Source organism: Vidua macroura, chromosome 2 (genome assembly GCF_024509145.1).
Source record: "Vidua macroura isolate BioBank_ID:100142 chromosome 2, ASM2450914v1, whole genome shotgun sequence".
Taxonomy (NCBI): Eukaryota; Metazoa; Chordata; class Aves; order Passeriformes; family Viduidae; genus Vidua; species Vidua macroura.
Genome location: NC_071572.1, coordinates 13,260,373 through 13,388,284, shown reverse-complemented (window position 1 = coordinate 13,388,284; position 127,912 = coordinate 13,260,373). Strand labels below are relative to the sequence as shown.

The 127,912-nt window shown below is 41.2% G+C and overlaps 4 protein-coding genes across 8 annotated transcripts in view; 3 read left to right on the top strand and 1 right to left on the bottom strand.

Annotated features, from left to right (window-relative positions):
* The first annotated feature begins 24,675 nt into the window (after nucleotides 1–24,675).
* Nucleotides 24,676–79,003, top strand: PDK3 (pyruvate dehydrogenase kinase 3). 2 transcript variants are annotated; one of them, XM_053971587.1, is made up of 11 exons: nucleotides 24,676–24,847; nucleotides 43,257–43,398; nucleotides 50,018–50,089; nucleotides 57,645–57,829; nucleotides 59,923–60,012; nucleotides 63,312–63,389; nucleotides 65,505–65,581; nucleotides 66,788–66,889; nucleotides 67,462–67,572; nucleotides 72,621–72,734; nucleotides 73,778–79,003. In XM_053971587.1, exons 1-11 carry the CDS (start codon nucleotides 24,742–24,744, stop codon nucleotides 73,919–73,921), a joined length of 1,221 nt encoding a protein of 406 aa, XP_053827562.1. In that variant the 5' UTR covers nucleotides 24,676–24,741; the 3' UTR covers nucleotides 73,922–79,003. The 2 variants fall into 2 exon arrangements, with proteins under 2 accessions (XP_053827562.1, XP_053827563.1); XM_053971588.1 differs by lacking the exon at nucleotides 24,676–24,847 and adding an exon at nucleotides 25,137–25,213.
* Nucleotides 79,004–83,985: 4,982 nt separating this feature from the next.
* Nucleotides 83,986–115,679, bottom strand: PCYT1B (phosphate cytidylyltransferase 1B, choline). 4 transcript variants are annotated; one of them, XM_053971589.1, is made up of 9 exons: nucleotides 115,496–115,679; nucleotides 103,088–103,187; nucleotides 101,675–101,791; nucleotides 98,539–98,690; nucleotides 97,547–97,625; nucleotides 94,335–94,477; nucleotides 91,969–92,157; nucleotides 89,002–89,094; nucleotides 83,986–86,914 (listed from the first exon to the last, which is right to left on the bottom strand). In XM_053971589.1, the coding sequence occupies exons 1-9, from the start codon at nucleotides 115,595–115,597 to the stop codon at nucleotides 86,708–86,710; spliced, it is 1,182 nt and encodes a 393-aa protein (XP_053827564.1). In that variant the 5' UTR covers nucleotides 115,598–115,679; the 3' UTR covers nucleotides 83,986–86,707. The 4 variants fall into 4 exon arrangements, with proteins under 4 accessions (XP_053827564.1, XP_053827565.1, XP_053827566.1 ...); XM_053971591.1 differs by lacking the exon at nucleotides 83,986–86,914 and adding an exon at nucleotides 87,467–87,782; XM_053971590.1 differs by lacking the exon at nucleotides 89,002–89,094.
* LOC128821376 (uncharacterized) lies at nucleotides 115,596–116,805 on the top strand. Its single transcript, XM_054002364.1, has 3 exons — nucleotides 115,596–115,681; nucleotides 115,840–116,018; nucleotides 116,273–116,805. The coding sequence occupies exons 1-3, from the start codon at nucleotides 115,596–115,598 to the stop codon at nucleotides 116,803–116,805; spliced, it is 798 nt and encodes a 265-aa protein (XP_053858339.1).
* Nucleotides 116,806–127,813: 11,008 nt separating this feature from the next.
* POLA1 (DNA polymerase alpha 1, catalytic subunit) overlaps nucleotides 127,814–127,912 on the top strand; it is a 185,085-nt gene continuing 184,986 nt past the window's right edge. Inside the window, 1 exon segment of the mRNA XM_053971586.1 lies at nucleotides 127,814–127,912. This exon segment is cut by the window's right edge and continues 45 nt beyond it. The gene's annotated coding sequence lies outside the window, so the exon portion shown is untranslated.

The following is a 127,912-nucleotide window of genomic DNA, read 5'->3' as shown; positions in this document are numbered from 1 at the left end:
GATAGTTGTGTCCTGCCTAATGGAGGAGCCTGGAAACAGGTGGACTCCATTGCAGGGCCTGCATTCAGGAACTCTTGAAATGAAAACATTGCAAGTCACCACCTCCAAGCTGGACCTTAATCAGTCTGGGGATGGAAAAACAAAACAGCCAGAAATTCCTTCAGTCTCAGTTCTGATAACCATCCCTTTCAGATCACTTTCAATTATGTGTTTGTGATTGAAGTGTTTGAATGCAGTTGACAAGAGCTAGAAGATAAATTTCACAGCTCGTTTTTTACAGCTGTAGTAAAGTAATAATTGTTAGGGTGAGTACATAACCTTTATGCTGTGTTTGCCTGGGATTATTGTGTGAGGAAGGGTAAAGGTAATATTATCAGTGTTTTCTGTGATTAACAACATTAAACAGAGATAAGCATACACAGAGGTGTGTGATTGAGGGTTAAGAGGCTTCAGGCACGTGGAAGGAATTCCTTAGAACATGAGAAAAGATGAGTCATATGCTTTGGGTGTCCATGTGCTAAAGATGCAGGCAGGAGGGTAAACACTAGCCACGAAATCTCCTGGAGTGTCATGTAGGAGAATGCAGCCCACACACAGGGGGGGAATCTCTAACACCTTGTAATGCTGCAGGAGTGGGTTGGTAAACAGCAGCTGCTCTGTGCTCTTCTTTTCTACCTGTCCTTGAAGCTATTAATTTTAAAGCAACACTAGCTGAATCCCTCCTGTTTCAGAAGACCATGGGCTCCTGTTGGCTGCAGCATGGCCAGTGCTGGAACCTTGAAGAGGTTCCCTCAGCAGATCTCCTTGAAAGGCAAGCTTTGCCATGCCTTTGTGTTTCTCATGTCTCAGGTCTTTCACCAAAGGCCTCATGACTTGATACCCAAAGGATGTGTTTCAGGAGTTAAGAGGGTGCTCTGCTGGCTATAGACCTTCTTATCCCTACATCCCACACTCCAATTGTCCTGTCTGCTCCTTCACCCTCACATTTGCCTCTGCCTTGTTCTCCTTTGCTTGAGAAAAAATCATGTGGGTGCCCATCAGGGAGGATGTGCAAGGGTGTAGGCTCATGCCTGCACACCCAGGACAGCTAGAGCCTACTTTCTATGCAATGTCTGTTTCCAAAGAAAAGCAAAGAAAAAAATCCCCACAGCAATCGTTGTGATCCTATGGTTCCCAGAACTGGAGCAGGGGAAGGATTTGGGTAACATTATTAAGCTCTTAGAAAGTGTCTGAAGGAGGCCACGAGGATGGTGAAGGGCCTTGAGGTAAAGCCTTGTGAGGAGCAGCTGAGGGCACTTGGTCTGTTCAACCTGGAGAGGAGACTGGGGGGAGACCTCAGTGCACTGAAGTTACAATTCCTTGTGAGTGGAAGAGGAGGGACAGACGCTGATGCCTTCTTTGTTGTGACCAGTGACAGGACCCAAGGGAATGGCCTGAAGCTGAGTCAGGGGACATTTAGGTTGGATATAAGGAAAAAGTTGTTCATTCAGAAGGTGATTGGGCACTGGAACAGGCTCCCCAGGGAAGTGATCACAGCACCAAGCCTGACAGAGTTGAAGAAGTGTTTGGACAACGGTGTCAGGCACATGGTGTGATTCCTGGGGATGTCCTGTCCAGGGCCAGGAACTCATCTTGATGATCCTGATGGGTCCCTTCCACCTCAGCATATTCTGTGATTGTGTTGGAATACAATCAGTGGTAAATTGGACAAGTTAGGGCATAGATAGATTTAGTGTAAGCAGTAGAGAAGCCCTGAAGACTCATGAATGACAGAGAACACAGCAGTCGTTTGCTACACACCTAATGCAAATGCTAGAATAGGTCTGTTGCAACAACTCCACCTATTCAATAATTGGAATAATTTGAGGCATTTGGCTTCCTTACCCTTTCAAAAAAAGTCTGACTGCTGCTTTTGCTGACAGCCATTCACATGCTTCTTCCAGACAGCTCATGAACCTGCTTGCACCTCCTTAGCTCCCAGGTAAAATGGATGACTATTTTTAAGACACAGTTTTTGGGGGAAGATGGTTGGATAACATACTGACCTCTTGACTGCTTTAGATGCCTTACAAAGTGTTAGCTAGGTGATTTTAATAGTTGTCTGAATCAGCATGATCATCTTTGTTTCAGCAAAAGGGAGCCAAAGCAGAGAAATCTAGAGGACTGTCTCTACACTGTGCTGGTTGACAATATGAAGACAATCAAAATAGCAGGTTGAAAGAGCTCAAAACCCTATTTTTGTAGAATATTCTTTTTCTTTCTTCCCTCTCCCCCCCCCCCCCCCCATTTCTCTATTTGTTGCCATTTATTTGTATGCAAAAAAAGCATGTTGCACCTATACTGATGCCTCTTCCTGAGAAATAATTGAGCCGTTGGTGTTCTGCTTAAGTCTCAGAATAGCCTTTATTGTTCTTCAACCAAGGAAAGGAATCCCTACTGTGGAAAGTGCACTGAAAGCCAGGAAGATTTTATTCAATAGGCTTTACATTTTTGTGGGAGAAATCAGACAAATTTTGACAATATTTTGGACAGTTTTGGTCAGTTCTAAGGAGAGAGAATTGACCCAAGGCAATTTCCTTTTCATTTGAAGGTGTCTTTTCCCTTCACAACCACATCTAGACCCCATTCTCTAAGACCTAATTGCCCAACATCCCTTATGCAGGTAGGATCACAGCATATATAGAAAACTAGTGGTAGGATAAAATTACTTTTGTTTCCTTTAACGCAATTTAGCAGCTGAAAAGTGTCAGTCTCCCCTCTAGAGATTCAGGCATCAGATCACAGATGTCATCTGGGAACTAAGGAACAGTTTCCACACAAGCTGAAATTGGTGCAGACATTTTGGAGAGCTGCTAAGCTCTGAGAAAGTGCTGCCAGACATTCTGCAGAGCAGAGCCGCAGGGAGAAAGGGAAGGTTGCTGCCAAGGGACAGAGTATTGACACAGAGAAAATTAGCAGCTCAAGGGCTGTCAGTGAAGAAAAAACAACACACAAAAAAAGCATTCAAAACTCTGTAGAAGCAAAACCAAGTAGCCCAATAATAGCAGCTGAGCAATGTCAAGGCTCAGCCCTCTCCAAGCAGCCACAGGAGCCAAGCCTTCCCCCCTCTTGTCTGAAGCAGCCCAGGCAGCCCTGGCTGCTCCAGTGCTTATCAAGGGTGGCGAGCAGCTCAGCTTGTTAGCTCTACCCACGGGTTGTGCATATTGACCGATAAATCAGAAGTTTAACTCTTACAAGCTGTGAAATTCATTTTGCTGAGGCTTGGTACCTAGCAAAAGGGAGAGCTGTTCAGTATAGGCAGCACCTCCTCATCTATCACCCTTGGCAAATCCCTGGCTTAACAGCCAAAGCAGGAACTAGAAGCAGCATGGCAAAAATTTTTGAATTTATATTAATTCTTCATTGCCAATTGCTGAAAAAGGCAAATTTTGAGTTTCAGTGTCTCCCTGTAGCCTTGTCATATCCAGCCAGCAAAGGGTGTGAGCTAATTGTTAAATTCAGTTCAACAAGTTCCTCATTAGGGTGAAATTACCTGAGTTTGAAATCTGCTAATTTTCCAATCAGGGTGAGTGTTTGCACTTGTGATTTGGAAATAATTAACACATGGTATAACATCAAGACCTATGTAAAGGCTAATGGTAGAAGGACTAGTTTCTTTGGCATGAAAGTGGTGTGCTTGGTTTCCCCAGAGCTCTGTTACTCTTCTTTCAGTATTGGTATCTGCTGTGTAAGGTGTTCTTGTACTTATTTAGACTATTTCTCCACAGAGTTATACTTTTAATGATAATTTTGAAAAATTAAATTATTATCTTCCAGGATTGTATTTTTTTTTAATTTGAAATGTGCTGCATTTCTTTCTGCTTCCTCCATTTAATGCAGGCTTTCTTAGAATTAATTGTTTCTATTTTCCATAAAGGGAGACAATAAACTGATTAGGGCTTTAGCCTGAATTCTGCAAACTTTCAAATGCACCTTCTCAGGACACCCATGTTCTGATCCTTCAGAGCATTCCTAGAAATGTGAATGCCCTGTAGTACTTGGAAAGAAAGTATGTCCAGGTAGGGCAATTAATCAGGAAAGCCAATGTGTAAATGGGTAAAACAAATGTAATTGGAAAACACAAACAAATTTTCTACCTTAGTTTCAGCAGCCCTGAATTCTAACATCCTGACATAGCTCAATTGGTCAGAGCATGGTGCTAATAATGCCAATGCTGTGGCTTTGATACCTGTATTGTCCATCCACATAAGAGCTGGACTTGATCTTTGTGGGTCCCTTTCAACTCAATATATTCTGTGATTCTGTATTATTGGATAACAGTAGCTGGTATAAACCAGGTATTTTTTCTGGTAAAGAATGCTACCCTTGTAGCTTAGAGCATGGCACTAGGACAACTCAGTGACTTGTCACCATAGGGCTCGAAAAGGAGAGACTTTAATCTCTGGTAGCCAACTCCACCCAAGTGTTAGTCCTGGTGTGAGTGTGCTGTGGCTTTTGACAAGCAGGGTGTGACTTGACAGGTACTGACAAGGAGAAGAGCTCTCTCCATGTGAGCAGGCAGCCTACCAGAGGTCCGGTTTCAGCCAGGGGAGTGGCACAGAGTGTGGTACTTGAGCTCTGCTTACCTACGACTGGCACGTGGGGCTTTCTTTGCTTTTTCTCACAGCATTGCCTTTAAATTCCTAAGACCTCCAAGCAGAGCGTCCCACAAAAAAGAAAGCCATCAAAGGTAGGGAAGCTTTAAAAGGCATCTGATCTCCCAAAGATTTGTCAAGCAGCATTCTTTAGGCAGAAAGGTTGCCTCGAGAAGCCTTGGGATGGAAATGTGGCTCTTTCTGGGCAGCTCTGTCTTCTCGCTGGTCCACAGATATGTGTGGCAACTGTTTGCACTGAGATAGGAACTGTGTTCCAGGTAGTTGTGAGTCAGCTCTCAGGAATTCCATTACTGGATTAGTATCTCTGGCATTTAGGTAACGTGTTTTGAAGTACCAGTACCATAATGGTTTGGAGCTTTCTCTTCTCAATGCATTTTTTGATTAATGCAAATAGAGTTTGCTTTTCTTCTTTTACAGAGGAAGCATTTATGATGTGTGTCCATGCCCATTCACACTGCCAGAACTGCTACACAGAGGTGGTAGGGATTTGCATTTTCATGCAAGAAGATGACTCCCTTTCTTGGTTAGTTTTGCTTTTTATAGCTCATTGCTTATGAACTACTATTGCTTGTGAAATTCTGGGCTGCAAGTCTCATATCCCTTTTTCTATTGCTCTGTTTCTGTTCGCTGCCTGCTTTTGTTCATGACATCAGCTGCTGTGGCTTCTGCGCTTCACGAGAAATTGTTCACGTCTGATCTGACTGCTTTGGTTATAGGCAATATCTCCTAAGTCAAACACCCAGAGCTGTGAGTCCACCTTCTTTTCCCCCTCTTGTGTTGAGCATCCCCCCACACTGCTTGTATTTAATGTGGTAAAGAGAGCATGGTCAATTGAGTGAGAGGCTAATGCATTAACACTCATGATTTAGATTGGAGATGATTGTTTATTTTATTGAAGCTGTTTGTTTTCCCTATGTACCTTAGCTTCCACTTTTAAAAACTATCAAATTTCAAATTATGGTGAAGTAATGTTGGCCATTTCACTCTGGTTCTTACTGAGCAGTTATTGTGTTACAAAAGACATGCCTGGCAACTTGGGTGCCAGTTTTTGGCTTCCTTTCTGCCTCTGTCAAGGTGGGGATTGAAGCGCTAGAGACGGTATTTTGTGTTTGGGCTCAAATGTTTATTATTTTTATTATAGTCTTACAAGTTGTGAGTTCTACAGCATTCTACTATCAAGCTACAAAATGGCTATCTATCCTTCTCTACAAGGTCTTTAAAGGCTAAACTATCCAATTAAGAAATGACACCTAAATTATTTTCACTTTTAACCCAATAACTAACCACTCGTGTCCTGCAATGTGGAGTTTTCTGTCAGATTACAAAGTACCACCCAAACCCATGAAGAAGAAGGTGAAAGAAAACAACCAGCCACTGCCCTAAAACCTCCATCTTGCTTTATATATACTGCTATATTCTAAAACCTTAAACTATGAGTTTTCCACCCTGTGATATTACACACTCCTATTCAAACCACACACCCGTAATCCCAGTGCCATCAATCAATTTTGGAAGCCTTCTCCAAGGCCCCAGGTCAAATGCAGTATTCTCTTGTGGGTCTGTGCCTTTCAGCACAGAAAGTTTAAAATTCTCAGCATCCAGGTTTCCAACACTTGGGACTAGTTTTTCCTGCAGTGCCAGCTGCCTTGGGAGTTGCGGAAGAACCCACACTGTATAAGCAAAGAAAGATCAAAGCCTTTAGGTCATCTAACAGACCAAGTCCTGCCTGTTGTCTGCCCGGGAAATGATGTCAAGGAGATGAAGCTTAACCAACAGTTTTCTTTGTCTCTTATCCTTTTGGTTACACGCTGCTTTCAACTGGACAACCTCTTCTTTCATGCTCCTTCCTCCCTTTGAAATTCTCTTATTGAAGGCCCAAAGATCACAGTCTCCTGCCCCAGACCACCTGGGGAAAATGGCCCTTACTGAAATGGAGGGTATCTGCCAAAGTCCCCTTGTGAGATGCTACCTTGATTGGCTGCCTGCAGGGGGCCCAAGGCAGCTCTGAGCCCCCAGGTAAGTAACTGTGAGTTTAAGATGGTCTTTGCTGCCAGTATAACTATGTGTCAGAAAACTAGATGGCTTCTGGAAGCTGATAGCAGTCTCAAGCCATTCTCTGATTTTAATATAAATTGCCCTGTTGTTTAGTGCTGGCCCAGCAGACAGCATCCCTTGGAAGGCCACAGGGAGGTGTGTGTTTTGCTCAGATCCTGAACAGCCAAAGTGGCTCATCACATTGCAAGGCAGCAACCAGCAGCAGCCAGGTGCCACAAGGAACCAGCTCTCAGGTGAGCCTTGCTTCTGCCCCGTGCTACAGCTTCTTCAGTAAAGCTGCATTCATAAATCCATTGCAAAAGAATGAATTAAAATAGTTCTTGTAATGATTTTAGTGGGATTTTGAATTGCTTTTGTAACATGAAAAAAGAGACAATGCTAGTCTTTTGCCAGCAACCCATCATCAACTTTAGCCTGTCTCTCCTCGAAGGAAAAGAATGCTGATAAATGGAGAGAGAGTAAAAGGATTTCATTTGGATTTATCATTCTTAATTTTCTACATTTAAAGCCTCTCTTTGAACGGCTCTTTTTGAGGAAGTGATCTGAATCCTTTATTAGTTTAATAGAATTTGGCTAATATTACTGACCTTATCCCATCCTCAAGCAGGATTTCCACCAAGAGGCTAAACAGATTTCCCTGACACTACAGCAAATCCTCTTTGTAAGCAGTTGTGGCTGAGATGAGACTTGCTATCAGTGCTCTTCCTCCACGTGAGTAAGCAATCCTGTTGAAACTCTCTCCTAAAGAGACGTGAGATGAGTGTGACTGTTAGCTTGCTGTTTGCTTTTGCCTTAAAATAATGTGATTAATAATTTTGAAGTTTTCTTATCTTCTTTCTGTACTCTTCTGCCACTTGAAGCTGGATGAAGAAACCCCTGCAATCGTGTTGCACTAAATAAATTTCAGTGAGAGATGATTTGTATCATCAGCCTCCGAGGTTCCAGCACACTGTCACCGGGATAGCAAAAGAGGCTGAAGTTTGTCTGTGCCATGATGGAAAATACAGTTCTCCCCATTTAATTTCTTTTTATTCCACAGTGTCTCCAGGGCTTTCAGTACCATACCATGAGAAGAAACTTAATTCTGCTAATGAAGTCAAAATCACTGTATTTGAGATAATTCCTCACCCCTGTTAGAAGAGAGAGAGGAAAAAAAAAGGAATATGATAAAATAATTTTGTCACACCTCCAGACACACACACACGCACCCCTTGGTTTCCACATTTCTTCCCAGATGGGGAATTCACTGCAGCAGCCACAGGGTAAATTGTGTCACAGATTACAGAGCGAATCTCCCTGCGGAATGCTCAGGGACTCCACCTAAGGACAAGTGGTCTCCACAGGCTGAGCCCAATCCCTCTTACCTTATCCTATGACCAGATTAGCAACAACTGCAGGCTGAAGCATTCGGCCTAACATCTGGGACGCCCAGATGTGCAGCGCGGCGCGGAGCCGTGCCCGCGGCGGCCGCAGTCACTAGGTGGCGCACTGGGAACGCGCCCGGCCCGGCCCCGGGACACGCCGTCCTGCCGAGAGCGGGCTGCCTCTGCGCGTACCGCGCTTCTATTGCTGCTTCTTGCCTTCACTGGCAGCCTTACGGTTTATTATTGGTGCACAGATTTCTTTGCCTTATAGTTAAATAATGTTGCCGTCTTTGGTTTTGGAGGATTTATTGTTTCGGCTGCTTTAAGGAATGCCTGCAAACAGTGATAGGGCCCTGGGTGCCACTCCAGCAGCAGTCACACATCTGGAAGGTTCGGGGGATCTGTGATTTATCGGGGGGTAATAATGCATGGTGCAGCCCCTCCTGGGTAGTGATTTGAAAGAACAATTTTTACATTTCCATCCTTTCACTTGCAGTCCCCAACAGGACTTAAGATTGCGATCACCAATACTATAAACAATAAGAATCAAGGCTTGTTTGCCTCTTAACCATCCCTGTAGACAAAAAAAAATGTAAATCAAAGCAGGTGATGGGTGCGAGTCTCAGTTCTTGCTCAGATCCTATTCTATTAGTCCTGCCAGGTGGACACTCCATCTCCTTCAGCCTACAGTGCTCCTGTGTGTTGCAATAATCACAATTTCAGTGAAATTATTCCTATTGTACCTTTTGCTTTGAATTTCATCCTTGTCAACACAAGTAGGTTAACGGCATGTGATGCTATATACACATGCAGCTCTTGAGCCCTGCCCTCCGCGTGGAGACACCGCGCTGGGACCTTGGGCTGGTTCTCCAGCTTGTGTTGAAGTCCACTCCCCGCCTGGCACAAAGCAAACAGCTCCTCAGGGATGCCTTTTTACAGCTTGTCACTCTGATGGTGTCTACAGTAACGGTTTGAATTGGATTATTGGGTGTGAAGCAAATCTCCTAATCGCGTTTCTAATGATGCCTTGAGCTGCCCACGGGGGGCTGACCTCCGAGCACTCCGGCAGGATGCCTACTGCAGGAAACTACAGGGGGAGATGTGGTCTAGGACAACACCTAGAGCTCCCCACAGCTGCCAGCAGGCTGCCCGCGCCCACGGGACTAGCCTAGAGCTAGCCCAAAATGTGAACAATTGGAAATACCAAGTCCTCAAAACAAACCCCTGCACTGTATGGACACAGCCCTGTGGTGCAACTCAAGTGGTCAAATGCATGTGGAGATACTGCTCCTGAAACTTAATGTGAAATTTCTCCCAGTCTTCATGTAGGAGCAGTTCTTGAATTTCTCTCAGTGATCTCTATACTGTATGTTGTTTATTTTAAATTAAAGCTTGTGGAGAATTTTGCCATTGATCAGTAAAAACATGCCTGCTATGGGATACTTTTCTTCCCTCCTTTCTCCTTGGGTCTCTATGAAGTATCAGTCAGGACTGTCCCAGGGTTTTGTTCTTCTGCAGTGTTGATGGACATGGTACCAGACACAAGAAAAATTGTATTTCATACAGGAAGTAACATAACCCCCTGCCCTACCCTGTAGTCTGTGATGCCAAGGGGATGAAGCATTTTAAAGGCATGCTGCAATTTGGCTCCAGGAGAATACAGTCACACAGGGTAGCTGTTTTCAACCTTGCTGGTTTTCATCTTTCACCTTATCATTCTGATTTGAAACAGGATGTATAAAATCCAAGCTCAATGTGCCCTCTAGTGAGAGCCGATTCCTTCCTTCTTCTGACTAAAGAAGAATTTAATGCCCTGGTTTAATGTCTCTTTAAATATGGATAGGGAAGGCCTGTTGATACCACTTAGCCATGTAAAAAAGTTCTTCACAGCAATCCCTACTGTTAGACAGCAATACTATCTAGAGATGCATGTTATCAGCTCTGTTTTGATTGGTGGTATCTGGTAACTTTAGGCCTTGCAGTGTGACTGTGCGGCAAGGAGTGGAGGAGGGGCAGAGTGAGAGGAGGGAGAGAGCCAGGACTAGTGCTCACACCTGTAACCTTTCCTCCATGGGTCATTTTCCCTTGGGCACCTTCTCCTATGCTAAAAGATTGCAAGGTTTAGAAACACAGCAAGTATTTGTATCAACTAAGACATACATTACACAGGTACAACTAAGGTACAACTAAGAGGCTACTCAGCTAAGTAATAACTTAAGTTCTTAAATACAGGCTACTTCAGCTAATTATTACAAGTATTACCAAGCAGGTAGGCTTGGTAAGCTGTTGGTTGGAGGGGAGTTTTCATTTCCATGACTCTTCGGAGAGGATCATGATCCCTCATCTGGCCAAGCTGCTGTTTGCTGAGTCTCTGTCTTCTTTCTGAGGGTGTTGCAACTTCTGCCCCTCCTCAGTATTTCCCAGCTAACTGTTACTGCCTTTACAATTTCACTTCTGCCTGTGAACTTACTTTCATGTGGTGTTAGCAGCTGTTGCAGCTGGACAAGAATGTTCTAAGCAAGACTCAGCCAAGGCATCACAGCTGTGCCAGCTAAAGCAAGCCTTGGGTCACAGGTAGCTGAACATCTGGGCTGGTGTTTAGCATCTGAAAGTTAGCTGCATGTTTGCACCAGAACCAAGGTAAAGGCATAATATTGCTCTTTGTTGTGACATTTAGACTGGTGTCATACTGATCATTAACATTTGGGGGTGGGGGCAAATTATCATTAGGGCAGATTAGAACACTGGCTCTGGATATTTTGGTACCGTTATGAAGTTCAGGCTGGACAGCTCATCATGACAGCAGCAGCAGAGTCCTTGAAGTAACTGCTGACTATATCACAGGTGGTCTATCAGATAAACACACTGGTTTTGATTGCTGAAAAAATCTAGTGATAGAAAATGTCCCACTGGCTCAGATATATTGTCCTGGGGTTTGTGTTAACACCTTAAAAAGGACCAAGTGCACCAGAATGCTTTCAGCAGGACAGCTGGTTTTGAAACAGGCTGTAATAGATTTGAACCACAACTTCTGTGGTGGAGTCTTTTGAGGAGAACAAAGAGAATATTAGAATCTACCTTTTGAAAGTTCAGAGAAAAAGGAAGAAGACCAATCTTTTTGGACAGCAGAGCAGAAAAGCCCTCACATATCTGATAACTGAGAAAATCACTTACATAGCAGAAGGTACTCATGCAGAGAATGAAGAGTGTGATCTGTGTGAAGCAGCTGGAAAAAAAAAATCTTTGATTTGCTGGTTAATCAGAATGTACTGCAGAGAAATCAGTTTAAGGATAATCTCATTTGCTATTTATTTCTGACTCATATTTCCACAGGCCTGGATATATGCATTTCATCAGCCATCTACTTTGGAGAGGAATGGCATAAATTTCAACACATCTGCTATTTTTGCCTGCAAAATATTCAAAATTGTTTCTGCAGAAGCTACGGGCAGCAGTGGGGGACATTTATTTAAAGAAACTTGGAACAATGGATCACTAGTGATTAAAATAAAAATGGAAATTACATTCTGGATGTAGGAGGCAAATGAGTATTGCATTTGCAATACTTTGGCATTTAGCATGTATGAACCATCGTTGAATAGTTGCATTTTGAAAATTTTGAAACCTGGTTGTCTTTTGAAAAATGCAGATTCAAGCTTCTCATTTTATGCTAATGTGAAGAGGTGAAGGAGAATACCAGTTTGTTGAAACAAGTGAATTAGCATGTGAATAGGGAGTATTGGACTTCTCCCTCTTGAAACGGTGGCTTTCAAAGTACAAAGTAGGATTTAAATCTCACACTGTGATTTTTCTCAGAGCCCCAAATCATGTTACTTGTAGTGCATTAATAGGCTTTGAGCCTGTACCCTATTGACTAGAGGTGCTGTCATTTTTACTAATAGCCATAATCTACAAATCTTACAGTCAATGAAACAACCTGTTTTCTCTCCCTCTTCCTAATTCTTCTTTTGGATCTCACTTTCAGTTTTCAGGACTGATGGTTACGAAAACACTTCCAAAGTAAGAATGTGAATGGCAGACCAGCCTGGACTCTCTCCTTCCTCATCAAATCCTTTTGTTTTTTTTCAGAGGACTGCACTGTCAGCCTTGCCAGAGAGGTTTGCCTTCAGTGCTGATGTACTCCTTGCAAACAAGATGGGCTTGCAGCAGCATATTGCTGGCAAAGCTAGACTGCAGTGACACAGGAGAATTAGTGCTGCTAAAGGGAAGAGACTTGGGGAGATAGTTTCAAGAATGTTTCCAGCACCTGGGTGACTAAAATCTCACAGCTCAAACAGCCTAATCCCATACTGCAACAAGTCAAGACACCTTCAGCAGAGACTATGACATTTTTTGCTCATGTAAAGTAAAAACTCAGGAATCTCTGCAGTGAATGAAATTCCCTAATGAAAGCATATTTTTGCCTTCTAAGATCCTCTTCCCCACCTCCATTTCCCCAAATTAGCTATGGTAACATGGCCTGCTTTTCAAATACCTGCTTGTATCTGTGCAATGGAGTGCACGTTTGCCTTCCTTCATTGCATTGTACTTGCCTCTGATTAATTGTAGCTGATTCTTAGTGCCTCTCTTAGCAAAGAAGGGAGCTTGCAGTAAGTCATGACATCAGAACTTGACCGCTCTGGGCTGCTCTTAAGCCAAGTCCTGCAAATATCACTTGGCAAGATGTTCCCTGCCTCACCCAGCCTGCTTTTATTTGCAATTACATTCACATTATTTTTAACATAACATCATATTTGACAATAACATGGAGATGCTTCTGTTTTAGTTCTCATATTTTTGGGGGGTAATGGCTGTCTTCCTCTTATGAAGTACCACTACTGCGAGCTCTGTAGCAACTGGATGTGCCTTCTGCAATATCAGAGTGTTGGCTAACATCCACTTGTGCTACACTGCCAGTTGGAAAGGTAGCAGGAGGTGCAGTTATATCAGGCTGCTTTAAAGGCTATAAGACTCTTCTTTCTGCTGGCAATTGCCAGTGTTTTTCCTTCTGACTAAATGACTGACTCTTAGATGCAATAGCTGCTTTGCTCCATAGGGGGAAGGTAAATCACTCAGTAAAACAAGTGTTTACAGTCATAAGATTACAAAGGTTGTTTTATTTTGTTTGTTCTTAAAAAGGACATATACTTGTCTTATTGCTCTACTGGGTAATAACATTTTCCTAAGCAGTTCGGTGAAAACCTTGATTCATACAGGATTGGTGATGGTGCTGCCCTGTATTGAGATGTAGTGTGTCCCAAAAGGATTTATCATAAGACACCTGTAATCTTCTCAAGAGAAGGCAATTTAGGTGGTAGCTGGTGGAAAAGACCACGCCTTTTTGCAGTTGAAGCCCTGTCCTTTGATAGTAACTGGTGTCACATTCCTTAATCAGCTTTACTGTTTGCTGATTTCAATGAACTCGATGTTTGTAATGGAGCATCAGGGAGCTACTGCTGTATTTACAGTATATGAGATCCTATAACATGGCTGAACAAGTCTCATGATGAAAGGAGTGGCTCTACAACCCCTCTGGTTCCTTTGCAGCTCTAGAGAGGATCTGTAACTTCTTTCCCTTGTTTTGATAATGAGCAGGAAATAGGACCACTTCTCTGTTTCTGCAGATTAGCTCTCTAAGGTGGCACAGCCTGGGGCTGGGTTTGTGCCCTCAACTGGGCAAGGAAACATACCTGGAAAAGGGATGGGGGGAGGCTGGGCTGCAGCTGAAGTGCTTGTGGCAAGGTGTGAGCCTGATAGAGACATCAGTTGTACTTTCCACTTGCTGGACCTGAGGTTCAAAATTAGCTGACATTGCAAAGTCCAGCTGTTGCAGACAGCCCACCATGACAACTCAGGACTGGCTTACCCAGAGCCATTAACTGCTGGGTGCTCTTTGATTCTTAAGTCTGAGCATTAGCAAGACAGCTGAGTGACTTTTGGCTGGGGTCAGGATGTAGAATCTTCTTCAGAGCTGTCTCAGCTTCTTAGCTTCCTTGAAATATTTTCCCAAGAGATGTATTAATCTGTTTTTATATATCATGAATGCCATTCTTAGGAGCTACCTTTGATTTGTTCAGTGTGGCAATGCAGAATACAGAGCTGTATTGAGCTGAATGTTTTAAGTGCACTATTCCCCCACACACTGCAAGCACACATCCTTACACAGACATCCTCACATTTGTCTTTGTCTCTATGTGAACCTATATCCAGTCAAAAAGTTTGAGTGGAATGTCTGTATTTTACTAAAAGAAAAAGAAACTTCTGTGATATCATATATATGGCCAGTGTATTGGGTTTGCATGGTGAGGATTTTGTAGTGGGAAGGCTTCTGGGAAAGGCTAGAGAAGCTTCCCCCATGTCCAGCAGAGCCAAGGCCAGCCGGCTCCAGGATGGACTCACTGCTGGCCGAGGCTGAGCCCATCAGCAGTGGCACTAAGGTAACATTTCTAAGAACAGGGGAAAAAACCTGCTCTGGGAACAGCAGCAATTGCAGATGGAGGAAGGAGTGAAAGAAACAGCCCTGCACACACACCTAGGTCAGTGAAGGAGGAAAAGGAAGTGCTCTAAGCAGAGATTCCTTGCAGATCATGGTAGGTCAGCTATCCCCCTTTAACCCATGGTGGAGCAGAGATCTACCTGCAGGATCCCTTGCTGGAGCAGCTGGATCCCCAAAGAAGGCTGTGACCCTGTGGGAAGCTGGCCCTGGAGCAGGCTCCTGGCAGGACCTGTGAAGAGCAAAAACTGAACTGGAGCAGGTTTGCTGGCAGGACCTGTGACCCCATGGGGGATCCACAATGGAGCAGCCTGTTCCTGATGGACTGCACCCTGTGGAAGGGACCCATGCTGGAGCACTTGGTGAGGAACTGGAGGCCATGGGAAAGACTCACAGCAGAGAAATTCATTGAGGATTGTTTCCTGTGGCAGTGACCCCAAACTGGAGAAGGTGAAGAGTGTGAGGAGGAAGGAGCGACAGTGACAAGGTGTGATGAACTGATTGCAGCCCCCATTCCTCTGCACCTTGGGGAGGAAAGTAGATAATTTGGGAGTAAAGATGATATCAACAAGAGGGGAGTGTGTGTGGGGTGAAGGTGCTTCTGCAGACAAGTCCAGCTCAAATTTGACACTTTATCTTACCTGGAAATGTGAGGCTCAATAGTTGTGCTTCACCACGGGTAACAGCACACACAAGACACAGTCCCTTTGAGGTATAGGGTATAGACATCTGGTTTGGCTATGATGCAGGTTCAGCCATGAGTGCACCTGCAGGGGAATCTCTGCACTCTTCTCCTTTCCTCTCACTTAGAAAAGTTACCTTGTATTTAATTCCCATTTATTATGCATGTGTGAGATCAAACTACCAGAAGTCAGTACACATCAAGTGGCTAAGAGCTGGCAAACATCTGCTGAACATGTCTGGAAATGGCTTCTAAAGGCAAGCATTCAGCAACCTTCAAAATAAGAATGATCTGCACTCTTCACTCTGCTTTTCAGTGTGTCCATCACACTGAAAAGCCACTACAAGCTTCAGCTGAGAAGAAAGGCACTGAACTACACAAATGTGGTAATGTTGTTGCTCATTCGAGTGTGACAACCTCTTGTTTAGCATTCAGTTGCTTAATGAAGTGAAAAGATGACTTTGGATCATCAGTAGTTCCATTCTTATCCACATCCACGTCCATATCCTTATCTAATCTTTCAAAGCTAATCCATCCTACAACAAACTTGTAGGCCTGAGTGATGTTGCAACATGGAGAAAGTAAAACTTCCAGGTTGTCAGGAATCTGCATGGAATCTATTTTTCACCTAAGAAGGGCATTTTATTACTCCTATTATCTCAAAGCACTCATCTGCAAGCAAACACCAGAGCAAAAGTTTTCTTCCCATCCATGAAGCTGTTGTGCTAGGCTTTCCTACAGATCATCAAAATAATCTGCATAATAATTTGCATAATAAGATGCATATTATGTTTTGTAAGTAGAACAGTTGAAAAAAACTATTTATTTGTTTATCTTGTTAATTACAGCTTTTTCCAGTTATCATCTTAGAGAAGGCTCTGTATAGAGACACAGGATATTTTGCCAGATAGTGCTCCTGGAGAAGTCACCAGCTGTTGGCAGCAGGCCTTCAAGGCTACTTGAAGAAGCCTGAATGGAGGCTACTACATTTACCAGGATCAGGTGCATGGATATTCCACATGAACATGATGCATTTCATTCTCCCTTGGGCTGTGTATTTAAAGACAAATTAAAATAGATTCTTGTTTGGCATCAGTATTGAGCTCCACTATATGCATAGATTTGAGCAGCTCCAATTGCATCCTGATGAGACTCCACCTTGTTAAGAGGAACTGGAAATTAGGGTCGTGATGCAAGAACTCCTGTACATTACCTACCGGAAAAGCTTCTCTCTAACCCCAACCTAGTGCTATTATAACCCTGACAAGTTTTCTGTTTAGCTTAGGGCTAATTTGCTATGTCAGGGTACATAGACATAACACTGTGTTTGCCCTCATCTAGACCAGTCTACAAGCTATAGTGTGCACAATATTACAGAAAATCAAGCAAAATATGTATTGCTGTTTACAGGGAAGAGAAACCCCAGAATCCAGTAAAAAAACAGTGTCAGCAAGAGGTATATGTTTGAAGTCCAGGATGTCACAAAAAGGTTAAATATGATGTTTAGCTTGAGCTATATAAACCAGTTCAGTTTCCTTACTGTGCATTTTGAAATCAGTACCAAATAAAAGGAGTATATAAAAATGGGAATAATAAAAGCTTATTGGTTGGACAAGTGCAGGAAAATGTTTTTAACAGAAAAATTGGAGAAACTACAGTAATTTGTTTGAACTTTACATGGTCTTAAATAAAGACTAAAATACCCACCAATTCATGTGTAAATCTATAGAGTGAAAAAGCCCAATGAACAGTGAGAACTGCAGGTTAATAAAACATATCAGGTCAGACAAATGTGATACCCAAACTCACTGTAATTGCCTGTGTGTTATATAAAAGTATTCTAGTGCATGTAATGCTTATTGATTTCAGAAAAGCACTTGATAGGATACTGAATTATAAAACTAGCATTTGGTGCATGGGATACAAAGAAATATAATGGGGTGAAAAGTAGATTGATCAATGCAGAGGAACAAAGTGATGCATCACTGTTCTCTAAGGGCAGAGCTTCTCTTCTCAACCCATTTTCTACTGCCAAGATCTGGAAGAGGAGGCAATCAGAAAATGCACTTGTGCTTCCCTAATATTGTTTGTTTGGTTGATTTTTGAGATGAAAATGGTTGATGATTCACTACAAAATGTGTATTTGGACTCAGATTTTTTTTTATTAACTTGTCTCTTGGCACACAGGTTCTTCTGGAAAGTGCAGCTCAGGAGCAGGAATTGCACTCTGAAAGATTTTTAACATTCAGAAAGCTCCACAATGACAAGCATGACACTCTTCTTCCCAGTTGTCACGGGAGCTGAACTTTTATGCTGTTTTATTTAAGGAATACAATGAAATTGGAAGATTCTCAAAGGAGAATGTTTTGATGTTTCTATAAAAACTGTGGTGTTTCCTGGTAGCTTTAATTCACCTCATGGGTTACAGTGAAACCAAAGAACCAGTTTCAGATCTATATGTTAGAGCTGTGAAAGTCCTGAGCTTATCCAATCTTTCAGCCTGCTAGATAGGGTGCCAAGTACCAGCAGAGATAGGAACAACATCTTCTGAGATTATGTGCTTTTCAAACAAAAAAGAGCAGTTTCTTGTTGAAGATTTGAGTGCATGGAAGACAAATCTTCTATGCAAAATGAACAAAAAGTGCATCTCTATCTCCATGTGAAAATTTTCAGAGCCAAGATGACTGAACCCTGCTCCCTTAAATGGCAGATTTTATTCCATTTATCCGAGGACATGAGAACTTCTGCTGCATGCTGAACTGTAGCAAGGTCAACTCCTTTTCAGCTTTTTTCTCACAAGACCCCTGCAAATTTCAATCTTGCAAACAAAAAGGTGATGAGATTATATTCTACAAAGATAAAGGTATGTCAAGGTGTGATTATGGTTATTCAATCTAAAATAAAGTTTTGAGTTTTCCCCTGGAAGACTCTCTAGCAAGGGAAGGAAAGGTAAAAAAAAAAAAAAAGAGAAAAATAATTTCTTTCACAGACACTCCTCTCCTACTAATGACAAACTAGTTCTGTCCTTTTCCTCAAAGTATACTGTCAATCCCATTTTAAAGGACCTAGTACAAAACCCAAAGTTGTGTTTCTTATGTTCCAGTGACTCTTCCTCAGCTGGTGTTCTTTCAAGCTCTTTCTGGAAAAAAAGATTAAATATAAATCCTTGGTACAAGTGTACTGACTGCTGGTTAGATTCAGTTTTGCACATTTCAGATGCAAGTTAGGACTTTGCTGTGTGTTTTTATGTATTTTTAAATAGTAAAGGAAGCACCAAGACAGTCTGATAGGGAAGGGGTTGTTCTGGTGTGGTTCTGTGCCACTCAGTCATAGTTCTGCCTCAGTGGTTCCAATGGTTCCCTCATGGCAGAGGCAGGACAAAATATGGCAGTAAGGACACTACTAAATTCTTTTTCTCTGCATTTACTCTCAGTTATCTCCGTGGCAAGAATTTTCTCTCCTGAATGCCTTAACAATTTCAAAAGAAAATAATCTATTAGTTTTTGTTTAAACATGAAAAGTTTTTTGACTATTAGAGAATAATGTAGGTCTGTCCACTAAAGCTGGACACACAGATGGTATCATCTGATAGAGAGCCAACATCAGCTCCATGGTGGCACCAGCTTTAATTTAAAGCAAATTACAGAGAACAACTCTGCATTTTAAGAAATTGTGGAGTGCATACCCTAAAAAAACCTAAGACCTCTGAACCAGGTAAACCATTTGACAAGCCATGTTATTTTTGGTTGCAAAGAGAGTCAAGACTTTCTTGAAATTACTAGCTCTTAGATTTGCTGAGCGCAATCTTTGGTAGTTTCAGATGGTTCCTTTAGAAAGACTGCTGAACTCTGCTGGTCAACTAACTAGGATGAGAAACACTAAATGCAGTGACTACCAGCTTTTGCTGACAAAAAAAGATGGTAAAAACCCTTTATTTTCTTGGGTAATAGACAAGAAAGGCTGAAAATGTAGACTATGGTAGCAACAAGAGATAATACTACATGCACATTCCCAAATGCAAGAACTATCAATCTTCTAAACATTGTCGGTAATAGTCCTTCCAAAGTTACCCACTGGAGTGCACAAATACTAGGAAGTGATAAATTCTTAAAAATAAAACCAGATCCTTTTTGAAGTTCAGGAAAGCTTCAGCAAAGAACCTTATCCCTTTCTCACTCCATTTGTTCCCAGTGTGGTTGTCCTGGCTTGTAAGATAAGCATATATTCTATTTGCCATCTGTCGAGGTGGAGCAGGTATCTTCTGTTGGGCAGTTTTCTTATCTCTTCCAAGAACAATGTCTCCCTCCGGGGAGATATCTTCTGTTAACGGGCCATTGAATGGCTCACTGCATGACTGAGAAAGTTACATCATCCCACTGTAAGATTCTCCACCCAGAGGGAGGAGCCAAGCATCCCTACCTGCATAAAATCAGCATTTCTTGAGACAGCAACTCAGCCTCTTCACTGGATTCCCAGAGGAAGACCAGGCCCATCTACTCTATCACCAGACCTTCAGAGAAAACTACACCCTTCTACTGGATCATCGCTTCAGCAGCATTTCATCTGCCACTCCAGGAGCAGGAGGAGCAGCCACCATTTAACTACTGGACTATCACCAACACCCTAAGGAGTCAGGGTGTCAGGTTTCTGACTCTATCAGTAGTTTTGTTTGTACTAATTACTTTTTTTTTTTTTAATTTAGTTTTTTCCTAGTAAAGAACTGTTATTCCCATTCCCATATCTTTGCCTGAGAGCCTTTTTATTTTGAAGTTGTGGTAATTTGGAGGGGGGGGTTTTACCTTTTCCATTTCACGGGAGGCCCTTGCCTTCCTTCACAGACTCCTGTCTTTTCAAACGAAGACAGTGGTTTTGATCACTACTTGAATCTACCCTTGAGAGCATATAATGCCAGGTAGGAAAATACAGTGGGGTTATTGACAAATATTAGTACTGTGAAGAGCAGGAATTTGTATGAAACATCATCCTATACTAGTTTCTCCTATTCTGTGCTGATTTTTATGTCATCTTGTAGGAGGTACTTTAGGAGTATTATTTTCTGTGTAAATTTTCTCCAAATAACTGTTATTGGTTATTATTATTGTTCAGGCTTCAATTGTATTATCCCTGTTCTCAATGAGTGCTTCTGAACTTTAAGATATAGGGGTTATATTAACTCCAATATAGGTTTATTTTTTTGGTAAAAAAAAACCAAATTAAAAACCCCAATGTATTCCACGATGTCAGTGTGTCTAAAAAACACTAATAACCATGTTTTCTTGGTTTACAGTTTAGGATTACTTTTCCCCTCCTCTAACATCCATGCAAAGAAGTTCATTATGCTGAATCCCCTGCAGCTAGTTTATAGACCTACTATGTATTCTGCAGTGAAATAAAACAAGCTTTGTTAAGAAGATTATGGCTCTGGTGTTTTAAAGGTCTGACATTTTCACTGTGAGTAAATGTTACTTGGTGAAATACTACATGCAAAAGCTTTGATCCCTGAAAACAAGCACATGTGATATAAAGGTCCAGAAAGAATAAGATCTGAAAATGTAACAAAAATGCATCTTTTAAAACCTCCATACCAAGTTTGGCTACAAATTTCTGTAGGAGTGAATTTCTAATTTTAACTCTTAAGCACTCTCTCTCTTAGCACTTTAAGGGCTAAGAAAACTCAAACTTAGGGAGAATTTTATTTTCTGATAACTTAAATTTCTGAGTCATAGAAGAGTCTCTTATTTATCTCCCTGGCTGCACTGAATTAACATATAAAGGAAAGTCCCATACAAGGAATAGCAAAGGCTTTCCCATGTACACTCTGTCATTAAGGTACACAGTCCCTCCCTCTCATCATAGCTAAAACACAAACCCAGGGGAGGCCAATTTTTAAGTACTGCCACTAAATCCAGTGGTCAACAGTCAGTGCTTGAAATTTCTGAGGGCAGGAAATGCCAAAAAGCTTTGCTTTTGCAAATATTCTCTACATCAGTTCCTCTGTTTTAGGGAGTCACTCTGCAGCAAAACACGATATTGCTGCTTTTCCCTCTCAAAGTTTTTGTGAGTTAGAAGCAGTGATTTTATACCAACTCCAACACAGAAAACCAACAAAAATAATTAAGTCAAGATTGTTTACTCAGATTTAATTATCCATCTCCTTTGTCACAGTGATAGCCCAACAAGAACTGATTCCATGATGTGTCTGGGGCTCCCTGGGAGCAAGCCTGGGGCAGTGGGTCTGGATGGTGCTCCCTAAGCCAGGACACCACAGGCATCTTGTCCTCAGTGCAGGATTCTGGCAAGTGTCCATACCAAGACCCTAATTTCCTTACAGGTGCTGAGGTTTCCAGTTGCCTGTATGCTCACAGATTTTAACTGAACAAGTGACTAAGTTGTTCTGGCTACTAAATGGCCATGTAAACGTGAGTCATCTTTGATCCCTTGGTTAATTCCAGTTGTTCCATATTTGAATCAAACTGGAAAATATTAAAATAATGCCCTCAGTAAAAGAGAGATGATAAAAACACTAGAGAAATTCAGCAGTGTTAGGCATTATCAACGTTAAAATCAAATTTTCTTAAGGAGTAAATAATTTCTTGCCTGTATGCCTGTAGAAGTTTTTTAACATTTAAACAAAGATGCAGGGGGGCTCTCACAGAATGAATTCAGGAAGCTTTTCTGCACCAGATATGTTCTGAAATACATAAAGAAGGCAGATATGAGGTATGAGATATTCAACTGGTCCAAAAAGCAAAACTCAGCTTATCATTTAATCCTATTGATCCCAGTGACATTTTCGTATTTTGCATGGTTTATGCCACTAACTTCTCTTTATTTAGGTAGATTGTTTAAGAACTAGGTTTATGTGTATGCTTGCTGCTGTCTTGCATTGGTAAAACCATCGCCTTTCCCATGTGCATTTTATGTTCTCTTAAGCAAATCTTGCAGTCTTCTTAAGCACAAGGCCATGAAGAGCTGCTGGGTGGGTCTGGGATTTGAATGTCTCTACAGTGTGTGTTCCAACAGTTTTTGGAGAATTCGATCTGTTGGTTTTGTCATCAGTTTCTCCAGAGCTGAGAGAAGCTATTGGGAGTCCGTTTGATGAGAAGAGCACACCTCTGTTTTGCAGTGACTTTGTGCATGTCCTCATTGTGGTTTTAATCTGTATCACCATAGACAAAAGCAATTCAAATTTTTCACATGGGATGGCTAATATAGGATTAAGAAATTAAAAAAAAAAAAAGATGCTGTGATGCTTTATATTGCAAAAATGATTTTGTGTTTAGAAAGACAACTCGATAGTTAACTGTTGTCTTGCCACTTTTTGAAGCTGAAATCACACTAGAATTACTTTAAAATGTGAAAGATACATAAAATCAAGTGGCTTAAATGTTGATAATGAATCATCCTTTGAAGCTGCTAATTTAATCTTAATTTGGGAAATGTTGTTCTGTCTTTAACAAAAAAAAGATACTATTTTCTGCCAGATAATTCCACAACTGATTTCAGAATTATGCTCTAAATGAATCACAATCAAATCCTGATGAGTATATAACAAAAGTTTTAAAACACTTTTCCCCACCTGCCAAAAAAGCTTCAGAATTACAGTAGATGATTCATTTTGTCATTCTTGATTACATGACATGCCTCTTCAAGCCAGTCATTCCTATAAGCTACAATTGAAGTGATTTTAAAATGCTTTCCAGTTATTTTGTACATTAGGTCAGGATTTCTCAGTCTCAAATTCTGTGAGGACAATCATGACAGAAAGGATGGAGAGAGACTTCCAGTAATTGAAGAGTACTGGTTTCTTTTACAAGTCAGTTACAAAATTAGAGCAATACTATCTTGTACCTGCTGAAGCTTACATTGAATTCACTGGAGAAAAATAAGGAATTGGCCACCAGTTATTTGTCTTAAATGTACCTAAACCACATCATAGCAAAAACCAGTCAGTGACTGCATTCAGTGATACATTTTGATTCTCCAATACCTTGCTTCACTTTTGATTCTAGCCATCAAAATTAGTGTTCAGATGCTTTCTTAGATAAAAATGTGACTTTTTCAGAAAATTTCAACTACTGCCACACATAGTGAACTTTGTTCTGCTAGCCTCATACCCACTGTACAACCCAATGGATACCTGAGGGCTGTATTTTGGCTGGAAGCCAGCTGGGCAGGCACGCTCTTATGGACCAGGTGAGACATATTAATTGGTCCATACAAAACCTGAACAGAGGCTGTAGCCAGGTGGGCTCGGGCTGTTCTACAATCTTAAACTGCCAGAGGAGGGTTAGGTTGCACATCAGGAGGAATTCCCTCACAGAAGGGGTGATTAGATAATGGAGTGGACTGCCAAGGTGTTGCAAAATGTGGAATATGTAAAATTTGCTCAAGAAAGGATGTTATTTGATGTTTGAGCTTTGTATATGTTCAAGCTTAATCAAGAAGCAGGAGATTTAATCTGTGAAACAGATAGCAGCTAGCAAGCAAGCTCTAAGTAATGCCCAGCTGTCAGAAAAACAACTTGTTGGTAGAACTGCCTTGTTAAAGTTTAGGGCTTGACATACTGTGATGATCTCAGATGTAGAGGGAGGTTAACAAAGCTTGGGGAGAAGGATGCCCACTGATAGTGGACACAAAGAATGCAGAATTCACAGGCCACAAGGACATCTGGCAGAACTCTCAACATTAAGAAGAAACTAATAAAACTAACTCAGCAACTGTGCTGAAGTCAGCTCCAGCTGGATAAGAGGTGATTCTGGCAGGGGGAGGCTGGGACCACTGACTCGCTGCCCACCGACCCAGGAAAACCCCTGTACCGGAGGAGAGGTCTAATTAGTGTGCCAGGCGAGAGAATCATTAACCAGTAGAAGAATACTGATTAATAAGAGAGCTATGTAACTTGTAGCCAATGACAACTTAATCTTTTGTTTGTTAAAACCTATAATTAGAAAAAAAGTTTTGATGGTGTGCTTGATTCATAGAATACCACTGAGCACTCAAGCTTGCCCAACCCTGAAACAAAATAGTATCTCTCGCTCGAGTATTATTATTGGCTTTTCACACATCAGGTCATGAATCCGATTTTTGTGGACAACACGGTGGCGGAGTGACCGTCCTTGGAGGCGTTTAAGGAGACTGGACGTGCCGCTCAGCGCCACGTGTAGCTGACACGGCAGTGCTCGGTCGCAGGCTGGACTCGATGATCCCAGGGGTCTTTTCCAACTGACCGAGGGCAGCGACCGTGGCTCCAAGGGCGGGCCGAGCCTCCCGGCGCTCCCCACACGAGCCCCGCTCGGCTCCCGCTCCCCTCACGTGCCCGCCCCGCCCCGTCCGCCGCGCGCCGACGTGCGCGTGCGCGGAGCGGGCTCGGCGCTCGCCCCTCCCGCCGGGCCGGGCCGGGCCGCGGAGCGCGACGGGCAGCGCGGAGCGGCCGCGCCCGGGCACGAGCCGCCGCCGGCGGGAGCGCAGCGGAGCCGGGCGGGCCGCGCCATGCGGCTGTGCGGGGCGCTGCTCAAGAACCCCATCCCCAAGCAGATCGAGTACTACTCGCGCTTCTCCCCCTCGCCCCTCTCCATCAAGCAGTTCCTCGACTTCGGTGAGTGCCGGGACCGCGGGGTGAGGGGGTGTGGGGGTCGCCGCGGCTCTCCCGGGGAGCGGCGGCGGCGGCCGGCGCGCAGGCCCCGCTCTTCGGCCGCGGCTGCTCGGCCCGCATCGGGAGCGCGGCCGCGGCCCGGCCCGGCCCGGCGGCCCCGCAAGGCCCCGCGCTGACACCCGCGGGCCCGGGCGCGATGTCGGCAGCCGGTGGCCGGCAAGCAGCCGCTGCTCGCCTCGCCGAGGGGCCGGGAGAGGCGGGCTTGCCCCTCCTTCTTGCGTTATCCTCTGACACGGGTACCATTGGGATGGGGATCAAAATAAGTGTTCCTGACCTGACGTTTTGTGAGCTTAGCGAGTGAAGGAGAGAGTAAGTTAATGGTCTTGAGCGTGAACATTTGAATCTGCCGTGCTGAGATCGGCTTACTTAAAGCTCGGGCATGATCTTTTAACCGCACGTGTGTAGGAGACCTGTTTGTGTAAAATGCAGGAGCACTTCAGGAAATGTTGCTGATGATAAATAGCATTTTTCTTTTCAGAAGCCCTGGAATGAAATCCAGGAGTGGCGTGTGTTGTTGTTAAAAAACATGCTTCCATCTAGATAAGGATAAAGCCATATCTGTATCGGAGGTTATTTGACTCTTGCTTTCTGACATGAGAGTTGTTGAGATTTTATTATCATATAAGTATTGCTGGTAGAGTGAATGTAAAGGCCATGTATAACATTGTGATGCTTAACAGAGTGTTTCTTCATTAGACTCTTACAGTAAGGGACAAAAATGAGCCAGTGTTCAGCCAGAAAGTGATTAAAAGTGAATACAATTGCACAATTATGGTAATGGTATTAGTGAAAGAATGTTGTAAGTACAGAAAGCCAGTAATGGGCTTGTTATATCATCTCAGTGAAACAGGATTTTGTACTGTTTAAAAAAACCCAACAAAATCCCTTGTGTTCACTTAAAGGAGAACCTGACTAGAAGCTGTGCTTTCTTTCTCTGGTCTCCATTCACCTGAATTTGTTACCTCTTCCCCATCCCCTCCTGTGCTGCTGGGCTTCTTCTCCAGCATTGGTGCTTCTTATGCTGTGTCTTTCTGTACTGGCAAGAACAATGGCCTAAAGCTTAGAACATCTTTATTTTAGCCCTGGCACTAAACAAATTGTGTCACCATAGCCTATCTGAAAGTTGGGTTTGTGAATTGTTGCTGGGGAAGTATTGGTGTTTGTGAGCCTTTTCAGTTGTTACTAAAAAGGTGTAAAGATTTCAGGATTTGCTTTAATGCCTTGGATGTTTGGACAAAACTTCACTTTTTGTTAAGGATTTCTACAGTTCTATGTTGCCCTGCATTACTGTTTGCCTTTGGACATCTCTTCTGTGGCAGCCTTTTCATAAGGCATTTGTTTTAACACTGTAGTGCCTGTAATACTTTATGGTCTTGTGATTCTTCAGAAGAAGTAGTTTTCTTTTACAAATTTAAGCCTGGCTTCTGTTACTGAAAATGAATAGAGTGAGATCAGGAAGTTACAGCCTGGCCAGCCTTATTCTTTAGACGCGCTCCAGTTGTCACTGGATGTGTCATTGGAATATTCTGTGTGTGTGGCTATGTATTTAAGGGTCTTCATGTCTTAAGACTGATGGGAAGCTATGTAGTCACTGACATTTAAAACCTCTGAGGAAAAAAAAGTCTATGGTTTAGTCTTGAAAAGCCACCAGGAGTTTCTAAAATTAGTAGGTTTATATTGTATCAACCTTGCTAAACCTATCACCTTGATCTTAATAAGTTTTATGGGCCACTTAACATCTCCACTTACTTACTCTTTAATGCCTGTATTTATTTGGGAAAACTCAAGTAGGAAAATTACAGCAGTTTAAGCAAATAAATGGAACCCAGTGTAGTTACTTAACATGATCCTAAATGTTTACAGCTTTGGGTAATTTCAAGTTCAGCTGGAGTCTTCATAGGCCTAGAGGAAAAATTGACATAAAAATGTAAGTGATAGTGCAAAAGGCCTGGACAATATGCACCATGTCAGGGAACTGTATTACTTATATCTGAGTTAGCCAAAAAAAGAATTTGCTGGTGTCGCAGGACACAAGTATTCAAGACAGAAAATATGCCAAGTATAAGGAGCACAATACTCAAGGTGCAGTTCAGTTGTGTTTGTTAATTTTTAAGAATGTATTGATGGGAAGAAGACACCGTTTTGTGGTCAGCTTATAGAGGCTATTTGGTGTCTCACTTCAAAATAAATCATCTTTTTAATTGAGCTACATGAATGTAGTGCTAGTTTTACAAAAACGTGGCTGAATTTTCAACAAATGTTGAAGAAGAGTAAGCCCAAAGGAAATGTGTGAATAACCCTATCATGGTTGTCTGATTTTGTTGTCTGATGCACATTTCTTATATGGAATTTGCACTTACTGTGATTTGGATTTGTGTTTTTCAAGGAAAGTTTTGAAGAAAGTTTTCCGACTTAATTTCTGATGATAGTGAAACTACAATGTGTTCTTTATGTCTTTTTTTAGTATTAGTTGTATTGGTTTAGACTGAGTTGACTTACAAATTTGTAAAATTCTGGTGAGTCAGGGAAGAGAAACTTAGTATTTCTTGTGAGCTGAAGAGTCTCTTCAAAGATAGTTGGTGGCAGTGTATATTGAGGTGCAGCTTGGGCTTTTTTAAATTACTGACTAGCAGTATGGGTTGTATGGAACACAGTTGTTTGCATAGTGAGGCTGTAGAGCCTCTATTTCTTTCCAGTGATATAAATTAATGACATTTACTTTAAAACTTTCGCTGCTTAATTCAGCTATTTAAACCACTGTAAGAGACAGTTTGTTTAAAGTAGCGTGCTAGTACTAAAAACCTGTGAGGCAAACCAGAAGGCAGTAGTTAAGGCAGTGACATTTGCTTGGTTTCTGAGGCTGAGTCCTGTTTGTATCCATGTCCTGTTGAGCTTGCAGCTGTCTTTGTAGCTGCTGTGAGTGTGTCAGAGGTTACTGTGCCGTGGGCTTGGGACCTCTGTGTCAGAAAGTCTGTGCGTTCACTCTGTGCAGCATTTTTCTTCCTTTCTGTGTGTACACTTTCTGTTTGCACACTCCTGAATTCTGTTCAGGCAATTTGTTTTATTACAAAGTGCGTTTCCCAAGGTTCTTTTACAGTCTCGTTCCTTTGCAAAAAGAATGACCTTCTGTAAGTGTGTTTCAATATAAACAAATTTTGACCTTGTTTAATGCTAGCATGTCACTCCAGGTTTATCCAGGCCTCCATAATTATTCTGCTCTGAAAAAAAATGCAAAACTCTACCAATTGGATTCAGCTGTGTACTTCCAAACTTCAGTAGTTCCTCTGGAAGTTGGTTTTTGGTAGATTTCCAAGTGCAGTTCTACCTTAGTGACCCAGACTAAATTAATTACTAAAATATCTTTTTTGAAGTGAACTTATAAGTAGAGATGTCATCTAACATTCAGGTCCATGGATCTTTGTACATTTTGGGGGCTAGACTGTTTGAGGGAAAAAATGCCCATTTTGGAGATTCATATTGATGGAGCATCTCAATTTAGCCTTGCTTCAGCATGTAAGGTGGGCCTTAGACAGTGACAGGTTAAGCCAAAATACCCAATGCTTAATCAGCAAGCACACACATGGGTAACCAATTGGTCAATCCTTTGCCTGGGGAAGTAATAACCTGTCTGTTTGAGGAAAGCAGAGTTGCTTTTCTAGGAGTGTCTTAGCATTTAAAGAAGACACCCAGAGACGTGAGCTGCTGGTGCTTCCCCTGCAGTTTGTCCTTTGGCGTGAGCCAGCCTGGGAAAGCTGCACGAGTGAACCCTGCCCCAGCTGGCAAGAGCCACACAGCTGCTCGTTTACTGAGGGGTACCTCAGTTGTCAGTAAAGTTACTGACAAATGTTTTGTCAAATGAATGGTTGTACTGGAAAGGTTACATATAATTAAGCACAAATGAAGAGATGAGTGAAGTATAAATGGTGTAATCCTCTGATCACGCATGAGAGTCATTTGAAGCTGTGCTAGTGCTGTGTTGTGGATGTGTGCCAGGATACTGTACTCATGTAATCCTCTTGTTGCTGTTGCTCAGCTGACCAAGTGTCTGAAACCTGAGTCTGAGGTGTGCTTTGTCAGAAATATGAACCATCTGCTTTTGGGGCTTGTTTACTACTGAAGCTTTGTTGGCCAGTTGTACCTAGCTATATTCTGTCCCCTTTTGTTTCACGTTTCAAACAAAATGTGTTGAATGAATTGTGTACCTAAGGGGCTAAACTTGTTGTTTTATTAGCTCTTATATGTGTCATATATTAGTGTCCATGTACCACTAATGAGTTTGGATAAAAAAGCTGTGCTTGTGCTGAAGACAGAAGTTAGTGAATCACAGTGAATTCTTGTTGTGGAATGTGACTTAGGAGATCCTGATTTTGCAGGTTATAATCAAAATATTTGTGGTGACTGCTGCAGTTAGTGGCATTGAAAAATATCACAAAGGCTGTAATTTAGTAATTTTACTGTACTGAGAACAGCTGAGCATGCAGCAGATAATCACAATGAGTGCATGGCGCTGTTGTGCCCTGGGGCATATCTGGAGGAAAACATGATCAATAGAGCCTTCTCATTTTTCAAATACAATTTTTGGTATGAAATAGTTTAGTTTGTCATATCTGTTAGACTTACATGTCTTGGGGAAACATGTAGGCCTCTTCCAAAATAACATAAAGAGCAAACCAGATGTCAGCATTGCTGTCAGTTGCCGCCATTTGTACAAGCAATGTTAGATTGGGGTTTTGCAGGAGAGTTTATGCCTCATGTTGCCTTCTTGGTAGAGGCATGGATCTGAGCTGAAAGCCTGCCTCTGGAGAGGTAGCTGGCAGATAGAATTTGAACAACATGTGGGGCAGGAAAGCAGAGATCAAAACATGCCTCATGTCTCCAAATACGATTATTAATCTTATAGAAGATGGCTATTGGAAGATTTTTCTACACAAAAAGATATTGGAAGATTTCTATTTTTTTTTAATACAACATTAGTGGAGAGACTGTGCATCTATAGCACTTGCAAAGTTTAGGGCTAGAAGATATTAAATAATTACCTGCTATTTATTGGTTGCAGCTGTGCTTTTTCTGCTGCTCTCTATGCATTGTTCTTAACACCTTAGAATTGATTTAAATGCATCTTCAAAACACAAATGTCCTCTTATCGCAAATGTTAACCATTGGTATGCTGACCACTGAATGGGATCAGAAAGATGAATGCTAATCAGACATTACTGTCTTTTGTTTTCATCTGACTGACTTCAGCTTCCATCCAGCAGTTTCATTAGAGCTTTTTTTGGTAGGTTGGGATCCTTTGATGCCTGGAATATTTTCACTATGTGGGATATGTACGTTGTAGTGGAATTATTTTACATGATTTTATAAAGATAAGTACATTAAATGAGCTATTTGCAGCCTTATGAAAACACAATGGAATTTAACTTTTGTGGCTTTTCTGGAACTTTCAGTATTGTTCTTCAAATTTGTCTTTTGGAACTTTAAATAGAACCCCTTTAGGAGTTTTGTGGAATACTGGAATAAAATTGTTTTACTGCTGTTTAGTTTTTACCTTGAAAGGCTACCAGTGATAGCTGGATGTGCAAGCTGGATTGTCTGCCTGCTTTTGTTCTTGAATTCTTTTGCAGTTACCATTTTTCCATGTCCAATCCTTCATTCCCTAGATCTGGGCATGGATAAAGTTTACATTTCAGAACATAAAAAAGGGTCTCCTTTGAGTGGGCTGTAGCACAGCAAGTAAGCTGGAAGCATTTTTGATGCAACTGTTATTTATAACCTGTTCCTATTTACAGCTGCCAGTTGCTGGCAGGCAGTGATGTTCCAATACTATATATAATATTGAAGGGCTTTATAAGGCCTCATATTGATTGGTTTGAAGGTCTGGAAGAATCACTGTGGTTACATAACTTTGTTCAGCAGTCACTATTGAACTGTGGTATGATAGAGATATTTGTGAGTGGGAGTGCTGTGTAATACTAGATTGTGGTGCATTTCATTTACAGAATTATCTGTATCAGTCACTTTTACAGGCTGTTTATTCAATAAAGGATACTTAATTTCTGTGAGTAATTGAGACTTCATATATTCCGAGTTCAGTATTTTAGTATAGTTATAGTACAAATTCCATAAATTTGTACTAAAGATGATCAAACTGGATCACCAAGGTAATTTTTTTTCTTTCTCATAGAGCCTAAGCATTGAAAATTCTGCCTTCAGTACCTGGTTTGGCTGGCCACGCTTGCCTGTAAGCACAGGCTAGTAGTCTACAAGTGAGCATCCTTCAGCTGATGGAATTGCTTGAGGTTTGTTTCCCAAAACAGCAGAAAATGTCTTAGTCTGGGTTCTGTTTGTCGATGGACTGATCAGAGGAGCTGTGCAATCCTGTGCCTTGGGATGCTGGGAAGGGAATGATCTTCCCCTGCACGTGGATGTGTCTGCATGCTTGAGCTTTTTTGTATTCCCTGAAAGATGGTGTGGTGTGTAAGCACGCAGCTGAATGCCTTGGGTGAAAGAGAAAGGACAAGAACTATACATCTGCGTGAAGCAATAAACAATGCCAGTGGGTTTGTTTATTTCTTTTTAGCAAGTAGCAGAAGCAATGGAGAATGCTGCTTGACAGAAATTGAGGGCTTGGGAAGCTTCTTTTTAGTGGGACAAAAAGATAGGATTTGTAGCTCTTGAAGATCTAAGAATGTTTGGGACACACTTTTCTTCCAGCAACTGGTAGAAATTGTTGAAATGCCTTCTTTAGAGTAGATTTAAACTAATAAGGAGGCACTTGAAAATCTGAAATTAAATTTTGATTAAAATGAACATGAATTTGGTAGCATTCCTTCTCTGGAATGGAAGAACTGACAGCCAGTGATTTAAAAAAAAGCACAACTTCTACAACCCAAGAAAACGGGCTGATAGGGTCTCTCCTAAGACATAAGGAGTAGTAGATGATGATCTGTCAGTTTGAGAAAGAGCAAATCTTATGCAGACAAAAGGTAAGAAAGCAGCAGAGTGGTGTTATGATTTCTAGAAATACTGTTGATTAAAAAAAACCTATGAAAGCTGGAAACAAGGACATCCTGTCTTGGGTTGCAGTACAAATAACAGCCAAGGTGAAAAGTCATGGGATAGAAAAACAGATAAAAAGATGTTGAGATAATTTATAGTATTGGAGGAGAATGCTGAAGTGAAACATTTACTTGATGAAACTAAGTACATAATGATAAAGTCTGTTGAATTAATGTTTGCTTTGGTCTTCAGAAAAAGATGAATTGTATCCAGAATAATAAAGGAAATCACAACTCTCCGCTGACCCAAATTTTAGATAAGCTGAAATATATCTGGATCCTCTTGGCTTAGTGGGTTCCAGTGGAATTAAATCAGTTCTGTGTGTTGTGAGTAGCTGAACACTTTCTTCTGAAAATATGTGTGGCCTGGTGCAGCACAGCTCTTGCTTATGGGCTCCATGGAAGTAAGGAATGGTGATGATGGCCCCAGGGCTTTGGAAGTGGGAAAATACACTGCTTGTCTTTCAGAGAAAAGGAAGAGGAGGACATTAGAGTTAAATCAGGTTGACTGAAGTAGCTGAGAATGATGGACCTAATAATGAAGTAATGCGTAGATAAGGACCAAGAGATAATGAGGTAGTAAAGAGACAATAGATTTTGTTGGCCTGGTCTAATTTCCAAGTTAATTTGATGTGCTAAGCAGCACTAGGTGCTGTACCTGGCTTTTTATGAAGTTTGGCACAGCCCCGTGTGACATTCTTAATTAAAAACAAACAAACAAAAAAAACTCAATGTACAAAATAATGGAATAACTGCAAGATGAGGTTGTTTTATCAGATGTTCAGTGTTATGAGGAGTTGACCTCATCCAGCAGCTGAGCACCGACTCAGGTGCTTGCTCCCCTCCTTCCACCCCCACTGGCATGGGGAGAGAAAAGGGAGGGCAAAAATGAAAACTTATGGGTTGAGAACAAGACAGTTTAAGAAGTAAAGGAAAGAGGAATAAATGATGCACAGCAGTAACTCATCACCCCCCAGAAGCAGAGCTGTGCCCAGCCAGTCACTGTGTGATGGACTTTGGGGGACAAAGCCAACCAGTTTGTTATTGCTGGGCATGGCATCATGTCATATAGAACATCCCTTCATCCAGCTCAGGTCAGCTCTCCTGGCTGTGTCCCCATCCAGCCTGTTCCCACCCCCAGCCCTGCTTGCTGGGGTAGGGACTGAGTGCAGGAGAGAGAGAGAAACCCTTCAGAAGCTTGCAGGTCCTGTTCAGCCGTAGCACAAACACGGCTGTGTCAGCAATGCTTGGAGTTCCAGCTCCGAGGCACAGCCCCCTTCTGGGCACTGGGGAAAACTGGCTCCAGCAGCCAGCTCACACAAATGTTGGTGAAGAACAATTCATAAATACTCTGTGTTGCACTAGCAGTCATTGATCTTCACAGGACTGTTGTGAGGAGTGAATGGTATGTCTCCAGTTCCCCTTAACTCAAATCAGCATAATCCATCATAAGATTAGGCACAGATTTAGGAATTGTTTTATCTAATTCCACAGTTACTATATTAGAACAGCTTTTCTTGTTGCCAGTTATGCTTAATATAATGGCCTTTATTAAAAGCCACCTTTTTCTCAAAACTGCTGAAATATTTTACAGGCTGCTGCTTATCCTTTTAAAAATGTTTGGAGTTCTGTGTTTTTCTGGAATCAGTTAAATGTAATTTTTCTTTTTGGAAATATTAGGTTGAACGGATGAATTAGAGCAATGAACTGTGACTCTTAAGGTTAGTTCTCTTTTTTCTCATGCTTTGTGTGTTATAAGAGGCTATTTTATTGGCTCTTGTTTCCTTTTAACTTTTCTATGTAAATGTGACATTCACGTTTCTTCTGTTTAAACTATTTCCTGTTAGTCTGTAGTCAATGTAAAAAAAGTGACATAGTATTATAAATATTTTCACTGACTTAATTAAAATAGTAGGCTTTTGCAAATTATAATTGGCATTTTTCAGAATTAGGTTTAAGACTGTGAATAGAGAGAGGCAATTTTTTTTTTTGCTAAAAATAATTTACATTTCAACTGCTACTTGTTTGGTTTAGTCCTTGTTCATGCTTTTCTGAAAGATTTTTATAGACTGCAAAAATACTTTCAAATTCTGATAACTAGCAATGACACAGAAGAATCCTCTAATCTTTTTTGTAATATGGTTCGTTAATTATCAGAAGTGTTTTGAAATGAGATGTTTAACAGTCTAATACGCTTTGCCTCAGTGAGACTGAAGGGAAACTGGAGCATGTGGTATTGGCAGTATTTTTATGTAATTGGTTTTAACTGTGTGAGTCTTTGCTCATAAACATTAATTTTATTTATGCTGGGGATTTGGAATAGCTTTTTCTTTGGCAGGTTGTCAGGAACTAGGGGATAAAGCAGGGATTTGTATTTTTCTGGAATGGTTAGAGAGAATTATGGAAGTTTTTCATAAAGGTTAGGAAGGAAGTTGTCAAAGTTGTGAGAGCTTAGGGAGAGTGTTAAAAATTTGGAACATCTAATTATAATCCTCAATGTGAAATACATTTTTACCTCTTCTGGGAGGAAAAGGTGATTATAAGACCCAAGAAGCACAAATCAGTCTTTTCTGGTCAGTTTGTTGTAACACAAGCCGATCAGAGCATCAAAAGGGGGAAAAACGTTTCTTTGGCTTGGTGCTTTAAGCCTCATTCTACATCTAAAAAAAAAAAAAAAAGTTTAAAATTTGTTTTAAAATTTTGCATCTCACCAGAGCAAAACACAAGATCTGTTTCTTCCAGGGTCTCCTGTTTGAAAGCCCCAGAGCCCCTTGGCAGTGGAGGCCAGGGCTGCTGTGCACCTCTGTGCTGCTCTGAGCCACTCTCCCAGCGTAGGTCTCGGGAGCGCTGGTGGCAGAGGAGCCGATACAGCCTGCAGGGCCGCGTTGTTTTGGTTCTGTTTGTTTTAGAAGCCCCTTGTGCCTTCCTAGGGAAGGAGTCTGGGTTGCACATGTAGTTCTAAGATCAAGAAACTGATCAGGGCCATGGTTTCTCCTGAGAACATTTTGGCTCTTCGCCTGTAATTTTCTGTTGGGAGTGCCTGTGATAATGGCGAGACAGAGCTTTGCTGCTGAAATGATTCACCTGACTTTCAGCCTACTCCCAAATTGCTCAAAGGAAATACCGCCTTGGGTCTATAAGTCTAAAAATAGTACAGCCTGTGGGTAACTGGTTGAGTGCCTCTGCATTAAACTTTATAGATACTTTTGATTATTGTGTTGTCTCTTGGCAAATGCATTAAAATACTCAAAAAGTTAGTTTGTTAGAACCAAGTGGTAAGCAGCTAAACTAAACATTAGTTTTAGATCATGGAAGCCTATTTTAAAAACTCATGCTTTTATTTTAATTTGGGTTGTTCTGTTTAACAGTACACAGTGCTGGTTTACATCTTTGACAAGTGATTATCTGATAATCCATTCCTCTTGAGAGGGACAGACGTGTCTCCACTTGGGTCTTTTCTGAGACAGGAAGGCTATGGCTGTAGGAGTTAAAATTAATGGTTGCAGAGTATTGTGCGTCTGTTAATTCCTCCTGTTGATCTGTTTCAGATCAGCAGTAAGTTAAGCTGCTTTCCAGCACAATCGGTTTCATACAGAGCACCATTTACTTGAAACAGGCTTACTGCAGTTGACAAGTTATATATTGTTGTTATTATTATTTATTATTAAATTAGTGTGTAGCTAATATGGCAGTAAACGTAATGATTCACTCCGTGTTGAGCTGTCCTGCTGTGCTAAGGACAGCTAGCTGGCATTTTTTCTTTACCTGTGTTTATATGAAAACATGAACTGGCTTTTTCTCGATGGCAGTGGTATTCCTTAACATGAGCATAGTAATTAATACACATGAGACATAAACCTGCTCACTCTTAGGGGTTTTGGAGATAAGTATTTTTTTCTGTATAGAAATTCAAGAGTAGTTGTGTTTATTTTTTAACTTCTTAAGTTCAAAAGTCTAGACCTTGGTTATGAATGGGATTTGGTCTGGTCATTCACACAATAGGATATAGGCTAGTGTATTCTCCTGAGTGAATGCTGTGCTGAAATTTTCCTTTGGAACAGAAAGTGAACATTGCAGTTGCCCTGCCAAAGAGTTCTTGAATGTGGTATTTGAATTGCATTAATTGGAAATGGTTTATTAAGCTCAACTGTTTTAGTACTTCAGCCCTTGTTTTATCCATATGCTGTGTCACATGACTGTTGGAAAATTTAACTGGAAAGCTAAATAACTTGTGAGTGTCCTAGTTTGGATTGCACTTAGCAGTGGAATGGCACAGAGTGCAAATCAGTGGCCAAACAGTGGTAATAATTGAGTTCTCATCTGTGAACATAAACCATGTAGATTGAGAAGACTCAAGCACCCCTGTTGGAGTGCTTTCCCCTTGGCTGAAAAGGCCCAACTAGTCTTGGGCTGAAAAAAAGAAACAAGTATTTGGAAAAGATTACTTGTAGACTTCAGTTCTTCTGGCTTTAGGCTGGTTTTCCGGAGGTAGTTTTTTGACAGAACTTAATTGACTTCATAAAAGTGATACGTTTATTATAGTTAAGTTAGATATAAAAAATATTTTTTGTTTTTAATTCTTCAAGTTTCATTTTTGAAACTTTGGAATTTCTCAGCTTGGTGGTCCAGTTTCAAAATACAGATTTTTTAGATGCAGTCTGTGGTAGGGAGTGAGGGTCAACAAGTGTCAGTATCTGCTATTATAGTCTATGTGTTCTTTTTCCACTTGCTTCATCATCTTCATCGGGTTTTACAAAGCCTTGTCTGATAGCAAGCAAACAAACCCTGTATACTTTATGTATTTTTAGTGCTTGGTGAGATAAATATCTAGAGAGTATGCTGGAAATATAATCATTTCCATTGGGGCATAGGAATGATTTTAAACTCAGGCTTATTTTGCTGGGCTTTGCTTTGTAGCCACATTTATTGGGACTGTGCAAGCATAGCTTGTTTGTCTTTTAATAAATAGCCCATGTTCCTGAAATGGTGTGTAATCATTGAAGTTCAACTATTCTTCTTAAGTTCTGTTTTCCTACCTTCAGCAGCAAGTTATTAGTTTTAGCTTTTGCCCAGTCTCCTCTGATGCATTGATTGTTTTTGCATATTCTTTTGAAGATTTATTCATCCTTCTGCTTTCACTTTGTTTTGTTTGCCTATACAGGAGCTATGATATATTCTGGAAGCTCAAGAGAAGAGAGTAGATCTGGCTGATCACTCCTTTTTTCCTGTCTTTCTTCCTTTATCTTGTCCTATCTAAAAACAACAGTAGTAGCTTCTGATCTTGTTTTTATGGATTCTGGATGGAGTCCCTTGTCTCTGGTATACAACAGGTGGGACTTTGCTTTTGAGTCTTAAAGTAGTACAGTGTCTCTCTGCTGTTCAGAACATAATTAATGGAGAGAACTAGACCTCTGCCTGCAGTGCAAAGACTGAAAAGAGCACTTTGTTTCTTCTTTTCCTGCCTCCTCTGACAGATGAGTTGATATTCAGAAAATACCGATGCTTTTATGATATGACCTTGGCAGTCAGTCCAGTGACAACCTGGGGATGTGGCAATTGTATTAGGTTTTTGAACTAGGTGACTTTGACCATCATTGTGAAGGACTGTTGCAGGAGTCTGTTCTCCAACAGGTATTCATGCATATGGGAATCTGGCAGCTGAGCTGAGAGCGTTGCAAGCAGAGTTCATAGTTTCTTTCTGCATTTCTGCCCTCTTCTGCAGCAAAATGGAGGTTTGTGTAGGGCCTTCTGTATGGAACTAATCCTTTTGTAATGTGAATCTTGGACAGCACAGTATTGCTCTGGCAGTTGATAGAATTTGCCAGAATTGGATCAGGGCCTGCTGCATGTGTGTGAAAAGCCTCTGCATTGTTCGTGTTTCTTGTTGCAGGAGCCAGAACAAAAGTTTTGTCGAAGTGGAGCTTTGTAAGAGTAATTTGTTTTCTATTTCTCAGCACTGTGGAGTAAAAAGGTAAAAGTGAGAAACAGAAGAGAGGAGTAAATGTTAGACAAGAGTTGAATCCAGAGAGGAGAAAGGAGGGTAGTAGAGAAAACTGAGAGTAGAACTCTGTTTCCTGAGTTTCCTTTGAATGGGTGGTCCACCAGTGATAACATTGATGTGGAACCCCAAAACATTCCCCTTTTAATCTTTTCCCTTCTGATGGCATTACATTCAGAAATTCTGATGCATTCAAGTCTGCTTCTGTGACCTGCGCTGCCTCAAAGGTTCTGGGTCATGTTTTATTGCTATGTTTTTCTTAGGCTTTTTTCTCTCTCTGATACCATCTAGGTGAATAAATGGCATGATTCATTTTTGGTGGAAACTTGTAACAGTTTTTCCTATCTGGCAAAATTGATTTAATATTAAATGTCACCTTTTGGGTGAACTTATTTTTAAATTTTAATGTGTAAGTTTACTTATATTCTCAACTTAAACGTTTGCAGTCACATCATTCTTCAGGTTCATCATATTTCACTGTGTAAGTAAATCCACCAACATGCACTCTCGTGAACGGTGACCATTCCAGATGCAGCAGTCTTTGTATAGCTACCACTCCCACGGTATTTTTACAAACCCTGTGTCTGTCATGTGTACGGTTGCTACACTGAAAAAATAGAAATAGAAAATTAGAAAATTCTTCAGTGACCTTAGTTTGATGTAAAGTCCAGGAGATGGCTGCTTAGATCTGTTTGACTGATGTATTTTCTTATTTTCACAATGTTGAAGGTTGTGTCTGTTGTCAGTCCATTACACTGACTTGTTTTTAAACAAAATAGTCTCATGATTGGCATCACAGTTTCTCATTGGTGCTAGAATTGAGCTGAAGGTTTGAAAGTGGCAGAGAGGAGGCCATGAATATGCTTTTCTGTGTGACTTTTACATAGGGTAACCGATGAGCCCAGACAGGTAAGACTGTTCAGAAGATTGAAGGTGGTAGAACATTTATTAAACAGTTCCTTTTTTTTAAACCTGTGGTGACACTTGACATTTCAGTTTTTGTGCTAGCTATGCATGCAATAGTAATAACTTGAGGATTAGTTCCTTCACAAATATCTTGATTTTTATTGTCATTTTTCTGTCAAAGTAGCTATTACTGTATAATTTAATTTATGCAGTCTGCTGTGTTTTTTCAAACTCTGACTTGATTCAGAGTTTCCACTTTCTGCTTGTTTCCCTTTGCAAATTTGCACTGCAAATTTCTCCTTGCAAGTGGTTAACAGAATATGAGGTGTCCACTTTCTTCCTCTTGGGTCATGAGAGAATTAGGGCTACAAAGAATGTTAGGCCATGTTCAGTCTAATTTCATTTCAGAGACTGAATCATCTAGCTTAGTGTAATTTTGGGCAGACGTCTACCTTCACTTGTAAAAGACATGTCTAAATCGCATCAGGTTGCTCTCTTTTACAGTGCTTACCATCAGGAAGTTTGTGCAGATTAAGAGTTGAATCTTCTGCAGTTTGAGTCCAATGCTTGTTTGGTTCTTGATAGACAAGGTTACTGCTGCTTTCTCTGTATTGAACTGTGAGGCCTTGGAGAGCATTGCTGTGTTCTTTATTTATTTCTTCTTGGGTAAATCCATCAGATTCACTCATTCCTGTGTCACAGACTGTCTTGTTGTTATCTTGATTTCTGTTGCATCCATCTATGCTTTTAGAAGACAGTCAAAAATTTGTGTAATTTACCAGTAGAGTGGGATGTTTTATGTGTGCTTCTTTAGCCTGTTGGATCAAATTCTCAGTTAAGTTGGAGCACTGTAGGTATGATCTTAGAGTTTTTTAATCAGCTTGGAAGTGTAACTTCATTAAGAGCAAAAATCTGAAGATAATCTAGCCTCTTGACCCTGAATTAACACCTAATCCCTTAGAAAACGTAATTAGTTTATAGGGTTATTTTCTACCAAGGAGAGTAGTATGGGATTGCTTTGTTCCCTGCAGTAGAGCAGACCTGTAACAAAGAGGTTGCATCCTGTCTGGTTTGTTCTTTTTGTTGCTTTAATGTGATACTTGTTGAAAGAAACTTGTTTCAATGCCTGACTTTGGTCTGCACAATTATTCCATTTGAAGCCACAAACCTGAATTATTGTTCAATTGCAATCAAGTATCACTGTTTTACAGACAGTGGGAAACAAATGGTGGTGGTGTGTGCAGAATTCTGAACCCTATATATCATGAGATGCCTTACTTGATTTTCTCCTTGGCTTTGTGGATAAGAAGTCTTCTAGTATTTCCATTTTCAGTTTCTTAAAAGCATACTTTTAGAGTTTAATTTTTTTGAAATAAAGCTAAATACACCCCTTGATGCCTAGTGCAGTGTGGTTTCCACTAGGGCATAGGATGACTTTTCTTTCTTCCATTTTAATTCATACAAAGGTAAGCGGGTCATTGTTTCATATATTTGTGTTCCTGAGTAACTTGTTGAGATGTAAATCAAGGAGGGATTATTCACAAACTCAACTTCCACTTTAACCCTGAGAGAGTGGTTTCAAATTCCTTTGACCTGAAACTGATAGATTTAGACTGGATTTAGCCTGTACTGTTTCAGACAAAAGCCTGATGCTGGCAATGTATATTGACCCTGCTAGAGTCAGAACAAAATCAAGAAAGATTGCTGTATATTTTGAAAAATAGATGGAATGACTAGATGAAAATTAAAGCCAGCCTTTGAAAAAAATGAAACTGACTATGGCTAAACATGCAGAAGTTTAATTGCAGCTTATTAGAATGCTGTTTCTGGAAATATCTTTAGAAGTAAGACTGACTTTATCATATGTGCAACTACCATATAATTTATAATAAATTATATTAAGAAAATACCTCACATACAGACTAAGGGATTTTATTCCTTAGTGTGATGTCCCTTCTTTTGATGGACGTGGTTGTACAGATGTTGCTGTGAGGAACAGCATCCAAGGAGCAGTTTTAGGACACAGTTTGCTTTTGCTTTGAAAGCTGGAGGATATCTAATTACTGCTGCTCCAGGTGGGTAGCCATTCTCTCTTGCCATGCATGTGCAGGCAGGTAACTAATCTGATGCTAAATGCTGAAGCAGCTCTGTGGAGGCTCTCAGGTAAACTGAGTGCAACTAAGGAGCTGATACAAGGACCCTGTGCCCCAAACCAGACAGATCAGCTGAACTTACACTGAAGTGAGCTTATAAGCAGAGAAGTCTTAAAAACCAGAGCTTCCTTTCCTCTTCCTGCACTGAACATGCAAAGGGACCCCAGAGGGCTCTGTAGCTAAAATGTAACTGTACAAAAGGGCAAGGCAGCTCCTTAAAAAGAGATGGCTTAGAACTGCTGGGGTGAGATAGGTTGAATGGAGATGTGCCCTTGCACGTGGGAAGAGAGGGTGTGAGTCTCTTCAGGCAGTCATGCTTGCCTGTAGCAGCTTTTGTTTGCATTGCACAAACCCATGAGCTGTGGGTTCTTGTTCATAATTTTCTAATTTTCTGTATGGACTGTCTTCATTCATTTTGCTTTTTGTCACCTAGAGAATCACTGCACTTGCTCTCAGTTACTCTTGGGAAGAAGCAGTTGTTGTCTTTGTTCTGTGGGATTTTTCTGTCAGAAGGTTTAGACTGATCTGAGTCAGAGTCTTTCCTGCTGTCCAGCCTCAGTTTTTCAAGACCTGCTGTATACAGTGACTTGTGAACAAACAAGTGTCTGTCCTCTGTTGTAGTTGAATTGGTATCTAATTACTTGAAAGATTGAACTCTGAAGTCATTACTGTGCTTCACAGAAAACATGTAATGTCTTGTTTCCTTTGTCTAATTTTGACAGGATGTGTGTATTTGTAATTGAGGTGTGAAAATGGGAGCAAGTAAAATAAGTCCAAATGTTTACTGGAAGAACTATAATGGAATTGGTAGCACTCTCAGAATTTAGTGAGCCCCAGATTGATGATACCTAAATGAGCAAGAAAAAAAGGGAAATCCTAATCCTTCCTGCATATTCCCCAGGCAAATGTTAGGGTTTGGGAACTAATCCATCAATGCACGCTACCTATGCAAAGAAGGTGAAAACTGTGATTATAATGGGACTGTCTCAAAAAGTATCTCCTTGATTGTGCTGGTTGCATTGTACATGAATCTTGCAAATTGTAAATCTCTGTGATTATGTGCCTAGCAGTGCTTTTAACATTTTCTGGTTTGCTTGAACATAATTTATAGCTCTCACATTATGCCTTCACTCAGAAATTTTGCAGGTGGTTGAACTGGTTATCATCACAAAAGACCTTTGCTCTCTTTCTAGATGAAAGTAGAATTGTGGCTGTTCATTACAAGTAAAACATGGACTTTAAAAAAAATTAATTTACCTGGATTCTTTAGAGATTAGTTATGATAGAACTTTTTTCACTTGTTAAAGGCAGCAAAACACAAAAAACTATGTTAAATAAAGCCTGATCTTCCATCTAAACTACTTGGGCAAGTGACATAATATCTTGTGCTTTTAAATATTTGTGGTATCCTTAGTAACTACTTTAGCTTAAGATTGCTCTTAGTCATGTCAGTCTTGCAGTTTGTATAGGTTGGCTTCAGAGAATGAATGCTGTTACCATTAGGTCTGCAGGAAGGTATTGTTATTTGCTGGATCCATTTATTTGCTTTCTGACTGTATGGTTGGGATTTTTTGTATGTTTTATTTTCAAAATAGTAGCCTTGATAAAAATGTGTGTTTAAAAGTGAAAGTTCATTTTAGCTGAGGCCTTTCCAAGTGAGAGTGTGGTGATAAGCGCTGGATTTCTTCCAGGTCTCTAGTGAGAATCTTATCGGTCAATCCTAGGAGGGATGATGGCCTGCGCTGGTCTCACCAGGTGCTGCTCAAATGTTAAAGTACTAAAGGTTGAACAATTTGTGACATGAAACATCAGCAAATGGTTGTCATTGTTTTATCCATTTGTTTGCACTCCTTTCCCTTTCTTATGTGTGCAGCATTTACTTTTTAAAAGCTGTCTTTAGTATAAAAGTTGTTTCAATAAAAGCTAGTATTTTGGGGTCTTATTGCCAGGTAATATCAAGTATTTGATGAATTTTATTTCTATGATAGATTCTTGTTTATGGGAGGGAAAATGAGATGATGTGAAATGTGGAAGAATGTCAGACAAAAAGTGTTAAACTCTAGGAAGGTAAAAGTTTAAATTGTGTCTCATGAGTGAGAAGAAAGTAAAGGTGCGTACTGAAATTGCTTTAAAACTTTTTATTTTCACAAGTGTTTTTTTTTTTAAAGCTTCTAACATTAAGAAGTCTAAAATATGATCTGCTGCAATGGGCATCTGTTTTTCCTTCCTTCTGACAGGTCGTGACAATGCCTGCGAGAAGACTTCGTACATGTTCCTGCGGAAGGAGCTTCCTGTGCGACTGGCGAACACCATGAGGGAAGTCAATTTGCTGCCTGATAATTTACTGAACAGGCCTTCGGTTGGGCTGGTGCAGAGTTGGTAAGTTTAAAGAAAAAGTGGATTGGAAAGTTATTGTAAAACTAACACTGTATGTGTTGTTCTGCTTGCAACTATGAGTCGTTGAATTCTGAATTGGTCAGTTTTCTGCCTTGAATTGTTTATAGTGTGTCTTGTCAAATGAAGTTTCATTTTCATCTGTCTAATGTTGAGTATATACTCTAATCTGGATCTTAGCTAAGGATTTGTAAGTTAGTAAAACATACTGTTGTCTCCCAGGTAATTAAAAGGAGTCTATAGCTTCCAGAGCAAGTTTTTAAAACATTCCTTACTGTATTGCAGTCATGGCTTCTTGAAACAGCTGTTCTTTCTTCTTATTCTTCCTTTGTCAAAAATACTAACAGGAAGTTAAAACCTCATCTGCTTTTTCTCACTGGTAAATCTTTAAAAACAACCTGGTGTTTAGTGGAAGTTATGGAATGGGTCAAAAATCTGGTGTCATTCAGTAAACAACATTTTCCATTGTAATAACTTGCGTGGATCCAAAGTGATTCAAAGTCCTGCCATCTTTTCCACAGTAATTAATTTCTAGCCTAATTGCATTTTTGTTGAGATTTAGAGACTGATGCCTTGGATGTATAAGCACAAAAAAAATGTTATTCATGGGGAATTTATTGTCCATTTACCTGTTAATATCTTCCAAATACTTTTTTGTAAAAATATTTTTGCAGTATACAACAGAAGTCCCTTTGAGTAGCAGCTTATTTAACTGTAAAAGTAGCTAATGTTGTAGGCTTGTGTTAAATTCTGTCATAGCCCTTGAGCCAAGAGCTTCTGTGCTGACTGTATGTTGTCTGCTGGCTTGGGTCTCCTATTCATCAAGCTTCAGACTTAGAAAATATAAATTGGGATGTATGGTATTGTGTTTGTCTTTACAAGGTAGCAGTGGATGTCTTGATGACCACTTCAAGTACAGTGATAAAATGCTTCAAGTGAGTGTAAATGCTGTAGAGCCACACAATCACTTTGTGGTTAGGTGGTAGCTTGCAAGGTTTGAAGGCTTGTCTGTCTGTTAGATGTCACAGGAAGTGACATGCTTGTAGAAAAGAGCAGATAATACACAGACCTTTTAGGCTTTTCTAATCTGGTTGACTTGTGAAGCTGTCTTTAATGAAATATGGGCAAATAGGTGAATGAAGAAAAGGAAAGAATTTTTCTGTAGTGACTGCAGCATAATACTTCTAGTCCAAATGTCTGTGCTGTGGCTTGTGCTTCTGCCCTGCCTATACAGAGCTAAGCAACATTTGGATCCCTCTGGCAAAGGAACTAAATGGGAGTTCAGAGTGGAGGCCCCTTCAGAATTTTTGTTGGAGAGGCTTGAGGACTTGTGATGATTTCTATGGCCACAATAGATACTACTGATTAAAAAAAGGGAAAAAACCCCCAAAACTCTAAACTAAAAAAGCAGTATCATGTTATATGACAATGTGATTTGCACTATCACAGCTCTAGACCAGCAGTTATCTGTTGGACAGGCTAAAATACCAGACTGAAATGTACTGAAGAAGTTGGAATGGACATCAAGCCCAAAGATGGAAGTTTGAAATCAAAGTGTTTTCTGTAATTTTCTTGTAATTTTGATCCATAGTTTACTAAGAGTTTTTGTGGAAAGGAGTATCTTCATGGAGATTATGTGAGAATATTATGTTAAAAATAAGAAAAGTAATTGTAGCATCCCCCCCCCCCCCCCGCCCCCGATTATAGGTGTGGACTTTAAAGAGCTTAGTTCTTCTTTTTCTGTTTAGAGGTTTTTAATTGCTTAATTAAACATTTACCTGTAGTTTGTAAGTCCTGATGGTGAACCTTGGGCAAAATTTACTTCTAAATTTATATTTTAAAAAGATCAAACCAAAGGTTTTATTAACTTCAGTGTGGATGACCTTGAGTATTATGCAGCTATGGTGATAGCAGGTTTTGAAATACATTTTTTTAGTTTCTAAACCTGAAATTTAGTGATGCCCAGAGTGAGAGTCCTGGTTTTTATGTAGTAGAACAAATAAATATAAATTTAGTTGTTCAGCTGTTTTGTGAGCTTGTAAAATGAAAAAAAAAAACCCTTCTTGATGCACTTCAAAACTACCTCAAGAAAATCTTTTTTTGAGGGCCAGACTCCACGATCCTTTGTTTTTGCTATGTCATAGATTGAGAAAGATTGGCAGTTCATTAATAGGCAGGCAAAAATCTGTTGTACATTTGCCACAAGTTAGCAAGACATTTAATTCCTTATTTACTTTAATATATTTATTTGCTATTATTCAGTAATTGATATAGTCACAAGCATGTTTGCTTCATTTTCACTACAATGTTACACTAGAAAATGTGTATTTTTATGTGCCTTTGGTGAGACTCAAAATTAGCTGGAGCTTTAACTTTTGATTTCCCAATCTATTCCTTAATGCCAGCATGCCAAAGATTAATATAAAAAGGTCCTAATCTTTAAGGTGGGTTTTATTAGACATTTAAATTGGAGTGGCTCTGTAAATAGAGGAATAAGCAATCAGGCCTGCCTACAGTGCAGCATTGAACCTTTCCCATCAATTCTCTCTGCTTCCAGCCAGCAAACATTCTGGATTGTGTCAATTTTCTCACCCTTGTGGTTCCCTTGGGAAGCAGCCTGGTTTTGCTGCTCCCTGCTGCAGGCAAGGCCTGTTCTCTCCTTCTCCAATCCATCTCCATGGCCATGCTGGAGGCACTTTGCTTCCTGAGCTTCGCTGCCTATCCCATTTTACAGCTGATTGCTTGATTGCTCTTGGGAAAGGTGCTCTGTTGTTTTTTTTTTTTCTCCTTCCTTTCTGGGTTCCTCAGCCTGATGTGTGCAGCACTGAGGAGAGGCAAGACCACTCTCCTTCCTTTGTACTGCTCAGCTACACTTTCCTGAATAAAGCTGGCACTACCCAGAGAGTGATTTCTGAACAAACCAAAAATCATAGTTTTGCATTTCAGTAAAGGTAAAACATCAGCTCTGTCCCAGTTCGAGTTCATAGCTTAATTTGTGTGTATCTTTTGCAAGGAATAAAGCGACTCAAGACTGAAACACAGTTAATACGTTGTGGCTGTGAACTGCAATGATTCCAAACAGCAGACAGATTAACAATCAGCACCTTGTTTTCAGCTTTTCACCATCAATCTTTGGACAACTTGCTTGATCCAAAGAAGTGGGCCTTTTTTTGGCCAGCTTGTAGAGGGCACTATAGCTAAAGTGCAGGTAGGATATTGAATGTATGGCACAATTGTTTAATAAAGGATATGATCACTAATGTAATGAGGGAAAATAGTTGCAATAAAACCTTACAATGGATAAGGTTAGAGCTTATAAAATACCAAAAGTAGGTGTGAGGTTTGCACAGTATATTACTCAGTTATATGTAAAATTCACATTTATGTGCCCTGGACAATTTCTCTGTTTTTCTGTAGTGCTTTTCCTTAGAAAATGCTATAAATTTCCATTTCTCTCTTGGGAAACACCCATTAGAGAAATATGTACAGTTTGAGGATTAATAATTGTTTTTTTCTCTATTTTAAACATGGAGACTATGCTAGCGAGGTTGTGTTACCATGGAGATTTGTTTTATCATTTTAGTGCTTTGGTATTAAAATGATTGTAAAGGAAAAGTCTCAGTGAAATACACATCAGGAAAAAAACAGAAGTATCTTGCATGAATTTTTTAAGAAAACCCAGAGCTGACATTATGGGCTTTTGCAGTGCTGTCATGTAGGTAATGTGCCATTCTAAAATTATTGCATTTGGCAGACTAACAAGGATTCAATCTACGTGGCAGTAATTAACAGAAGAACAAGGCAAAAGGGTGCTTGACACCAAAGAGCTTGCCCAATGAAATGTAGTGTATTGTGATAAAAAATTAAACACCGGAAAGACAATATGTTTGAAGGGCATGGACTTTGATTTCTGCTTTTGATGACTCACCAAATATAGCAAAATATAACTGACATTCTCTTTTTCTCATATATACTGGATTTTTTTTTTTTTAGATTTGTATTTTGTATGGTTGTATTGATTTATTAATGATACAGCAAATCATTCATTATTCTGGTACTTTTTTGTTCTTTCTGGCTGGTAATTGTGTGTCAATTATGTTTAAACATCACAAGGTCTTGCTTTTCATTGCTTGATAAATCCTGTATTTACTATCTTCATTTATCCCTCTCTGCATCTACAATTCAAATTAAAGGAAAATGAAGGAAGTAGATGGAAGAGGGAATGACTTTTTCACACACACTTTTACAGGAATGAACTGTATTGCTGGCTGCTCACCTGTCCTCAGAGTGTAATGGTGGTGGTGGTCATTAAGACCAGAGTTAAGAATTTCCTTTTAAACATATTTTTTCTTAATTTCTAATTCTGAGCTGTTTGGGAGAGAGGGAGTGGGGTGAGGGGCTGAATTTGGTGTACAAACTGGAAATCACACTGCATAAAGGTGTACAGCATTTGCACCTCATGAGTTTCTGTTCAGAGACTTAAGACACAGGGCGTTACCGCACCCCAGACTGGGTGGTGTACAGTGGTAGGCACTGAGCAGTGGATTAGGGTTGTTTGACATGAAGTGACTTTTTTCTAGCTTGGTTTAGTCACAGGCTTGGAAGAAATTTGGGTGGCTTTGGTTTGAAGTTCACCTTTTCTCTGAGCTAACTTGCTGGATACAGTGCTTTTGCTAATGAACTTGACTTCTAAAGAGGTATTGCCTTTACTTTAGAATCAGTAGGAGAGAACTCTAAAGGAAAAGCATTGCCTGTTTCCATAATTTCTCCAGTGATGGCAGGCAGCCAGTCAAATCCACACAGTACAATAATCAGGTATCAGCTACCTTCAGCCTTCATTGCTGTTTTGTCCTTGTGTCTGCACAGGATTGCTGATGTTTGACATTTATGGTAGGAGGTCTGTATTAAAAACACCTTTGTGTTGCTTCTCGAGTGTGGTGGTGTCTTTCAGAAACGGGACTTTGATAGTTTTATACAGTGACAGGTGGGGGTGGAAGAACATGTACCTCTATTGGTGAGCATGATCATGATTTCATTGTTGCATGTGAATCAGCCAAGTTCAGAGCGTGGTGGTTGTGAACTGGTGCCGTCTCTTAGCAGCATAAAATAACATCTTTTAAAATAAGCACTACTAGAGCTATGAGCTACATGCCCTACTTGTACGTGACAAATATTTGGGGGATTTCTGTAATGGTTCCTGACGTTTGCAGGAGGGCACAAATACACTGAGGGACAGGAGCTGGTGTTCCTGTGCTGACCATGTTGAAAATGTCAGTGTCCCTGAGGAATGTCCCAGTGACCTGTGGTTGAAGCTTGAAATGGGGGTGGAATAAGTGGCACGTGGTTCTGGAGGGAGTCACATAGACAACAGTGCTGTCCTAAGCTTCATTGTAGCTTGAAGATGCAGGGTGAAGTTTCATAGCATTATTGAGCTGGTCTTAACATGGAACTGGTACCAAAAGAGCTTATGCATAGGTTGTTTTGTAGCTGCTACTGAAAAGAGAGAGGCTTGGTTACATGTTTTGCTTTTCCCTTGTGTAGGCACTGTGGTTATCTTTTCTCGTGTTAGCTTTAGCTGTCTAGACCATTCAATTAGTTGTTTTCATGTGTAAGAAAGATTTGTTTCTTTTGTTTTTCGTCTATCTGTTTCACCACTGCTGGGAGTTCAAGCTGTTGACACCATATGATTAACATCTGATTAATGTGGATACTGTAGTTTGAGTGGCAGTGCTTAACCAGGAGTGAAGGGAGGGTAACATTGAAACCCTTTTACGTGTGTGATTGATTCCTTGTGTGATTTACCTCAGGAAATAGGTCCTGGTTCTGTAGTCCTTAAAGCTCCATCTGTGCTGCTGAATGTATCTACTCCAGGGATGATAGCTGGTCCTGAGGTGCAGCGCTGTGTGTGAGTGGCAGAATTTGTACTGGTGTTGGGCCAGTGTCCTGCAGAGCAGGCTGGCTGTGTTCATGTTGAAGGGTTCTGATTTGGGTCCTCTGTGGTACCTCCAGGGCTCTAAGACTCAGTTAATCTCCTGTGAAATGTCTGAGCAGGAGGGAGCTGTGTTGTGTAAGAGGGATTTTTATGAAACCAAGGGTTGTGTCACACAGAAGAGCTGTGGGAGTGTGTGAATGGGTGTGCTGTCCTGGAGGACTCTAGTAGGACCGGCTTGGTGCAGTCCTGTTATTGTGTCTTCTGGGGAGTGTTCCCCTGAGTTTTATTTTGAAAGAAAACTTGGATTGCTCTCTGAGGAATATGGGGAAAAAACTAACATCAGTACAGAGTAGATGAGCGAAAAAATCAAAATACAGGGACAAACTACCTGAAATTACAGATGTACCTGTAGAGAGGCTTTGCTCCTGTTAACTTCAATTTCATTTATATAGTCATTTTTCTGGTCATAAGTAATATTTTTTAACTTAATATATCATAGTTGCTTTCTTTCCCTTTGTTGCAGCATCCCGCTTACTTTTAGTCTTTGAAGAGAACTGTGTACTGTGCATCTATTACTTTTATGTGACCCTGTAGTCTTAAAACTAAAGAAATTCAAAAGTATTTTATGTTTAAGTATTTTAATTCTCTTTTTATAATTTTTGCTTACTTCAGGTACATGCAGAGTTTCCTTGAGCTTTTAGAATATGAAAATAAAAGTCCTGAGGATCCTCATGTTCTGGATGAGTGAGTAATTTATTTTTTCTAACAGTCCATTTAAAAATAATCTGTCTCAAATACCAGGTGTTTTTGTACTATAGGAAAACAGTTACCATATTTGTAAGTTAGAATATGTATGGCAAAAGCTAAAATTGTAATCTGGAGTAGAATGTAGGTATCTAAGTGCTTTTGAACAGTATATTTTGTCTTTATGCAGACCGGTAGTTTAAAAAATGGCATGAAATGCTTCCTTCAAGGCTGTATTGAGAAAACAACATGGATGGAGACTTTATTTGTGTATCAGATACTTAAGACTAAAATGTCATTTTAGTATACATTGAGCTTAGTGCTCTGTTGTGTATAAAGTATGTTAATACATTAATAGTTTGATTTTTTTTTTTTTTGCCAGTTTGAAAGCATTCTAATGTGTCAGTTATTGTTTTTATCTGAAAGCTTTTTTAATGGACTTCAATTAGTGGTGTTCACCTACCTCACTGAATAACATTACTTGAAAAGAAAGGAAAACTTAGCCAATTTTCTTCATCAACAAAGTTTTATTGAAATTGTCATTAGAATATTTCCTTGAAATGTGTATGCATAAAACAGAGAAGAACTCCACATGTGAGAACAGCAAGTGGAACATATGCATCAGAGACTTGAAAACAAAACAACGAAAACACACACACGCACACACACCTGTCCAACACTAGGGTCTGTTAGCTACCCTGTACCTATAGTAGTCAACTTTGTTTCAGATATCACTTCTTGCAGGTTTTTTGTTCCATTAATTAGATTTCTTAGGGTAGTTTGTCCTTTGGATTTCTTTTTAACCTCTGAAATCTTGCATGATCAAGCAGTGCTTTATATAGAGTTTCATAAAACATCTTGCTCTGGTTGTGCGCCATGTGGCCTGTGTTGGTGTTTTGCCTTCAGCAAATTTCATATACATAAATTGTCTTGTTACATTAGGTTAAATAAGGGCTTTGCGTTTCGAATGTTGTGCACTTCTGGTTGTGAGCAGGTTATCTGAGATCTTGACATTTTAGGTTTTGTGTTTCAACCAATACATGTAGGAGAAGCTCAAGTGCAGGAGTATGAAGTTCCATGCATGGTAGAGCTGTAGAAGGAGCCATATGGATTAAAAACTGACTGAATTGTGGTGCTATTGAACAAGGGGAAAGTAACCATTTACTCAGAGTGAGTATTATGCTGGAATGCTGCCTGCAGTTCTGGGTACTGCCTTTTAAGAAATTAAAACACTCATAGACAGTACTGATGTGAAAGGAACAAGATTTAGAGACTTGGATAGTTCCACCTCTGAATAATGCTGAAGGCATTTGTCTAGACTGGCAAAAAAAAAGATACTGGAGACACTGGAAGTCTGCGTGTACCAAAAAAATAAGGTCACTGTAATAATTTGTTGCTCTAACTGAAGAACTGGAGAATTAAAAAATGTCTCTTTTTTATTAAAGTTGAGAACGTGTGCAGGGCAAAAAGTAAAGATTGTAACATTAATGAGAATAGACTGAAGGCTATAGAGCATCCATTTTAAAAGCTTATATAAATAGATTAGATAGATTTAGTGGCATTCTAGGCATGCATATTCTGTAGAGGATAAATCAAATCCATTTTTCAACCACCTCTAGCTGTCATATTTTGTGATTCTGTGTTTGCTGATGACACAGGAATTTCTGTTTGTGACGAGTTTATCAGCAGGCTTTCCTTTATGGAGTTAAGTTACCAAAACGTAGGTGTCTGTTGCCCTTTGAGATGGCATGAGCTGTCCTAAACACCTGAGTGAACTTGGCAAATGTAACAGGCCTTTTAAGCCTGTAATGTCCTGGATATTGAGGCAAGGTGGTTTTGTAACTTCTGAAACCATCCAGAGATGGTTCTGTGTTCATCCAAAGGTGTTCTATGTTTAGGTAACTGAATTTCAGCTTTTTATGAACTTCAGAGGTTCAAGGTAGATCACAGTATAATAAATAAAGGCTAATGAGTAGTTCTCTTAGAGATCTAGTTTTAGAGTCTCATAATTAACACATGAATTATCTGATTCTGCCATATGGATATGGCATTCTTGATACTGTTTCATGGCAACTGCAAATATTGCTTGCGATGCTCTATATGAGTATGGTAGAACAAATATTTCATAATGAAGCAAATATCAATATCATTCAGGATAACTGTTAAAAGCTTTGAAATCTTGCAATTGTTCTATTCTGTGTAATTCAGTACATAAAATAAGGATGCATGGCATTTATTGCTGTCTACTGAGGTGAAGCTCAGCTAGGGTCTTTGATAGTAAGAGTTGTCTTCTATACTGCATTTGACCTTTGAAAAGAGATTAAAAATGTATTATCTGATTAAAGAGCAGATTTGTTCTTTTTGGCAGTATTGGATAGACTATCTAAGATTAGAAAGTCAAATTTACTTTCCTGCTCTGGGATGTTATCTATTCTTAACTTACTGAAGGCTATGCTATTTAATTGCATATTGAGCTGTAATTAGACTTTTTAAAATATTCTTTCCAAACTATGCCTTTCAAAAATGCTCTTAACTATGTCCATATTTATCTTACAATAACACAGATAAATCTAACAGATTTCTCAACTCCTCTGTCAGTGTTCCGTGTTGCTGCTATCTAGCCCCATCCTATTTTTATGTCTTGTAGTCAGAAGTGCATCAGTATGGTCAGAAATATCAGGAATGCTGTTTTTCAGTGGGGAAAACCCCCACATTTGAGTTAAATTACATTTGCATAAAAGTTTTCTGTTCTGATTGCACATGTCATTACATATGGAATTTGAGCCTTTATCTAGGACTTTAAGTCCTAGAAGACACTTTATTTAAGTGTCTTTAGGGATGCATAAATGGGAATAGTTCTTTTCTTTAACCAGATTGGTTTGCTTAAAGAAAAACGTGGAAGATTATAAGGGATGTCTGGTCCTTTGGACCAAAGCCCTTTTTGCAGGCAGTATCTGTGGGGTATCTCTGCTCTTGCCAAGAGCAGCCTATAATGAGGGGTTGGAGCAGCTTCATCTCTTGGCTCCTTTCCACTGTCCTGTTCCTGTGTGGAACATGCTTTAGAACAGCACACTTTACATGTTAATGTTACAGGTATATGGCTCATAGTACAGAAGACCCAGCCTTGCATCCTTTGGTCATTGAATGCCCATCCTTGTCCGAGGCTTGTGGGATATCAGGTGATTTAGGCACTTCATGATGGCCCCATCTCTTCTCCCTTAACTAGTGTCACAGGATGTGAGTCTTGCCTGGGTGGAAAGTGCCTTTGTTCCAGTACCATCCCAGCAGCTTCTCTTTGGAGCTGAACATGGTCCATTCCTGTCTGCTTTAGACACTGAAAAAACATGAAGAATAACAGAGCAGTTGATTTTTAGAAATTAAAGAGTGCTTTGTTGGACTTTCTGTCAGCTGAAGTGAACTTCAGTTTCTGTTCTGGCTAATCGGGGTAACAGTAGCAGAGGAGAGAAGGAGAGCTAAAGTGATCGTTCATGAAGGTTGGATATCCACAGATGTGCTCTCAGTGTTGGCAGTAGTTCTTCATTTACTGTTTTCTAAAATGGTGCAATGCTTTTATCAGTTGAACATAAAACTGTCCCCTGACTATTTGTGGTTTTATCACTGCTTGTCTGGAGAGCCTGCTGTGGTATTCTCAGAGCTGGGGCTCTCTTTCTGGGGAAACCATTTTCTGTATTAATGTTACAGTATTATAGATGTCATCCATGTACTGACACAGCTGTGTGTGAAGCCACACAGTGAAGTGAATTGGGAAATGGATGTAGTAGAAGAATAGCCCACTTTGAGCTCTGTGGTCCCTAAAATGTTAGTGTGTGGCCAACAAAGGCAGCAATGCCCCTGCAATGGAGAGGGTGAGTGGTTATAGGAGTTGGTGCAGAGATGAAACTAAAGCTGACATTTTTCAGAGTGGCCCAGCTTCTCTCTGCTCCTAGTGTATGAATTGGGCAGATGGATGTTCATGAGTTTTACCTTTTTGTGAATGTTGGATAAAATCCTTTGAAGAGATTTTTTTCCATTGGCATTGTTCTAATGAAGCATTTCAAAGTGTTTCAGTTTCTCTGTTGCCTTCTATTGGTTAGCAGACCTTATGAAGCCTCACTGCAGCATTGCCACATCCCTGTCACTGTCAGTAGTATGGACATTTGTCAAATAGTAGGTTACTTTTACCTTTTTGATAACACAAATACCTTTTTTAACTGTAGAGGGGTCAGGTGGAAGTTTTTCTGCAGTTCTGCCAAACAGTGTGATAACAGGAGAGCCCTAAGATAAGGTGTCCACGCTTGGTGAAGGGTGCAAGCGGGCAGAAGTTTTGGAAATTTCCCAAGATGTCACTATCCTGTAAACACACAGAAGCTGAAGCTGTGTTTCAAAAATTAAAGGGTTTGTAAAACATGCTGTTCACATGTGCTCTCAAAGGACACTTAGTGCAGCCTCTACACCCCCGAGTTTCTCTGCTGGTTTTTCTCTTTGTGGCCCTCTCAAGGGAGGGTGTGCAGGGGAGTGTCCTGGAGCTGGGAGCCACTGAGGCTGTCAGCTGCCAGCATGTCTGAGATAACATGCACAAGGAACTTGGTAAACAAGAACCTTCCTTTCTGCAGCATTGCAGTTAAAATAGTGGTTCTGTAAGCAGTTTGAGCTAAGTAAATATTGTATTACATCTGATTAAGAAGCTGCCGTTTTGTTACTTTTATGTAATGTGAAATGCTGCTTTAATTAGTTTTGAACTTTGGAAGTAGATATACTTTCTAGTGGAGAAATCTTTCAGTGTGAACTTTTACCTCTCTTTCTTGTGATACTCATCTGCTAGTTAGCACTGATTCAAAAAAGAGCAGCCATTGAGAAGAACCTCAGACCACTGCATGTGTTGCATTTAAAAGGGTTTTTACTCTACTCATCGCTTTTGTATTTTTCATCTTTCAGGTAATATTATCCATAAGAGACACTAAAAAAATTCCCTTTTTCTTTATATTGACTTTCTTATCCTTGTTTTCTTGTACTGTAATGGTATAGCAAAACAGAATAATATATACAGGTTATTAGGAAGTTAATTAATGAATGTCCCAACATAAGTTATTTCTTGTATTTGCAGAATTTTTTAGCCTTCATTTATTTAATACCTGTGGTAATGCCTTAAGTATTCTGTTAATGCAGAAACTATTGAAGCTCACTTAACTAAAGTAGCTTCTTACTAAAAATTTATTTGTCAAACCAACTGCATTATTTATTCTTTGTGGTTTTGAAAATACACAGAACTGTGGACAAAAAAGGTAATTGGTAAAAAATTTTTCAGAGCTGTTCTGGAGTATTCCTAGTTAATCCCATAAACAGTTTAAAAATTCCTTGGTATGGTCTCCCACAGTTTGAGTACAGTAAAAGCTTTGTGGCTTTCAGGGGTGTAGCAGGTAGAAGGACTGTAAGGAATGAGTGTTAAGATTAAGGAGATGTGTTCTGATTTCTGCTCTGCTACTTTGAAATGTGCCTGTATTCCTCTTGTGTTTGCTCCTTTAAAAGCATCTGCTTAATGGAAACACGTGAGTGAACTCAGTTATCTTGGAAGATGGAACAGGAGGTTTGTCAAATCAGTGCAATATCGAGGCATTCCTTTATTATATATTTAGTTTTATGCTGCCTAAGCTCCAGCTATGATTTTGCTGATCTGCAGCAGATAAACCTGAGCCCTTTGCCCTTTGGCATGCTCTCTGCATTTAAGCACTTTCATAGTGGCATATCAGTGAACAATTTGCCCTCTTGGCATCAGGTATATATTTTGGGTAGTGGAGGTATTTAAAAACAAATAGCAGAGCAAACAACAGTTAGGAGAGAGTGTTGTCAGTTCTGTTTCAGATGTGACTGGAAGCGTTGCTTCCAGCTCTGCCCTTTGCTAGGGCCTTGTTGCTCAGAAACAGAGAAGCAGCACAAGTACAGCCAGGCACCAGGCTCTGACATCACCTCTCAGAGGTAACAGATCATACAGAGTGAAGACTCAATAAACACATAAGGTCTATAAACCTTTTAAGCATTAAATGTTCTAAGCTGCCCAGTCAGCAAGACTGGTAAGTAAGAGAACAGTCATTCTGTACTGTGATAGTATTGAGAATGGGGAATTAGGCAGTTAAAACTTCCACTTTGTAGTGTTGAAAAAGTGCTGAATTGTTTGCTAACACACAGGCAAAAACTGGTAGCTAGACTTAGGATCAGAGAAAAAAAATGTAAAAAGGGATCCTACATTCCTTTGCAGCTGGCAGTGTAGGGTGGGAGAAATTATCTTAAAAGTGTATCACTTGTTAAGAATGATATAAAAAAATTACTGTCTTGACTAAGTGGTGCTGAAAAGGAGGAAAACATCTGATTTAAATGTGACCAATGGCTGGTCTTTTTTTCTTTTTGTGGTCTTTGTTCTTTCCCTCGCTCATTTGTAGGGGGATTGGTCCAGATGACCTATCATTGATTTCCATGATTCTTTCATTAAGCTGGTGTATATTCTACTTTTGATAAAAATAATGAATACATTTATTTTCAGTATTCATTATACATCTACAAAGAATGTTCTGTTGATGTTTTTTGGAAAAGGATCTGTAGAGTTGCAGATGCAGGCATAGTAGAACAAGTCTTTCAGCTCTGCTTTTTTGGAAAGCTGCATTGTTTGTACATTGTACTACATCATTTGTACTTTCTATAACAGCATTATATAAACATTGTGGTGTTAACATTAATTTAATATTGGAGAATGTAGCAGAATTAAGTAGTACTGATTTTCCAGGTTTCCGCTTTAGAAAGCTATTAATAATTGATATTTCAAGTATATATGGGTTTGCATATGGGGGAAGAAAGGATGAACACATTGAAGATCATAGGTGTTGAGGAGCCTTGGCAGGAGAAACAGAAATCCTCCAAGCTGTTCCAAAGGAAATGCTTGTTAAAAGCAATGGGAGTGTTATCTAAAAGTTGTCGCGCTCCGGAGGAGAGCTCCGTTGTATTCACTCTGCCATCCAGTGGTGTCAGAGGAAACTGAACAGGAGTCACACAATTACCTGTCCTGAGGTTCTCACTTAGCCCAAGAGATGCCACGTGAAGGAAGTGCATTCAAAGTTCACTGCATGGGTTGAGGTATTGGGAAGAAAGCACAATTTTTTCTAAGGAAATAATAAAGGGTGGTCAGGTTTTTTTTCCCGAGTTTCATTTCCAGTCTCTCAGCTACTGTTAGGAGTTGCAGGGGATGACAGTTATGGTAGTGCATATGATTGTGGTGAAAGAGATTCTTTTGCTATCCATCAATGTTGAAGAGAGACTGATTTAATTTCAAGGAATATTTGTGGAAGGAATAACTTAATTTGGGGCTCTAAATGTTTCACAGATCTTGTGAGTGAGAGGTTGATCAAATACTTCTCTTTAAATAGGATTGTTTAGGTACTATATTTTTGTATTTTCCCTCTGATATTTTGTTCTTGACTGGGAGGCATAGTAAACAGATAATATGGTTATGCTGTTGTTGAGTTTAATTTTATTTCTAACAATCTATTTCTAATTTTGTTTCCTCCAGCTTTTTAGATGTTTTAATTAAAGTCAGGAACAGACACAATGACGTGGTTCCAACCATGGCACAAGGGGTGATTGAATACAAGGAAAAATATGGCTTTGATCCATTTGTTAGCAGTAACATCCAGTATTTTCTAGATAGATTCTACACCAACCGCATCTCTTTCCGTATGCTTATTAACCAACACAGTAAGTAATTGCTTTTCTCTTGCTTGAAAACTCAGTTATTGCTTGTAAATCTGAAGATGAAGCTTTGTTTTGTATTTTTTTTTTCCTTACTCATGACTATTCTGTGCTAATCATGGCAAAAGAGATACTGGCAACTAGTTAACTTGGTACTTTGCAATTATTAGAAATGAATCCAAAACACCAGTGTGCTTTCTTTTAGAATTGTCAGTCTTTGTTAGTGTGGCTGTTGCTTTTTAGTCTTGTTGGCTGAGATGGCTTGTGAAGTGATACATAAAGTATTTTTAGGTAGTAGTAGAGTAGCTGTATCTTCCTGCTCACAAAGCTTTCAACATAGTTTGTAGAGCTCATATTTATTTCATAATGAAATGCAGAGATGCCATAAATTTTGTATAGGTTAGGTACTATATGTACTGTTTTTTCCAGCAAGTTATCTAGACTTTCTTGCCTTCTAAAGAGGTTGAGTATTTCTAAATGAAGTTTTAAATGATATCTCTTGTCTTCCCTTACTTCCTATTTCCTATTTGTGGATAAATGCTGGAATGTCATCCTTTGTCATTAGGTTCTATTTCATTTGTTGTTACTAATAAACTCACTTTTTTATATTCGTATTACAGAGTGAAGGGAGTTACTTGCACAGCTCCTATTAACCAGTATGTGCAACCATGCAGAAAGTGATCTGTGTAAAGTTAAGGACAGTCTTCTGATCTGTTTTAATGTGTCTTGTGCCTTTTAGCTCTAGAGCTTCATTCTCTGTTCATTCTCTGCTCAGTATTCTGCTTTTCTGAGCTCTTAGAAATTGTTCTATGCTACAGATAATGCAGATGGTGGAGTATGAGGTGTTTTACTACAAGCTGTGTGTCTTTCCAGTAACCTTTCATGTGACTAACAAATGCCTTGCTGTGTGTGTACAGATAACTTGAATGTGGCAAAGCATAGAAAATGAGATAAATGTGCAGCTTTTTCTTTACTTGCACCTGGGCAGAGAAGTGACAGACATAAAACCCGAGTTGAAAGGCTTCCAAAGAAGAGTTCTAGCAATAGAGTACAGACATTGTCCTAATATAATTCTTGGGCTGAGTGCTAGCATAATTTGCAGTAATCTTGATTCATTGAACTGAACTAGCTTTTCCTATGGTTCCTCCTCTTTAACTGGTTGGGGCTTAAAACTGCTTCTAGATGCTTAAAGTTTAGTTAACCTTGTATAATGTCTTTGTGTTAGCAGTGTTAGTGGTCTGTCTCTGATGGCAAATATTAATCTTGAAGCACTGAAGAAAATAATTGAAAAGCAGAATGCAAATCCAGGTTTTTGCATAGTTTGCATTTCTGTTCCTATATTCCTGTCAGACTGTTTCCTACAGAACTGTTCTGCAGGACACAGTGCCCAGTGTGTGAGCTTGCTGTGCCCAGGGTAGGAAAAGCTTTAAGATCTAGACTTCTGTTCACCTCATGCTGCACCTGCTTCATGTCAGAGCTCACTAACTTGCTAAAATGGCAGAAAATCACTCCTGAAATAAAGTACAAAGCCTTTCTATTTCTTTGGGAGTCTTCTTTAAACTCTTGGTGAAGGGTCTGGTGAGTACCAGACCCTTGTACAAAGAGGGAGTGGGGATCATACTGCTGAGATCCAGGGAGACAGTCGAGTGAGTGAGACCTCTGTGCCGGCTGTGAAATTGCAGCTTAGGTGAGTGTAAAAGGCTTCTAATGATGCCTTACAGTTCCACAGTCCTTTTTACTGTAATGTTTTCATTGTTTTGAGTGCTTCTGTTCTGACATAATGGTATGAACGAAGTGTTTTACATTCTAATTTTACCTAATTTTTGATAATCTGCTTTGAAATGTAGGTTTTCACCTTAACTCTCCCAAGAATTCTGCTTTAACTAGTCTTATCTGTAAAAACTGAAAATAAAAAACAAAGGGAGGGAAGATGAGCAGTTAGACAAGTAGTCTTCTTAAATGAGGATTCTGCCAATTTACGGGAGTATCTTTTTACAAAATGATGCAGTATCCAGTAAATCTCAGATACCATCAGATTCAAACTTTCTGGCCTGCCTCAGGGTAATAAATAATTTTCTGCCATTTCTTTTTTATTTTAGCACTTCTGTTTGGTGGAGATATTAATCCTGCTCATCCCAAACATATTGGAAGTATTGATCCTAATTGTGATGTGGCAGAGGTGGTTAAAGGTAAGATGAAGTTAATATTTTTGTTACTGAAATCCCCTAACTTAAAATATTCAGATATATTTTATTGAGATGCAAGAAACTGAAGGTGATTTAAATCCATTTATTCTTTTCTTATTTTAATAAATGAAAGTTCTGCTCAGAATAAAGCCCTGGGCTTATTGAGACTTTCTAATGTCTTCATCATTGAGAAGAGAGAAACTTTTGTTCTGTTATCAGAACTAAGAAAACAATTTGATTTTTAATAGCTTTAGTCTGTACTTGCAAATATCAGATGAAGTGTCTAAATGTTTTGTTAAACTTTAGATGTTTTCTTCCTGAAGTACTTAGAAGCAGGTTCTCATATACTGCTTTTGTATCACATGCTGGTATTACAGGAACTGAGAGTAAGTGAAATTTCCATTTTGTTTAGTTTTGTTTAGCTAGGCCTTTTAGTAAAATGTCTTCAGGTGTACAGATATCCCAGTGAAACTCCACATTGCTCTATCATCTGATCATAGCACAGCCTCTTCTGTCTCCTGCAGAAGACATGGATGTGATGGTTGTACCTGACTTACCTGGCACAGTCACACTGCAAGTGCTGTGTGCTCTGTGTTGTGAATGTTTACATGCTTTCAGGATGTTAGCAAGGAGCCATGAGGCAATGCTGCCTGCTTCAAGAACATCTCCATGGCAGGTTCACACTCTGGGTTTGTCTATTTGCAAATGCAGGTCTTGCTGTAGGAGAGAATTCCAAGCTCTATCCTTTGCTGCTGTTTGTGCAGCTGCAAAGAGGAGTAGAATGTGTTTCTCCCTTCACTTTCTCTCAGCCTTTGGTGAAGTGAGACGGAAACCTTTCTTATCTCAAAGTCTGACCTGCATGATAGCTCACTTTGTAGTGCTTTTTACTGCTCTCTTACAGCTTTTTTTCTAGCCCTTGTCTCCTAAGGTGGCCTATTTCAGCAGCTCTTTTTTTTCTTTTCATTGACCTTATTCCAATTTGGCATTAGCATTTTATGTGTTACAGCCATGTTGTTTATTTAGCTTTGCCTTCTAATAGCAATATTTGAATAAATTTTGATTATCAGATTCACAGTTGCTGCCTTGAATGGGGGAGTGCCTAGTGTCAGAAGGGGCTAAGTCCAGTCAAACAAGTAGCTAAAATAGATCATACACAACACTGACCAAACAGTGTCCAGTGTTGCCTTTCAAAGAAACAAAATGGCCTTAAAGACAGGGGCTGTATAGTCCTGTCAAGGAGTCATGGTGATTGAGGCCTTTTCCTTGTAGAATTGGTGGAGGGATTAATTTATGTTCTGTATGCTGTCCAGTTTATGTTCTGGTTCACAGGCTGCATTCTGAGCACTTTATCAGTTAAAATGTTGATTTTGCTACTGTGTGTGGCAGCTATAAGCCCTGTATGCCGTTCAAACAATGTAGAAATTATTTAAACAGCCACATCTTGCTTCAAGCAGCTACACCAGGTGTTGTGTCTGTGCTGCCTGAGGTGGCTCTCTGTCTCGCTGACTGTCCTGCAACAAGTCTTTTGAGCTGACAGCAAATTCAGATTTTTTTCTGGAGCCAGGATTTTAGATTTACCAATAGATCCCTCACTGTTATTGCTGCTTAATCTCCATCTACACCATGAAGCATGCTTTGAACTTCACAGTCTCTTCCACAGTCTTAGGACTCTGCCAGAGTCCTTTTAGTGGAAAATGAAATGTTAGACTGCCCTCAGACTGTTTGATCCAGATTGGCTAAGAAACCAATCAGAAATTTTTCAAATACAGAATTACAAAATGGGTCAGGTTGGAAAGGAGCACAGCAAATTATATGGTCCAACCTTCCTTCCTGTTCAAGCAGGGCCATCCCAGAGGACATGGCACAGGATTGTGCCCAGATGGTTCTTGAACATCTCCAGTGAAGGAGATTCCACACCCTCTCTGGGCAATCTGTGCCAGTGCCTGTTCACTGCACAGGGAAGAAATTCTTCCTCATGTTCACATGGAACTTCTTGTGCATCAATTTCTGCCTCTGGTCGTATTGCTGAGCATCACAGAAAAGAGCCTCCAAAAGGCTCCATCCTCTTGGCACCTCCTCCTCAAATACTTTTAGGCATCAATGAGGTCCCCTCTGTTTTTTCTTCTCAGGGCTGAACAGACTCAACTTCCTCAGTCTCTCCTTGTAAGAGAGATGTTCCAGTCCCTTAATGATATTTGTTGTGCTCCACTGGACTGACTCCAGGATCTCCAGGTCTGTCTTCTCCTGACGAGCCCAGAACTCAGGGCACAGCACTCCAGACACGCCTCACTGGGGCTGAGTGGAGGGGCAGGATCACCTCCCTGACCTGCTGGCAGTGCTCTCCCTGATGCACCCCAGGACCCCACTGGCCCTGTTGGCCCCAGGGCACTGCTGGCTCATGGACAGCTCACTGCCCACCAGGACCCCCAGGCCCTTCTCTGCAGAGCTGCTTTCCAGCAGGTCACCCCCAGCCTGTGCTGGTGCCTGGGCTTGTCCTTCCCCAGTGCAGGACCCTGCATTTGCCTTTTCTGAATTCCAGACCATTCCTCTGCCCATCTCTCCAGTCTGTCTCCCTTCTGAAGGGCTGCCCAGCTCTTGGGGGTATTGGCCACTCCTCCCAGCTCTGTGTCTTCAGTGAATTCGCTGAGGAGGCCTCTGCCCCTTCCTCCAAGTCACTGATGAATAAGTTAAACAGTGTTGCTCGTGTTGAACCTTAGGGGGCACCTCTAGTGACAAAGGGTAACTTAAACTTTCTACCTGTGTTTCAACAATGCAAAAAGCCTGATTTGGGCTATGGGGAGCTATTTTCAGGGGGAGTAATTTTTGGTTCAGTGGGAAGAAATGAAGAATCTTCTCTAGCTTTTCCCCCAAGAGACCTTGAAAATTAAGTATTGTAAATAGTATTGTGTTTGGAGAACCTGAATTTGTGGCTGCAATGTCATCCTTTGTTATTTGAGATGGAAAGAAGAAGTATTAAATTGTGATCAGGAAAAAAATAAGTAGATTTTATGGTCAGCCTAAGATTACATCCTTCTAATTTTCAAGCCCTGAACAAAGAAGAAAAATAGCTTCTTTCCACTACTGTGCTTTTCTTTGTAGAGCTTTAGATAGAGTTTTCCCTTTCCTGACAATTGGGCTATGAGTATAGAGAGAAAAAGGGATTAGACTGGATACCAGCTTCATGCTTGTAAACTAGTGCTCAAAGTGAATGTTCTATTTGTGGTCTTTCACAAGGAGGATGGACACTGCTGGTCATCACTAGAAGATTTTGATAGTTCAGTGTTTGTTCTGTTATTTTGTAGATGCTTATGAAACAGCTAAGATGTTATGTGAGCAGTACTATACCGTGGCACCTGATCTGGAAGTTGAAGAATTCAATGGTAATTATGAAATTAATGTAACTGATGTGTGTAAGAAAATGCATTTCTGGTATCTGTGATTTCTAGTTTTGTTGTTTAATTGTAACTTATAATTTGAACTAAGCAGTTACTTTTGTTCTAATATTTAAACATGGGCACCTGAATTATTGTTTATTATTATGATATGTACTTCTTTATGTTGAATGCAGAGCTCTAGCTGCTAAATTCACTATCACTTTAAAGAAAATAAACCAAGGCTCCTCATAACTGAGAAGGAAACATGTCTGCCTTCTAATCTTCTAACAGAACTGAAACTTGTTTCATTCTGAAGTAGGCTTCAGAATGAAATCCACTGGCTTTCTCAACACAGTGGTGAGCCCTTCTGTGTAAGATGGCAAAACTGGAATTTTTATTAGGTAGTCTATGCTTTAAATCCTATCACAAACCTCTCACATGAAAATCTGTTTCAAGTTGATTGCAGAGATGATAATTGGATGACACAAAACTGATGAGAGAGGCTGTGTCAGCATATTGACTGCCTTTTGTTCATTATTTTATTGACAAAAGGGAGCTTATTTTTTTTTAGTTAAAAAAATTTTCCTGAGTGATCCTCTCCCAGATTTTGGACAGCAGCCAAACATAAGACTAAGATGGTTCCAAACTTCAGCAGAAGAATTGCAAAAGTCTCAGAAGTAGGTAACACTCAGTGGGAGAGTGTGATACTTAGAATGTGTGTTGCTCAAAGTACTACTGGGTAGTGTAGAAATAGTTCTCTACACAAGATATACTGTCAGCAATGATGCATTGTCACCCATCTCTCCCAAAACCAAAGGACCCGACATTCCCCTTTTAAACTGAGTGATTCTAGAGATAAAAGTACTGAGTGTTGCAGCAGAGGAATCAATCAATGCAAAATTCATCTGAAGGCATAAGTAAAAAGATCCAACAGTAGAGAAAGTAAGTTGCTGGAGCTAAAAAAAAAAAAAAGTGAATAATGAATTACTTATTTCCATAAAATCAGCTTATTATCAATATGGGGAAAGCAACTTTGCAAATTACCTTGCAAGAGCAACAATAACTCATTTTCTGTCTCTGTGCCTCAAACAAGTGTGAGTCAGTTTGCCTTGGTTTCGGTGAAGCCTAAGGGAATGGGAGTGTGGACTGACAAAATTAACAGAATAAAATGTCAAGTTGCCTTGCAGAGCGTTGTTTTGGTCTTCTCCTTTTCCTAGGAGTTTTCATTATCATGTCTCTTAAAATAATGACTGGGATTATTACCAGCCCTCAGTGCCAAAAGGAATGAAGTTGACTCCAGTCGTGTTCTTTGTGCATATTTATATCTTCCTGGAATTCATGAAGCAGACAGTTTGAGACTTCCCTTCAGTCTGAACTGCTGCTCAGTCTGACTCTCTGTAACTGCATAATTTAATGCCAGTAGATATTTGAATGTTCAGGGATGACTTCATCTTCAGCACCAAAACTGTCCTGGAATGTACTAAATGCAGCTGTATTATTTCCTACCCAATCAATCAATGAGCACTCTGGCATTCAGACCTGTGCCAAGCCATACCCTTCTGCTGAAACACTCACAGTGGGACAGCAGTGGACAAACAATTCAGTGATGGTTTGGAATATGGGAGCTGGGATATTGTTTGAAGTATATTTGAAAATTTTTGTGAATACTTACATTTTGTGTGTTTTAATGAAGGGAAAATATGTAGCTTATTTTAGAATATTTAAACAGTGGGTTTTTCTTTAGTTTAAGAATCTTTTTGTGCCGCAAATATTATGCTTAAATAGTATGTGAGCATGTGGAAATTTCATACTTAAGTAGGAATGGATAGCGTGCATTGTTGTGTGAAACCAACCACTGCTTAGTGAAGTTTCATATCTAAACAAAGTCTGCTGACTGGATGGATTTGAAGATCATAATTATAATGTGTTCTTTCAGGTGATAGCAGTGACTAAAATGTATGCTTTTACTTCATGGAACTAATTTTGCACTGGGAAAATTAGAACATGCTTACATACTTGTCTGTGCCTACATGTTTTTGTTACTCTGGTAAATGGCAACGCTACAAAAGAGTGTTTTGAAGAAAAATGATTTGACATTTTTATTCCTCTTTTTTTTTTTAGCTAAAGCTCCAAACAAGCCCATTCAAGTAGTCTATGTACCTTCTCATTTGTTTCATATGTTATTTGAATTATTCAAGGTAGGTTGCACTTGTTAATATTTGGGAAAGTTTTGTGACCCTATTTCTGTTGAAATTGATATTCCTTTCAGTTACAGCTCTTACATGTTATTTCAATTTTCCTTTCTTAAGCTTATTCTTAAGTTTCAAACACTCTTCAGTTGTTTAAAAGCCAGACTTAAATCCCTCTCTTATGACCCTGTGTACTTAAAAACTGCTTGGTTTCCCACTTTTCCTGTTGTGTTCTTGTAGCTTTTTTGATTAACTTGGAACACTCGTGACAGCCTAGTTTTGTAGTGATGGAATATTCATAACCTTCAGCTTTTATGAGCTTGCTTCTTTACTGCATATTTGAGGACTGGTTAGGATCAGTGTCTTTATTGTGAAAACAGGCCCTGTGTCTTTGAGTAGTGTAGATGACATGCTTTGTTTTGGTTTTGTGTTTCCTGAATAATTGGAAAAAGAGAGCAAATGGAACATGTGAGAGCTGTTACATCACTTGAAAGAAGAGAGGAGGTCTCTAAATGGTGCAGCTGAACACCAGCAATTGAGAGGAAAACTTGTATTTGGCCAGAGAGAAACTTTTTCAAAGTACTATTTTTTGGGGTTTGATTTCTGACATTTGTCAACTATGTTCATTTAAGTCTTCTCCCATTTTGCCATTTAACATTAGTTTTGGAGCAGAACAGATGAGAATTTGTACAGTACATATGAGTATGTTTTTGGTACGAGTCATGAAACAGGCTGAGGCCAGTAAGTTGTAGCTGTAAAGAACTGGGCCTGGCAGTGGAAACTCTGTTAACATGAAATCAGATTGACAGATGGTAACTTATATGTGACCTAGGCTGAGAAAATCAAAACTAGCTTTCTGTGGTGAGTGTCACTGTTGGTGTGGGCATGATGGAGGTGAAGGATGTTCTCATCCTGTGGGTGCATTTACTTGATTCCACACAGGACAAAAAAAAAAAAAAAGTCTTGCTTGCTTGCTTTTCTCTGACGATATCAAATAAATAAAAGTTCTGTATAACAAATTGTAATGTAAAAATTTAACTGGGCAATTCATTGACTTGATGGCACTTGAATTTGTGTTAAAAACAGGCTTTTCTATCTTGTACATAACTGTAGGACAGAGTAGATGCTACAAAATAAATTCAAGTTCTGACTTGTCAGAAAAATCTTATACATTAGAATCAGAATCAAAGAGACTGTGTTTTCTTTTATCTTCAGAATTCAATGAGAGCTACAGTGGAATTGCATGAAGGTAAGAAAGAAGCCTATCCATCGATCAAAACCTTAGTCACTTTGGGGAAAGAAGATCTATCTATTAAGGTAAATGCCTAAAAACAATACACATTGCAAACCTGCTAGGTCTCGAGTAGAATGACTTTTAATTTGAAAAAGCAAATTAATTATTGTATCACCTGCTTCATATTCATTAGAACAGAATATTTTCAGTTGGGAAGGACCTACAAGGAGCATCTTGTCCAATTCCCTGACCACTTCAGGGCTGCCCAGTAGTCAAAGAACGTTTGTTAGGGCAGTGTCCAAATGCATCTTGGTCACTGACACACTTAGGCCATTGACCATCTCCAGGAAACCTGTTCCGCTCTTTCACCACCCTTTCCATACAGAAATGCTTCCTGATGTCCACTCTAAACCTCCTGTGATGTTCTTTGAACTGTTCCTACATGTCCCATCACTGGATCCAGGGAAATGAGATCAGCACCTCCCTCCCAGTTCTCCTCCTCAGGAAGCTGCCTTCTTTCTCCAAGCCAGACAGCCCCAAAGTCCCTAACGGCTCCTTTAGTTAATTTCTAAAGTAATTTAGATAATGCTTCTTGATGTTTTGTGCGGTTTTTTCAGAGCCTAATGTTTAAAACTCTTCAATTTTCATTCCTTAGATAAGTGACCAAGGTGGAGGTGTACCTCTAAGAAAAATAGACAGATTGTTTAACTACATGTACTCAACAGCACCCAGGCCCAGTCTGGAGCCCTCGAGGGCTGTGCCTTTGGTAAGCAATTGCAATATGTATTTAAATGTCTCTTTGTACTACTCTGATTTTACATTTCCCTGCACTGCAATCTGCTGGATCAGGTTTTCCACTGAGGAAATGCTTTATCATTAACAAGTCTTTCCAGGTAGAACAGATGAATTCTGTTATCACTTAGTCTACAGAATAGGAAATTACTTTGCATTGTCTTGACGTTACATTCTTGGAAGCAAGCATAAAAAACCTGCATAAGCACAGTATTTTCACAGGTTAATGGGCAGGATCATTAGTGCTATATTATTGAGCAGGTGAATGACCCAATAAGCTCCTCTTTGATATATAAATTACTGTTAATCTAAATTTCCTATCATAAACTGATTAAAAAGCTGGGCCACACTGCTCAGCACTTGAGAAGCACCTTCTAGCAATGCACAAGCTTATACTGAAGCTTGAAGATAATTTTTCTCTAAGTTTTGGACTGTAAAAACACATCAAAAGCATTCCTGATCCTGCATGTGGTATGAACATATTTGGTATATTCCTATTTAATTGGAAATATCTTCTGTGATACTCCTTTCTCGGATGCACCAGGACCGTATTTCAAATAAAAAAATACTTCCCCATAGTTTCTTTTAGGCAGGGAAATTATTTCAGTGTTGGATGTGTAGATTATTTTAGCAAGCATGATTTTTAAAAAATAATAAAATACTATTTCTAAAAATTTTGTTTTATTAAATAGCATATTGGCTCATGGTGATAAAAATTGTATAGTTATTGTTCCACTTGACTAGTTTCAGTAAGTGGATTAATACAGATGCTGTATTTTGCCTCTTCTCATCTCTGTTGCTTCTGATGCAATCCTTTATTTCTAAGCCTATTGAGAAGCTGATTCTCTAAGAAATTTCCTTTCCCTGCTTAGGAGCATTCTCATCTAGCATGTTCCTAAGTAGCTGTTTTTTTTCTCCCCTACTGATATTTCTGTGCTTCAAGTGCCTTCAGATGGATAATGGAATGTGGGGCAGAGTATGAAATCACAGGATCAGTAAGAATGGAAAAGACCTCCCAGGATCAAGTCCAACCTTTGACCAAACACCACCATGTGAATTAAACCACAGCACCAAGTGCCATGTCCAGTTGTTTCCTGAACACTTCCAGGGATGGTGACTGACTCCAGTGCTTGCCTGGCCAGCCACTTTCAATTCTTGACAATCCTTTTGAGTGAAGAAATTACTCCTGATGTCCAACCTGAACATCCCTGGCACAGCCTGGGGCTGTTCCCTCTTGTCCATGTGACTATTTTGGATATAAAATATTTAACAGCAAACTGAGGGTACAATCAGTTCAGAGTGACTCAGAGGAAATAAATTTCTTCTTAGCTTATGAGCAGAAAGTCTTTATAGTGCTGCCTTGGTCCACAGTGGGTACCATTGTGGCATGGCAGTGCCTTTCACTGGGTTTACCCCTTCACCCTGTGGGAGGTGTGAAACCCAGTCCTGTGTCTGCACTGACTTGGTACTGATCCTTCACATCTCCTACCTCTACAGCACATCTCAGTCTTATGTTTCAAACTTCTGCTTTTTCATAGAAAATCATCTTGAATGTGGTGAGAGGCAACAGGCCTTAATTCAAATATAAGCTTTTTTCTGTCACAAATGGTAGAGTCTCTCTTGATGCATAATCTGCCTTTGTTCTGTCTCACTTTTGATCAGCAATTTACCATATCAGTCTACAAGGATTTCCTGAAACTCGTTCTCAGGATAAACTTATACCTTGATTACCAGTTGTATTCACTATTAAACTGTCTGTTCCTTTGTAGCTCTGATTGTAAAATGTGTTCATCTTAGGACCGACACTACTCTTTTTTTTTCAGTGCATCTGTAGCAATGCATTGCTATATTTACTTCCTTATCTTCAAAACTTCTTACTTTGATTCTATGGCATTTATCCTTGGTATTCTTCTTCTGTATCCCATTTTCAGGCTTTATTTTCCTTTCCCAGTCTATGCCACTGTAGTCAAACCTACAAAGGATCTTTCTTTCTTGAGAGTCTGGCAGCTTTTGCCCTGTGAGTCTGTCCAGTGCCTGCACAAGACTGAAAGTTGAGAAAGGCTGTTCAGCTCTGTTATTTATATGTGTGTACAGAAAGAAGAAAGTCATAACTGTGAATCTGTGTCAAATCTTGCCACTAACAGGAACAAGGACTTAGCAGTGAAGTTTGACATGTTATGTGTTATGGCCCAGATCCAGTATTAAAAACAATTATGCAGTGCTTTGTATGTCAGTTTGGAAATAAAAATCCTTCAGCAGAAAGCTTCCATATAAATCCTCTTTGATGTCCATACAGAAGGAGTTTCTTTAGTGCCAAAGATCAAACCACTAAAGAATTACAGTGCTGCAGAAGGTGGTGTGTCATCCTTGATTTAGGTAATATTCTAAGCTAAGCTGGGTTAAGTATAAATGGACATATTTTTCTGTTCTAACATTTTTTCCCGTTGCTATATGATCCCCTGTCTAGTTTATGAAACATTAATGGAATGGGGCAGTGGAAGAGAGGTATCCTTCTGTTGATTGGGGAAAATTTTTGCTCCCTGTCATTGCAAATGTTGTTTAAATCCTGCTGAGAAACCTTGTTACCATGGCAGCATTCACATTCTAGCAGATCTTAGGTTCATCTGCAGTGCACATAGAGTACAGATTAAAACACATGGTCATGTTTATTGATAGTAGGTTTTCTTAGGGAATTTAATGTTTCTCTCTCTGACAGCATTTGTTTATAGCAGGAGAAACATGGCTTAAATTAGTTTTAATTAAAATCTGTCAATGCTGGTAACACAGAAATGTAATAACTTCCTTTTTGTTTAATGTATACCATAACATTTAATGATAAATTTGCTCTAAGGAGTTTTCCTTTCTCAAGGCAGATGTGCCATCATGGACTGTTCTGTTCTCTAGGTCAAGCACAGATCTATGTAGTAAACACCTCTTGTTAATTGTCTTTTGCAAAATAGACCCTTTGCAGGGCCAGGATTTAACAAGGTACTCACCTGGGGTCTCTTGTCTCTGCATTTTTTTCAAGTTACCTGGTTTGGACAGCACCCTAAAGGCAGTGCACAGAGAGGCTGGCAGGAAATGTTTGAAAGAGGCCTGTATCAAATAATGATGTGGGCTAGCACATCATCAAAAGAGCATAAAGGAAGAGGAGACAAACAGAAGTTGGCTTTTAAGGAGGGGTGGTTCTGGAGTGAGGAAAGTAAAAAGTGTTTTCAGTATTGTTTGATATTGCCCTTTACTTGAGGTGATCCTTGGGGCATGGACTGTCCACAAGTTGCCTTTTGGTCGCTGTGCTTTATAATTTCTCTAATGTATTTATTATCCAGTCTCTAGGAAGAGAGGAGGTCAACTTTTGACTTTTTTTAGTTATTTCTAAGACAGCCAAATCAATTTTGTAGAGGTTAAGAAAGAAATCTCTGAAGTTTCAAGGCCAGGTGTTTGAAAGTGATGCATATGTCTCTAGTGGGAGATGAAATTTCTTTTTGAGAAATTTAGAACGTGATGTTGGGAAAAGTGCAGCTAAACAACTGTTTTAACTCTGTTAATGGACACTAATAGCTATGACAAGCAGTGTGAAAAGGGCATATTTGGCATTTTTGTGTCTCATTTTGCTCAGACGAACTGAGCGTGCAACTGTAAACCAATTTAATACTAAATATAGAATTCTGTAAAAACAAGGCAAAAATGGCCGAAAGATACTGTAAGAGCAAGAGAATTTGTCATGGACACTGTAGTACAAGTTCTTTAATGTTCACTTTTCCCTCAAGGGATTTCCTGTCAAGTGATGCCACATATTAGCTGTACATAATGTTTGCAAATTCTTCGTCTTAGCATTCTATTTTGTATCATTTTAGGCTTTTGTTTATAAAATTCAGGGCATATTTATCACTTTTCTGGCAAGTTGCTTTTGTAGAAATATTATTATGGAATTAATTTATTGTTTTTCTGAAAGCTTCAAGTATCTATTTTTTGTTGTAGTCCACCCATATTACCTTGCCTTGTATATGTTTGGGTTTTTTTCCAAATGCTTCTGTGTTTGGAATAGTTCCTTTATTGCACTGGATAGTCCTGAAAAATTCAGGTGGGATTTGGGCATAACCAAATAACCTTTTTTTGGCATAACCAACCACTGTGGTTCTCAGCACACAGCCAAGTCATCTGAAACAGTCATGTGTCATCCTTATTCCCTAGCTCCAGTTAGAGAGAATTGGAGGTTTTCTTACTTTTCTGACAAGAGAGGGTTGGAAGAGGTGCCATGTGATTGATCTTGTTGCAGGCATGGCTATGAATATTAGTTTTGTCAATTTAAAATCTAAACTTCGTACCCATCAAGTCCATTATGATTTGAAAATTGTGTGGACTGTACTGTGTCTCAGTCCACAGGAGATCATTCAGTGCTGTGGAATCCTGATCTTTTGTTAAACAGAGAGGATAATTTGCCTTGTATTAGTCTATGTGTTCCTCTGCAGGACTCTGCTGGTCTCTGTGGCATCAGCAGTCACTCAATAGTGTGACCTAGATGAAGTAGACAAGAGTTGTCTCTGGCTTTCTTGTGTAGTCTCCTAAGTCTGGAGATATTTGAGAGAACGATTGCAGGCTTGGGGGAGAAAAAATCTGCTGTCAGAACGCTGATTTTTTCCAAAGAAAGAATGCAGTACTACAGCAGTGGTCCCTCACAGTGAGGAAGCTGTGTAGAGCATTGGTTTACTTTGTTGGTTGCCAGCAGCATGTCTGGTATGCTGCACCTACCTGCCTCTGAGAAAGTGCAAATGGACAAGGGACTTCTAGCAAAGAACTCAGCCCTTCTTGTACTAAAAACTAATGCACAGGAAAAAAGGAGTTTGCTCAAAAGGCTGAATACGGACTTAGAGTATAAGCTGAGAAATAAAGGAAAACTTCAAAAAGAATTTTATACAAATCTTATATTTAGCTGTCCTCTCTTTTGTAAATTAATACAGAGATCTGTTGCACATTTTTAACTTTTCATCATGTTTTTCCTTTTGTCTCTTGTTTTTGCAGGCTGGGTTTGGCTATGGGTTGCCAATTTCTCGTCTTTATGCGAGGTACTTTCAAGGTGACCTTAAACTCTACTCAATGGAAGGTGTGGGTTCAGATGCTGTTATTTATTTGAAGGTATGAATTTCACCCTTTTATAAACTAGTAATGCAGTGCAGGTTGTTTGTAGCAGGTTCTTTTCACTCTTCAGCTTGTTTTCAAATTTCTTTTTGCTATCTTTGACACTTTTACCTAAATCTGTTACATAAAATCCTAAACCCCAAGGTTTTATATAATAGTCTGGCACTAATACTAGTTAGTTTGCTTTGATTTTTTTTCAGTCCCTTTGTTGGATTGTTGTATTTTGTTAATCTGTCATAAGTGGTGAATCTTCCAAGAACTGTGATAAGAGATAATTTTAGTTATCGCTTTTTGAGTCTAAGTTTTGGCCACAACAGAAATGACAAGTCTATTGGCCAACTCTTGACTAGTAAATAAGTTCTATTCTATGAATTTCTTGATGCAACAGACTGTATTGCTCCTGTTATTTTTTGGGACAGCCCAGGCTACTCAGGGGCTAAAGGCTGACACTGCTTGAATTCCATCAGTCAGTTTAAAGAACAGAGTGTATAACTTGTTAAGGTTGTTGGCTTTGCACTGTCACTGTGCTCTGCTGTATATGGCAAGTGAGTTGTGGACTCCTCTGCTTCTGATGGGCTTGATCCTCTGCATGTGTGTGTGGAGGACGAGGGTCTGGCCTTTCTCAGAGGAAAAAGGTGGCCCAGGGCACTGAACTGGGTCAGCCCCACAGGTCAGTGTGCTGGCAGAGCCCAAGTGCATTGGGGAGGGGAAGTGTTGGAGTAGCTGTCTGCTTTATGTCAGTGACAAATCTCACTAAAATGTTTCTGACCAAAAATCTTTTTCTTGCCATCTGTGTAGACACCACTCCCTGGAAAGAAGGGAAGTATTTTTCAATGCTATTATTTTCTTTGAACTTTGACTGTGACTTTGAGTATAACTAGAGCTACTAGTCATAGCTCAAGTATTTTCAAAGTAGTGCTGTGACATGCAACACTGTGACGCTTGTTGGGTACAGAAGTTGTAACTGTAGAACTCCCCAGAGTATCACCTTACTCTTGTATCTCCAGCGATACCTAACCATTGCTTTTGTTTCTCCATAGGCCCTTTCAAGTGAATCATTTGAAAGACTTCCTGTTTTTAATAAGTCAGCATGGCGGCACTACAAGACCACACCTGAAGCAGATGACTGGAGCAATCCTAGCAGTGAACCAAGGGATGCTTCTAAATACAAAGCTAATCGATAATTTGCCACCTTTTGTCTCTGTTGGAGATGACCTCTGCATTCAGTATAAAGTCTCTGCTTTGTTCCAAAATCCTTCAAACCACAGTAGCTAATTACTTCCAAACAAAGACCTAATCAGGGCATTGAAAATAGTAAGAACAAAGTGATGATTGGGACTTGAAGGAAGGCACTGAGCACGTTTGGTATGTGAATCCTGTGTACTTCACCAGAATATGCTTGGTTGCTTCAGTCATGCTTTGACAAAAGGGATCGCACTGTGATTGCACTTAGGAACACAATGTTGTAACAAAAAGATACTATTTGAAGTGGCCAATTCTTATTCAAATGTACGGATTGGTAAGATGTGCAGAATCCCTTAAAGTGGTGAATAGTATCTTGCACAGCAATATGGTGTAAGAGAAAAATTCTAACATAGTTAAATGTGTGCTTCATGCATTTTGTATTGCACAGTGTCACCCCGAAGAGAAAATCCCTTTGAGCTCTTCTGATCTTATCTCTAGTGAGTTTATAAATGCATAGTTTTAAGAAGGGTTGTGCAGCTTTAAACTGATGCTTTCTCCAAATTCCCAAACCCATTTGTCATGTGCATACAAAAGTTGTGTTGTTACAAGATGGTAGGACTTCCACTTCTTGGTATGCAACTTAATGATTTTCTTGACACAGAAATGCATTTCTATGCGTTTTTCCTTGTTTTGAGGAAAGCTCCTAATTAGTTAGATCATCTCTTCATACAAGAAATTCTGTCAATACAGGGGCAGGGGGTAATTCAAGTTCCTATTTGCTTATCATTTTAGAGGAATTGGGGAGGAGAGAGAAATACTGAGAGGCCAGACAGCCAGTCATACAAATGAATTTGCCTTAAGAATGTTGGTTGCTTGAAACCTAATTAGTTTAAAACCTGTAAATAGTTTGCAAAGTTATTTATACGTTCAATGTCTGACTACAGTCTGGTAATCTGAATTTGTAGTGTATATAAAGATGTTGTACACCAGCTTTTGGAACATGTCATTGGTCTAAGTACATGAAACTGGAAATACAGTAGAAATGGGAGGGACAAAATGTGGCCAGTACCTGGTTTAAGTTAGAAAATATCAAAGATGAAAAAAATCCAAATAATTTTCCCTTAAATTTATCGTAAGGGTCATTGCTGACTATTAAAAAACTTTTCTTTACAAAGTCTTTGCCAAATGCTTTTTCTGATACTATGGCCTTTCAGAAAAAACAGTTAAATTTAGAAGTTCTGGTGATACATTAGCTGTGGCAATAAAGTAGATGAGTTGTAAGCAGCTCTGATGCACCCTCAATTTCTCTTAGGTGTTTTGATATTTTTTGGAAAGCTAATAGAGATTTTAGCGTGGAAAAGTGAAACTTGTTTACTGAAATTGTGGGGGAACTGTCCCTTTTGTCCTCCCAGTATTTATTTTTATAAGGAACTGATTTATTAGGGAAATGCTGAGAAATTCCTAGGTATTTTAAAAAAAGAAAAAGAATCCTAGTTTGACTTAACAATAGTACTTTGCACTTCATAGCACATCTCATTGAAGGATTATAAAGTGCTTTGAGCAATAAACTCCATAGAGCCCCATTTCTGAGGAGTCGAAGTTCTTGCCTTGCCTGTTGCAGCGAGTTCCTGAACGTGTGTGAGCAGTGGATGAGCTCACAGGGCTCGAGGTCCTGTGGGTGTTCCCACACACAGGGACTGGGATCAGGCCCATGGGAGCGCCGGGTCCTTGTCTCCACGGGCTGCTGCCCTTCCCTGCGGATCAGGTGGCAGCTGGGCAGCTGCTGAAGGCTCTCCCCCCTGGTCAGCTGGGCAGTGCTGCCCTCAGAGCCCCCTCTGCCAGAGGCAGGAAGAGGAGGGGGCTGATGGGGCCCTCCCGTTCCCAAACTGGACTTGTTTGGCCCTGGCCAGAGGATCTTGGCAGGGCACGGTGAGGGTGTGACACGTGTGGCCTCCAGAGCAGCAGCTTCCCAGCGCTGCAGGCACTGCTGCAGAGAAGGCAGGTTGCTATTCAAGCTGTGGTGGAACTAAGGGAATGGTTTGACTGAAACACTGGTTGCAGGTCACATCTACTAAAATGTAGTCATTTATCTTCTGCCCCCACCTGTAACTTCGTACTGTTTTTAAAATTATTTCAAGTTGTGTATGTTTTATAGTAATTGCAGAGGAGATTTTGGTTAAAGATAGAAATTTGTGATGAAACTGATATTTCCTTGGTTGAATGTGGTGTGTTTTTTATAGAACATTACCCAAAACATTCCGAGGAATAAGGTAGTCTACATAAGAAACTTGAGTTTCAGCTTTTGTTAGAAATTGTATTTTGAAGTAGTAAATCCTGACCTGTTTTGGCTGTCTCCTTATACATGACGAGGAGAGGGAACAGAAAGCAAAGGAAGGATGCTGACACATTGGACTTGTTCTCATGATGTGCTGTAGGCCATGGGAGCCATGGGATGTAAACCATGGAAAGTGTGAACAAAAGCTGAAGTTACCATGGAGGACATTATGGTGTGTTAGTGATGTCACTTGATCCACAAAAACAACTGGCTGCTTACAGGACTGGAGTGCTCCAGTACTTGAAAACTGAACTCCCCTGAAATGACACCTATTTCCAAGAACCCTGAGCTTGTACAAACACCTCAAAAGAGCAGGCTGGAGCACAAGGAATTAATTTTCTTTCCATTCCCCAAGGTCTTTATGGGGGCATTACAATGAATATGAGAGAGAAGCAACTTTTCTTCTCTCCAATCTTGTCCAGGCAGCCTATGCTTTAGTGGCAATCCCAGATGTGCCATCAGTTGTTCCCCACTCATTGTCCTTGTGCCATGCTTCTGCTTAGAGGTATTAGTCTGAAAACTGTTTTAGGAAGCAGCAGACCTTCAGTTAGGAGAGGGTTTTTCAATGGCTGTGCCTGAAAAATGAGCATGGGTGGGTTTTTAATATGGCTGGTTTAACTACAGATAACTGATTTTTTTTCTGTTACTTCTACCTTTGATTAGAATATCTTAAAACTATGTTTTAATATCTTGGGGCTGTTAATTCCAAACTTTCTGATTATACAAAAGTGTATTTCCTTTTTATGAATTTCAGAGTTCTGGCTTGCTGATGTCATTGCAACCTGCTTGTCTTGACTTACAGCACACATAAATACAAAAAAAAATGTTTTCAGTGAAAATGTTCCTTACCTGTTGTGTTTATGATTAACAAATTGAACAAGAGATTGCTCCTTGATTCTTCCTAAGAATTTACAAATAACTTCTCTATGTCATAGTGTAACAAATAGTTTACTTTCTGTCCATTGTGCATTTTTCTGGTGTATATGTCTTGAATGTAATTTTATTAATCCTCTGCCTAGTTTAATATTAATAGATATAGAAGTCTGTCCAAATCATGTCCATATTTGTGTTCCTGCTTTTCTAGGCTTTGTTTTGGGGCAACAAGGGGTCTTTCAGAGTCTGCATTTGATGAGAAATATTCAGAAAGTACCAAAATACTTCTTTTGCAACTCAGGTGCAGTCTTTGCCTGTGTAATTGACTATGATGACCTAGGAGAGCACAGAGAAAGTCTTTGTCCTGCTGCAGTCTGTGCTACCTCTTGGGCAATGTTTAAAGCAGGTCCATTGACACATGCTTAAAGAATATGGATATCAATTACAGTGTTCTTGGAAAACTCAGGCTACTTTTTGGCTATGAAAGGCTACATTTACTGCTACAACTGGGTAGCATTCTTTTCTTTGTCCTCAGTAGCATTTGCTTTGATACAGCTGTTCACTTTCTCTAAGAAGTGAGCACGAGTGATCTTTAGTGCAATCTCCCATTCACCTTCACCCAGACATAGTATTTAAGGTGATATCTTGACCTCATGGAAAAGGTTTCCTCCCCCCTCACCTTATTAATAGGTACCTCTAGATCCTTATGTGTGAGGTGCTGCACAAATGGTCAAGATTCATGAAAATAATTCTGTAGAAAACACCCTGAATGTTCAGTGTTAGTATTTATCTTGAGGAAAACCAGGCCCCATTGTAGTGTTCCCCTTCCTTGCTTGTTTCCAGGTTGCCATGGTTTCTGGTAGCTCTTCCTTGCTTCTTCCTGGCATCCACACCTGTCTATGGATTCACATATGGAAATGTGTTTTTGCTGAAGTTAAGAGAATATGATGGCACGTGACAGAACGATGTGTTACTGACTTCAGAGGTTGAGTTTGTTCACAAATGAGGAACGTAGCTATAAATTGTGTAGTGACTTCAGGGCCAAGTCTTGCAAATACTTGCAAAAGTCAACAGTGTATGAGAGGAATGCCACTTAAATGAATGTTCTCAGGATCAGGACTCAGGCTGTTGATATTAATTTGAAACAATGAAGATTTGTGTAATTGAAGTGGCTTTCTAATTAAAAATAAATAAGAAAATTTAAAGTTCATGTGCTTTAATTGCAGCATTATGTTGCCTTAAAAGTCTTCAGAAATCAGCATAGTGAACTTGTTTGCTTATTAAATCTGGAGGGGTTTTCATGTGGTACTAGAAGGATTGATGAGTGTATGATAATTCTGACATTGTCCTTCTGGTGTTAATTGCTTTATTGCTTTTTTCCCTTTGAATTGAATACTGCCAAGAGGTGTTGGACACAGTCCTTTGAAATCTGTGCCCTCTGCAGGTCACATCAGGCAGGGATTGTCCTCAGGGACTTGCAGGCTGGCTCATCTCACATGGAAGGTGTGCTGACCCTACACTGGCATGTGATGAGTTTGTCATGTGGGTGGAAATGAAGTCCCTTTGTTCCCAAGCTCAGGTATGGGACAGCTCTTCCTGCTGATCTGCTCTGTGTTGCACCTGGCAAACATGAGGGAAAGTGCTCTTGTGGTGCCTTTCCTCTCAGGTGGCATTGTTTGAATCTACTAAACCTGTAATGGAGGAGTGAGAAGGTATTTTTTCATGAGATTACCTGGCGATATTTTAAATTTATTTTTAAATATTCTGATACTTGTCTTGTTTCTGGTCTATTACCTGTGTATTTGACTTGTGTATACTCTTATTTTCCTTTTCTCTTTCTGTGGTTGACAAATAAAATTATGTAAAAACTATATCTTGACATTTTTAAGGGACTGGTTTGGTTTCACATAGTATGGAGCTCAGTTTGTGATTTGGCAGTCCAAGGTCCATTTCTCACATGCCTACAGAGGACCACCCTCAGAGAGATGCACTTGGGAGCTCAAGAGGAATTTTAGCACATGAGCAGCTTTTGGGTTTGGTTTTTTTTCTGCTATATAAACCTCCCAAATTCTCTGATTATTCTTAACAGCCAAAATAGCTCTTAGAAACAGATCTATAATACCCAAAAATTTCTTCAGCGTTCCATATGCATTTTTAAGTTATTCAGGAAAATGAAAAAACCCAAAGTTTGTTACCGAGCAGTTCCAGAGCAGGAAAGTGCTTGGGGACCCATCTTGCTTGGCTCGTTAGCTTTCTTATTAAGTAATAAATGAGGCTCCAGATGGCCAGATTTTGCTAGAACTGAGATAATTTTTGTTTCAGATTGAGAATTTATTTTAAAACTTCAGCTGAGAAGAAATCTGTGTTGTACTTTCTCATTGCTTACCATTTGCCATGACGGGGTATTCACAGGAGCTGAGTAGTTAATTAAGTAGCTCAAAATTGCAAAATGTGTCAGCGTGTACTGCATGTTTGATAGCTGCTGCCTGTAGAAGACAAAGCAAACAGTTGCAGCAGCAGTATAATGAAGATTTATGGCTTTAGGACACAGACATATGTGGAGAACAATTTGTAATAAGGGATCAGTTTCTTGTTATACAATTCATGCCTTTTTTAGATGTTGTAGACTTAGTACTTCAATTTGTTGTTTTCAGTGGAAAGAAGTCTTGCAGTAAACAGTTTCTAAATGAAGCGAGACATATAAAACATGTCAGGCATGCTTGATAGGAAAAAAATAAACTTTTTTAAAATGTAAGATCAGTTTATATTCAAGATCTAACTCAGAGGCTGTTTTTACTTGAAGCTGTTGTACTATCTTGTCTGGGAGTTACATGGAATGTAGTAAATAATGCCTGCTGTGTGTTGTCAAAGAGCAGCAGACATTTAGAAATGGTGCCACAGCAATCCTGAAGTCCTTTTCTGTCCTAGTGACTTGCTTAATTTTTGTATTTCTTTGGCTCAAGCTACTCTCCTCACAGGTCTCCTGGTGCAAAGGCAGTAGGCACATCACTGTGCTTCTGCCAGTGTGCAGCTGCAGCCAGCATTTGAACATTGTAAAACGATTTTCTGTTTTGCTCTGCCACTGTAGATTCTTTTCCTGAAATAAATAAATGTGCAGATACCTGCAATACACTGATTTAAAAGATCATTTCAGAAGAGAACTTCAGTTCTTCCCATTTTCAAGGTCCCATGTTGACTGTTTGGTATTTGGAAAGCTTTCAGAGGAGTTTCATTGAAGTGCTTGTGGCTGTGGGAGCTGATGTTGCACACTGTGCCATGAGAGCTGTCCTGGCAGACTTGGGCCTGTGGGTGTGCATGGCTGCCCCAGAGCACCTTCCTTGCCTGATCCAGTTGGCTCTTCACCCTTTGGTTAATAGATCTCTTTGTGGACATGGAATGCTTGATATGGGTCCTTGGGGTGGTGGTGGAGGTCCAACGCTCGAGGCATGGTCAGGTTTGCACTGAGGTAAAGTGGCTCTGTGTGTGTGTGTGCCAGGTGTGAGTCACAGCTGTGTGGTAGCTTCTCTTTGTTGTTGCACTAAAGGTTAATTTTTCCCCCCAGGGAAACAAATCTTCCTTCTTTGTTCTTATAGCTGGGTGTCCCTTCAGTGAATGGGTGTCTGTGGTCAGTGTGAGGCAGCACTTGAAAACTGCCTGTGTAAAACCGCAGGGTCCTGCATGTTGTAATGGACAAGGCTGCCACTCACAAACTATTCACAAATAGCCATTTGTGATGGGTGAAGAGGTTGGAGTTCTGCTTTGTTGTGGTCTTTTGAAACTAATTTTGTCTTGCTGTTAGCACTCAAATACATAATGAATCTGAACTTTTGGGTTCTTGGTAAACAGTTGAGGAAAACATGCAAGAAGATGTCTTGGGTAGTTCTCTGTGGGTACAATTTCATTCAGGTCAGAATGGCTGGAGTCAGTTCTGCTGATGGCATGGTACCACCACCACCCATTGCATAATGGCTGGGTTTTAATTAGCTCCTGTGTGTTTTAGCTCTACATTCTTAGTGACAAATGGATTTGACTTCCCAAAGTGGAAATTTAAAGGTGTCAGAATAGAGGTGTTTGACCTCACAGCATTATTTTTTCCGCCATTTCTTTAAAAGATACAGACTATGAGCTTGTGGGTTTTCTAACAGTTCTTCATGTTCCCTCTGTGGCTCTGGTACCAGGTTTGTGCTGTGGGGTCACTTGAAGAAAAGGTTCTCTTGAGGAGGAAAAAGGAAATTAATACAAGCCACGCAAAATTTGTGATGCTATTTGAATTATATTTAATTTGGAACCAGCTATTCTAGGGGCATTTTATTAATTCTTATATAGGATATGGCTTTATGCAGTTTTGTTTGCATGTGAACAGTATGAATATTTAAAATGTTAGGTTGGTTCTTTTCTGGAATAAAGGCACTCATTTGTGAGAGGCCTTTTAGATAACCAAAGGGGGAACAAATGAAAATTTCCCCCAAGGAATAGCTTCCCATTTTGTTTTGGCATTTGGCTTTTAATGACATGCCACAGAAGTGCAAGCACAGGACACTGGTAAAAATGACGCTCATTAACTTTTAAGCTGATGATGATATAAACTATCTTAAATATGGCCAAGTAGCAAAGTAACTGGATCCCTACTGGTTAATATGTTAGTTTTGAAATGAGAGAGCTGGAGCCCAGTATGGTGTGTAGAACATTAAAATAACATCCCCTGTTGGTAATCAGAACTGGTCACTTGTAAAGAGCAGGTTATAATTAATCTGCTCTTACTGCGCAGATGATGCCTTTGCAGTTCACAGTCACTTCATTTTATGGAAAACCAGTCCTTGTAGAGAAATATAATTAGAGAATCACAAAAATATGGCTAAAAAAATACCACAAAACGTGTTGAAGAGGACATAATTTATTCTATCAAAGCTGTTTCTAGGATTTTAAGTATGTGTGAGACTTGATGTGCACATGCAGCCTGGTCGGTGCCACCAGGGAGGATTTTCCCTTTGAGTGTTCCTGCTGTCACGTGCTTAGGCACAAGAATAATTGAGATAATGGAACATTTTTGTCTTGAGTAATCCTGTTAAGTATTTAAAAAATTAAATTGTGTTTGTGTGAAAGGCAGAACTGCCTTACCTGGCTCAGAACTTGCAGTTCCCCATTCCTTGTTGAAGCAGGGATTGATGCTGTTGAAGAGAGTATCCAAAAGGAGATGGAGATAGCAGGTGTGAAAGAACTGTTTGAACTGGCCATGAGTAACTGCTGGGGCAGGGGAGTTCAGGTCTCATATTTGAGGAACTGGTTGTAACATGGGAGCCTGCTGCATTCTGCTGGAGATCCGGCAAACGTCCTAGGAAGCACCTCAGTTTTGCTGGAGTCTGAGCCCCACATTCCCCACTTAGCACAGTGAAAGTGCATGCCCAAAGGCTTTCAGTTATTTTTATTTCACGCTGTATCTGTCTCTTCTCCCCTCAGGAAGAGCCACGAGGCAGTGGCCTTGATTTCCATTTGGATTAGAAATGTTGATGCTGCCCTTCCTTACACTGGGAAAAGGCCTTCCTTTTGGAAAGAAAAGGGCAGAAAACACCTGTGTGTGTGCGCTTGTGGAAGACACATTGGGTTTTGAGAGGAAAGCAAACTCTTGTCAAAATCCAATAAGAAGAGATCTTAAGATGGTTTGGTACTTGAAAGGGCCTCCACGCAAGAGGCAAAGCCCTGGCTCCATTTTCTGCCTCACTTTCAGCTCTGTTTTATGAGAAGGTCGGGGAGTTACGTGGTATCATAGAGGAGACTTTCCATGATGGTTTGGTACCCTTTTACATGCAAGTTTACTGTAGCATCAAACCCTTCCTTCCTGCTGAGCTGACAGGCCTGGCATTGGTTCCTGGACAGCCTTGTTCCTGAGGGGTTTGCCATGAACCAAAACAAGGGTCTCCTCTGGGCTGGGCTGCACACCGTAAGCTCGCTCCCAGGGTATCTCCCAAGTGGTACCAAGGCACAGCTGAAAACAGACCCAAATCCATCTCAGGTCAAACAGGTAACCTTGTAATATTTGGGAGCGTTTTGGTGTAGACTCTGTGCCATTAAATAGTTTCTCTCCTATGCTCAATGATTTGGAAATTTGCTTTTTCTGTAATTAAAAATGTCTTGGCTAGGAAGTCTTGAGCCTCCATTTACTGTTTCAGCTTCTCCCTGCCTTAGGCAGGACTGTTGAATAAATAATCTTTAAAGCTGTTGCAGGTACTGACTTCTTACAGAAAGGACAAACGAGAAAGAGCAAAGCAGGAATACTGGTACACCAGACTGACTTGGTTCAGGGAAGAGTCAAGTCCAAAAGCCAGTGTCAGGATTTGTCCCTGTGGCTCATGTTTGCTGCTGCAGTTTTCCATCTGGCACAGCCATACATCATCTTGGCACCCACTGGAGCAACTCAGTTGCTGCTGGGGATGTTTTTCAGCAGTGGAACCAGAATGGCTGCAAAAGCAGAGTTTCTTTCTTCCACTTTGAAGTAAGAATTAAAATATTGGCTCCTGATTCCACTGTGCTGGGGCAAGGAAAAGAAGGTATCAGACTGCTGATGTCTAATACTGCAACTTTCCAGTTGGGACAAGCACTTCCTCACCTTCACCCACACTTTTCTGGCTGCAAGGTAAAGGCAAGGAGAGGTGATCCTCTTAGTGCAGAGAGCAGCAGAACTCAAACAGCAGCCTTCTGGGCATGCTGGCAGAGCTGCTCTTGTGGCTTTGTGGGGGCGTAAAGCCCTGGGCTACCAAGGATGGGGATGACAGGCATTGTGCCACCACTGGGGTTTCCTCTGCAGGTTGTGTTCATGTGTCCAAAGATGCTGTAAAATGAAGGGGAGAGGCAGCTGTGTCTGTCATACACTTTTTATTGTTCATGTGGAGCTTGGCTGATAAATAGGACTGAATTAAAGCAATACTTCTGAAAAGGAAAACCCAACCATGACTCAGAAGTGCAAAATTGCCTTCCACATGTCCAGACACAATGAGGTTCTGGTTTGCTGGAGACAGCACATGAATGTACCACCCGGGCAAAGGCTTCAGCTTAGTGATATCCTAAATGCAAACAGGAAACCTGGTACAGAATATGGCTTTGTTGCTGGGTAGCCACCTGTGACCCTGAGAAACAGCTTCTGTTAAAAACAGGTCACTGGTGAGTTTTTCTCTAGTTCCCATGTACAAGTTGTGGTGCTGTCTCCACTCAAATCACTGAGCAAGGGCTGCTGAACAGTAAGTGCTAGGAAAGTAAAATGAACAAAAAACAACGGTAAAAGCTAAGAACAAATCCTTGCCCACCTCCATTGCATTTGGATATGGCTCATACAACAGCACCAGTAGAAGCAGGCAGTTCCTGTGGTGGAGGAGTGTTTTGTGATGGGAAGACTTAAGATTTGCAAAGGATCAGAAAAACTAACAAGTGCATCCCAGGTATGAAATTACAGTAACAGGTTGCCTAAGGCTGAGAAAGGTCTTAATTGCATCGTCCCATCAGGCACACAGCTGGTGGCAGCTGAAATATCTGTGGCTGTCCCTTTGTACATTCCACCCTATTTCCTGCTCACCTGTTTTTGCAGCTCTGTGAAGGAACTAGCTTGACTCCAGAAGACAAAGTGCATGAGATGCTGTGTACTTGGTCTTGTGGTGGTCTGAGAAGTGTCTGGCAATGTGTTGCCAAAGAAAAATCAGTTACCTCGTAGTGGAGGAGGGATGAAAGCTGTAGGGAGTGAGCAGAGTGTGGGGCTAATTTGGTGCCTGGTACTAAGGTCTGTCATTTACTTGCCCAGAAGAGTGTCTGGAAAGGTGTCTACCGACCAAACAGGTCACCCAGCAAGGTAAGGACAGCAGCCAGGGGGTACTACTGCAGGCAAGCACAACCACCTCACATGCTTGGGCATCTTGGTCCCTCAGTTTTTTTTCTTAGAGAGATGTGGAGCCCTCCCTCCCCCAGCATTTCCTGTGCTGCCTGTGCAGGAAACCAGCAAATGTTGACTGGTGCTGCACACAGCAGTCAGCGTGTCCTGGTTTGCCGTTCCAGGCAGTGGTGGCACAGGAGTGTTGCTGTGGCTGCAGGCCCCTTCTCGGGCTGCCCGAGGCTGTGTCCAGCAGGCTGCCTGTGAGACAGGGACAGTGGCAGCCTTTACCTGCTGGCCTGGCACCAAAGCTACTGCTGGGCCACAGAGCCTCAAACGTGCCTGTGTGCTGAGGCAGCTGTGCCAGGCAAGCCTGGGAGCCAAATGGCATCAGTGGCATAGCCCCACCACAGCGCTGGGGGTTTCCTGCAGCTGTGGGGTGGAGCAGCCCCAGGGCTCAGGAATCCTGCCAGCTCCTGCAGGCACCTCAGCAGATGTCAGCTGAGGGACTGAACGTGGAACCAGATGTCAGGCAGGACTGGCTTTGCCAGCTAGGAAGATCAGCATTGAGGGGAGAACTTCACTTGTGTTTCTGCTTCAGGCTGTACACGTGTCATGGACAGAGAAAGAACATAGTTGTGCCTAATCCTGTTCAAAAAGTTTCCTTTTTTCATTTTTTTTCCTCCATATTAGTGTAGAGGAATAGCCTTGGGATCCTCTGCAAGGGTAGTGTGTCTGTGAACACATCTTGTCTGGAGTTTGATGAGAAGTTTGTACTGGCTGAGTACCATGTGACAATAGTAGTTTGCTCATCATTTGCTGATACATAGCTGGGAGCAGCAGGTTTTCCTAAGAGGCCACATCCCAAGGCCTTGGGATATTTTAATAATTCACCAGTAAAAACCATCAGCATCTTCAAACTGTCTTATTTCCTACATTCCAGCTATGGCTTTCTTTTCATTTACTTTCTTGCCTTCAAAGTGCAAAGCCAGGGAGCAAACCAGAAGTGATTAGGCAGTTGTTCAGGCACTAGGAACATGGAGAGTGATTTGATAAAGCAAAAAGCCCGACTCCTTATGTACACCCCGCACAGAGGCTTGGTCAACAAGCAGCACTGAATATGTTAAACGGATTTCCACCAACTTGCCTGGAGAGCTCTTCATTTCAGTGCATGATTTGGCCTTTGGGACAGATGTTATTCAAAAGGAAAAAAAACCCCAACTTTATTCCCAGTTTCTTAATACATGTGCTGCAGCAATGCCATTCCTTCACGTGCCAGAAGAGCTCAAGGTCAGCAGGGTACAATTGCATCTTCTCTCTGCAGGCTGCAGCCAGCACTTCCCTGTGTGCTGGGTCTCGATCAGGAGCCAGCTGGGCTCCTCCTGCCAGCCCCCCTTGGTGCAGAGCTCCCACGGGCCTGGCCTGGAGCAGCAGCTGGAAAGCAGCAAGACAGGGGCAGGAACTTGCACATGGGTGTGTTTTTCTGTCAGTCCCCGGGGCTGTGCCTGGCAAATGCTACTGGCTGGGCCTCCAGCACCGTGAGGGAGTGGGGATGGGATAAGCTCTTCCTGAGATCTCCCTTGCTGTGCTCCAGTTCATTTTTGACATCTCCCAGAGCACGATCCCTGCTGCCAGAGATACCCCTGGTGCTCCTCACGCTTCTCCCCATCCAGTGGTTGAGTTCATAGCTTGTTCTTCTGTCTCATGGTTAAAAAAATATATATTTTATTTTTCATCCTCATCTCCCTCGCTCATGCTGCTGAGGGAGGCAGAGGCAGCTTTTGGAGAAGAGGGAGGGGAGGTCTTATTGATGACCCAGGGTGGAGATGGAGAACGGGACGGAGAGCGGCCTCGTGTAGGACTGCTGTTTGGGCTCTGCCGGGGAGAAAAAGCCTGGAGCATTCGGCCGCTTCGTTCCTGGAACATCTGCTTCTGCAAAAGCAAAGTGAAAAGATGCTCTTTGAGTACTGCACAGAGGGGAAGGCTGTGGGCACGCAGGGGTTGCACTGTGCCTCTCACCGGGGAGTGAGCAGGGAGCCAGAGCACTGGAGCATGGCTGGTTTGCCTCTGCTGTGCTCATGATGACCTGGTCCTTGCATGCAAGTTTATTCCTCAGATGGGCCACCCCCAGTGTGAGAACACCGTGTGTACTGGCCTGAGCCACACATGGGGGACTCCCTTTGTGCACATATTGGTCACACTCTTGTCTTCAAAGGTCACTTTTCTACCTGAACACCCAATATTCCTAGTTCCTACAGCCTCTTCCTTCTAGAATGTTAGGAAGGACCACCCCTCTCCTCCTGAGCTTCCTAGCTTTCCCAGCCTTTATTCCTCTGTCCCTTCTTAAGGGAGACAGCCTGCTGCCTGCCAAGTACTGGCAGCCACTTTCCCAGCTCCCTGGAGCAGGCATGACCCAAACCCATAAATTGAGGGTGGAAATGTCAGGATTTGGGTGTCTGTTGAAAAGAGAAAACACTTGCAGGCTCTGTTTTGCTTGGAGCTTTATTGTCACTTTTGCTTTGTAAAGCTGAGTGGAGGCCTGCTAGAGTTGGTGGGGTGGAAGAGACACCTCTGCAGCCAAGCAATCTGCTACACTAAGGCAACTGCCTCTACTCATTAGCAGCAATGTGGCCTTGCGTCACGCTGGATTACGGAAGACATGGTGTGTGCTGCGCAGCTGCTGCAGGCTTCACATGGAAAACGCCAAACCCGAGTGCCCTGCTGCTCCTCCTGGGGATGGGGAGCAGGGAGCCTCAACCTTGGCTGAAGTACTGGCAGTTGAGTCACAGGCGATGCTCGGCTGAAAGGAAGATCCAGCCCCGACAAAGTTAAGTTACCACTAAGGACTGAGAGGAAAATACTTGTGCAGAATGTATGGGTTTGCCTGTTTTAGATGAGATCCAGCTTGCAGTTGCCCAGTTTTCATCTTGTTCCTATTCCCCTTCCCTCTGCAGTGACTGCCCTGTGCTGACACAGTATCTGGCTGCTCATCTTGTTCCTTCTCCTCCCCTTTGAAACTCAGTATTCGCTGCCAGCGGAGAGGCAGATGCTGGTTTCCCCCTCAGGTTTCTGGGTATTTGCTAAATCCCAGGGCGTAAAAATCAAGCAAAAAACCCGAACTTGGCTGTTCCTCTGTGAGCTCCCTCTCCTATCTACATTGCCATCACATTAGCCTTTATTGACTTACTTTTAGAGCCTGGATGTCACCGCAGTGCAGAGTGGCAGAACAGTTCCTGCCTGGAGCTACACTTCCCAAGGCTCTGGAGCATAAAAACCCCATGGTGTGTAACCTACCCCTGCACTACTGCTAGGTCCATATTAGTCAAGACTTCCTAAAATCTCGATAGTTAGCAGATGGTGGTTGCTCCTGATAAATGGTGCTAGGAAGCGTTTGGATGGGGGAGGATTTCTGCAGCTGAGAGCTGCAAGGATATCACCGGGGCTGGCAAAGCCCCAGAGCCTGTTTGCAATTCAGTGGTAGGGGTGCAAAATTTCTTTTTAGATCATGGAAATGTGAGGTTCTCTTGGCTTGTTTCACCCTCTCACTGAAGATAATCCCCAACAAAAAAAAAAAAAAAAACATGTTTGATACGAGATATCTTTTTCCTGGCCAATGAAAAGATTTTGACTGCCTTCTGCTTGTCACTTCTACTTCAACTCAGTGGCACAGTGGTGCTTTGTAGTGGTGTGGTGGCAGTGCTGGAGGACATCCAAGTGCCCCAGCCGGGCTTGGCCTGCACCATCCCATGTGGCTGGGAGTACTTGATTGTGCCTTAGCCACAGAGGCTAGGGATGGAAAGGAGAATCCCACCTTCCTGCTAAATCCCTCAGCCAGGCTGTAGGACACCTGCTTCCTAGGCCTTCAATGAAGAGTTTGTTGCTGGAACAAACTGATGCACTCACACCTTCAGCAGGGCAAGTGCCCAGCCCCTCCATGTTGTCTCCTGCATTAGTGCTGGAACCACCAGGCTGCTGGCTAAAACCACAGCTCTGCAGGAGGAGGAGGTGGTGTCACTCACCTGCCTCAGAACACCTCTTCTCTCCAGCTGTGCCCTAGCAGGATCAGTAAGCCATGCCCTTTGCAGGCAAGGAGCTCCTTGGGCCATTGGGTGCTGAAGAAGTAGAACAAGCATTAATGGCTTCCTTGGAGTGTTGGAGGGTTAGACAAGGCTGGATGCACTGTAGTCCTTTGCCAGAGGTAGGGAAATAATTTCAAAGCCTTGACTCAAGCAAATTCAGGTACACCCAACCAGTTTAGGGTTTGTTTTTGGCAAACTTGCTACTGGGAAAAAAATATTTTGCCTGTTTCTGAATTTTACTGCCTGTATGTTGATACCCCTTTGCTTTACAAAGCAAGTGCCAGCTGGGTGTCTGCTTTTGAGCTGCTGATTGTTCCAAGGCCATTTTAGGTCCAGGCTGCAGACAGGTGGTGTGGCCTAAACACCATCCCCAGGTTCCAGCTGCAACCTGTCTCACCTGAGACCCTGATGATGTCTGGGATGTGTCAGCTGTTTGGAAGGCAACCTTCCCCAAGTATCTCTCTGTGCTGAGCAGGGGGAAGCCAGCCCCTTGAAGGGACATCTCATCTGAAGGGACATTTCTGAGAGAGACTGGCACAGAAACCCTGCCCTGTGAGTAGTGCTTTCTCTCCACTGACCTCAGTTGTAGGTGCCTGCTGGTACATGTCTGAGAGGAGCTGGAATGAACACCTGCTCCCTGGAATGGTGTCTCTGCCATAAGGCCCTGCGTGCCAGGCAGTGTGGTGGTCCTGCCTCACATCACAGAAAGGTTTCGTGCCACACTAATCATTGTTTCTGACCTCTCTGTGACTCTCTTGCAGAAAACATATGCACAGGGGATTGCACAGGTGGGCAAAATTGCCAATGAATTACAGACATCTAGACATTTGAAAACTGACATTTTGACCTCTTTCACAAATAGGCATTTTTCTGTGGGTTACACAGCCCTTAAAATTGATGCTAGCCTAAAGTATATTATAATAATTATTTGTGAAATAATAATAGCATATTAATGGCATGCAAATTACTGATCTAGGAATCCAGCATGCCCATAACGATTCTTGTACTTTTAATGTCAACATTAAAAGCAACTTCTAACTAACAGTGATAAGGCAAATTAGCATTAATAACAGTTTTGACACTAATAGTAAGTTATCATTTTTTTAAAAGTCTTTCCTGTTGCCAAGGCTCAAACTGATTTTAAAAAAGCTACACCACCTCTCAGCTTGCTGTCACTGATGCTTTTCTTACAACACTGTGAAGAGATTTCATTCCTCTTGTTCTTAGCAAAGGTCCCTCTGATTGCGCCAGACTTACTCTGGCCAAACACTTACTCAGGAATTGAAACAAGAGTTTCAATTTGGTAAAATGTTTTATCAGCAAAGGTTTTTAAAAATGCCATTAGCATGCACTGTTGAGTGGGTAGAGCCAGGAAATAGGATCAATGCTTTTGAATTCTTTTCCTCTCTCTGTACAGTTAAACTTATCTCACCTCCTGTGAGTTTTACATACTCTGTTAGCATCAGCTTTAGTTCTTCAGCATGTATGGCCAAAGGACCATCCCACATGGGGAACACACCATGCTCTATGGGCAACAACTCACAGAGGAAGCTTCATGTGGACGTGGACAATGCAGGTAAACCTGGGCATTTCATCAGAAGAGTTGCCTTCTTGCCCTCCCCCAGGAACATGCCAGTGTCAGTGAACAAACTGCTATATGAGCTCACTGTTTGTGTGGCTGGGGCCTGTGTTGTTCAGTGATCACCACCTTTGTGTGGACAGAAGTAGCTGTATGATAGCAGTCTCTGTTCTGAAGCCTTCACAGCCTAATTTTGGGTTTTTCTCAACTGAGTGGTAATCAAATGGCAAGTCAGTGCAAAAATGAGAACTCCAGTAAGAGGCAGGCACTGCATGACTTGGTAGCACTGAGTTGTGACACAGCACTGATGTGTGTGCTGCTTAATTCACAAAAGCTTTGTGACTCTTCCTATGTGTTTGTTTACTAACAAAATAACCTGCTGAATTCCTTCCAACAGAAGGTGCCTTTTTCACTCAGAGTTTGCAGCCAGAGCAGTGTGTCTGAGATCGTGCCTGCACTGGAGGGTTTAGGCTTTCATCCAAACACAGACAAACTCTACATTCAATTTAAGCTTTCTTACTGGTTTCAATGCAGCAAAGAAAAATCATACAAGCAAACAAAGTTTCTTGAGGTTTGGCAAGCTGTCAGAACTGACAGATGGCGGGGGGGCAGGACTCTTTTGGGGCTCTGAAGTGTCACCAGCTCACCACTCAGTGCATGAGTTTGGTTTGAGCAGGTTTCTTGCCAGAAAGATGCTGCTGCAAATTCTGAACTGCCTGTCCAAGGCACTTGGAGACCTTTAGTAAATGGCTCTGTGAAGCCAGCACATACCAAGGAGAGCTTTGCAAGTGCTTCAGTCCCACCTGAACCTTCCCTGCTGTCAGTTAGATGAGCCTGAACTTGACAAGTAAAATAATTTCTTGGAACTTTACATCAGTAGTTTCTGAAGTTAGAAAATTATAAGCCTCTACTGCTGCATACAGACCAGGAAGAGAACTACTGAAAACCTTTTCAATGGTCCTGTTTTTCCTCACTACATCCAGTGTATAGCCCTGATGTCGGAGTAGTTGCATTTAATGCTAATGGGCCAATAGACTGTATTGGCCTGTTTGCTTGTATGGTGCTGTGATGCAGCTCTGCTGAACGCAGTATTATGTTCATCATCACACCTTCACAAAATACAGATTTCCCAAACAAGCAACAGCCAGAAGCAGCAAATCCTGCTGTAGCAGTATTGGTATGCATTAATGGCTTCAGCAGCCAGGTTTGCCATTACCCTGCTGTGCTGGCTTTTGAGACAAAGACTGCAGCAAAAGTATCTGCTCTTCACCTGTGTTAGAGAGGAGAAATAAAAACACTCAGACTTCCTGGGATGGAAGAATACCTACCCAAGCTCCATCAGGTCCAAACAGCTCTAAAAAGTTGCCAATAAATTCCCTGGACTTTTCTTCCCATTTCTGAATGAGGTCATGGCTCTTCTCTTCCACCTTGTAAACAAATTCTTTTGACTTTTCCTCCACATTCTTGACTTTTTCTTTCATTTTGTCCACTTGGTTTTGAAAGCGGTATTTCTTCTCCTGTTTTTTAAGTGTGGTCAAAGATTAATAAAAAAACTTGGAAATAATTAGCCACAGACAGTTAAGAAGAAGAAAAAAAATTGCATTAATGCATCCTAATACATATGGCCTTGGTTAGCTATTCCCACATTATTTTTATAAATGCAAGTTTAACATTTGTGGAATGAAGTGCAGAAGGTACATATTGAAAAGATTTCTTGTCTGATTACTGTGTTTAATCCACTTCATGAATCTTTCTGTATTTTCAAACTGAATGCACTTTGAAATTGATCTGAATCTTGTGAATGATATGAGTGGGCAATTAACAGCTCAAACTTAAGAGTCAGCAAAAGGTAAATCTCCCTATGTTTCCTAGCAAATGCTGCTGACTTGCCAGCCTGGATGTTAACGTGGACTAAAATGACTCTTTGGGTGGATTTCTGCAGAGCAGAAGGAAAATTCTCATCAATTCTGAGCCTGGCTAATGCAGGCGCTTCTGGCTGCAACACAGATGTGTGTAGGCCAGTGGCTTGTGGCTAGCAAACTTCACAGAAATGAGAACAACTCCTAATTGCTAAGTCCCACAGAAAAAGAGAGAGAGCGAGGATAATATTAGGGAGCTCCTGGCAAAAGCTTCTGAAATATTTCAGGATTAAAGGGGTTTTGTCTTGAAATACTTGTGTGCTCCACAAATTTTTGGTACAAGCAAATAAGCAAGGCTGTGCTCTTGAAGGTGTGGTGGTCTGTGTAGAAGCACACATCACTATTGACTTTTAATTTTCTGTTAATTTAATGGCCACTTAAATTTATTTTAAAAACAAGCACTGAAGTGGGGTTTATTCTAGCTCACAAATCACTAAAAGAACCGTCTTTGCAAGCCACAAGCACAAACAAAATCCCCAAGGTCCAAAGAAACCCAACTTCCTCTGTACCTAAAGGGTGATCAGCCCTTTGGCTGAGGAGGAATGAGGAAACCAGTGCTCTTCTGCAAACAAGACCAGTGCTCTCGTGAAGTCCTGGGGATTTAATTTTGAGACAAACAGTCTCCAGAGCAAATCAGTATTTCTGCATTTAAATTACTGTAAGCTAAACAATCATGTCAGGAGGTTTTTCAGGAGACATCAGTGTCTGAGATGGGGGCAAGCACAACTTATGCAACAGTATCTTAACCTAACAGCTGCTAAAGGATAAATTTGAGAATCTCCAAGGCATCCAGCATGCCTCATTTTAATGGATATTTGCAATAGTGATCCTTCTGAATGGAGTACTTACAAGCAAAATTTTTTTAAAGGTGTAGAAGACTTTTAAAAAAATCACAGTGAAATAAATATTTATGCCGTGTGATCTGGGGTTTATCTGCCAGACTTCAAAAAATGAAAGAGATTAATGAAATGACACAATTCAGTCCTTCACAAGGGGGTTTCCAAGTTCCAGGGAGGGAGGTGAGAAGTCCTGCTGTGAGCCATCGCAGTCACAACAGAAATTTCAGTTATGTGGGTTATCTTGAAGTTTTAAGTCAAGACTTGAAACAGAAAATGAAGGAAGGTAAAGTTTAATTTCCATAAAGTGTTTACTTCTCTCTGGAGGGGCAGGTCTGTATGTGGAAGATGAATAATCTGAGCCATCCTTTCACATGGCTCTCCTGCCATTGTAGTTTCTGAGCTCTACAGCAGCATCTTTTATGTACCAGCTTCCTAGCATACTTCCTTGTCTTCTGAAAACCATTTCAGCTTTCTCTAGTAATCTCACTGCTCTGTGATTTGCTTTGTTAGGGTTTTCTTGGTTTTCTGTTTTGTTGGCTTTTTAATCCTATCACATTGTAGAGAAACTTTGGATCTCAAAATTCATACTCTCTGGGCTGCCTTCTTGGAATAGGAATATAGAAAGAAATCACGTCTTGGGTGAATGGTTGAGCAGCTCCGGGTGGGAGGGTGTGCTCCTTCCTAGTGTGTCATTGTCACCTACAGCTCAAGGAGGAAGGGCAAGCAGCAGCTTTGTTAAAAGTGTAAGATGGAAACAAAGCTGCTAATTAATAGGAGCAACTAAAACTACCCTCAACTTACCAGTGTCTTTTAAATTAAGTTCTTTCCAGCTATTTTAAAAGCAGCAGGAGGAAGATATAATTTCTTAACCTTTACTTTATATTCAGAATGCTAGGAGAGAGTGTTTGAGGAGCAAACGTGGATCACTGTACTCACATTTATGAAACTGACATTCAGCTCCTTGGCGGTGTATCCTCGCTGGAGGTTGCGCCGGGCGTACACGTCGTAGTCCCGGACGATCCGAGTGATGATATCCGACGTGGAGATACCTTCGGTTCTCTGCGTAGGTACAAACATTCCTGAGCAAAGTGGGAAAAGAAAGCCTGCTGATAAAGCTTGGCAGGACCAGGCACGGAGGCAGATAGCTGAGAATGAACACAAAAATGCCTGACAAGGGCAAGAGGCTTGCAATTCTGCCTTATTCCTAGCTCTCTCCTGTTGTTTCTGTGTGAGTTTGGGGAAGGCAAGGTTGCTATACTGCTCCTTTTTTTCTCAAGTCTTTAGAAAGACTAAAAATTGCCCTCTGTACAGTGTCAGCTGTGAGGTGGAAGTTATTAGACTGGCAGGGGCTCCCGAGCCAGGAAAGCCAAGCTTCACAGCTGTGGCCAATTCACTGAGCAGTTCTTTCCATAAGCACAGCCCTTATTTATTGTTTTATAAAGGAGCAGGGAGGTTTGCTGCTCTCCTTTATTTCCACTCCTGTGCTGTACCATCTGACAGTCTGTTCTGCTGAGTAGGACAGACCAGCCTCTAGCCTTGACAAAAGCCAGGAAAAAGATGCATTACAGTAACTGGAAAACACCCTGGAAGTGCGAGTGGTTTGTAACAGGAAGATGAAGTGTAATGGTAGTGTTTCATGTCCATCCAGCCATGCCAGTGGCTGCATAACCATCCTCCCTGCTCTGACAAATCAGTCCCCGAGAAAACTGGCCATTTATCAATACTGCTCTTATTTTCCTCAACACAACTGAGAGATATGTGGCTTTCTAACTGCTCCCCACCAAAGCAAGAGCACCTGAACTGTTAATGCAATTCACAAATGCAATAGTAGCAGAATGCAGGCACACCTTGGTTTAGTAGTTATTTAGGGCTACAAAAAAATTACTACTCTCACTTATATGTCATTGCAACGTGAAGCTGCTGATGAGAGAGAGAGAGAGAGAGAGGACTGGAGATGGTCTGGGAAAAGGAAGTAGTGCTTTGTCTTAAAATGGTGTTATAGCTCCTGGCAAATTAATCCTCTCACATTCACTTAAAGTCAGCAGGCATTGGTACTTGATTTTACTGGGTTGGAAAAAGACTCAGAGAAGGAATCAAGAAGCTTAGCAGCCTCTTGTGACTAAATGCTATGTGATATATTTTCTTTCTGATCTCTTATTAATACTCTGCTAAAAAAATAGATTACTTTAATCATGAGCAGACATGTTTCCCTGACTGTTGGTTTTCAGGCTTGCACCAGTCAGTCAGGAAACTATTTTTGGAAGCAATAAAACCCACTTGGAGCCAGAAACCTTTACAGATAAAAGTTACAAGAATACATGGACAAAATCCAAACCCCACCTTTGTTAATGAAAGTGGAACTGTAGGTGGACATTGCCCTCAGTCACTGACTTTGCTTTCATCCACTTCATGTGTTGGACTCATCCATGTTTTCCAAGCTAATTGTTCAGACATGCACAGTTTCAGTCAGTGCACTGTTACCCAGCTCACCACTGCCCATATGCCCTCCCATTCACTGAAGGTAGTGGGGAATTGGGAGCCCACAAGAATCTACCCAAGGAGCTCCTTGGTTCCCATCCACTTTTCTGCTCTCCAACATGATGTGGGAAACCTGATGTGGGAAAATGGGAGTACTGGAACTACAGAAAAAATATGCAAATGCATCAACAGCCCTGCTCTATTTAAAACACAACACCTAGGAGAAAGGGGAAATTCATTATTGTAATAATGCTGCTCTGGACCATCAGGGACTATTACAGGGACTATTACTCAGAACTCATCACAAGTAAGTTAACATTATTCCCAGTTTATACCTAGCAAAATTCAGCCATACAAGACTCAAGATGCTTCTCTGGTATCTCATGGTGCCAGACACAATGGACCGCAAGTCCCTGAAGCTCCAGGTCCATAGTCTCTTCTGCAAAATTTGAGCTCCTCATCAGGTTGTGTGTGCACTGTGCCTGTGCTCAAGGACAGCAGAGAAGGGTGTGCCAAGTTTGGGTGCTCTCACACCAAATCTGGTAATGATCCAGTGACACTAAGAGCTCCTGTCATGTTGTCCTGTGTCCTCAGCACCTTACAGAAGAAAAGCAGAATAGCTACCTGTTCAGCATGTGTGCAGTATGTCCCTTGGTGACCCACTCTTACCAGAGGGGCCTTTTTTCACTGCCTACTGAAGGAAGCTGGCTCTGAATCATTCACAGGTTGTGAGTCTGATATCACAGGGAGGTTCACAAGTGGAATAAGAGCAAGAACTGCTGCTTAAAAAAACTTATTCCTTCATTTCAGGTCAATACCTGGTCTATAGCTGTCATTGTATAGTTTGAGAAGGTCACTTTGCATGGCATATTACCATCAGCCAGATTGCTCTGGAATTTTTTCAAGCCTCCAATATACATGTCTATGCAGAACAGAGAGGCTGGATGTGCTAGGGTTCAAAGCAGCATCTGTAGGGAGCAGCAGCAGAAGGATATGATTTGTTCCTCCTCCTTCCACTGTTCACTCTGTTAGGATAGCTACTACTGGCAAGCAGTGGCTTAACGTTATCTCCTCAAATTTAATTCATCCTTGAACTGAAGAGACACAAATTCCTAATGACTTCAGCATCTTCATGTTCAACATAGTATGGTAGTCAACCAAACTGCTAAATGGTCATGGGAAATTAATTACTCTGATACTGATTTAAACCCTCTGCCAGTGTAATGAAAAGAACCCTCAGTGCAAGTGGATCCTAATGGCTCCTGAAGGTTGCCTGTGCTTGCCCATATTAAGGACTGGAACGCGTCAAGGAGATGTCAAGTTTGTGGTTATCAAAAACCGACTAAAGTTGGCTGGGCTGCTGTGGAACTGAACTCATTTTCATCCATTCAAAATTCTTAGTCAAGCACTATAAAATTGTTTTAAAAATTCAGATGGGTCTATTTTGTGCTAGATCTGAATGGTTTCCTTGGGTTTATGGCAGGAATTCAGCCAAGAATGTCCTTTGAGGTTTTCTTTCTGCTCGAGTCAGCAGTACCTACCATTAGGGGTGTAAGACAATGTGATATTACCTCTACTGCTTCTCTCCCAGCAGTTCTAGTTAAAAGGCAGTAAAAGAATTTGAGCTGAGGCTGAAAAGGAAGGTGCTAGAAATGTAAAGTTGCCCTTACCTGCTTCCTTTATGTGTTTGTATACGTCATCCGAGCCAGCGGAAGAGTACGGGATGTCATCATGTGCTACGAAGTCAATCTGCCAGTGAACAGAAGAGGCACATCACCATCACCAAATTGTGGTTCACTGGGGGATTGTTATGGAGAATTATCTCTCTTCTTGACTTCAGCTAACTTGCTTTTGACATTCTCATCCTAAAGCCATCACCTAGTGTATTGTACTATATTTGGGCCTGCAACTACTGTGTTGTATGATCAATTATGAAAAAACAGAAATCTTCTCTCCAAAAGCACTGCCACTATCACATCACTCTGATTGGCTCAGTGTGAGATGTAGTACAAAACCCAAGACACAGGCTCCTGCTTTTATTCCTACTGCAAAAGCAAGTGGTGAAACCTTGGCTTTCAAAACTATGGAGGCAAGAGAATTGATTTTGGGTCCTTAGGGCTGTGCATATATACAGGTATACCTAGTACTGTCATGCTGTCCTTTTGTCACCCAGTGATGTAGACACTAAAATACATCCTACATTTTATTATGCTTTTGTTAAGATTCATATGTGTTGCAAGGCAATCAATAGCATGTAAAATACTCTATCCTGCCTTTTAGAGGGCACACAGTATTTTTACATATTGCACCTGCTGCCGTTAATAAGAAACATGCCTTTAATTCAGGAGTTCAGTTACTAGGTGACAAATTTCCTGGTTTACCATCTCCTTTTCTGAAAGTCAATTTATCAATAATTTTTTCGCTGTTATTTTACCTTTCAAAAATTCCAGCACAGAAATCATCTCAGCATATTGAGAAAAAAAAGGCAAAATAAATATAATGATTTCTGACAGAGATGGAGGCAAGGAATGCTATGTACCTCATTTCAGTGACTGGAATTAACTGAACAAAATAATTTGGTCCACCTAATAGGATTTCAGACTTGCTCATTCTCAACTGTCAGTCTACAAAGGGGAAGGGAGAGATAAGGGAACAAATGTACCTTATGCTTTTCAAGGAACTCAGGTGTCAGTGTCCAGGGTGCATCTCTGATGACCTCATCCACATAACGACAGTGTCTGAGGGCTTCATATCGCTCAGTCTCATTCATCACAGTGAAGCCTTTGAATTTATGAGTTAAATCATCACTGCAAACTAAAATATAGAAGTATGAGCAAAATGGCTCCACGTTCAGTAAAATTAGCATGACCAGGAGTTGATTACACTAGGTAAATCCATTACGGACTTAGTTATTAGCTTAGCAATTTCTGGGGTGTTCCAGGGCATCTAAGAGTTTTGCTTGGAGTTGGCAGATACAACTGTGTAATAATGAGAGAACCTTCTCTTTCTGGAGCTGCAGCCAGAGGCCAAGTATGGTACTTTAAGACACTTCAGGTGGTATCCTGTACATGCTAAGGTAAACCAATCCCACTCTTAAGTGGGGATTTCATAGGCTGTGATATTTCAGGGGTGATGGCCAGTGCTTTAAAATCAATCAAAGAACACAGCGTGGACAATCACAGAGTGCTCACTAACTTCGGGTATCACAAAATGAGGCCGGAAAACCACTTGACGTCACCTAATTCAAACCCCCCTCCTCCCAGCAGAGTCAACTGCAGGTTGTTCAGGGCCATGTCCAGTTGGATTTCCAAAGATGGAGACCCCTCAGCCTCTCTGGGCCTCCACTTCCTTCTTTTTATTTTTATGTAAACAACACTCTAAAAGGTAAATTTGCCAACAAAGCTCAAAATCACAGTGGGATAGTTTCTCATTAAATTGATCCTGATGGAAAACAAGTCATAGAAAACTTTATAGGAATCTGTCTCTGAGCTTAGCTTTGAGTTCAGCAGGTTTCACAGAAAGAAGAGTAAGGCTTGTGCCATGTTCAAACAGAAAGCTGCTGAAGGAAACCTCAAGGAAAGGACTGGGAGAAGCCATACGCTCTATGAAATGAGCAGAGCTAAAGGTCCAGAAATCCTGCATCTTTAACTGTGGATGCAGTTAATACTTTGTCACATTGCTTTTAAAATGAAGAGCAGCAATACCCACATTACCAGAGGACCGTAAAAGTTAGGTATTATCTTTTTACCCACGTAACATTGTGTAAAAACCAGTGACCTTCTCCACAACCATTTCTGTCCAACATTACAGATACAGCAGTCATTTGACACCCCAGATGGAATAATGTGATACCCATTTATAGCTGGGTTGCCAGTGGTTGTCCTTCACCACAGGTCAAACCTGTGCCTTTGGATCTTTGTAAATGTACTTGACAAATGATAAATGCAACATTACCAGTGCTGCAGTGAAGTGTGAGAGCAGCCCTACAGTTGCTGCTTCTTTCTAATTTGAAAACATCAACCTATCAGGCAAGGTGCTGGCAAAGATGCAGTCTTTTCTGAGATCTGAAATGGACATTCTTGCTGTGATGGTCATTAAGGACTTTTAAAGTAGGAAAAATGTAGAAAGGCTTAGATAGTCCTGAAGCTTCTGCAAAATTCAAAGCCAGATAATAACATACATATGAATTTCAGCAAGCAAAATGCTACTCTGTCCTATTATGTCAGTTTTGATGCCTGCTGACAAGAAATTTAATGGTGATCAAAGCATTTTCAGGAGTAAGGTCCCTTCAGAGACTGTATTTGTATTTATTTACAGCCTTTATGACATCTTTAGTCTACCCTCTCCTGGAAAAAAAGGTCTACCAAAATTATTGGAAAATAGTAATTTTTGCTTGAATTCTGAAGAAAGGTTTGATTTTATTTTCTGTAAAGAAAGGTTTGATTTTATTTTTCATGTACAATGCAGACACAATATCTTTCTTCGTACTTCTTTTGAATCTGTCATCCTGCTCTAATAACTGATTTGGGAAGGTATAAATGTCCATTTTAAAAAGAAAAGTTATCTTAGGTCCAAATAATTGTCTTCACAAGAAGAAATAGAAGGGGTTGGTTGTGATGCCCACAAAGACATACGACACTGGTACTTTTGCAGCACAAATTGTATGTGGATGTGGGAAAGTGTCCATTTTTTAAACATGCTAACACACAGTGCCTTGCTGGGAGAAGGTGCTGATGAGTGCTGGCTGCTTTGTCCTTTATGCCAAAAATAAGGGCAAAGTGAAGCTATGCCATGAATTTCAAAGGAGCCAGGCTTTTGCCCCAAAGCTCCTCCCCTTATCTGGGGCAACCCCTAATCCTTTAAAAACAACAATAAAATGTACATAACATGCATTTTTTTTTTAAACCTCACAGCCTTGTGCCTCCACTTGCTTCTTCTGCAAGTTGTCTGGCTCAGCAGGAAACCAAATGTTTCCTTTCTTAATGTTTCCTTCCTAACAAAGGGACTTGTCCTTTACCTCACAGGAAGCTCCATGGGAAATTACCACATTTCATAAACTTGATTAAAACTAAAATACATGTTTATAAAGAGATTTTGTTTTTCCTCTGTGTTGGGTCTTTCCCCCCACCACCCCCACAACTGTTTGGGACAAATATGCAAAACTATGCACCTTATAGTACCTGAAGGTTGCACTCATGTTCACTGTAAAGCATTTGAGCAGCTGAATGAAGGTTGCTGTGAAATGTTTCTGCGAGGAATATCTCAACCCTGGAGGTGCAAGGAAAATGGAACCAAACTGCACATTTATGAGGCTTTACCTACATTTGGGTTTTCAATGACAATGGGCCAGACTTAGCTTCTGTGATGATGCTGACAGGTGGGTCTAGACCTGGCAGGCAGAGGTCATGGTCTGTGCCTGGCTGGCAAAGGGACCAATGAGCCAGAAATAAATAATGGTTGCTCTCATTCACTCATCTCCATCTTTGAACAATTTTGAGCAAATAACTGAAAAAGGTAAATTATTCATATGGAGCTATTTTAAGCTCAGAGCCGTGCAGGCACCAGCTTTAACTAGAATGGGAATTGTGCCTGTGCTGCTGAGGGCAGAATTTGACTTTTACTTTAATTGATGCAATTGTAAGATGTAATTCAAGGCAAATCACCTATAGAAAGCCCCTGAGTGAAAGCAGCATTCAAGTCATAGTGTATAAACAGCTGGGGGTGGGAGCACAGCAATAACTTTCTGATAGTAAAGCACAGAAGCAAAAATCCAGTGCAATAAATAACTCTGATCTTACCTCCTACTAATAAGTAGCTATTTGGGAATAGAGTTTTGGCTTGCATAAGAGCTCTAGCATGGCCAGCGTGGAAGAGGTCAAATATTCCATCTGCATACACTCTGACAGGTCTGTCAACTGTGGAGAAAGAAACAACAGTGATTTTTCAGATCCCAAACAAGTTGCACTTAATTCTGCTGGATGGCATTTTGTTCCCAGATCAGATGATTGCAGAGATTTACCTCAGTTCTGATATTCAAAAGCCCCACAGGTGAACCTGCAGTTTTTGATACTGCACATTACTTGTTCTTTGTACTCTCTGCTGTTTTCTCTCAGACTTACCCTATTTATTATCATCCATCATCCCCATATTCTAATTTAGCAAAAATGTCATCTTCCTGCCTCATTCAGAGTTCCACCATATGTCTTGTTCTTTTCTCTCTGCCTTTCTAATCAGATATGCTTTATCGATTTTTCCCATAATTTCCCTTTCCTCCCCTCTTGCCTTGACTTTTCCACAGCTTACTGCTGTAAAAATCAATTGGTTACCTCTTCTATGCAAACATTTTACTTCACTTTTTCCACACTTTCCCCAAGTTCTTCACTCTAATGAGCCTATAGTTTCTCTTTCTCATGCTATCACCCTTATACTTCTTTCTGTACAGCACCTACAGCCTCAAGATTGAAAAAGGACTTGCTTTCTCAAATGACATGCTTTGCCACCTCCAAGCAAAAGCACAGTGGAGATGAAAGCAACAGAGCTCAAACCTCCATGGACTGTGTTTCAATGACAGCAGAGAGATGTCTCTGCAGTCAGGACATCCAAGGGTCCATGGGAGAACACTGTTCCTTGTACAGCTGACTGGAAAGCTCAGCTTGCTCCTGTAATGTGTATATACTTTAAAAGCTTATTTTAAATAAACAGAGTAAGTAAACAGAGCCTTTTAAAAAATACCCTCTTGAAATATGGGTGAGCTGAAGGATGCATTTGAGACTTCATTTGAAATCATCCTGCTTCCCCAGTCCAATCACAGATGCCCAGATAAAGAAATTGGCAAGCAACCTTTACGGCCACTGAAGGTCTGAAGCGATCATCAGGAACACCAGTGAAAGAAGAGTTTTCCAGAGATGAGAATCCAGAAGGTAATTACTACATAACACAATTTTCAGGCTGGCTGGAGTGGGCTGGCAAGCCTTCCTTCCAACCAATACAAATACATTAAACTCTAACTTGAAATGTTTTCTCTTCTTGTTTCTCTAAGAGAACATAATGGTTCTGTAGTTGCTGGCTTCTTCTCCATTACCTGACAGCACTAGACATTAGGCATTTGCTTTTGAGTAGAAGTCACAAATAAGCATTAATAGATGTTTGTATGGAAGAAGCAGTGCTTTGGGAGTGTCCATGATCCTGTGGATGTAGCTCTCTCCACATACCTGGTGTTCCCAGGCGGGCTTGTGCAATGGTTAACTTCTCATGGGGTGCTTGGCACTGACAGCTTGTTTCATCTGCAAATGGAGCAGGTGCCGTCAGAGTCTGGAAGGAGGAAAAAGCACAAAGAAAGTACATTTATTTTCACCACCAAGAAGTTATAAAAGAACATTTAATTGTAATGCTGTAATAAATGCTGTAACCAGCCTTCATGCCGGGTTGTTCTCTGGGGATTTTTGCTTTTTGGTCACCCCTGAGCACACACAATTCACACAAGGTAGGATGGTGAGGAAAATAAAGCTTTCTAAACATGTCATGTAACTGAATGTCTCTGTTAGAGAAGCTTGGTCATCTTTGAGGTGGGCGAAGGCACACAATTTTTTTGTTTGCAGAACAAAGTCAGGTTGGATGGTGTGAGCAGCTTAACATTTCTCAGTGACTCTGAAGGCCCAAGGAAAAATGTATTCTGTTACCTGTAAGTAACAGCTGGAAAAACTACTTGGGACTTAGAAAGCTGCAAATGAGCCACCTCTTAACAAGCACCCTTTCCTGCCACTGGCATCAGTACAAATAATTGGGAGTGGAGGTTGTTTTGTTGTGGTTTTAGTCAGAATCTCCTATAATTTTGAGGAGCCATTCAAAATAAAGGCAAGGATGCAACCTTAAGTCCCATTTAACAAGAGCTGACTGAGCTGCAACTCCTTTCTGGTCTGACACATTCTGTAATAGTACTAAAACACTCTAACTGTGATCAGAGCATCACAAGGCTACTTGCTCTGAGGAGCTTACAACCTAAAGATGTATGAGACAGTGTGAGGATGTGTGAAGACTGACGTGGCATTATCTGTCAGGAAACTTGATTACTGAATTTGTATTTTCTGCCCATGATAATGTAGGAAGTTATCAGCCATTAGACCCTCAGATATTTATTATCTGCCATATAGTCTGATAGGAAAAAAAGACAGCTTCTACAGCTTTTGGCTTTAAATCTTTACGAAAACATAGCTGTTGGTTTGCTTTGGTTTTGAGATGAAGTGGTGGCTGAGAAAAGCTGGAGGAAATCTGTCACTTTGCTTCCCCCATGATTTAACTGGGAGTTCATGGCTGTGCAGCAGTGGCTTGGCTGGGTTTTGACAGTGACCTTTGATGTACAGTTGTCACACCAGTTTGAGTACCCATGGATGATCATAACAGCATCCCATTTTGCTTTTACACTATTTTTTCAGATTTTTGATGCTGAATGATTAATCACTGAGCATTTAGCATTCTTTAGCATCCCTGAGAGACTTTAGAGCACGTCATGCCTAATTGCTGCTGATCTCTGGGCTCACTGCACTGGTTTTTTGCATGGAAAGCTCAGAGGACAGCACTAAAACAACAACAAAGACTTAAAGATTCAGATCCAGTTCTTTCTGTTGATTTGCTATTCATTTTGTTTACTACAAGTAATGCAATTTTATGTAGGTTTCCTTTTTTTTTTCTTTCCATTTTTCTTTCCTTATTTTTTCCCATACTCTCAAATGTTAAAGGAAATCATCATCATTAGCATGTTCATGATGAAAATCACAGCACCTCTGCACAGACAAGGTTAAAAATGGAGAAACTATTACCAAGCCCAAGTTTCTGTCTGGGTTTCATGGAGGGGAACTGTTCATCAGGCCACCCACGCTGCACAGTGTAGAACATTACACATAATCATACAGTGCCAGCTCTTTCCTTTATTTTCTAAATACTGTCTTTTTGCTTCTGGCTTTGCTATTGCTGGGTGCTAATCTGTCTTTTTATCTCCAAGGAAGGTCAAGTTACATGGCAGACCATACAGCCTGGTTCCTGCTGAGATAAAGAGGAAGGCAGAAATGTTAAAACAATAATGGCTATGGTCTGAGGCCTGCAACTGGTAATCAGCTCCTAGCTTGGCAGAGGTTGTTTCCTTGAAGGTTATTTGAAGAAAATAGGCCTGGTTTGCAGGAAGATATCTCTTTTTCCCCCCAGGCAAACACAGTGGTGCTTTTCATCCATGTAACCACCTTTGAAACACTGAGATTTTTCTTTAAGTCTCTGCTCAATGGAGAACAACCTCTATTAGCTTCCCATCGGTCCAGCTTTTATAAAGATTCGTCATTAAAGCTCACTTTACAGATCAGGGCTTAGAACCAGACCTGTCAAATTCCCTCTACTCTCTAATCTCACAGTTACTGGATATGAAAATACATCAAATGCAATACATTAAAATCAGCCATATTCTGTCAAAACCAAACAGAGAAAAACACAAACACCATGTGCTGACAGATGAAAGCTATAGCAATAGCTTCCAAATAACTACTCACTACTATTTTGTTTTATCTGTCCTAGAAAAATTATTAAGCTTAACAAAAACATCTTATGAGTAAAATGAGACCATTTGGTTTGTATAAAAGTCCATAAGAGAAAATATTTCAAGAAATTATTAAAATCCAGAAATAATTTATCAAACCTTTTCAGTTTGTATATAATTACTTGTATTCTTTCCAGTTTCTTGATGGTAATAATTAGAATTGTGAGCAAACAACAAGTAATTTATATAGCAGCTTTTTCATTTTGATTAATCCATTAAAGTTCTTTTGGAAATTTGCTATAGTTTTGCCAATAATCAGATGGTTAGACAAAGACTTTGTACTTCTTTCTCTGACAGATTTTTCCCTTCATCTCTGCCTTCTTTACATTCTAGGCATTTACATTTTGCAATTAAATAAATAAAATTAGCCTTGTATTTTGGACCAATGTAAGCTCCTGAGACCTGCACCCTCCTGTGCAGAGAAAGCTTATCACATGTCACAAATGGAAAAGTCATTGTAATACTAGGACTTATTAATGATATTTACTTCAGAAGACAATAAAAAACTCTTGCAATAAGAGTCCTGTTTCCTGGAAAAGAAGACACAGCATTCAGTAAAATGAAGGTATGATAAACCATCATATTTAGTAACCCTTGCATATTAGAAGATGATATTCTACAAGAAGTTTAAATAGAGTCTTACTTGCTTTCTGGGAAATTTGCAAAAGATCTGAATGATGTTCAATAAACTTTGGCTCATTAAAAGATGGAAGGTGGATAATGGGGGCTTTACCAGCAAGTACCTCACAGCTCCATAGGCACCAGCAATGTCTTTGTAACCCATGGCCCTACTTGTGAGACAGTAGCCCAGAGAAGAGAGCACAGTGTGGTTGGCAGCTCCAAGCTGGTTCTGGGGCCAGGACACTTAATGAAGAAACCCTACAAGACAGCTCTTAGCACTTCATTTTCAGGTGTATCTTGACACTGCCTTTTTACTATAGGTCTTCACAGTCTCTTAGGCTACTGTAGCCATTTAACTTAGCTCCTAGGCATAAGATAAACACTCATGGTTGTATTTCTATTTCTAATGATTAAAAGGAAAGCTGTTGGTGATCGGTAGAGGAAGAGGAGTCCTACCATTGAAATAATAGGTCAAGAACACAAGCACCTCCACACCCTCTCTTTTGATTACAGCCTGTTGTGTTATTGCTTGCTTCTGTCTGTTTGGTAGTTGGGCTGGGTTTTTTACACAGAAACAAGGAAGGCAGAAACATTCTTTTAAGCAGGCAAATGTAGACCCATCCAAGCCATAGTGCACCTGCCTTTATAACTGTGCCTGCAGGGTGACTGTATGAAACACAGCTAATGGAAGGAGCTTTTTTTTTTAATTCATGCAACTGCAATACCTTCTCTCCTCATACCTTCTCTCCTCTTGGTAAAATTGCATTGTCATCTAAGATTTTGCTGTAAAAAAGGTCAATGAAATTTCAGATCATGAAGCAGTACAGCTACAGAGGCAACACTTGATAAAGCAGGCTGGGCCTGTGCTTATAAAAGAATTAAACTGGCAGGGAAATTCTGTGGGAGGTCTGATGCTGTAACCACCTTTTGTCTCAGAGGCAGTATTTAAAACAGATAAGTGATTTCACTGGAACAAATCATGTGGGTAAGGTCTACTCATATGCGAAACAATTATTTTGGGAACCTGCTCCTGATGTTGGGAAACAATAATTACAGAGCAGGAAACACTGACATCAGTTTCAAGGAATATTTAAGAAAAAGCCCTATCAAAACTATTGAAAAGTAAGTATGTGCCAAGTTGCTGAGGTATGAACACTTTTTCTAAGTGGAAAGGCCACGTTAAGGACTACCAAGGTCTTCTCTTAGAGGTTCAGGGAACAAACATTATTAAAATGGAAAACCATGTGGTCCCTACCTGTTTGGGTCAGTAACCTTGACTCAAACAGGTAAATTTATGAGCATTTAAGTTGTAATTGAAAGTTACTGGTGGTTGTCTCCTGGTAAACTGTTTACAAACAGTTCTAATATCAATGTCAGTATAAAAAATAGTCTTTCCTGTTCTCTCACAGTTCTGATGACTCAGGAAGGTGGATGTAAACTAAAAATATGGCAAACTAACTTTATAAGAACAATAACTTCAGTATTCTGTTTGCAAGCATTTCAAATTAACTTTTTTACTCTTTCTGGGCTTTATCTTCAATCAAACATACTTTGCTCATCATTAGTATTAAGTAATTATTAAGTGCAAGATGTAATTACAAATTGAAGACGCTGCAGAAGAAAAGCAACTTCCACTGCCTTTTCAAGAAGCATAATGATGTATATACGTAGAGATTAATAGATTATGAAACTAGAATAACTATTATATAATCTAGTGTAATATTTGCAAAAGGCCAAAGAATTTTGTGACAAGATTCCTGCATGACAGCCATGACTTCTGACTGAACTGGAACACATTATTTAGAAAACTAAATCATCCCTAGAGGTAGGATGGGCCCCAAGTCCAGCAGAGTACAAGTGAAAGAGTTGCCAATGAAGCACCTCAGCCTCCATGAATACCATCTAGAAGTGAAATGTGACCCTTGGGAACTCATCCACCTGAGCCCGCTCCCCTGGCACAGCCAGAGGAGATGGGAGGAGCCCTACATGCCAGTGATCCAGGCAGGACTCACCGAAAGAGCAAACTGCAGCAAGGGCACTGTGAGCCTGGATGTTCTCCTGTCCTGGTGGCAACAGACAGGAAAGCTGTCAGATATCCCAGCACCAAGGAGGGATACACAGCATTCCAGGACAAAGAAGCTTGTGGCTCCTTCAAAGGAGCACCGGTTGCCAATGATCAGCCTGCAGACACCATGGCCAAGAACCAAACTGGCTGTGGGGCATTTGCAACTCAATGCCCTGTGGCAACTGCATGCTGGCCCAGGAGTAATGCTGAAGGTTGGCCATGGTCAACAGACCAAAAACATGTAACCACTGCTCTAATGCCACTCTGTGTTTTACTGATCAATTCAGTGGAGATAACATCAGCTCCCGTGTTTTGAATGTCTGTTACACATTTCTTTTTCTTGTACATTACTGTATAGAATCACAGAATCATGAAGGTTGGAAAAGAGCTTTAAGATCATCCACTCCAACTGTCAACCCAGCACTACCACTGTAACCCTAAACCACCAAAACACATCACCCAGCGACAGATCCAGATGCCTCTTGAGCACCTCCAGGGATGGTGACTACATACATCCCTGGGCAACCTATTCCAATGTCTGACCACCCTAACACTGAAAAAAAATGTCTTATATCTAACCTGGATCTCCTCTGTCTCAGCTTAAGGCCATTTCCTCTGGTCTACTCACTGCAGGCATAGCAGAAGACACCATCTCCCACCTCACTACAGCCTCCTTTCAGGCAGCTGTAGAGGGCAATGAGCTTTCCCCCAAGCCTCCTCAAGAGTACACAAACCCAGCTGCCTCAGCCATTCCTCACAGGACATGTTCCAGACCTTTCACAACCCTTGTTGCCCTTCTCTGGACATACTCCAGAACCTCAGTATCTTTTTTGAAGTGAGTGGCCCAGACCTGGACACAGTACTCGAGGTGTAGCCTCACCACTGTTGACTAAGGATGTCAATCACCGGTCCTGCTGGCTGCACTATTGCTGATACAGGCCAGGATGCCATTGGCCTTCTTGGCCACCAGGGCACACTGCTGGCTCATTGTCAGCTGGCTGGTGACCAGCAACCCCAGGTTCCTTACTGCTGGGCAGCTCTCAAGCCACTCCTCCTGTAATGTTGCATGGTGTTGTTGTGATCCAAGTGCAGGGCAGGGCACTTTCTCTTATTGAACTCCTGCAACTGTCCTCAGCCCATTAATGAGTCTGTCCAGGTTTCTCTGTAGATCCTTCCTACCCTGAAACAGACCAACAGTCCCACCCCATGTAGTGTCATCTGCAAATTCATCCGACATATGGCTAGAAGAACCCAACTCTGCTTTAACACAGGCAAGGGTTAATCTTCTGAAAGCAACTCAGTTATATAGCTAAACTACTGGGTGAATTTGGTCCAATAATCAATCTCTACTTGTGCTTCTTTACAGAGATACTTTACATTTATCAATTATTTCATGACAGACGTAGGACAGCATTTTGTATAAACCATTACTCAGAAACAGAGCTATGAAGAAGCAAAAAACCCCCAAACCTTTTTTTTTTTTTTTTCCTCCTGCACGGGAGACACATATTCTGCAGTTCCTCAGCTGTCAGCAGAAAAACTCTGGGAAGATCTATTTTCCCACAGGGAGGGTGATGGGCTTCTTTACAAGATCCCTGATTCATTGAGTGCCTTTCAAGAGTTTATCGCCTTATACCATCTGTTTGTATGTGTGTAAAACAGGAAAGCAGATTACATGGAAACACACTGGGATAGACAGTTATGGCTGTACTCAATGTCTGTGCATGATTGTGGATGTGTGAGTATACACTACACATATTCTTGCCTGTGTAGTCAGTATCTGCCTCCTAATTCTGTATTTCTTCTGCTCCATTTCTACGCATGTGCCGAGTTCTTTTTACACTTTATACATATGTTATATTATAATGTTGTCTATGTTCCTGAGGAGGGAGCAGAGAGAATCTATTTACAATGTTTTCCCACTCCTTTTTAAAGGTATGATACAAACCTTTGTAGTAATGGCAACAGCACATTTTAAGAAGTTGGTAATATTCTCCAAAGAAAACCTGTTTCTAAAATATCATTGCATTTGCAAGCACAGAATGCAATACATAAAATGTAATGTGTTCTCCTTGTGTTTATGGGTGATTTCTGATTCCTGAAAAGGTATCTGTAGTTCTGTGTATCTGACAAATATGTACTGCAACATTTTTTTGCAGAAACTGTAGCAGTTCAGAATGTATATAAACTGCACATCCTCTGATGTAATAAGGGGAAATCGAAGCAGATTTTTCATGTCTATGGGCAATTTAGTTTTTTTAAAGTGCAGCAAAAACTGCTACATGTCCCCAAGCACAAACTTCACTTGGCATGTTTTTATGGGTTTGTGGTTTTATACAGTAGCCAACATTTATGAAAATGAAAATTAATCCAGAGCAAAACCCAAACTTCTAAAGGACCAAATAAATATTTTGTCAAATAAAGTAATTTTGGGTTCCTTAAATCTAAGGCTATTTACATATTTATTTATGCTTAATTCCACACTGAAGTAAACAGATGGCAGACCCCCTGTCATAACATCACGTGAGAGAGAAACAGATGCATGGGACACTTTTTAACCACAATAAACTTGCCCTACATTAATCATTGGCTCCTGTGATTAAAATTGCCTTCCAGTGATATGTGCAAGATGAATATGAAGATCTATGAAAGCTCATGGAAATAAAATACTAAAATGATTCTAGGAGTTGCATCAGAACCTCTTAAACCATTCTTTGTAAATATGAAGGGATGAAAATACAGGAATTCAAAGCATGCACACTTTCCTTGCAATTATTTCAGATTTTGTTTTTGAGTTTATTGCTTAAAAGCAGCAATAAGAAATTGTCTAAAGTAGAGTGACTCCTTGAACCATTATATAGCTCCAGTGTGTACAAATACTAAAATGTTCTCCTCTACTCTTCAATAAAATAAAAAAAGTAATAGTGTTTTTCAAATGTACTTGAATTATTGGAAAAAAAATTGAATTCATGTACTCTCATTTTCTCTAAAAAATCAAGAAAATAAACAAAATGGCTAAAGCAGCTGATACCTAAAATTATATGGGTCACATTCAGTTGTACTTGAGTCTCATTCTCCAAGTGCCATAGATTCAGTGGCCCCAAGATACTTAATACCTGATTCCTATTGACCTGTAAAAGCCTGTAGCCTCTGAATCTCACAACTCCACAGAAGTAAATGTGGACTTTGGAGCAGTCCTGGGATTGCAAGGGTGAACCTCAAGTGGCCCTGACACTTGCAGTGCCTTGGCAGAACATGGTTTATCTGCCATATGGACAGATGAAGTATCCAGCTAATCTGTCCTTGCAATGATGATGAAAAAAAGCTCCCAATAAACTATTTAGGTACTTCCACACAGGGCCCCAGTGCCATTTCCTGTACAAGAAATGAGAGCTGGCCACAGTTTCAGCTGCCTGACAACAGACATCCAAGGGTAGTATGAATGTCACATACCCTTGAACAGCCCAGTATTTTGGGGATAGCACTGCCTATGGCAGAGCAGACAGAACAAAAATCATTTAGCTGCTTCTTTACATCATCTTAAAGATAGATTCACTTTAAATTAATGAAAACTGCTGCTTAATTCCTCCTGCCTTGCCCTCTACCCACCAATGTGCCTGTGAGCACTGGCTGAACCAACCACATGCCTACCTATCTACTTCCTCTCCTCCCCTGTAATTCACCCCAGCTAATTCAGGTGGGTTTCTGCTTATCTGGTTTCTTAAATTAAGCACTGTGATGGAAATCCATGTTGCATTGCCCTGCATTCCCTCAACTTATCTAACCCTCAGTTAGGCTCTGACAGTTTTGAAAGTAAGACATTGGTTCCCAGGTCCTAAGAGTACTTTATCACGTTTCCACTGATGCCCATGTTGGAAGACAGAGACATGAAATAGAAGGAAAAGAAGCTCTCAGTGTGTTCAAGGGAAAGATGAGACCAAGCAGTACATTCTGAAGTTTTTTTTCAAGTAAGTTTCAATGTGTATTTGGGTTTGCTTTATCTGCAGTGCTATCCTTATAAACTGCCATTGTTTTCTTTTATGAAAGATGTTGCATAGAACTGTCTTCCTGAACAAAGTGTGTTGAAATGCCTGTTTGTTTCTTTCACAGGATTGGTAATTTTCAAACAAAACACCAATCTTTCAAGGAGGTACACACACCAGGGACCAAAGTGAAACTCTTGATCCCAAGTGACTTAAACACATTATAAAAAAATAAGCAAACAATTTCATGAAGTTTTGTATTTCCTCTTTGGCATTTCTTGCTATGGTATCTCACAGTTAAACTAAGAGCTTTCTTTTTTAGTACTGATGCACATGGGCAAACCCTAAGGGCAGGATTCCCAGGCTGAGATCCACAGCCCAGCAGCACTCTGCAGCTTACTGAAAGTTATCCAGGGACAACTGCCATGCCATGAATGAGTGGCATGGTATGACTAGGGGTCATGTTTATCCCACTGAAAACAGTGAAGCCCCCATAACCACGGGTATGCTGAGGATGAAAAATATGAATGGGACTGCAGCAGATGAGAGCATGGCCTAAGACAGCAGTTTGGTCCAGATGAGAAAAGGGATAAATGCAAAAGGATGCAAACCAGGATTGGAGAAATGCTATTTGTGAGGAGTTTTTTCTTGACTACAGAACTCCTAAAATCACCACTATGGATAAAACCTGTGACTCCAGTGGGTTTGTTTCTCTGCTGTGCATTGAGACCAAGACCTGTGGAGTCACTCAGACATTTTCCTGGCATTAGGATACATGGAAGCTGAGAACATAAAGAAGGCAAAGATTAAGTCAGAGATGGAGCAGAGGAATTGACTGAATCAACACAAATGCTCATTAATGCTCCAGCTGGTTAAGAAAATGCACAGAGTGTCTTGGGAAAAAATTAATGGCAATTTATAATTACAACAGTACCAGGCACTAGAAAACATCAGGTTTCAATAGACATTGAAATGTCCACTGATTTCCTGATCTTTGAAGGACACAACACTGTAACATTTAGTGCTAATGTAACAGCTCCTGACAAACTAGCAGACTTCATTGCCTAAAGCCAGAGGTCTAATGGCAGATATCCATTACAAATATTCACAGTTTTACGGCTTTAAAGAAATAATTCCTGTTTCAATGAAAAGGATGACAACAGTTTCAGAAAAGAACCAATCCCTTTTCACCTTCTAAAATTTGAGGTGATTTCTCAAGAAAAACTGATTCCTACAACTTCCCCATATATAACCTGAAAGCCCAGATAATTAATTTTAGAGATGTGCGAGAACCAATGAACAGCATTAAGAAGTCATCTGTAAATATTACAGACTTGCCACCAGTTATATCATTCTGAAGTACCAGAGCCATCCTGAGGTACCATCCTGAGGTCCAAAAATATTAAAACGTTACCTGAGACACCCTCTTTCCTTCACACTAATAATCTAGGTGACAAGGTTACTGGCCCACTACTGCACATGCTGCCTTCAAAGGATGAGATCAGATCAAGTACTGAAGATCTTAAAAAAGATCAGATACGAACTTGATGTGCATGTTATTAAACTGTCTGTCAAGGATTGATTCACTTTAACTCTTCAGAACACCCACCCTTAATTTTTCTCACTTCAGACACTGCTTGACTACACTTTTTTGCCTCGCTCTCTATGCCCTGAGTTCAGTGTATTGCATTACACTTCACCAGGCAACCTTTTTTTTTTAGCCTGAAGATAACACAGCTCTGATGACTGATGAGGTATCACTTCATAAGGACACACTTTCTACAAATATTTATTGAAAATGTTTCCATTGTCCATTATTAGTACTCAGGAAGATCTAAAACATCATAATGAATTCCTGTTTCATTCATGTACTCTGTCACCTAAATTCCACAGAAATTATACTGGAATGCATGATACTGTAAATACTGGTATCATACTGTCACTCCTTTCTTTAAAATCTTTTAAAGTGTCAGACTACACAGAGTAATATATTCAAACAGGTTGTTATATCTGAGCTTTTGACAGAGGAATCTTAGACAGCCTGTACCATGCAGTAACTGCCCATGCAGTAACTACATGTGAGCTAACTTTCTCTATTAAAACAGCTCCAAAAGCCTTCCATGAACAAATTAACAGTCCTCTTTAAAGCTGAATCTAATTATAACATGAGCAAGAAGAAAACATTAATTTAGGTCAGCTCCAATGACTGTTGCTATTTCTTGTCATATCAGAACAATGTCTCTGTCTCAACTATAGTGTTAAATTTAATTACTGAAGTTTGATGTTTAAATATGTTTTAATTAGCACTGTGACTGAATTCTGGTGTTAAATGATCTAATTTCCAGTACTAAACTGTTGCATACATCATGCATTCTCACATCTTGACACTGCCTCCACAATTCTGTGGTTGCATTTATGTATTGCCGTTATTAACTTTCTACCACCTTGCCAATGGTGCATACCATGCTGAGGTAAGGAGAGATCTTTCCTGGTGGGAATAATAACAGATTTAAATAAGAAGCAAGGAAACACTCAAAATTTTAAATGAGCACATGAAAAGAAGGACAGCTCTCAGAACCTGAACTCTTGGGGTACAGCAGCCTTGTAAAGTTGCCTACAAGGTCTGAGGGAATCTTTAAGCAAACAACATCACAGGAGTTATTTCAAGTATCATTCTCCCGGCCCTCCCTCATTCTCCTGTCCCCCCAAAAACCGCAGCTCTCCGAGACTCTCTTCTTCCTTACACATCCTGAATCGAACGGGCAACTCCTCACTGGACTCGTTAAAGTTGAGAAAAGCGGGATTTGCCGTTCCTGAGCGCAGTAACCCGTCCGAGACCCGGCCTGCAGGGCAGCACGGGTCCGGGCGGTCACCGAGGAGCCCCCGGGGGCTGCCATTCCCGGCGGGAGCGGCACCGGAGAGGCTGGGACCGGCCATCGCTCCCCGCCGCCGGCTCCTTGGAGGGCGGGCCGCTCCTTTACATTCACTACTGGGAACAGGCAGCTTTTTAGATCCTAACACGGCTTGGCCATCACACGCCTCCCGCCGCCGCTCCCGCCACCCGCGCACATGTGGCAGCCGCGGCGATGCCCGGGCGCGCCCGGACCCGTCGGGAGCGCGGGGAATCCGGGCTTTTAACGGGCGGACCAGGAATCCCGCCTGGCTGTCACCGCACTGCCCCGGGTTCTTGCACGGCACGGCACAGCCCACCTCGGACAGCCTTCGCTCGCCCTTTCTCTGGCGTTGTACAAAGGGACCCGCCGTGAGGCGGCACCGGCCGCCCGGGGGCTCCCTCCCTCGCCCCCGGCCCAGCGGCCCCGCAGCACCCGGGGCAGCTCGAGCGGGCGGGCCGCGGCCGGGCCCGACTCACCAGGCGCGGCTGTGGGCAGGTGTGTTCCAGCTCCTCCATGGTCTCGGAGGGGGATTTGGGGATGCCTCTTCCTGACTCAGCACCGGCCGCACGCACTGGCATGGCCGCCGCCCGGGCCCGCCCGGCGCGGGGGGTCTCCCCGGGAGCCGCCCGGGGGCTCGGCCGCTCGCGTCGCCACGGCAACCGGCGGGCCCCGCCCCGCTCTGCGCGCGCGGGGGCGGGGCCAGCGATTTGCATGCGGGCTCCTGGTTGGCTGCTGCCCCGCCGCGCCACCGCGCGCTGCCCACGGCGGCTCCGCGGGCGGGCCCCGCCCCCGCGAGTCTCCCGAGGCCGGAATGGGCCAGGCTGGAGGGGGGCGCGGGCCGCGGCTCCGAGCTCCCGGCTCGAGCAGGGCCGTCCCACAGCACATGGCACAGGACTGCGTCCAGAACATCTCCAGGGAGAGACACTGCACAACTTCTCTGGGCAATATGTTCCACTGACCGGTCACCTGCACAGTCAAGAAGTTCTTCCTCATGTTCAGGTAGAACTTCCTGTGCATCAGTTTCTGCCCGTTGCCTCTTGTCCTAAGCTTGGCAACCCCGAGAGGAGCCTCCAAAAGGCTCCGTCCTCTTGGCGCCCCCCGCCCATAAATATCTATTTACACACATTAATGAGGTTCCCTCTCAGTCGACTCTTGCAGACACTGAACAGGCCCAACTTCCTCATCTTTTCTTTGCTAGAGAGGTGCTCCAATCCCTTAATGATATTTGTTGTGTTCCACTGGACCCACTCCAGGATCTCCATGTCTCTCTTGTCCTGAGGAGCCCAGAACTGGACACAGCCCTCCAGATACACTCATCTCACTGGGGCTGAGTGGAGGGGCAGGATCATCTCCCTGGCCTGCTGGCAACGCTGTTCTTATGCACCCCAGGATCCCGCTGGCCCTGTTGGCCACAGGGGCACTGCTGGCCCAAGCCCCGAACCGTGTTCCGAGCACGGCAGGCGCGGTCAGTGCCGGAGCGGTGCGGGCCTTTGGGAGGCAGCGCCGCACCAGGAGCCGCATCGGTGTGTCCGCCCCGACCCTGGGCGCGGCTGCACAGCCGGGCCGGGCGGCCTCGGTAGCCCACTCACAGCGAGCCGCGGTGAGGTTTGGCTGGCTCAGGAGCAGCCGAAGCGGGGCGGTGCTGACCGGACAGCTCCCGCCTGCCGCGGGGCGCCCGCACCGCCGGGCTGCCCGAGAGCGCCATCCCGCTCCCCTGCCCGCAGAGGAGCACGGGGCTGGGAGTACCAAATTCTTGGTGCTGAAAAAATTAATTGCCTTTCAGTGAAAGCTATTATAACAGTTTTGGCAAAAGCGTCGTTCTTTCTGCTGAGAGATGGATAAAGAACATGGCTGTAATGGTAGCAGCTCTCTCTAAGTGCAGCAAAATGCTTCTAATCATAGGCAAATTCAGAATTCCCAGGCTCTTCACATGGAACCTGGCTCACACTTGCCCAGGAGCCACGACTGCATCTTTGGTTGTGCTGTACAGCTGCTTCAACACACACAACTGTAGCTTCTACACTGCTGAAGTGAAATTACCATCCTTCTTGCTCTTAAATAGCATGAGAATATGACCCAGATAGTATAAAGCCAAAACATTTTTAGAACAGAGAGGCTTCATTGGCTATTGTTAACCTTGATAGAATCAAAAAAGTAACACTTAGCTTCGGTGGGCACTGTCAATATTGTTTTTAAAAATCAGACTTCATCAGAGGACACGAGCATCTAAGGCCATCCAGACCGTGAGGAGTTAAAAGAGAATTGTGCCTCAGGGTCTTTCCCCTTGAGACCTGAATTTCAAACGTATTTATCTTCTGCACATCTTCAAAGAAAACCAAGTGTAATACAAAAATGTATGAACTATGTGAAAAGGAAAGGGGTAGATAAGTAAAAAAGAGGAAATAAGAAAGAAAGTAGAAAGAAAAGAGAATGTAAAAAAAAAAAAGAATGAGACAGCTGTCAAGAAAAAAGGAAAATACATGCCAAAAGAGGTGGCTGAGCAAGAAAAACAGGTAGCCAAACTAAGTGAATCTCACAGCTGAATCTATTCCTTATTAACTAAGTTCCTTTATCAGTGATTCTGGAAGAACTACTCACACATTATGGAAAGCATACTCAAGGGAAATGATTAAACCATGATTAATGCAGCACTCGGCCTGAAATTTGTAGCTCATTTTCTTAGGGGAAATATTTGCAGGAGTGTTACACTGTTAGAAGAATATTTGGACAGCACAGATGAGCAGTGCTAGGACTGGAGCAGCCAGAGGTAGCAGGCAGCCCTTTTATAAACCCAACCACATATGCCAGCTCTTCAGGTATTGGTGCTGGTGTCCTGAAGGTGTAGCACCAGGTATGGACATATCCAGGGTGAGTGTCCAGCCCTCCCTGATCAGGCAGGTGCACGGGAATAGAGATGAAAGGAAAGCAGACTTTCTTGAAGTTGGATGATTGCTAATATACTGGAAATGTAAATTCCCTTGCCTTCTATTTCTTTTGAGTATGAAAGGCCGAATTTCGTCTCTGCTTTCATGCTGAGAGTGTGCTATTGACTCCAGATGCAGTTTGATTCATCTTCTCCACAGATAGGTTTTTCCATATACATGTAACATTACAGAATGATGTCTCTCTTGTGGTAGTCTTATCATCTAGCTAAGCTGAGCCAGAATTTCAAAGTGGAAGTGGAATACTTTTCATGCTGCTTATTTAATTTCTATCTCTGGTAAATACTTTATATATTCTGTCCTTCTGTTTGAAGAGCATGAAAAAAAAAATAATGTGTACCTCATTACAAGAGAGAGAGAGGAAGTTGAAATAATGACAGAGAGAAGGATGTAGGGTCTGTCATGTTTGTCCAAATGGAATTTGTCTAAAAATCTTAGTCAACATATTGGATATCTTGAATATCTTGTATCCTTAACTGCATCTTCTAGCTGTTGGGGCTAAATGAGCTTTCAAAAGGCTGGAGTGTGTCTTCTTTACTCTCTAAAATAAATAAATACAAATTAGGTTTGATTGGAAAAGCTCAACAGATGGTCTTCTGTGAATCCTTACAAGTCAGCCAGCTTTTAAAAGAACAGTGGAGCAAGAGGCTCCACTGGGCAGGGGGGAGGTTCATGCATCTAATTTATTTTCTGTAACCAATATCCTGTGCCAGGCTGCTCACAGTCTCCTGGGCAGCTCCTGCCACTTCTTCACAAGTTACAGGGACATATCACCATAGGCTTTAATGACTGAGCCCTTTGCAACAGCTGCTTGGGTTGAATAGACATCTGATGCATAAAAATCTTGTCCCAGGGTGTACAAATTACAGGTAAACAAGCCAGGAAACCACAATCCCAATCCTCCTACCACTAATTTCAAGATCTGAATTGAACAGCCACCAAACAGGGAAAAACTTCAGTTGGTAGGAGGATTCCACCTGATATGTAGTGGTTTGGGTTTTTTTTAATACAGAACTTCAGTTCTCAAACTGCAACAATTAATTATAAAAGATTTTTTAAAAATCTGTTTAGATATTACATTTGAATCCTCCAATTTCTCAAACTGAAAGTATGATCCCTCTCTGAGCTTCATGGATCTCAAGCACCAGTTAGCACTGCAGAAGTTGCATTTAAAATGGTCTTTGCCTGAGAGAGGCTGCAAAAGTCTTCTGACTTATAATTGAGTCAAAATGAAGACAAGCAGACCCTCACATAATTTCTGTTCAAAAGTCATCAGGAAACTGAAAAAAAACCTGTGTGGTTAAATAGCGTTTGACTTCAAAGAAAAGCATCTACAAGAAAACAGAATAAATTACTGACTATTTAACTGATGAGCTTTAATAAATTTTGCTTCAATGGATATATTTTGGATATTGAAGGTTTTAACTGAAAGACTTCATAAAGTCAACTGCAAGACTTTGTAAGATTCTGTGTTTCTATGTGTGCATATGTGTATGCATGAATCCCTGCATTTATGTATCTATGTATCTGTCAATGTCATGCTAATTCTAGACATGCTAGAAATAATAGTCAAAAATAGCAGAAAAAGATACCTTTTTGCTGAGAGGATCAATTAGTTAAATCATATATTTTTAGACTGAGATTAAAACCCTACAATGGCTGATAGTTTTTCCCACCTATTTTGTAGGTGGGAAAAAAAAAAGGTAGAGAATGAAGGGTATGAATTAAACTACACCCTATAGGTTTTCATTGCCTCCAACACCAATCACTTGGCTGCTTCCATATAATGTTGGCTGATACTGTAGCTTTAATTAATTTTTAAGAGCAGTTCATCATTCCAGTGGAATGCACAACACTTAAAACTATACTATTTTTGTCAGAATAAATAAAAAAATATTTACTATTTATGAAATAGTCTTATAAAATGTATGCAGATTAAATCCACAGATTTTTTCTATATGCAATGACAGTCCATAAATTATGAAAAGTAAAAACATAGTATTTGGTACAGCGTGATTTTATAGCTGGTTCTTTCCTCGATTCTTTAGTGAAGATATGGTGTTTAATAAAATCTATGTTCTCAGGATATTTGTATAGAATCAAATTTGTCAGTCTTTATATTAGAGTTTAACTAAAAATGTCATGTTAATCCTGATATGGTTTACATGTAAATCATCCAAAATATACAAATTCTTGAAAATAGTGGCCTTTGGTGATGCCATTCATCTATGTTTTGTAGCACTGTTTTGAATAAGTGGGATTACCCACTTTGGGAGAGGTTCTTTGTGTTCTTGCTCTTTCATGAACTACTTTTATAAGCACTTCTGAAGAAAATGGTGAGAAATCATGGTTGGGTTTTCTCCAAGAGGGATCTGTCTTCATTTCACTCTTCAGAAGTCAGAGAGATGGTCACTTAGTGTAGGAAATGTTAAGTCAGTCTGTCCCATTATTAGATTGTCCTTGCTAATTTTAATAATCCATCTTTTACTTATTGAGTGAATGTTGTTAGGGGAGGTTGAGGGATTCTCAGCAGTGACACTTTACTGATGGATGGTCAGAGGTTAGCACTTAGATTAGCTAATCTCTGTTGGTCCTTCCCTTCTCAGAACCCAAATTATCTATTTAATCCATGCTTAACACTGTTCACTTTTACCAGAAAGTTTTTCCGAATGTCTGATTTGAACCTCTATTGCTGCAAACTACTGCCACTGCTTGCTTTTGCTACTGAACACAGAGAACAGATTTACTCTCCTTGGCTTTTGTATGACTACTGTGGTTAAGATTTTGAAACAATAGTTTGAGGATTTGGAATAGAGTGCTGATATTCAGCAGGCAGGCTGGTACTTCTGTTACATGTCTCTTGACTTTTCTAGACTAAACTGTCCCAGCTGCAATAATTTCTCATAGGTGATATGTTATAATCTTTCTATTATCCTCCCTGCTCTATTTTGGGTTCTCTGTAGATTTCTTACAGAGTGGTGCAAGCACAGGACTATAGCTGCAACTTTACTGCTAGAAATACAAGAAATACAATGCTGGATGCTATAGATATCTCTACTTTATATATCTCAGTATAAACCTTTTCTGAATGATTCCTATTTTCTGCCCTCCTTCTCACTGTTACAGATAAAATATAATTTAAGAAAAATCTCTTTACTATTTACATTTAAACTGTGTCATTATCCCTTCTATCCCTTTTTCTCTTCTTCTGGCTTTCCAGATAAGCACTCCAATCTCCTTAAATCCTCACAAAGCTAAGACTACCTTTCTTGAACATATTTGTATTGCATTCACTTCTATCCATTTTCAATCTCTCTGGTGCCTTCTTTACCGCCAACTCAATTTCAAACTTCTTGGACTGATCATCAGTATTCTGTCACACTATATTTTCCAGGATTACAAGTCTCCAATATTTTTTTTCTCTCCACTGTTCCTGTCAACCTTTATCTTTCCATTTGTCAATGTTTCACGCAAGGGCATTCACAGCTTTTTCCCCATACCATTCCAAATACAAACCTGTCAAGTGAAACATAACAAATCATACTGTAAATGGCACTTGAGTGATGGTTAGGGGTTCACATTAATATTTTGGGTACCAAAAACTTAATAACTGGAGGGTTTCATAATCTGGGTAAAGACACACACTTTGTTTAAAGCAATACACCTACTTTATGCACTGTAAAATGGCTATCTGGAAGCTAGTATAGCTTTTACTAGTTATTATCTGAATGCCTCTTCCTGTAACAGCTTCTTCCATTTGTCCTGAACTAAGGTAGACCAAGTACCAAACCTAACTGGAAAGACCTTTTCTCTCAGGTTGACATTTACTTTCCTGCTAGTGTCCACAGGAAGAATCAAAAGCTGGACTTGAAAGGAATTAAAAATTTGTGACTTGCTAGTGTTGGGAAGCAAGATCAGATGCCACTGGAACAGCAACCCACAAGGAGACACTACCACTAGGCCTGACCTAACTTGTGTTTCTACCTTGCCTGCGGTGATGAGGCAGGTCCAAAATCTTGTATGATGATCTTGGCTGGGCGTGACAACTCATCCTGCCTGGGTCTGTAGGATGTAGTCCTGGGTGTCAAGTCCCTGACCCTCACCAGCCCTATCATGTCATTGTCTCCTTGTCCTCATGGAGCAGCTGCCCCTTGCTACACCCTGACAGCTAGATCAGGCCTTCCTAAGTCCTGAGTTGAGCACAGTGGGGCCTGGCCCATGGCTGTATGGGATCTTCTGCAATTCCTCCTGTCCCATCAGCTTGACTGGCTTTGGTGTCCTCATTTACTGGCCCCCTGTCCAGCCCCAGTTCCTCAGTAAACCTACTCTCAGAGCCCATCTGGCAGCCCCCTGGGTCTGGCCACCCTCTAGTTCCATCTGCTGTAGCCCCTTTCCAGGCCATTGTCCCTGCCCTGGTTGAGTGTCCATAAAGTTATCCACTGACAACCTGCACCAGCTGAATCCCTCTCCCCATTCTGAGCTATCAGGTGTGAGGACACACCTTGTTTGTGGGGAATGGGAGTTGCTGTCAAGGCTGTGAGGGCACTGATAGTCCTAACCAAACCTCACTCGGCTCCCCTGCCCTCTGCTCATGGGCTCTGAGTTCTGGCCTGTGCTGTTGGTCCTTGCTGGAGCTGAGCTGCAGGAGTGTTGGTCTCCATCCAGCTCAGCCACAGCTGCACCCCTGGCTCCCTAGCCTGACCTGGAACCTGCCTTGTTTAATGGACTTGTTTGGTGAGTCCCCAGTGGAAGTGTTCAAGACCAGACTGAACTGGGCTTTGAGCAATCTGGTCCAGTGGAAGGTGTCCCTGCCTGTGACACAAGGGTTGGAACTAGATCACCTTTAAGGTTCCTTCAAACCCAGATCATTCTACAACTTGCCTAGTGATCACTGGGTTGCATCTGACCCAGGCTACCATCACTGGACCTGACCCTGAATTGTGTTTCTTGTTTGTTTTGAGACCAGTCTCATCGCCATGGACTTGTCCCGGCTGATCCTGACTCCCATCTCCAGGCTGCCCTGCTCACAGTCCTCAGGCTGGGGGAAAAGGCCCCAGCTTCCTGCCAGGCTCCCCTACTGCAGGGAGCACTTGGCCCTTGCTGCCTCCCCACAGTGTGAGCACAGCCTTCCCCAGCACCACTCCAGCACCAGAGCTGTCAGGATTGCCACAAGGATTTGCAGCATCTCACGATGCTGTCCTCCTTTCTGCCAAAGGGATCCGAAATAGTGAATGCTGAGAGTATTCACCCATGGAAGCACATTTGATCTTCAGCCAGGGCTTGAAATGTAACAGCCTCTCTGCAATAATGTTCTGCTTATACATTAATTGTTCATTTCTGTGCAATTGTAAAGAGAGAGTGCTGAAAGTAGTTAAAACAGAGACTTTCATGCTGTGGCAATAACTATGCTCTTGAATACCATTGGCACCAGACTTAATTCTTAGACATTATAATTATGTGAGGGCTCATTTTCTGTGAGTTTGCTCTCACTTGTCTTCCCTATTTAATGTACATTATAATATTTTGTACTTTTCTTCTAGGCTTGAATAGGAACATTGTATTAGGCAAGCAGGTGATGAGATTCTGTTCTCTGTTCCAGTTAGCATAATTTCACCAATTCTGGTCCAGTTACTAGGACTTCCTGTAATTTAACTGCAATCAGAATTGAATTGTGTTTGTTTAAGAAAGAAAAAAAGTATCTCTGAATGTTTGCTCCATGGACGTTTTCTGTTGTAATGGAGAATAGTGTGAGTTCTTTTTTCTATTTCATGTTTTTATTTCAGAGCCTTAATATCCTAACAACAACTTTATTCTCTTCATCCTGTTGTTAGCAAGTAACTCAGATAGGAAATTAGAAAATTTTAATTTATAAAACTAGTTTTAATAATTTCTTTAGGAGTTTAGTACCCCAAACAGTTAAATAATTCTTGTTGAAATGTCACATGCATAGCACAGTTTAGTAAGCAGCTGAAGAAGTGGTCAGAGCTGGATGAAATTAGAAAGAAAAACTTTAATATAATTTAGTGATAATGTGCATTAATTCAGAGCAATGTAAAGATTAAAAGTAAGATAATGAAATATTCCATGTTTGTAGGAAACATACACATAGAACATATACACTCACATCTTGAGTAGCATGCACACACACACAATTCTCCACAAAGATAGTCTGTACTTAACAGCAATGTAATAATGTTTCAGCATTTTGAGGTAGACATAGTACAGCTGAATTTGCTATTTTGCTGTCATTCATTATTTACTGGCATTGTCTTTATACCACCACTCATTTTTTTCCTATCATCGAAAGCATTACCTACCATAATGTGTAACGTCTGAATCTGAGAGTTTTAACTTTTTGTCCTACTGTTTTTGCAGCAGATCAAGTATGCTCTAATCATTAAAAGGAAGAAAACAAAATAATCCTCAATACAATAATTATTTTGTCCATTTAACTTAGTATTGATACTATACTCCACTTGTAAATTCCTATGCTAATGTAAACTACTGTTTATATTATCTTGGAATGCTTGCAATGAGTTTACAGTATTTACTATTAATAACTTACATATTTAAATTACAGCTCTGAGAAAACAAAATAAAAATACATCTTTGTCACCTTTTGTTGAAATCTTGGAGTTTCCTGACCTTCTTCTTCTGTACTGTGTTTTTTGCTGCCTACCATCTTCGTTACTATGCTTGTCTTGCACTTTTCTCTGCAGCTATCACACTTGCCTCGAGGGAATCTTGTTGGCTCTGGACCACCAAAATTACCACTTCTTGTTCTTAAAAGACAATTGAGCAAAGGTCATGCCAAGTTGTTCTTGTATGGTTGTCCAAAGGGAGGTTAAAGATGAGCTCAAAGCAATCTGCTGTGATAAAGCCTTTAAGTCCCAGATCTTGCTGGGTTATTTTTCCTTCCCAAAGCAAAGCCCATCCCTTGCTCCCCCCACCTTTTATTTTTTTCTCCCTGCAGCATTTAAATATGCTTGTTATGCTGTGCTGTGGGAAACAGATGCATTCTTGTTATGGCCAGAGATGAATGTGAGGATTGAACGAGCATCCATGAAAAAGTCTTTTGTTTGATCTGCGCTGTCCCACAGCGGAGCTATGGCAACAACTTCCGTTTGGGAAATTAACTGTATCACTGTGTACCGGCTCAAATCAGGGTATCACCTGAATGACAAACATGCCACTGTTCACATGACAGCTGACAAAGAGTATTGTTTCATTTTAATCAAAAGCATTCAAATCCAGCCAATTCAAAAATCCAAAGCATGTGAAGGCTAAGTATATGTGAAATGCACTGGTATTCTATTTTTGTTCAAACTGAAGAATTTAGAGATGTTATTTTATTAATGTTTATGTATTTTTACTCAAGTTTGTAGCTTAAAACTTGAGTAACTTCTGATTTTGAACTCCACATCACTCTTGGTGATTGTGCACATGTTTAAAAAAAGAAGCAAATAGTGCCACACTCCTGTGAAGAAGAGGCTGTGTGTAGGTGTTGTTGGTTTAACCTGGCAGGCAGCAAAACAACACACAGCCACTCACTCTCCCACACACCTCCTGAGTGGGATGTGGGAGAGAACTGGGGGAAAAAACCCAAAGTAAAGTATTGGGGTTGAGATGAAAACAGTTTAATAGGAGAAAAAAGGAAGAGAAAAGAAGAACAACAATAATTAGAATATACAGAGGAAGTGATGCACAGTGCTCACCACTCACTGACTGATCTCAGACAGTTTTGAGCAGTGGTCTCTGGCCAGTTTCCCCCCAGTTTATATACTGAGCACAACATCTTATGGTATGGAATATCAGCTGGGGTCAGCTGTCCTGGCTGTGCCTCCTCCCAGCTCCTTGTGCCCTGCAGCCTCCTTGCTGGCAGGGAGGAGTTAGAAGCTGAAAAGCCCTTGACTTAGTGTAAACACTGCCCAGCAACAACCAAAACATCGGTGTGTTATCAGCATTATTATTTCCAGAATCCAAAACACAGCCCTGCACCAGTTATGAGGAAGAAAATGAACTCGATTGTGGTGGAAACCAGGACAGCAGATCAGAGATGCATTCTTCCTGTGGCTGTCAGTGTTTCCAAGGATGCATGTTTGCTACAGCTAAGCTGGCCTATTAACAAAGTACAGCTGAGAGGGGTCTCTCTTTCCCTGGCAATGGGCACTCTGGCTGTCATCCAGCCTCTTTCAGCACCACGGAGCTGCCACAGGTGCTGGGGTCATTCTTCTGCTTCCACCTAAGATAGGTCCAGCACTGGGATAATGTTGTACTAGCACCTGGGTATGTAAGTTTGGAGGATCGGGAGGCTTTTTATTTCTCTTACCAATGCAAAGGAGTCCTGGTGGAGAAGGAAGGAAAGTAATTTTCATTTTCAGAACCATATAAATTCTCTCCTCCAGACAGTTGAAAACAATCAGTATATTCAGACTAAATAATATTAGCTCACATTTCTGCAACAGCAGAAAGAGCCCTAAGGAGAGAGCCCTGTGGTGCCACCTGCCTTTGCAAGAAGCTGGAGTCGGTGCCTGCATATTTTCATGACCAGTAAATGCTTTTCCACAAAATTCTACAAATGATGGTGGTAGGTTTTCTGAGTAATGACTGGCCAGCAATGATGTTTTTGGACAAAATATCGAGGTTAATCTGTGGTGAAACAGTATGAACCCCATCAGTTTCCCTGGGTTTCTGAATGTACACACAGTCAGACCTGAACCCTTTTAGAAGAGAGAACTTGTAACGCTTCAGTTGTCTTAATTGAAGCTTTTAAAACCTTTACCCATCTTTGTTTGAAACTGAAATATATAATTTTCTGGACACAGTCCTTGCTCCTCAGCTGAAGGCTGTTGTGTAAGTACTCTTGACACATTTGATGAAGCAAATGTGTAGCATCAAAAGGAAGAGAACATACCCCACCTTCCCACCCTGACCAAGTCAGAGGTATGCAAGGACAAAGGTCTGGTGGGTCTTTTCTCAGAGCCTTCCACACATTTGGCCCCTTGAGATATCAGAAATCCAGTCTTAATCTTTTTTTTTTCTTTCATTTGTAGTGAAGAAAATAAAAAGGGGTTTGGAAAATAGGAGGGCATCCAGTATTATATATATATATATATATATATATATATATATATATATATATATACTGTATGTGCTAATAACTATATAAAATACATTTAAATATACACACACATATATATGTATAAAAATGTATTTTGTCACTAAGCTGACCAGCCACTATCTGCCTCTGTAAGACTCTTTAGAGTCATTTACTGAAGAAGTTCCTGGAAGTTGTGAGAGAGCATTACACCTAAATATGCAAAAGTAAGACCATGGCTCCTACATATATATTGTCATGATCAATATTCGACGTTCAGGGGTTATAGGTCGATGGAAACCGTGTGGGAAATCCTTGTTTCTCCTGCTGAGAACGTTGTTGCAGGTGATCCTTCACCCTCATCCTCCAGCTTTTATCCAACTGGCACGAACCACCGCCTTCTCCCAGCTCAGGAAATTTATTTTATACGTGACATTTAGTCGTGATGTATTTATGACAAGGCATTTAAACATGGCTTTGCCCCAACTGCGGCACCGGACCCGTACGGGCTACAGGCCCCTGCAGCGGAAGGAGCCCTGCTCAGATCCTTCAGACGCAACTCGCGGGATACCGCGGGCCCTGGCGCCAAAGGAACGCCTGCACAGCTGCGGCCGCAGCAGCGGGCCCATGCCCGGGCCGCTGCCCGGCGGCGCAGGCCTCTCGCAGGAAGCGGCTCCGCCCGGCGCCGAGCGGCGCTCCCGCCGCGGGCCCCGCGGGGGCGGGACGCGGCCGGGCCCTTCCCGCGGGCCGCGCTCCCTCCGCGCCCGGGGCGGCCCCGCCCCCGCGCCCGCTGATTGGCTGCGGCCCCGGCGGCGGCGCGCGGGGCTCCCGTCTCGCGCCACTTTCGGGAGCCT

Excerpts from the sequence above, each read along its gene's own strand:
- PDK3 (XM_053971587.1), top strand. The coding sequence starts at position 24,742 with ATGCGGCTGTGCGGGGCGCTGCTCAAGAACCCCATCCCCAAGCAGATC. Across the intron at positions 57,830-59,922 it reads TATGCTTATTAACCAACACA|CACTTCTGTTTGGTGGAGAT; the intron begins GTAAGTAATTGC and ends TTTTTATTTTAG. Across the intron at positions 67,573-72,620 it reads CCTCGAGGGCTGTGCCTTTG|GCTGGGTTTGGCTATGGGTT; the intron begins GTAAGCAATTGC and ends TTGTTTTTGCAG.
- LOC128821376 (XM_054002364.1), top strand. The coding sequence starts at position 115,596 with ATGGCCGCCGCCCGGGCCCGCCCGGCGCGGGGGGTCTCCCCGGGAGCC. Across the intron at positions 115,682-115,839 it reads TCGCGTCGCCACGGCAACCG|GCTGGAGGGGGGCGCGGGCC; the intron begins GCGGGCCCCGCC and ends GGAATGGGCCAG. Across the intron at positions 116,019-116,272 it reads AAGTTCTTCCTCATGTTCAG|GATCTCCATGTCTCTCTTGT; the intron begins GTAGAACTTCCT and ends GACCCACTCCAG.
- PCYT1B (XM_053971589.1), bottom strand. The coding sequence starts at position 115,597 with ATGCCAGTGCGTGCGGCCGGTGCTGAGTCAGGAAGAGGCATCCCCAAA. Across the intron at positions 103,188-115,495 it reads CCTGCCCACAGCCGCGCCTG|ACTCTGACGGCACCTGCTCC; the intron begins GTGAGTCGGGCC and ends TCCTCCTTCCAG. Across the intron at positions 101,792-103,087 it reads AGCCCGCCTGGGAACACCAG|TTGACAGACCTGTCAGAGTG; the intron begins GTATGTGGAGAG and ends CTTTCTCCACAG.